Here is a 144179-nt window from a genome sequence, read left to right on the forward strand (position 1 = left end):
GACTTTGTCACAATCCTTGTTCTTTCAATTAGATTTATCCTGGAAATGACAGATTTCTCTGCTTCAAAAATGCTTTGCTGGCTTTCTTCTTGTATGAGGGAACATGTGCACATCAGGAGGCAAAAAGTGGCCAGAACAGCTTTGCTCATTAAGAGAAGAATTGGTCTGAGATAATAGCCGCTTTCGGACAGAGCCGGTCTAAGAACGGTCCTCCTCGAATTCCGTTCTGATAACTGTCCTTCCCCAGGGGAACTGTTTCAGTCTGCATTCCCACATGAGTCGGGACTGATGCGGCGCAACCGTCTGCGACAGCGACGTGTTACTTTAGCGCCACATTCAACAACAAAACAAAACAAAACCCGGTAAAAGTAAGGAGAGAAGAAAAAACACCACCAAGAAGCTAACATGGAGAGCGGGGAGGCCACCGTGTTCATGGTCTGCATGATGGTGATATTAATCATGGACGATCACATCAGGCGTCTAACATGGAGGCTGGAAGAGCTCACAGAGAGAGTCAGGAGACGAAGGATGGAGCGCAGGCCATACTTCTTCATTTCATGAAGGAAGGAGAGCAGAGCGCCGCAGACAAAGGAGACCACGTGGAGGTTTAACTTATTAAACACGCCAAGGTTGTGTCTGTGTCGTATGAGGAAACATTTCAGCCTGACAACATGACAAGGGGCGGAGCTACCAACCACCAAACACCTCCGTCAGATGTGTTCCTATGGAAACCAGAACAGACCCAGCTGAGGAGAAGGAGCTGAAATGGTTCCAGGAACTGAGGGCCGTGGTCCCGAGTTCCTGTATGTGCGAATGCGGGAGAAAACGGCCCCGTAAATTAAAAGGTTATAGGACTGCCAAAGGTTCTTACAGTCTGAATGTGGCTACTGTGATTGTTCTTTGGTGCGTGTGACAAAATAACAAACTTATTTTCAGTAAAAGTTGTTGTGACCATTGTGTCTTAAAATGTATCTCAACCTGGCTCCTCTAATACCAGGAAATAATGTGGCTGTTAAAGTTCAGGTCTGAGTCCAATATTACCCCGAGATTTCTAATTTGATTTTTAGGTTTAAGAGAGAGAGTCTCAAGGTGACAGATAACACTTTCTCTTTGTTTCTGTGGGCCACAGACAATGATTTCAGTTTTGTCTGAGTTTATCTGGAGAAAATTGTTTTGCATCCACACACTGATCTGTTCGATGCAGCGACACAGTGTATCTACAGGCCCGTGTTCTCCTGCCGTCAGTGACACGTAGATCTGAGTGTCATCTGCATAGTTGTGGTAGGACACATTATAGCTGCGTGTTAGCTGGCCTAGTGGAAGCATGTTGTTGAGTTGTAAATGCATGTTATGTTAGTTATCCCATATATACTCTGTCTTTTGTATTGATCAAGAGTTTTAAGCAAAGTTGTGCTTTGCTCATTTGTGTTAAGGTCGTAAATTCCACTGTTAGGAATGTGGCCTGAAACTGGATCCCCCTTTACTCTCTTTTGAGAGCTGTTGTACACACCCACTTCTGAATAAAATAGAGGAGGCGTGAGGAGATGGTCAGAGTGATCAGGAAGAAGCTATGAAAAGCTGTCCCCTCATCAGCTCTCCTCATGAGTATAAAAAATCCTAAACGTCTCTCTCTCTCTTCTTTATGAATTTGTAGGTATTTGAACCTGACATTTAATTGGTCCTTCGAGCCGGATTCAAAGAGATCTGAGGATTCCAGCGGGCGAGGTAGAATCCAGAAAGACCGTGCACGGCTAAAGAACTCTAGTGAGTTTTTTAAATCCTTTTCCAGGACTGGAGATCGGCCTGCACACTGGAATCTGAGGATTGACGGAAATCCGTGGAAGAAGGTGAGAGACAACGTTGTAGGTGAGTATGTTTAAACTTAAAAAGAGAAGCGTGAACGAGGGTTCAGCGCGTACAAAACCCTGTAATCCTAGGCTCTGACAGGTACCACCTGTTGAGGGAACACCCGTGAGGACAGCGGAGTCCTGCGAAAACAGGCGCGAAAAAAATCCGTACGGTGTGAATGTGAATGTGTGTAAGGAGAGCGAAAAATATCATTTAGATATTTTTCCCCTCATAAAATACAGCAGGCCTGTAAGCAGAGAGCCTCTTGTGGATGCAAAGGCAAGAATCTTCCACTCGAAGAGTTGAAGTGAAGGTTACCACAAGAGGAGATTTTTCTCTGCCCTGCTGAATAAATAACAAGTTATTAGAACACCCTAGGTGTTGAAAAGCTGAACTAAATTCTCAAAATGGGAAACGGGGGAAGTAAACAGTAAAAAAGAAAGTGTCTATAAAGAAGATAAAGAAGCAAAGAAGATAAATTGTGCAGAGAACAGCTATTATGCAAAGATTGAAAATTCATAGAAAAGCAGGATCCTGATAAAATTGAATTTCTTCCAAAAAGAGTAAAAATATGGATTTAATGGAAGCTTAAAATACACAAAAATGAGTTGTGCTGCAGGATGAAATTATAACAAAGAAAAAAGGTTGCCCAAATGATAAAAAAAAATAAAACTGGCAAGTCAGAGTGGGTTGGTGCATGTTACTGACTGACTGAATGAATTCAGAAATAATACTGAACTGACTAGAGACTCGACAGAGAAACTTCGAACTGACTTCTCCACTGAATGATATCTGACTGACGTTGACGGCAATGATAACTTTTTAAGACTGGACAGACTCCGACGGACAATTACTTTAAAGAAATTCTGCTTTGGGAAGGAGATTTTGGACTGTTTTAGTGATTCCTAGAGTATTTACATTGAGAATGGTTATGTAAACTTTTGTGGGAGCTCTAAAAAAATAAATTAAAATACAGTCCATGCCCATGGTTTTATGAGATTAATTAATTTAAATTAGCAGAGTGAACTATTGATTTAAAATTCAAATGAAATTATATATTATCAGGGATATAACGAGGAAGAGAAGGAAAGCATAGAGAATGTAAAATTTCTGGTTGATTCAAGCAAAAAGAAAAAGAAAGAGGTGAAATAGATTACTAGATGGCCCTGAATTTCAGTTGAATTACCAAGGTTTGTTTCTGAATGGAGACATAAAACCAGAAATTCAGCTGATAGATGATAGAGATTATGATGGACAGCTTGTTGTGAAAAGGACAAAGGAAATCAAGGCAGGAGATTTCTTTGTTCTTAAAGAAGCAGGATCGCGTCATTATTATTACACATTAGATCTGCTAGACAAAGATCCAGCTAATAAAATAACAGCCACAGCCCTATTAACTGAAGGGAAGAATGCAGTTTCCAGATTACAAGATTATATGTTAGTAGAGGCCTTGCATGTTACTTTTTGGTATAAAAACGATGAAGGTTATTGAAAAACAATTAAAAAGAGTAACCCCAGTAAAAATAACTCTGACTTCTCTGTATGAGGATGCAGAAAGTTTAGCTGCAGTAGCAGTGCAAGCTCCAGACAAAATAAATAAATTAAAAGAGAGTGGAGACCATTGCATGTCTCAATAAGCAAAGCAAAAAATCAGAAATGGGAGGATCTGGGTACAGGGAGAAATAGCTACAGACTAAAAAAATAAAATAAAAATAAAAAAACATCAGTTAACTCGTGGTACAGAGCTGAGACAAGACTCATTAGAAAAGCTTTGTTCTGGACTGTTCAGGTCCATGCAGGAGTCCATTTGGACTCACAATCCACATGGGATGTTAAGAACACAGACTTTAGTGACGCAGACAAAGCATTCCTGAGCAGAGTCCCTCATAAATTAAGGTCACAAGGACCTACTGATAACAGAAAACTCTGCCTGTTCAGATGAGTGCTAAAACAGATATTAGACAGAATCCATTAAAACAGGATGCTCAAGATGGCATAAAACCAGTAATTGAAGATTTAATAAAAGCAGGTGTTATAGTTTTGTGTAATGATTCACCGTGTAATACACCAATATTCCCAGTAAGAAAACAGGCCCCATCCATCGGATGGAGGATGGTGCAGGATTTGCAAGCTGTAAATCATGCTGAGAATACAAAGAGCTCCCTGTGTTTCCAGATCCTCAAGCTTTGCTGAATGCACTCGGAGGAGAAGTAATGAGTGCAAGTAATGGCAAAGTTTGTTCCTCCAAAAGACAGCCAAGTCCTGATAGATATAAGTAGATGACATTTTACTGGTTTCACCAGATGAGGAAACATGCAAAATATATACCCTAGCTCAGTTGAAAAACTTAGCTGAAGAAGGTCACAAGGCGAGTAAAATAAACTACAGCTGTGCAAAAGAGAGTAGAAAGTAGAAAAACAGCGGTTCTCCAGGCCCCCAAGCCAACCACTAAGAAACAAATGATGTCATTCTTAGGACTGACAAATTACTGCAGAGCCTGGATTCCAAATTATGCAGAAATAACAGCACCATTAAATAAACTAATGTATGAAGAAACACTAAAAATGTCTTCTGTCCTCAAATAGACACCAGAAGCATTTGTGAAATTAAAAAGGTGTTAGTCTCCAGTACAGCATTAGCATTACCAGACTACAGCAAACCTTTTATTCAAATGGTAGACTGCAAGGGTCATTTTATGACCTCAGTGTTAACACAGCAGCTTTGAGCAAAGTTGAAACCAATAGCTTATTTTTCATCTAAACTAGATACTGTGGCATGTGAATTATGTGTTCGAGCCGTAATAAGCTGCAATGACTAGATGCACCAGTGCAACGATAGTGCTGTTCCATCCACTTATTTTAAGAGAGCCACATGTAGTTTCAGCCTTATTATTGGAAACAAAACATGACTGTTAGGAGCTAGCAGAGAAAAATGCAAAATCAAGAGCAAATCTACAAGATCAGCCATTAGCTGATGGAGAAGTATTGTTTGTAGATGGGTCTTCCAGGAAAAATGAGTTTAGTAAAATGATAACAGGATATGCTGTGGTGAGTTCCACCACAATTAAAAAAGCACAGCAGCTACTATCTAATTATTCAGAGCAAGCAGCAAAATTAGTGGCCCTTACTGAAGCATGACAGCTAATGACAGATAAAACAGTAACTGTGTATACTGGTAGCCAATATGCATATGCTACAGTACATACTTTTTAAAAAAAATAGAGGAATGGTAAGATCTATAGGAAAACCCGTGACACATGCAGAACTATTAACAATGCTAAAAAACAAAAAATTAGCAGTATGCAAATGCACTGCGCATACATCTAGCACAGATTTTGTCTCAAAAGAAAATGCATTCGTTGATGAAACGGCTAAAGCAGCAGCAGCAGCAGCAGCAGCAGGGCACATAAATGTAACTCCAGGAGTATCACTCCAAGTAGAAGTTTTGAGAGATAAATAACAGCAAAGCCACAGTCAGAAATAGATAGCTGGATAAAAAAGGAAGCTACACTGCAAAAGGACGTCTATGTATGAAGAAAAAAAATAAATAAATAAATAAATAAACAAAAAACCTATACTGGAGAAAAAATCTATACAGATGGGCTGCAATATTGAGCCATGGCGTAACGCATGTCTCAAAAGGAGGGATGGTGGTATAGGTACACCAACATTATAGTACTTATGGATTTAATACTTATAAAAAAAAATTTTGTAGAGTGTGTTTGCAATGCGCTAAGCATTAGCCTCAGGGTAATCTGAGGCCAGGCTTAAGGTGCTTTCCAGAACCTAAATACTTCCAAGTAATTCATATGGATTTTATTGAATTAAATAGAAGTGAGAGAAAAAGGTTTTGTTTAGTTCAAAATGGATAGAATTCTTTTCAACGAAGAATCCAGATGCACTAACTAACAGGAATTCCTGAAAGAATATATAGAGGTAATGGAACTTATTTTGTGAACCAAATTATGAATAGGATTGAACAAATGTTCCACATTGACCTAAAACACCACTGGCGTATCATCCACAAAGTGCGGGATTAGTTGAAAGGATGAATGGAACAATTAAAAACAGACTAAAAGAAATGTATGGAGGAAACAAGAAGCACATGGACACCTTGTGAAACTCTGTTTGGCAGGCCATATAGAATTCCTAATTTTTAGAATACATGGAAATTAAATGATGAGAGTAATCTAGCTGATAATATGAGAGCAATGCTTGAATTAAGACAATAAAAAAACTGATTACTGATTACCAGGTTTTGCTCACCACTCCCACAGCAGTTAAAATAGCTGAAAGAAACACATGGATACACTGGTGTCATTGTAAAATGATCATTGAGAGTAAGGATAAGTAGATAGCAGGTCTCTGTTGAACTCATGACCCACAGGGAAAGTCCAGACTTCAAAGGGGACGGTATGAACTATGATATCGTCGTCTCAATGTCTGGTGAAGATTGACCACAGCCCTGTGACAGTCCTTAGGAGTTTAAACAGGAATCTCCTAAATTACTACAACCTTAGACCTGTGAAAGCATTTGGGAGTGGTTCTTGAGGAGACAACTGCCATAAGATTGAGAGAGCAAACGCCTGTATATACAAAGACTCCTTTTTGGAGAGAAGGGGAGATCCATTCCCTATCTTATCTGGACCAATAAATCGAAGTTGACAACTTACCCTCATTCCTCACAGAAGACTGAGATGAGTGCTATCTAGATTTCACTCACAACCAAATCCTAAAACTGTATTCAGTAAGCATGTGGTTAAAGTGGAGTGTATTAATTGTGGGCCTGATAGGAGCCCAGGCAACAGAAAATCTAGAATGTACAGTAAACAAGACTCAGATGTACTTGACAATTCCTTTGGTCTATTTACCTCTAAGTAGGATCTCGGTGATAACTTTTCAACTCAGCCACTTACAAGTTTCAGAGGTGAAGGTGGAGTGCTTACAAGACTACTGACTATGCTAAGCATTATAGATCTATCATAAAAATGCAACAGAAAACCGATGAAATTATCTTAATTGTTAACTTGACTAATATCACCCTTTTTTCCCCCAAGCTATACACAGAGGGCAGATTGTCCTGTGTGAGCTTGACTGCACCGGTGGGGGCCTCCAGCTCTTCAGGAGAGCATGGTGGGGGCTGGTGTGATTGCAATAGTATGGGGGAGGTCTCTGATGAGAGTGGTTCAGAAGTTTTTGGGATAAAGTAATGACTGGTTTTTAATGACTGAGATTGCAGCTAATAAAACACAAACAGATTGTGTGGTATGTTTGGGTCCTAGACCTATTCTCCAAGTTTGTCTCTGCTCTGATTTCACCTGAATGTTTACTAGAAGTAATGAATAAAACTAGGCCTAGCAACACCAGTTGCACTAATTGACACCGTTTTTCCATTAGCTTCTCCAGATAAAAAGAAAACTTTGTTTTCTAAAAAAGAGAACTCAAGGAAATTTTACCTGTATAAATATGAAAGCAGGAAAGAATTAATTAGGTAAAATGTCCACAAATTGGTGTCAAACTATAATAACTATTAATGTTACATTTAAACCTCTAAATGTCCCGTGGCGACATTTGGTGATGGTGTGGTGATAACAAGTTTTTTGACAGACTTCCAAATAATGTGAATGGTGTGTGTGGTAATGTTACTTTACTGTTACCTGTTTAGATTTATCCTATTTCAGCTGCAGACCTAGTTCTTAGGTTGAAAACTGTCTTACTTGAATTTTAGAGAGCTAAACAAGATATGCTTGTTTAAGAGCCGACTTATGTATAGCCGATCAGGTGGCAGCAGGGTTTTGAGTCATCTCTGTTGGTGGTGTACGATAAATAAAAATGAAGACAGAATAAATTACATCCATTACAACGTGCAGATGTTAGGTAATATGACACAACATGGGTTTCAAGCAATTGCTGAACAATTGGCTGCATCTTCCCTTATGGCTTTCAGAAGATCGTATGGCTCTGGACATATGCTGGCTGAACAGTGTGTGTGTGATATTTGACGAGCAATGTTGCACATTTATTCCCAATAATACGACAAAGGATGGCAGCATCACATTGGGGCCTGAACTGAAAGAGCACTCTGGAGTCGACACTTCAATGTGGGACTCATGGATAAATGCATTTGGGAAGTATAGAACATCAATTTTTATCTGTGTTGATATCTATTGCTGTTTTTGCAGATTCTGACCTTGTGTGGATGTTGTTGTATTCCCTGTCTTAATAACCACTGTTATTTCACCCTCTGAGCAGCAGCTGACTCAAATGTGCTTTCTCCTTGATTACCAGACTGATGATGATGAAGAAAGAGAAGTGAAATCATTCCTTCTCCTTGATTTGTATTCTGATCCACATGACTATGAGTTATCACTTTTCTCTCTGTGTGTAAGCAGGTATGCGCTCATATACATGCTCCTGTAGCTGAAAATCTCGCAAGAAGAGGTTGCGTTGTTGAAATGACAATTTGAGTGTATTATGTGATAAAAAGGAGGGAAATGTTGAGTTGTAAATGCATGTTATGTTAGTTATCCCATATATACTCTGTCTTTTGTATTGATCAAGAGTTTTAAGCAAAGTTGTGCTTTGCTCATTTGTGTTAAGGTCGTAAATTCCACTGTTAGGAATGTGGCCTGAAACTGGATCCCCCTTTACTCTCTTTTGAGAGCTGTTGTACACACCCACTTCTGAATAAAATAGAGGAGGCGTGAGGAGATGGTCAAAGTGATCAGGAAGAAGCTGTGAAAAGCTGTCTCCTCATCAGCTCTCCTCATGAGTATAAAAAATCCTAAACGTCTCTCTCTCTCTTCTTTATGAATTTGTAGGTATTTGAACCTGACACATGTACAGATTGAACAATACGGGTCCCAGGATTGACCCCTGGGGAACCCCACAGGTCATAGCCATGTGGTCTGAGACACAGTTACCAATTTCAACAAAATATTTCCTGTCCTCCAGATAGGACTTGAACCAGTTTAAAGCACGACCAGAGATTCCCACCCAGTCTTCTAACCTCTGTAATAAGATCGCATGGTCAACTGTGTCAAAGGCAGCACTCAGGTCCAGCAGAACTAAGACTGTGACTTTACTTGCATCTGTGTTCAGGCGGATGTCATTTGTCACCTTGATCAGAGCTGACTCAGTGCTGTGGTGGGGCCTAAAGCCTGATTGGAAAGTATCAAAAGCATTGTTAGACAGGAGAAAGTCACTAAACTGTTGGTATACAACTTTTTCTAGGACTTTGCCTAAGAATGGCAGGTTTGATATGGGCCGGTAGTTATACTGTGGCATCAAGATTGATCTTCTTTAGAAGGGGCTTAAAGTGATACTCCGGAGTAGATTCAACCTGGGGTCATTTGAACCGTGACATCCAGCCAAGTAGCCCACCCGCAGTTTTTTCGATATTGACTGAACATCAGCTGAGTTACTGAGTTATCCCGAATAGCTTCATACAAGGGTTAATGGATCCTGGTCCGTATCTCCAAAATTACCACACTAAAATCACATGCCATGACACCAAACTTCTACAGTAGTACAAATATGGTCTGTACTCACAAAGCGATGCATTTGGAAGTTTGAAAATAGTCCAGGAGTTTATTATTATCAACACAAGCCTGATAGCTTCTCTGCAGCTAAAGCTGCGTCGACGTCACTTCAGAGAGCTGGGAGCTTCAAAGTAAGATGAGGGTTGATCTACTACTGTAGACAACAAAGCAAGGCTGCTCAGTTTCTCCATTGATAAAATAACTTCACAACTCTACAACATAAAAATTCATAAAAAAACATGTAGAATATAGCATATACTTTGTTCTCTACAGTAGTAGATCAACCCTCATCTTACTTTGAAGCTCCCAGCTCTCTGAAGTGACGTCGACGCAGCTTTAGCTGCAGAGAAGCTATTAGGCTTGTGTTGATAATAATAAACTCCTGGACTATTTTCAAACTTCCAAATGCATCGTTTGGTGAGTACAGACCATATTTGTACTACTGTAGAAGTTTGGTGTCATGGCATGTGATTTTAGTGTGGTCATTTTGGAGATACGGACCAGGATCCATTAACCCTTGTACAAAGCTATTCGGGATAACTCAGTAACTCAGCTGATGTTCAGCCAATATCGAAAAAACTGCGGGTGGGCTACTTGGCTGGATATCACGGTTCAAATGACCCCAGGTTGAATCTACTCCGGAGTATCACTTTAATGACAGCGGTTTTTAAGGCCTTTGGAAATGAATATAAAACATGTATCTATAAAATAAAATATATTATATAATATATATATAATATATTATTATATAGTATAATATGCATGTGAGAGGAGAATATATGCATGTGAGAGGAGAATATATGTATTTGAGAGGAGAATATATGCATGTGAGAGATAAAATATATGTATGTGAGAGGAGAATATATGTATGTGAGAGGAGAATATATGTATGTGAGAGATAAAATATATGTATGTGAGAGGAGAATATATGTATGTGAGAGGAGAATATATGTATGTGAGAGATAAAATATATGTATGTGAGAGGAGAATATATGTATGTGAGAGATAAAATATATGTATGTGAGAGGAGAATATATGTATGTGAGAGGAGAATATATGCATGTGAGAGATAAAATATATGTATGTGAGAGGAGAATATATGTATGTGAGAGGAGAATATATGCATGTGAGAGATAAAATATATGTATGTGAGAGGAGAATATATGTATGTGAGAGGAGAATATATGTATGTGAGAGATAAAATATATGTATGTGAGAGGAGAATATATGTATGTGAGAGATAAAATATATGTATGTGAGAGGAGAATATATGTATGTGAGAGGAGAATATATGTATGTGAGAGGAGAATATATGCATGTGAGAGGAGAATATATGTATGTGAGAGGAGAATATATGCATGTGAGAGGAGAATATATGTATGTGAGAGGAGAATATATGTACGTGAGAGGAGAATATATGTATGTGAGAGGAGAATATATGCATGTGAGAGGAGAATATATGTATTTGAGAGGAGAATATATGCATGTGAGAGATAAAATATATGTATGTGAGAGGAGAATATATGTATGTGAGAGGAGAATATATGTATGTGAGAGATAAAATATATGTATGTGAGAGGAGAATATATGTATGTGAGAGGAGAATATATGCATGTGAGAGATAAAATATATGTATGTGAGAGGAGAATATATGTATGTGAGAGGAGAATATATGTATGTGAGAGATAAAATATATGTATGTGAGAGGAGAATATATGTATGTGAGAGGAGAATATATGTATGTGAGAGATAAAATATATGTATGTGAGAGGAGAATATATGTATGTGAGAGGAGAATATATGTATGTGAGAGGAGAATATATGCATGTGAGAGGAGAATATATGTATGTGAGAGATAAAATATATGTATGTGAGAGATAAAATATATGTATGTGAGAGGAGAATATATGTATGTGAGAGGAGAATATATGTATGTGAGAGGAGAATATATGCATGTGAGAGGAGAATATATGTATGTGAGAGGAGAATATATGTATGTGAGAGGAGAATATATGTATGTGAGAGGAGAATATATGTATGTGAGAGGAGAATATATGCATGTGAGAGGAGAATATATGTATGTGAGAGGAGAATATATGCATGTGAGAGGAGAATATATGTATGTGAGAGGAGAATATATGTATGTGAGAGGAGAATATATGCATGTGAGAGGAGAATATATGTATGTGAGAGGAGAATATATGTATGTGAGAGGAGAATATATGCATGTGAGAGGAGAATATATGTATGTGAGAGATAAAATATATGTATGTGAGAGATAAAATATATGTATGTGAGAGGAGAATATATGTATGTGAGAGATAAAATATATGTATGTGAGAGATAAAATATATGTATGTGAGAGGAGAATATATATACGTGAGAGGAGAATATATGTATGTGAGAGGAGAATATATGCATGTGAGAGGAGAATATATGCATGTGAGAGGAGAATATATGTATGTGAGACATAAAATATATGCATGTGAGAGGAGAATATATGTATGTGAGAGGAGAATATATGCATGTGAGAGGAGAATATATGTATGTGAGAGGAGAATATATGTATGTGAGAGGAGAATATATGCAGGTGAGAGGAGAATATATGTATGTGAGAGGAGAATATATGTATGTGAGAGATAAAATATATGTATGTGAGAGGAGAATATATGTATGTGAGAGGAGAATATATGTATGTGAGAGGAGAATATATGTATGTGAGAGGAGAATATATGTATGTGAGAGGAGAATATATGTATGTGAGAGGAGAATATATGTATGTGAGAGGAGAATATATGCATGTGAGAGGAGAATATATGCATGTGAGAGGAGAATATATGCATGTGAGAGGAGAATATATGCATGTGAGAGGAGAATATATGCATGTGAGAGGAGAATATATGTATGTGAGAGGAGAATATATGTATGTGAGAGGAGAATATATGTATGTGAGAGATAAAATATATGTATGTGAGAGGAGAATATATGTATGTGAGAGGAGAATATATGTATGTGAGAGATAAAATATATGTATGTGAGAGGAGAATATATGTATGTGAGAGGAGAATATATGTATGTGAGAGGAGAATATATGTATGTGAGAGATAAAATATATGTATGTGAGAGGAGAATATATGTATGTGAGAGGAGAATATATGCATGTGAGAGGAGAATATATGTATGTGAGAGGAGAATATATGTATGTGAGAGGAGAATATATGTATGTGAGAGATAAAATATATGTATGTGAGAGGAGAATATATGTATGTGAGAGGAGAATATATGTATGTGAGAGGAGAATATATGTATGTGAGAGGAGAATATATGTATGTGAGAGGAGAATATATGTATGTGAGAGGAGAATATATGTATGTGAGAGGAGAATATATGCATGTGAGAGGAGAATATATGTATGTGAGAGATAAAATATATGTATGTGAGAGGAGAATATATGTATGTGAGAGGAGAATATATGTATGTGAGAGATAAAATATATGTATGTGAGAGGAGAATATATGTATGTGAGAGGAGAATATATGTATGTGAGAGGAGAATATATGTATGTGAGAGATAAAATATATGTATGTGAGAGGAGAATATATGTATGTGAGAGGAGAATATATGCATGTGAGAGGAGAATATATGTATGTGAGAGGAGAATATATGTATGTGAGAGGAGAATATATGTATGTGAGAGATAAAATATATGTATGTGAGAGGAGAATATATGTATGTGAGAGGAGAATATATGTATGTGAGAGGAGAATATATGTATGTGAGAGGAGAATATATGTATGTGAGAGGAGAATATATGTATGTGAGAGGAGAATATATGTATGTGAGAGGAGAATATATGCATGTGAGAGGAGAATATATGCATGTGAGAGGAGAATATATGCATGTGAGAGGAGAATATATGTATGTGAGAGGAGAATATATGTATGTGAGAGGAGAATATATGTATGTGAGAGGAGAATATATGCATGTGAGAGGAGAATATATGCATGTGAGAGGAGAATATATGTATGTGAGAGGAGAATATATGTATGTGAGAGGAGAATATATGTATGTGAGAGGAGAATATATGTATGTGAGAGATAAAATATATGTATGTGAGAGGAGAATATATGTATGTGAGAGATAAAATATATGTATGTGAGAGATAAAATATATGTATGTGAGAGGAGAATATATGCATGTGAGAGGAGAATATATGTATGTGAGAGGAGAATATATGTATGTGAGAGATAAAATATATGTATGTGAGAGATAAAATATATGTATGTGAGAGATAAAATATATGTATGTGAGAGGAGATATATGTATGTGAGAGATAAAATATATGTATGTGAGAGGAGAATATATGTATGTGAGAGATAAAATATATGTATGTGAGAGATAAAATATATGTATGTGAGAGATAAAATATATGTATGTGAGAGGAGATATATGTATGTGAGAGATAAAATATATGTATGTGAGAGGAGAATATATGCATGTGAGAGGAGAATATATGTATGTGAGAGGAGAATATATGTATGTGAGAGGAGAATATATGTATGTGAGAGGAGAATATATGTATGTGAGAGGAGAATATATGCATGTGAGAGGAGAATATATGTATGTGAGAGGAGAATATATGTATGTGAGAGGAGAATATATGTATGTGAGAGGAGAATATATGTATGTGAGAGATAAAATATATGTATGTGAGAGGAGAATATATGTATGTGAGAGGAGAATATATGTATGTGAGAGGAGAATATATGTATGTGAGAGATAAAATATATGTATGTGAGAGATAAAATATACGTATGTGAGAGGAGAATATATGTATGTGAGAGATAAAATATATGTATGTGAGAGATAAAATATATGTATGTGAGAGGAGAATATATGTATGTGAGAGGAGAATATATGTATGTGAGAGGAGAATATATGTATGTGAGAGGAGAATATATGCATGTGAGGGGAGAATATATGCATGTGAGAGGAGAATATATGTATGTGAGAGGAGAATATATGCATGTGAGAGGAGAATATATGTATGTGAGAGGAGAATATATGTATGTGAGAGATAAAATATATGTATGTGAGAGATAAAATATATGTATGTGAGAGATAAAATATATGTATGTGAGAGATAAAATATATGTATGTGAGAGGAGAATATATGCATGTGAGAGGAGAATATATGTATGTGAGAGGAGAATATATGTATGTGAGAGGAGAATATATGTATGTGAGAGGAGAATATATGTATGTGAGAGGAGAATATATGTATGTGAGAGGAGAATATATGCATGTGAGAGGAGAATATATGTATGTGAGAGGAGAATATATGTATGTGAGAGGAGAATATATGTATGTGAGAGGAGAATATATGTATGTGAGAGGAGAATATATGCATGTGAGAGGAGAATATATGCATGTGAGAGGAGAATATATGTATGTGAGAGGAGAATATGTGCATGTGAGAGGAGAATATATGTATGTGAGAGGAGAATATATGTATGTGAGAGATAAAATATATGTATGTGAGAGATAAAATATACGTATGTGAGAGGAGAATATATGTATGTGAGAGATAAAATATATGTATGTGAGAGATAAAATATATGTATGTGAGAGGAGAATATATGTATGTGAGAGGAGAATATATGTATGTGAGAGGAGAATATATGTATGTGAGAGGAGAATATATGCATGTGAGAGGAGAATATATGTATGTGAGAGGAGAATATATGCATGTGAGAGGAGAATATATGTATGTGAGAGGAGAATATATGCATGTGAGAGGAGAATATATGTATGTGAGAGGAGAATATATGTATGTGAGAGATAAAATATATGTATGTGAGAGATAAAATATATGTATGTGAGAGATAAAATATATTTATGTGAGAGGAGAATATATGTATGTGAGAGGAGAATATATGTATGTGAGAGGAGAATATATGTATGTGAGACATAAAATATATGTATGTGAGAGGAGAATATATGTATGTGAGAGGAGAATATATGCATGTGAGAGGAGAATATATGCATGTGAGAGGAGAATATATGCATGTGAGAGGAGAATATATGTATGTGAGAGGAGAATATATGTATGTGAGAGGAGAATATATGTATGTGAGAGATAAAATATATGTATGTGAGAGGAGAATATATGTATGTGAGAGGAGAATATATGCATGTGAGAGGAGAATATATGTATGTGAGAGGAGAATATATGTATGTGAGAGGAGAATATATGTATGTGAGAGGAGAATATATGCATGTGAGAGGAGAATATATGCATGTGAGAGGAGAATATATGCATGTGAGAGGAGAATATATGTATGTGAGAGGAGAATATATGCATGTGAGAGGAGAATATATGTATGTGAGAGGAGAATATATGTATGTGAGAGATAAAATATATGTATGTGAGAGATAAAATATATGTATGTGAGAGATAAAATATATGTATGTGAGAGATAAAATATATGTATGTGAGAGGAGAATATATGCATGTGAGAGGAGAATATATGTATGTGAGAGGAGAATATATGTATGTGAGAGGAGAATATATGTATGTGAGAGGAGAATATATGTATGTGAGAGGAGAATATATGTATGTGAGAGGAGAATATATGCATGTGAGAGGAGAATATATGTATGTGAGAGGAGAATATATGTATGTGAGAGGAGAATATATGTATGTGAGAGGAGAATATATGTATGTGAGAGGAGAATATATGTATGTGAGAGATAAAATATATGTATGTGAGAGATAAAATATACGTATGTGAGAGGAGAATATATGTATGTGAGAGATAAAATATATGTATGTGAGAGATAAAATATATGTATGTGAGAGGAGAATATATGTATGTGAGAGGAGAATATATGTATGTGAGAGGAGAATATATGTATGTGAGAGGAGAATATATGCATGTGAGAGGAGAATATATGTATGTGAGAGGAGAATATATGCATGTGAGAGGAGAATATATGTATGTGAGAGGAGAATATATGCATGTGAGAGGAGAATATATGTACGTGAGAGGAGAATATATGCATGTGAGAGGAGAATATATGTATGTGAGAGGAGAATATATGTATGTGAGAGATAAAATATATGTATGTGAGAGATAAAATATATGTATGTGAGAGGAGAATATATGTATGTGAGAGGAGAATATATGTATGTGAGAGGAGAATATATGTATGTGAGAGGAGAATATATGTATGTGAGAGGAGAATATATGTATGTGAGACATAAAATATATGTATGTGAGAGGAGAATATATGTATGTGAGAGGAGAATATATGCATGTGAGAGGAGAATATATGCATGTGAGAGGAGAATATATGCATGTGAGAGGAGAATATATGTATGTGAGAGGAGAATATATGTATGTGAGAGGAGAATATATGTATGTGAGAGGAGAATATATGTATGTGAGAGGAGAATATATGTATGTGAGAGGAGAATATATGTATGTGAGACATAAAATATATGTATGTGAGAGGAGAATATATGTATGTGAGAGGAGAATATATGTATGTGAGAGGAGAATATATGTATGTGAGACATAAAATATATGTATGTGAGAGGAGAATATATGCATGTGAGAGGAGAATATATGCATGTGAGAGGAGAATATATCTATGTGAGAGGAGAATATATGTATGTGAGAGGAGAATATATGTATGTGAGAGGAGAATATATGTATGTGAGAGGAGAATATATGCATGTGAGAGGAGAATATATGTATGTGAGAGGAGAATATATGTATGTGAGAGGAGAATATATGTATGTGAGAGGAGAATATATGCATGTGAGAGGAGAATATATGTATGTGAGAGGAGAATATATGTATGTGAGAGGAGAATATATGTATGTGAGAGGAGAATATATGCATGTGAGAGGAGAATATATGCATGTGAGAGGAGAATATATGCATGTGAGAGGAGAATATATGTATGTGAGAGGAGAATATATGCATGTGAGAGGAGAATATATGCATGTGAGAGGAGAATATATGCATGTGAGAGGAGAATATATGTATGTGAGAGGAGAATATATGTATGTGAGAGGAGAATATATGTATGTGAGAGGAGAATATATGTATGTGAGAGGAGAATATATGCATTTGAGAGGAGAATATATGTATGTGAGAGGAGAATATATGTATGTGAGAGATAAAATATATGTATGTGAGAGGAGAATATATGTATGTGAGAGGAGAATATATGTATGTGAGACATAAAATATATGTATGTGAGAGGAGAATATATGCATGTGAGAGGAGAATGTATGCATGTGAGAGGAGAATATATCTATGTGAGAGGAGAATATATGTATGTGAGAGGAGAATATATGTATGTGAGAGGAGAATATATGTATGTGAGAGGAGAATATATGTATGTGAGAGGAGAATATATGCATGTGAGAGGAGAATATATGCATGTGAGAGGAGAATATATGCATGTGAGAGGAGAATATATGCATGTGAGAGGAGAATATATGCATGTGAGAGGAGAATATATGCATGTGAGAGGAGAATATATGTATGTGAGAGGAGAATATATGCATGTGAGAGGAGAATATATGCATGTGAGAGGAGAATATATGCATGTGAGAGGAGAATATATGTCTCATATCTATGGTCTAAAAGATACTTTAACACATATACATGAAAACAACTCACTACTTTTACATTATACAAGTTTGAATGGGCTCTTATTTATCTATCACTGTAAATGTCCACCTTCAGTGTTAACTGTCATCTGGAAGGAATAAACGTCATTACTAGATGGATTGTTTCATGTCACTTATTTTATTGTAAATATGTTAGCAGTAATTCAGCAAAACATAAAAACCTGCATTTGACTGTAAGTTTATGTGAACAGTAGCAACACACAAATCTTACAGAGAAAATTATTTGAATGGGAAGAAGAAGAGTTTAGTGAAGGAGCCAAAAGTAAGTATCACTAAGATAACAACATAATATGACATATAAATGACACAACCCCCTTGAAAGAACAATGGTCAAGAAAAAAAATGGAATAAAAATGGTTTAATTCATATATTTAGAGAAGTTTGTTCAATGTGGTAAATGAATGTGTTTGAAACTCCATCCATCTTTGGTCAGATATTAAATAAACAAGCAAGCTACAAGCAAAAATATCTACTAATTGTGATCTAAGATCCTCATTTCATTATAACTGACAAAGGTAACCAAAGGAAGAAGGTAAATGCATCAATTTTACACAGACAATGAACAACAATTTAAATCATTAGAAATATATCACCCTCCTACTTAATGCTGATTAGAGGAAGACAAATGTTAAACTATAGAGTTTGAGTGTGAATTAGTTCTTGGTCAGTGTTACTTGTATCTTTACAAAAAGAAATCATACCCCAGCACTTTATGGATATGGATATGTGACATTTACTTATTTTTATTGTTCTAACATGCTGAGCACTCGTGCCATAGCTCTTCAACTTGTGCCATAAGCTTTTCAACCTGATCTGAATGTGAGCTGCTGTTCTCAAACAGAACACACCTTCTACCACACTTGTCAACAATATTTTTCAGGTTTGGATCACAGGTACCCAAAAAAGATTCCAAGCTCATTCCTGCACGGTGCAGGTCGTCACCACGAGTGAACACGATGATGGTTTGTTCTTTAACTCTGCTCCCAAAAGCTTGTTCTAACTTTGTCAGGATGTCTCTTTCTCCATCTGTAAATCTGCTAACATGCATCACAAGTAGGTACACACAAGGACCTGATTCACAGAGCTGTTTGCACTTTTTCACATTTTCCTTTTTAACAGATGATTCAATGTCATCATCAAAGATATCTGGTGTATCAATCACTCGCACGTTTATCCCATTTATCTGTTTTTCTACCATCTGACACTCTGTTGTAACCTGCTTTGAACTGACTCTTGAAGTGAAGCGGTTATCCATCAGGATTGTGTTTCCACATGCACTCTTTCCGGTTCCGGCCATTCCCAGCAGAACAAGGTTCACAGCCGGCTCTCCTTCAGAAACAAAGCAAAAGATGATGAGGGAAATTTAAAGCAAGTTTTTTTGTTCCTTTTTTGGCTGTTTTAAAATGATGCATGCGTTGTATAAAAGAGAATGTGCACACGTACACATACACACGCACACGCACACATTAACATCTATTACACATTACACAACAGATTTGCAGTTTTGTTTCATGCATTTAAATATTCAGACACATCTTTAAGCCACAGATCTCACTTTTTTGACGCTTCTTGGGACGAGTGAAGTTTTCTTTTCTATTTCTGCAACCTGAATAAAAAGAGTTTTTGTAAGCTTCTATAAAACTTATGGTTTCTGTTTAATGAACTACCCTCCTCTACACACACACACACACACACACACACACACACACACACACACACACACACACACAGAAATAAGATGGTGAAATGCCTACTGAGGTGAGTTGTTTCTTACCTGTCACTTCCTTATCAGTCTCTTCTGCCGTTTGTGACTCAGGAAGGTCATCAGACCTAAAATGTAGAATCACAAAGTGACAAGAAAGATGTTGTTTGTGTTGTATGTCTTACTTAAAATGATAAATGGTAAATCTACAAATCTTTCACTCTTACTTTTTGTTATTTGCCTCCAAATGTCTGTACTCAGCCAGCTTCCTGAGTAGCTCCTCCATGGTGTAGGATTTAAATGGGTAACTGTTGTATGTTTGTCCTTTTGGAAGCACAACTATGAACTCCTCTGTAGGTTTTCCAGTTTTTTTGCTCATATTTTCAATTTGGTTCCACACTTCTTCTGGATCAAACCCCTCTTTTACCGGGACCAAGCACATGTCAGGGTTGGGATTCTCAGAAAACATTTCTCTTATCTCATCATCTCCTTCCTTTGATTCTGTTGTATATGTAAACTCATATTTATCATTTTCAAATCTCTGATGATTTTTCACATTTTCTTTTTTGGACATTCCAGAAATATCTTTCCCTGTTATAAAGGATATCAGGCTTTGTTTCAAATACTCTCCATTTCCCAGGATGATGACTGAAATCTTCTGCTCTGTTAAAACAATGAAACAAAACATTTTCTTTTCCACACGCAGTACATAAAGGGGAAAACATTTGCCTGCCAATTCAAAAGCTTCCGTTTTAAAAAAATTCAAGATCACAGAGTAAAGAAAACATTTCTAGTAGTATCAAAGAGAATGTCATTGACTGAACTTACGGTTCGACATGGCTCTTCAATCCAGGGCAGCAAAAAGCAGGAAACAGGCTGTGTGAAGGCTGAGAGGTAACTGCAGTGCTGTTCTCTGCATGTTTTATACATACCTGTTATGCAGGAAAATGATCATGGGCGTGTCATGAATACTTCTGTCCATATAAACGCGCGCGTTAGACAGATTTTTTTTTAACATCCATCTTTGTCTTCTGTTTTTTGACCACAATAGAGACAAAATGGCATCACCTCAGTCAGGTAAGATTTCAGGCAGATTTTTTTTCCCCCATCAGTCATTTGCATTTTGAAATAATGAACTAACAAGTCACACTGTAAGAGAATTTAAACTGAGTTTGTCGATTGTCTTGCAGGTCTTGATTTGAGAATTGTGATGATTGGAAAAACTGGTGTGGGCAAAAGTGCAGTTGGAAACACCATTCTTGGAGAAACGAAATTCAAATCTAGTCCCGCTGCAAGTTCAGTGACAGAAGTCTGTGAAAAAGGAGTCGCTCTCTGGGGTAACAGAGTAGTTAGTGTGGTTGACACGCCAGGGATCCTGGACACTTCCAAAACGGAAGATTTCATAAAAAGAGAAATAGTGAAATGTGTCAAAGTCTCCTGTCCTGGTCCACATGTCTTCCTGCTGGTGATCCAAATTGGCCGATTCACCAAAGAAGAGAAGAACTCTGTGGAAGCACTACAGGAGCTGTTTGGTCCAAAAGCCAACCAGTTCATGATTGTGCTGTTTACCCGTGGTGGTGATCTTGGAACCATGACCATACAGGAATATGTACGTGAAGGTGACCCGGGGCTTCAACGAGTTATCCAACGTTGTGGCGGAAGGTTCCTAGTCTTTGACAACATGAGCAAGGACAAAAAACAGGTAACACAACTTCTGGAGATGGTCGACAACGTGGTGGCAGCAAACGGGGGGACACATTACACAGATGCAATGTATAAAGAGGTAGAGTTAGCTCAGAGAATGGGGCGAGGTGACATGGATGAAGAATTCATGATGGCTCTGATCCAACGCATCTTACTTTTTCATTTGATTCTTGCAAGAGAATAAATGACCATGGTGGATTGTCTAGACTCATAATCAAGACCTAGAAAGATTTTGTTTGCTACCTTTGTAAGCAAACAGAGGAGGTTCGGCAAAGTTATAACACACTGTGTAGACAGAGGGGGAGTACAGCATTGCTTCAAATAATTTATTAGTCAAAATTGAGGAAACCTTGAGCTGTTTATTGTTATGGGGGAAATATGTGGTATCTATTATACTGAGAGTGTGATATGCTGATAATAAAACATAGTTTAGTTCTGGTAGATATAATGTTAATTTGATAAGAAGCCAATAATCATGGCGGTTTCTCGTATTTTATAATCGTGGTATTCAATATGTTAGGATTTAGCTTTGTGGTGTAGAAAATGACTTATTGATAGAATGTATTCCTTACAAAGTAATACATGATGATGGTGATAGAAATGAATGTACTATTAATGTTTCTTGTTATTAAATTGAACTGACAAAGTCACAAAAGCAATTAGATTTGATCTAACTGTCTTTCTTTTCCCATATGTTGTAATTTTATCATGCATTCAGCAATAAGAGTAACTGTAAAACTACACGTGTATAATATGTAGATGCAAGTGATGTCTAAGCTAGCAGCTTTTTTAATACGTTGGCTCTGAGCAATTTAAATAATGATCCTTTTTTTAAAAAGTTAGCGAATGCTGTGGCAGACGTCACAAACTTTCACCGGGAAGGAAGCGACCAGAAGTGTCTCCTCCATAGTGATTTATCCACCTCACATTACTGAGCTTCATCCAACCTTCTTAAAGGAGAAGATTTGTGCTTAGCATTGCATTTGAAAATCCTTCAATTTAAAAGACCTTTTAAAGATCAATAACATAAAATAAGATTTTTTAAAAATTGCATGATAAACTACAGAGAGTATTTTATGAACGCACTTGCATGCACATATACACAGCACAGTGGGATTAAACTGATTTGGTTGTTTTAGCTGAGAAACATGTTTATTTTGTTGTACTCATGATTCTGTGATTATTAAAGTCATGTCTGATTTACCTGCTTGTTCTTTACCTTTAAACTAAATAAATGTGAGTGAATATTCAGCTCTCCTACTTCATTTTCTTTATTTGCAATAAGACACAACATTGCACTTGTTCATCAGAAAAACCATTTGAACATGAATTAATTAACTGTTTTGTTTAGAGAACTTTGACATAAACACAGTTATGCTTTACTTTATGGGTATTTATTAATGATATATTTTGAATTAAATCTCAAGAGCATTATTTTAAAAAAGATCTCTCATAAATTTATCTGTTTCATGTATTATTGTCTTTCACAATATCAACACACTAAAAAAAAAGATCTGAAATTTAGATCCACTGCTGCCATCTACTGGCTAACAAAACATTGACATGAAAAAGGATTAGCCGGTGATTTTGTTATTTAGAAAAGCATCTCCATTATTAATCTGATTATTATTAAATAATAATAATAATAATCGTAATAACACAAGCAAACTATCATAAAACAAATACAAACAATCTTAACCTAAAAGTGCCAAAGGTATGACATCAACTTGAGGTACATTCGAATTAAGAAGATTTTTATGTCACAAATGGTTTTTTTTTTTGATGTCTACAATTTATTATCGGCAAACAAACAATAATGTTACAGAACTAGTACACACACTGCAATTGTGTACTTTATTCAACAGATCTATATTTGTTTTCATGCTGGGCTGCACGGTGGTGTGGTGGTTAGCACCGTCGCCTCACAGCAAGAGGGTTCCAGGTTCAACTCCCAGCTGGGGCCTTTCTGTGTGGAGTTTGCATGTTCTCCCTGTGTATGCGTGGGTTCTCTCCAGGTACAAAAACATGCATGTTAGGTTAGCTGGTGTCTCTAAATTGTCCTTGTGTGTTTGTCTCATTTGTCTCTGTGTGGCCCTGTCCAGGGAGAACCCCACCCCAAGACCGCTGGAATAGGCTCCAGCCTATTTGCAGGGCCTGGTGCTTTGCTCAAGGGCACCTTGGCCATGACAAGGAGTTGGACTGACACTCCTCCAGCTGTCAATTCCACCAATGTTTTTGAGTGGCAACAGTGGGAATCGAACCTGCCAACCCTCTGGTTATTGAATGACCGACTCTAACCACTGAGCCACAGCTGCCTCTGTTTGCATGTTAAAAATAAATACAAATTCCACAGTAATTATCAAAGTTTAACTGATATTGTGTCAGATAATATAACGCAAAGTTGCCGCTGCACATTTGAAAGTGATCAGTATAAACAACAAACTCTCTCATCTGTCCATCTTCCCACACACTTGATCAAATTCAGAGTTACTATGGTGCATGTTGCAGCTAACACTGGCCGATCTAAATGAATTCAAACTTCTATTCTAATAGTCCTAATATATCAGTCCTTATATTTGTAACAGCTCCCACAGTGAAGTTTAAACATTAGCTAAAGAGAGCAATCACCTACAGACTGAGAGTTCACAGGAAAAGACTCAGTGAGTTGGATTCTTAGTGGTTTTAATAGCATTTATTTAATTATGACACTTGACATCATGAAACATGTTGCCCACATAAGTAGAAATTCTGTGCTTTGTCTTATAAAACAATAAGCTCTCCACATCAAACAATGATTTACTGACCAAATTATCTTTATGATCCAGGGAACAATGCCCAGACAACGTTTCACCTCATGGAAAATCCTGGAAAAGTTACTTTATGTTAATGCTGGACAGTACAGGAAGTCAAGTCACTCTTACCTAAACTATCCTTGGTGTCGTATTAAAGGACACACAGTAGTGATGTCATTGAGAGAGAAAAAACAACAACAACCAGTTTTCAAGCATTGGTAACAATAACCACACCAACTCCTTTTTATAGGCTTTGTGGTGCAACTTTTTGCTTCTCTCCCTGGAAACTTTATCCTCTAATGCCCTTTTTACTAAAATTTAGATCTGACTGTCTGACATATAGACTGGAATGCCCTTGTGGTTGTTTTTATGTTGGACTCACCAAAAGAAGGTTGAAGGACAGACTGTATGAGCATTGATATGCAATCAGGGTAGGGAATATGAACTGCCCAATGGCCAGACATTACAAAGAAGCACAACATGGGCGGGACTCAAGTCTACGCGCTGTGGGCATTGAGGCTATCTGCCTTGACGCCAGGGGCGGGGACAAAGTCATGCGCCTCGAGCAAAGAGAGATGTTCTGGATCTACACCCTGAAAGCTACAAGCCACCCCGGTCTTAATGAGGACTTTGACCTGTTTCCTTTCTTATAAATGTTTTGGATTTTATCTTGATGTAATAATGTGTTTGCTGTATACAACATACTTTTGATTAATTGAGCCAATAGCAATGATTTGGTATTGATCTATGGGATATATCTAATCACTCGGTGTAGTGTTTTTTTATGGAAAGAGCAAATTGTAGTCTATGCCTAAATCCTTCCTCTTTCTTTTATAAGTAAATTGTCTATTCCAGGAACGGTGTATGTAGGCTTATGTAGTTAAAAGGGACATCTATCTAGTTTAGAGAGACATCTATGCTTCTTATACTTATATCTGCCATGTTGCCATACTGTGGTGCTTACCACTGCCCCTTGTGGCTTGGAGTAGGCCTACAGGTACTACACCTGAAGGCAATCATATAATTAGATACCTGTTTGCCTCTGTAACACACACCCTGATGAAGGCCTTAGAGCCGATACGCATTGGTGATTTTTAATGTACTAGCCCACTGAATAAAGATTGTTTTGGACTTTTTAAATCAACTGAAGTGCCTGGACCAAGGATTTTTTACTCTCTTTTTGTTTAACATTGCACCCTCCAAGAGCACCAGTTGATTTTGAGGGATACTAGCAGCGCTCTACCTACTCTTCTTCTGATAAATGCAGATCAATTTGGCTTTATGACTGTCCTATATTACCAGTCCTTAAAGTCATTCACCACATTTTTAGCAGGAACATGATTTATTTCAGGCTGCTGAGCAGTTCATCTCTGTTTTTTTTTTTAGAAGAGCAGCAACCTTTTAAGGCCAGAAACTGATTTTGCAGGAGAATTCCAGCGCTGGTTCGTCCCTGTGAAATGTAGATTCATCCGCTGGGATCTTTACAAGGACATATTCCCCAGAGAGTTTCTGAAATACCTACAGATGATCAGAGGCACTGTCGGGGTTCAGAAACCCCTCATGAAGATGTTGAGAGCCATTTATACTTTGTGAGTTTGCGTTCCAGTGTTAGCGTGACGAGTCTGAAATACAGCCGCTCCTCTGGGTTTCCTCCAAAATCCAAAGAATGCCCATTCTGAAATCAGTCATTTTATTAAGGCAAAGCTGTGATCCTTTTACGAAAAAAATAAAATAAAATCCTAATGAGACTTTTCTGTTTCTCAGAAACGTGCAGTTCCTCATAAGTGTGTTTTGTTAGTGCCTTGTTAGTTAAGGTGTTTCAGGTTGTTGTGCCTGATAGTGCTCAGTGTGATCGAGTGCCAGTGAGGAGGAATGAGCGTCCATCGGTGCTGCAGACGGCCGAACATGTGCTCTAGTGCAGGTTACTGTCCTGCTGCTGCATCTGAAACACGGCGAACATGTTTAGCATTAGAGGATGAGACACAGAGGCCATAAAGTTCAACAGGAAAATGAATTAAATAAGACCTTTTAACAACCCCGTTCCAAAAAGATCGGGATGCTGCGTAAAATGTCAATAAAAATAAATTAAACAAGCTTTTTTGGACATTTGAAGAGGTTTTTAAGCCAATTTCAAGATCACTTTTTTATCCCAAAAGTCCTAAATATCACATCTTATTTCAAGAAATCTTTACAAGCCGATTTTCACTAGTTCCATTGGCAGATTTTTTTTGCTTATTTCAAGCAAAAACGTCTTGTATTTGTTGTTTTTTTTACTTATTTTTGGAGGGGCATTTTTTCCAGTGCAGTTTAAACAAACTATAATTCAACAGTCATATGATAAAAGCCTTTCTGTTATTTGTTTTCTCTGTTTTCAACGGTTGGGCTTGTAAACAGTTTATCAGGAGCTAGCGGAAGTGAACCTCTGGCTCCATCTGGTGTCTGTTTTTATCAGCGCATGTGATGTTTAGTTTTGATGACCAACCTTTGACCAGGTTCAGCTCCGTCACCTCTTCTGGGTCGTTTCTGGGCTTCGAGGTTCTTCCTGCAGATGGAGAGAGATTGAGATTGTGATTGAACCTTTTCATTAAATGCCAGCCTTAAGTAGAAATCAGCCAGAAAACAAGGGGGACCAGAAACAAACAGTGTGACTTGTACATGTATGTTGCAACTGTGCAATTGAAAATCTTTTCTCTCAACATCTTTTACCTCTCAGCTTTAGGTAGGTCAGCATTCCTGCCAGAGCTAGAACCAGCAGTGCAGCCACCAGACCGATGACCCACCAATAAGAGGTTTCCTCTGATGCTCTTTGCTGATCTGCAAAAGGTAACAAACACACACACACACAGACTTCTAAGAAAAAATGCACTCTCCATCCAAAGGTATATTTCTGTTGTAGCATAAACATCCCCAGAAGCAGGGCTAAATCTCACCAGACTTTCAACTATTCTACTCGGCAGCTCAGTCCAGAACCATTTGGATTATTAAGAAAAAACCCATGGAAAGAGCTGAGCATTGAAGCTTTTATTATATACTCCTGTCATAATCTAAAGAAAAATGTTAAACTCTAAAATATTATATGAAATCAGTGTGAAGTCTCTCAGTATACAAATGTCCATTTGAATTGTTTGCTGCCTGCAGTACTGAGAGTTGGTGTTCCTAAAGACTGGTTCAGCAGAGGTTTATAATAACCGTAATCACTTCAAATCCTTCAAACAGACGAGATCCACTTCTGGGTTTCCCTTTGTACTTTCTTAAATACGTATCTGTAATTTAGAGATTATATAGCAGTCCAACAAGAGTTCAATCATGCAGAGAATTTTCTGATTGTTATTGTGATGCAAGAAAAGTGTAATCCCAAAGGTTTTCTGTCCTTTCAATCTGCTGAGAATCTCAAAGAAAATGAAGCTCCTCATACACTGGAAAAAATGCCCCTCCAAAAATAAGTTAAAAAACAGCAAATAAAAGACGTTTTTGCTTGAAATAAGCAAAATAAATCTGCCAATGGAACTAGTGAAAATCGGCTTGTGAAGATTTCTTGAAATAAGATGTGAAATTTAGGACTTTTGAGATAAAAGTGATCTTGAAATGAGCTTAAAAACCTCTTCAAATGTCAAAAAAAAGCTTGTTTCATATGATATGTGACTCAAAACAATTTGTTTTCAAGACTTTTTCATTTAACAAGATATTCCAGATGTATTGTCTTCCAACAAGTCCCCATATCTGGCTGAAATGGTGCTTGTTAGGCAGGTGTGTCTGGTATTAAGTGTAATGAGATACTTTGACTAGAAATGAGACAAATATACTCGGTAAGACTTTGATTTTTTTCCAGTGTGCAACAACTGAAGAGGGGCGGAGTCTGAATCTGGGCGCTGTGAAAGTTCTCAAATGTTCTACTGATAGCTGGGGTTAAAATTTGTTCAGATCAGTCTCAAACACAGGGTTTTCCTGACCTCTCAAAGTCTTTACGGGATCAGCAGCAGCCACCCAGATCATAGTTTCACATGTGCGGCTGACAAAAGGGGACTCTGGACACCACAGCAGTAAAAACAGAGCGAATCCTTTAACATGTTTGCGCTGTTGGGTTCATGACCTCACCTTCAGGACCGTGGATGGTCACTTCACTGCGTTCGGTGTGTGAGCTGTACGGCACGGAGAACTCGCAGGTGTAGCTGCCCGTGTGCTCCAAGTGTTTGGGGTCCATCAGTCGTAGGGCGCCGTCTCCAAACGGGACCCTGAAGTTGTCCAGCTCCATGTGGTTGTCCCATGGCGGCGTGGAGATGCTGCGCCCCGACCGGCTGTCGTAGGGGATGATGCGTGAAAACTCCTCGCCGTTGGAGAAGGTCCACTGGAGGGAGGGATTGTTCAGGTAAGTAGGAGCACTGCAGGGGATGGTCAGATCTTTCCCTTGAGTTCCTCTTATTTCTGCCAGGGAGCAAAGGTAGCAGCATATTCAGCACATATGAATGAGGAGTTCTTTTACTGGACTGTATTAGCAATAAAACTACACTATAGTTAGATTTTTATAACAAATTTGCATGGATCTACCTAATAAAGCTGCCTAATAAACAAAACCAGTGACGAAAAAGTCTGAATATTTTTTGCAGTGATGCAGGTTCATCAAACCCTTCAGAAAATTGGAAAAAGTGAATGCAAATTCTTTCTTATTTTCATTCATTTTCATTTCTGAGACAGAAACAAATAACCCTCCCGTTGTCTCGCGGGTCAAAAGTGAGCCACTACCATGTTTAGCTGTAGAAAAAATACCTTCAACTATCTTTTTCCACCTTGAAATTTTCTGACTTTTCCTAAAGAGACCCCGTCATTAGAAAAAGTCATACTTTATTTTTGTTGATGTTTCCATGTGGGCTGTACACCACTAGGGGACAAAGAATGGGCCTCATGCAAGAAGCGTTCGTACGCACAGATTTCTTCTTAAATCGTCCGTACCAGTGATTTAAGAGAATTTGTGCATTCACCAATCTTTTCGTATTTTACGTTTTCTTTCAGGTACGATGATGGGCCAGTTGATGAGTCTGTCAGGGATGGGGTTCTCATTAAACTCCCAACAGCTGAAAATGAATAAGGAAAGAAAGAGGAGAGAAAATGTTTATTTTACATGTATTTTACATTTATTCTACATATTTTACATGGCCAGCTGCCAAACATGACCAATTAATGAGGTTAGATAAATATGATTCATTCTGGTACAACAAACATTTTTACATTAGTATGACGTTAAGAATTAAGACAGAAAAAAAAAAATCTTTCAAACAAATGGACGATAATTAGGAAAGCCTGTTTTAGGAAAGATTCTCGTATTTGTTAGTGTTACTGGATATGATTTACCATTCTCAAAATGAAAAACTGCAAGATGATGCATGTCAAAACCTTCATTCCACGTGCACTAGCACGTGCGCGCGCACACACACACACACACACACACACACACACACACACACGTAGCTAGCTAACAACAGTGACGCTTAGCTAGCTAACGACAGTACAGTACAGGTTAGCTAGCAAACGACAGTACAGTACAGGTTAGCTAGCTAACGACAGTACAGTACAGTACAGGTTAGCTAGCTAACGACAGTACAGTACAGGTTAGCTAGCAAACGACAGTACAGTACAGGTTAGCTAGCTAACGACAGTACAGTACAGGTTAGCTAGCTAACGACAGTACAGTACAGGTTAGCTAGCAAACGACAGTACAGTACAGGTTAGCTAGCTAACGACAGTACAGTACAGGTTAGCTAGCTAACGACAGTACAGTACAGGTTAGCTAGCAAACGACAGTACAGTACAGGTTAGCTAGCTAACGACAGTACAGTACACGTTAGCTAGCTAACGACAGTACAGTACACGTTAGCTAGCTAACAACAGTACAGCACATGTTAGCTAGCTCAGTGGTTCCCAAACGGTGTGCCGTGGGATTTTGACAGCCATATATCATTATTGCAATATACAACTACACAAAAACAATATTTTTTTAATTTACTATATCAGTACTTTGTATGCACTCATTTCATAATACAGAGGGAAATTCTATACTAAAAACAATTATTTTAAAAATATAAAGGAGCGTGACACATCAAAGGCTGAAGAACAACATTAAGACAGAGAAACACTCTAGCGAGAAAATGGAGCGCTTTCTTGTGCGGAGCAAACGACCAGCCACCAGTCCAGAGACTGCCGAAAGCCCACCACCACCACCACAGGAAAACAAAAGAAGGAAACTGTCAGCAGGCAGTATAATGAAAGCTACCTGTCTCATGGTTTCACTTGGACCGCCGGGGATGCTAACCGCCCTCAGCCTGAGCGCGTCCTCTGTCGGGAGAAGTTAGCTAATGCTATGCACGGTGTGGGTGTGTGGTTGCTGCAATACAAGCACAATAATACATAATGATTGGAAATGAAGTACAACTTAAACATAAGAATACACCTGAGCTACATATATCTAACCAAATAACAACTGAAATACAGCTCAAGATTAGTTTGGAATGTAAAGTCAGCATGAATCAATTAAACTTGAATGAGAATAAATCAATGCTTAGATGCAACAAAAGAGGGGCATGCACTGTGACTGATCAATTAACATACAGTATGCAATGTATAAACCAAAGAGATGAGCAATACAGCTACATACACGTTTCAGGCTATAGCTAGTTAGCGGCTAGCCCCACGTTACTCATTTGTGGCTAAATGTTCCCCATATTATACAAACCGATGGCAAAACTACTGCTAAGTCATCAAAGTAGACTCACGGATAAACACAAACATCAACATAGTGTAACACATAAGTAAATCAACATAACTCACGGCTTAATGGACGCACACACCACAGAGATCGTTCAGCCGATGTTTTGCGCTGAACCGATCTGCGTCTTTGTGGTGCATTCAAGGACCTTGGCAGGGTGGGAATTCACATGCGCAGCAATTATTAACAGAAAGAAACACACAGAGACAACCTTTTGTACATCTTCCACGTTGAGAGAAACTTGGCCTTCTTCAAAAGAGCGCGGGATCTGAACCAGAGGCCGTTTGTTGGATTGTGTGAAAGTGTCTGAAAAGGCAATGGAGGCTAGTTACATGCTAGCGGAGCTCATTGCAAAGCAGAAGAAACCTCACACAATAGCGGAGACACTCACCCTCCCCGCTTGCAAAAAAATTGTAGGTGTCATGCTGGGTCCAGATGAGCTATCCAAAGTGCCGTCGTCTGATAACACAATGAAAAGAAGGATCGACGACATGTCAGGAGACATTGAGCAACATTTGACAGAGAAACCACAGGCGAGCGGCAGATTGTCCCTACAACTGCACGCATCTGCTGCCATAAGTGGGGCCGCAGCCCGACTTCTGGCAAACGTCAGATATGTTGATGGTGACTCTATCAAAGAGACTTTTTTTTTCTGGAAAGAAATGGAAAGCCATACAACGGGAGAAGAAATATTCAGGGTTACCGATAAGTATTTAGAAGAGAACAATCTGAGCTGGAATGTGTGCGTCAGTCTTTGCGCAGATGGTGCGGCAGGCATGACGGGGAGAGTGAAAGGATTTATTGCTCAGGTGAAAGCACAAAATCCACATATTGTGACAAACCACTGCATTTTGCACCGAGAGGCATTAGTTGCAAAAACCATGCCCCCGGAGTTGACCGAGGTGCTGAATCAGGCTGTGCAGAGGCGGGTGAATTACACTGAAATCTCGCCTCTTCTCCCAGCTGTGCGCCGAGATGGGAGCCGACCACCAAAGCCTGATCCTCCACACAGAGGTGCGCTGGCTGTCACGGGGGAAAGTCCTATCCCGTCTTTATGAACTTCGGGAAGAGCTTTTTGAATGTTCACGCTGTCCCACATAAGGACAAGCTCGCGGATGAGAGGCGGTGCGCCAGGCTGGCTCACCTTGCGGACATATTTGGACGTCTGAACGAGTTGAACGTCAAGCTTCAGGGCAGGAATGAAAATATTTTATCATCCACAGACAAGATTCTGTGAGGGGTTTATGGGCAAAATGATTCTTTGGGACAGGGCTCCATGGAGATGTTCCCGCTGGCATCAGCTGCGCCACAGGCAGCTATGGAGCGCGCTGTATGTGCCGAACACCTTAAGACCTTAAAAGACAGGTTTGAGCGCTATTTTCCACGTGTGGCTGACATCGAGGACTATGACTGGATCCGAGACCCATTCAACCAGGAATCCTCAACAGAAAAGCTCACTATGAAAGAGAGAGAGAGAGGAGTGCGCAGAGCTCCGTGTGGACCCCACACTGAAACTCAAATGTAGTGAGCTCCCTCTGGATCAGTTTTGGTTGGCTTCTGCATCGGAGCTTGTCCAACCACGCCATTGAGCAACTGCTTCTTTTCCCCACTACCTGCCTGTGTGAGTTGGCGTTCTCCTCTCTAGTTCACATGAAGAACAACAGGAGGTCGCGGCTCTCGGTTGAACAGGACTTGCGAGTGGCCCTGTCCTCAGTGCCACCGAGGATTAAAGAAACCTGCGCGCCCCGACAGGCACATGTATCTCACTAATTGGAAGTAGGCAAAAATATTTACAATAGCACGTTTCAATGCTGATTACTGAAATGTTACTTTTATCATTTATAGTTCATGGGCAGTGCAGCTTCATTGCATTGGCAGTTCTCTGTGCTGAATTTATGCGTTCTGAGTTTCCTTTGCATAATATTTGATTTTGTAACCTGTCTGGTTTATATGAGTGTGTTGTTGCTTTGATGAAGCCTAATTTGATCAAGTTTCAATTTTTAAAAAATAAATATTTCGTAAATAAACATTTCACGAGTAATATAATTGTCTTTGTCACATTTTTTTGGCATTAGAAAATAATTATGCACATTTACAGATATTTGCACACGCACGTGCACACGCACATGCACACACACGTGCACACATATGCACGTGCACAAACACAAATGCACTAGCACGTGCACAAAAACACGTGCACGTTCAAACACACATGCACACGTACGTGCACACAAACATGAACTAGCACGTGCACACACATGCACACGCACGTGCACACACACATGCACACGCACGCGCGCACACACGTGCACACGCACGTGCACACACACACACGTACACTAGCACGTGCACACACACGCGCACGTGCACACACACACACATGCACACACACACACACACACGTGCACACGCACAGACGTGCACTAGCATGTGCACACACACATGCACACGCTCGTGCACTACCACGTGCACACACATGCACATGCACACGCACACAAACACACGTGCACTAGCACGTGCACACACACATGCACACGCACACACATGAACACGCACGTGCACTAGCACGTCCACACACATGCACACGCAATTGCACGCACGTGCACACACACGTGCACACGCACGTGCACAAACACACATGCACACGCACTTGCACGCACGTGCACACACACGTGCACACGCACGTGCACACAAACAAATGCACTAGCACGTACACACACACGCACGTGCACAAACACACGTGCACTAGCACGTACACACACATGCACACGCACGTGCACACACACATGCATTAGCACGTGCACACGAACGTGCTTACACACATGCATTAGCACTTGCACGCACGTGCACACACGTGCACACGCACGTGCACACACACATGCACACGCACACACATGAACACGCACGTGCACAAGCACGTCCACACACATGCACACGCACGTGCACACACATGCACACGCACGTGCACTAGCACGTGCACACACACACATGCACACGCACACACACATGCACACGCACAAGCACAGACGTGCACTAGCATGTGCACACACATATGCACACGCTCGTGCACTACCACGTGCACACACACACAAACATGCACACGCACACACATGAACACGCACGTGCACTAGCACGTACACACACATGCACACGCACGTGCACACACACATGCATTAGCACGTGCACACGAACGTGCTTACACACATGCATTAGCACTTGCACGCACGTGCACACACGTGCACACGCACGTGCACACACACATGCACACGCACACACATGAACACGCACGTGCACTAGCACGTCCACACACATGCACACGCACGTGCACACACATGCACACGCACGTGCACTATTACGTGCACACACACACATGCACACGCACACACATGAACACGCACGTGCACTAGCACGGCCAAACACATGCACACGCACGTGCACACGCACGTGCACACGCACGTGCACACACACATGCATTAGCACGTGCACACGCACGTGCACAAACACACATGCACTAGCACGTGCACACACACAAATGCACTAGCACGTACACACGAACGTGCACACACACATGCACACGCACACACACATGCACACGCACGCGCGCACACACGTGCACACACACACGTACACTAGCACGTGCACACACACGTGCACGTGCACACACACACATGCACACACATGCACACGTGCACACACACAAGCACAGACGTGCACTAGCATGTGCACACACACATGCACACGCTCGTGCACTACCACGTGCACACACATGCACATGCACACACACACATGCACACGCACACAAACACACGTGCACTAGCACGTGCACACACACATGCACACGCACACAAATGAACAGGCACGTGCACTAGCACGTCCACACACATGCACACGCACGTGCACACACATGCACACGCATGTGCACACACATGCACACGCACGTGCGCACACAAACATGCACACGCACGTGCACACACACATGCACTAGCACGTGCACACGAACGTGCTTAGACACATGCACACACACTTGCACGCACGTGCACACGCACGTGCACACACACACATGAACACGCACGTGCACACACACAAATGCACAAGCACGTGCACACACACGTACACTAGCACGTGCACACACATGCGCACGTGCACACACACACATGCACTAGCACGTGCACACACACAAATGCACTAGCACACACATACGCACGTGCACAAACACACGTGCACTGGCACGTGCACACACACACATGCACACGCACGTGCACACACACGTGCACACACACGTACACTAGCATGTGCACACACACAAATGCACACACACACGTGCACACGCACAAGCACAGACGTGCACTAGCATGTGCACACACACATGCACACGCTCGTGCACTACCACGTGCACACACATGCACATGCACACACACACACATGCACACGCACACAAACACACGTGCACTAGCACGTGCACACACACATGCACGTGCACACACACAAATGCACACACACACACACATGCACACGCACAATACAGACGTGCACACGCTCGTGCACTACCACGTGCACACACATGCACATGCGCACACACACACACGCACACAAACACACATGCACTAGCACGTGCACACACACATGCACACGCACACACATGAACACGCACGTGCACTAGCACGTCCACACACATGCACACGCACGTGCACACGAACGTGCTTACACACATGCACACGCACTTGCACGCACGTGCACACACACGTGCACACGCACGTGCACAAACACACATGCACTAGCACGTGCACACACACAAATGCACTAGCACGTACACACACATGCACAAACACACGTGCACTAGCACGTGCACACACAGACGCACGCACACAAACACACGTGCACTAGCACGTGCACACACATGCACACGCACACACATGAACACGCACGTGCACTAGCACGTCCACACAAATGCACACGCACGTGCACACACATGCACACGCACGTGCACTAGCACGTGCACACACACATGCACACGTGCACACACGTGCACACGCACGTGCACACACACACGTGCACACACACACGTACACTAGCACGTGCACACACACGCGCACGTGCACACACACACATGCACACACACACGTGCACACGCACATGCACAGACGTGCACTAGCATGTGCAAAAACATGCACACGCACGTGCACTACCACGTGCACACACACATGCACACGCACACACACACGTGCACTAGCACGTGCACACACACAAATGCACTAGCACACACATACGCACTTGCACAAACACACGCGCACTGGCACGTGCACACACACACATGCACACGCACGTGCACACACATGTGCACACACGTGCACACACACGTGCACACACACAAATACACAAGCACGTGCACACACACGTACACTAGCACGTGCACACACACGCGCACGTGCACACACACACATGCACACACACACGTGCACACGCACATGCACAGACGTGCACTAGCATGTGCACACACATGCACACGCACGTGCACTACCACGTGCACACACATGCACACGCACGTGCACTACCACGTGCACACACATGCACACACACACGTGCACTAGCACGTGCACACACACAAATGCACGAGCACACACATACGCACGTGCACAAACATGCACACGCACGTGCACACACACGTGCACTAGCACGTGCACACACACGTGCACAAGCACGTGCAAAAACACACATGCACTACCACGTGCACACACATGCACTAGCACGTTCACACATACACGAGGAGTCTATGCCTAAGGAAGGAGGAGTCTCTGTATCAAGGGGAGGAGTCTCTGTATTAGGGGGAGGAGTCTCTGTCTTAGGGGAGGAGTCTCTTTGTCAGGGGGAAGAGTCTTTGGGGAGGAGTCTCTTTCTTGGGGGAGGAGTTTTAGGGGGAGGAGTCTCTTCCTAGGGAGGGAGGAGTCTCTGTCTTGGGGGAGGAGTCTCTGTATTAGGGGGAGGAGTCTCTTTGTCAGGGGGAGGAGTCTCTGTATCAGGGGGGAGGAGTCTCTGTCTTAGGGGTGGAGTATCTTTCTTGGGGGAGGAGTCTTAGGGGGAGGAGTCTCTTCCTAGGGAGTATGTATCAAGGGGTGGAGTCTCTGTCTTAGGGGGAGGAGTCTCTGTTTTAGGGGGAGGAGTCTCTGTCATGGGGTGGAGTCTCTCTATCAGGGGGAGGAGTCTCTGTATCAAGGGGAGGAGTCTCTGTTTTAGGGGGAGGAGTCTCTGTCTAGGGGAGGAGTCTCTGTTTTAGGGGGAGGAGTCTCTGTATCAAGGGGAGGAGTCTCTGTTTTAGGGGGAGGAGTCTCTGTCTAGGGGAGGAGTCTCTGTTTTAGGGGGAGGAGTCTCTGTATCAAGGGGAGGAGTCTCTGTATCAGGGGGAGGAGTCTCTGTGTTAGGGGGAGGAGTCTCTGTCTTAGGGGAGGAGTCTATGTATAAGGGGGAGGAGTCTCTGTCTTAGGGGGAGGAGTCTATGTATCAAGGGGTGGAGTCTCTGTCTTAGGGGGAGGGGTCTCTGTATCAGGGGGAGGAGTCTATGTATAAGGGGGAGGAGTCTCTGTCTTAGGGGGAGGAGTCTATGTATCAAGGGGTGGAGTCTCTGTCTTAGGGGGAGGGGTCTCTGTATCAGGGGGAGGAGTCTATGTATAAGGGGGAGGAGTCTCTGTATCAAGGGGTGGAGTCTCTGTCTTAGGGGGAGGAGTCTATGTATCAGGGGGAGGAGTCTCTGTTTTAGGAGGAGGAGTCTATGTATCAAGGGGTGGAGTCTCTGTCTTAGGGGAGGAGTCTCTGTTTTAGGGGGAGGAGTCTCTGTATCAAGGGGAGGAGTCTCTGTATCAGGGGGAGGAGTCTCTGTTTTAGGGGAGGAGTCTCTGTATCAGGGGGAGGAGTCTCTGTCTTAGGGGAGGAGTCTCTGTCTTAGGGGAGGAGTCTCTGTATCAGGGGGAGGAGTCTCTGTTTTAGGGGGAGGAGTCTCTGTCTTAGGGGAGGAGTCTATGTATCAAGGGGTGGAGTCTCTGTCTTAGGGGGAGGAGTCTCTGTATCAGGGGGAGGAGTCTATGTATCAGGGGGAGGAGTCTCTGTATCAGGGGGAGGAGTCTCTGTTTTAGGGGGAGGAGTCTATGCATAAGGGGGAGGAGTCTATGTATCAGGAGGAGGAGTCTATGTATCAAGGGGTGGAGTCTCTGTCTTAGGGGGAGGAGTCTCTGTTTTAGGGGGAGGGGTCTCTGTACCAGGGGGAGGAGTCTCTGTTTTAGGGGGAGGAGTCTCTGTATCAAGGGGAGGAGTCTCTGTATCAGGGGGAGGAGTCTCTGTTTTAGGGGGAGGAGTCTATGTATCGGGGGAGGAGTCTATGTATCGGGGGAGGAGTCTCTGTTTTAGGGGGAGGAGTCTCTGTATCAAGGGGAGGAGTCTCTGTTTTAGGGGGAGGAGTCTCTGTCTAGGGGAGGAGTCTCTGTTTTAGGGGGAGGAGTCTCTGTATCAGGGGGAGGAGTCTATGTATCAGGGGAGGAGTCTATGTATAAGGGGGAGGAGTCTCTGTTTTAGGGGGAGGAGTCTATGTATAAGGGGGAGGAGTCTATGTATCAGGAGGAGGAGTCTCTGTATCAGGGGGAGGAGTCTATGTATCAGGAGGAGGAGTCTATGTATCAAGGGGTGGAGTCTCTGTCTTAGGGGGAGGAGTCTCTGTCTTAGGGGAGGAGTCTATGTATAAGGGGGAGGAGTCTCTGTCTTAGGGGGAGGAGTCTATGTATCAAGGGGTGGAGTCTCTGTCTTAGGGGAGGAGTCTCTGTATCAGGGGGAGGAGTCTCTGTCTTAGGGGAGGAGTCTATGTATCAAGGGGTGGAGTCTCTGTCTTAGGGGGAGGAGTCTCTGTATCAGGGGGAGGAGTCTATGTATCGGGGGAGGAGTCTCTGTTTTAGGGGGAGGAGTCTCTGTATCAAGGGGAGGAGTCTCTGTATCAGGGGGAGGAGTCTCTGTTTTAGGGGAGGAGTCTCTGTATCAGGGGGAGGAGTCTCTGTCTTAGGGGAGGAGTCTCTGTATCAGGGGGAGGAGTCTCTGTTTTAGGGGGTGGAGTCTATGTATCAAGGGGTGGAGTCTCTGTCTTAGGGGGAGGAGTCTCTGTTTTAGGGGGAGGAGTCTCTGTCATGGGGTGGAGTCTCTCTATCAGGGGGAGGAGTCTCTGTCTTAGGGGAGGAGTTTATGTATCAAGGGGTGGAGTCTCTGTCTTAGGGGGAGGAGTCTCTGTATCAGGGGGAGGAGTCTATGTATAAGGGGGAGGAGTCTCTGTATCAGGGGGAGGAGTCTATGTATCAGGGGGAGGAGTCTGTCACATGTGTGTGCACGTGCACATTTACACATGCACATGCACAAACACACACACACACACACACACGCATACGCACGTGCACACACACAAACGCACACTTAGACACGTCTCTTCTGTAGTTCAAACTCCTTTGTCCTTCATATGTATCCTTTCGAAGTAGGTTCCACGCATAAAGCCCTTTAAATGACCCTTTTGGAGAAAGAAACACAGGAATAGCCTTCTTTTGCGGAGTTAAGACGAAATACGGATTTTTGCTATAAAAGGAATTCCTTCAGTCAAAACAAGTTCAAACTCCTTTGTCCTTCATATGTATCCATTCGAAGTAGGTTCCACGCATAAAGCCCTTTAAATGACCTTTTTGGAGAAAGAAACACAGGAATAGCCTTCTTTTGCGGAGTTAAGACGAAATACGGATTTTTGCTATAAAAGGAATTCCTTCAGTCAAAACAAGTTCAAACTCCTTTGTCCTTCATATGTATCCATTCGAAGTAGGTTCCACGCATAAAGCCCTTTAAATGACCTTTTTGGAGAAAGAAACACAGGAATAGCCTTCTTTTGCGGAGTTAAGACGAAATACGGATTTTTGCTATAAAAGGAATTCCTTCAGTCAAAACAAGTTCAAACTCCTTTGTCCTTCATATGTATCCATTCGAAGTAGGTTCCACGCACAAACCCCTTTAAATGACCTTTTATTGAGAAAGAAACACAGGAAATCAAATGTAATGTAAAAAAATGACACATGAATGGAAATAATGTATGTCAATTTCAAATTTCAAATAATGTCATGTAAATCGAAATATAATGTAAATACATAAAAAGCTTGTTGCATATCTGCAACTGTGGGTGCTACAAGTTTAAACACTCACCTGGCAGGCCCCTAACCCTAACTCTAACTCTAACTCTAACCCTAACTCTAACTCTAACTCTAACTCTAACCCTAACTCTAACTCTAACTCTAACTCTAACTCTAACTCTAACTCTAACCCTAACTCTAACCCTAACCCTAACTCTAACTCTAACTCTAACCCTAACTCTAACTCTAACCCTAACTCTAACTCTAACTCTAACCCTAACTCTAACTCTAACTCTAACCCTAACTCTAACTCTAACTCTAACTCTAACCCTAACTCTAACTCTAACTCTAACTCTAACCCTAACTCTAACTCTAACTCTAACCCTAACTCTAACCCTAACTCTAACTCTAACTCTAACCCTAACTCTAACTCTAACTCTAACTCTAACTCTAACCCTAACCCTATCCCCAGCCTTAACCCTAACCCTAACCCTAACCGGTCCCATATATATTTACATGATCAATTAATTAATAGCTTAAACCTCATTTTATAACGTTTTGTTTCATTATTGACATTGTTAAGCCCTTATGATGAGTAAAAATGCTGCATGACAATGCTTTATAAATAAAAGTTTTATTACAACCAGTTCAATGATCACAAAATAGCACCACTTCCACAAAAACAACTTCAGATCAGTTCAACAGTTAGAAATACCAACAGCCACCACAACACGAAACAGTATCAAAGCAGCTTCATCACCAAAAAAAGGGGGGGGGCCACCATACAGTGATCCAATACGGCGCTATTAATGAAAGTATGAAACTCTGAAGGATAAAAAACATGTCAACCACTCGAGAGGAAGAACTGACTGTGTTAAACCACTCAAAGAGCGTTGAGAAACACCAGCTGTTTGAGCTTGGAGGGAGAGGGAGAGGGAGAGAAAGGAGAGGGGGGGGGGGGGGGGGGAGAGGAGAAAAAAAAGAGCGGGGGAGAGAGAAAGAGAAAGAGATTCAGAGCGGAATGTAGCGATTTGCCGAGACGAAGTGGAGGCACATTACGCTACATCCCGCGAAGGGACACGCCCCCGCGCGTGCGGCAGGGTCTTCGCCAGCCGCTCGCTCTATTTATGTCCCTCTGAGCTCGCGCCCCTCTGACTCACGGTTGCGCCAGCAGAGCGGGAAAAGGCTTCAAACTGCCTTTTCATTCACACACACACAACAGCTCTGCCCCGGCTGGCTGGGAAGTCCTCGCTGGGGCTCCTGCTGCTGCTGCCGCTGCTTCACCTCCTTCGGCTTTTCCTCTGCCACACACAGGCATGATGGGAAATGTAGTCTCTTCTTCTCTTCTTTATCATTGAATTAAGTAAGGTAAGATTTTCCCCCCATCTGTACAAGTCATTTGCATTTTAAAATAATGAACTAACATTCAGTCAGGTATTTATACAACAACCAAGTCACACTGTAAGAGAATTTAAACTGAGTTTGTCCATTGTCTTGCAGGTCTTGATTTGAGAATTGTGATGATTGGAAAAACTGCTGTGGGCAAAAGTGCAGTTGGAAACACCATTCTTGGAGAAACGAAATTCAAATCTAGTCCCGCTGCAAGTTCAGTGACAGAAGCCTGTGAAAAAGGAGTCGCTCTCTGGGGTAACAGAGTAGTTAGTGTGGTTGACACGCCAGGGATCCCGGACACTTCCAAAACGGAAGATTTCATAAAAAGAGAAATAGTGAAATGTGTCAAAGTCTCCTGTCCTGGTCCACATGTCTTCCTGCTGGTGATCCAAATTGGCCGATTCACCAAAGAAGAGAAGAACTCTGTGGAAGCACTACAGGAGCTGTTTGGTCCAAAAGCCAACCAGTTCATGATTGTGCTGTTTACCCGTGGTGGTGATCTTGGAGCCATGACCATACAGGAATATGTACGTGAAGGTGACCCGGGGCTTCAACGAGTTATCCAACGTTGTGGCGGAAGGTTCCTAGTCTTTGACAACATGAGCAAGGACAGAAAACAGGTAACGCAACTTCTGGAGATGGTCGACAACGTGGTGGCAGCAAACGGGGGGACACATTACACAGATGCAATGTATAAAGAGGTAGAGTTAGCTCAGAAAATGGGGCGAGGTGACATGGATGAAGAATTCATGAAGGCTCTGATCCAACGCATCTTACTTTTTCATTTGATTCTTGCAAGAGAATAAATGACCATGGTGGATTGTCTAGACTCATAATCAAGACCTAGAAAGATTTTGTTTGCTACCTTTGTAAGCAAACAGAGGAGGTTCGGCAAAGTTAGAACACACTGTGTAGACAGAGGGGGAGTACAGCATTGCTTCAAATCATTTATTAGTCAAAATTGAGGAAACCTTGAGCTGTTGATTGTTATGGGGGAAATATGTGGTTTCTATTATACTGAGAGTGTGATATGCTGATAATAAAACATAGTTTAGTTCTGGTAGATATAATGTTAATTTGATAAGAAGCCAATAATCATGGCGGTTTCTCGTATTTTATAATCGTGGTATTCAATATGTTAGGATTTAGCTTTGTGGTGTAGAAAATGACTTATTGATAGAATGTATTCCTTACAAAGTAATACATGATGATGGTGATAGAAAAGTATTTACTTTTAATGTTTCTTGTTATTAAATTGAACTGACAAAGTCACAAAAGCAATTAGATTTGATCTAACTGTCTTTCTTTTCCCATATGTTGTAATTTTATCATCCATTCAGCAATAAGAGTAACTGTAAAACTACACGTGTATAATATGTAGATGCAAGTGATGTCTAAGCTAGCAGCCTTTTTAATACGTTGGCTCTGAGCAATTTAAATAATGATCCTTTTTTTAAAAAGTTAGCGAATGCTGTGGCAGACGTCACAAACTTTCACCGGGAAGGAAGCGACCAGAAGTGTCTCCTCCATAGTGATTTATCCACCTCACATTACTGAGCTTCATCCAACCTTCTTAAAGGAGAAGATTTGTGCTTAGCATTGCATTTAAAAATCCTTCAATTTAAAAGACCTTTTAAAGATCAATAAGATAAAATAAGATTTTTTAAAAATTGCATGATAAACTACAGAGAGTATTTTATGAACGCACTTGCATGCACATATACACAGCACAGTGGGATTAAACTGATTTGGTTGTTTTAGCTGAGAAACATGTTTATTTTGTTGTACTCATGATTCTGTGATTATTAAAGTCATGTCTGATTTACCTGCTTGTTCTTTACCTTTAAACTAAATAAATGTGAGTGAATATTCAGCTCTCCTACTTCATTTTCTTTATTTGCAATAAGACACAACATTGCACTTGTTCATCAGAGAAACCAGTTGAACATCATGAATCAATTAACTGTTTTGTTTAGAGAACTTTGACATAAACACAGTTATGCTTTACTTTATGGGTATTTATTTATAATATATTTTGAATTAAATCTTAAGAGCATTATTTAAAAAAGATCTCTCATAAATTTAATTGTTTTATGTATTATTGTCTTTCACAATATCATCTACACACTCAAAAAAAAGATCTGGTTGCCAGTCCAGGGTCACACTCACACTCACTCCCAGGAAGCCAGAGAACCCACGCTTACACGGGGAGAACATGCAAACTCCACACAGAAAGGTCCAAGCTGGGAATCAAACCTTTCTGTGGCTTTTGTTAGTTCTGTTTGGAAACCCTTATTATTGAAATATCAAAGCCACTGCTGCCATCTACTGGCTAACAAAACATTGACATGAAAAAGGATTAGCAGGTGATTTTGTTATTTAGAAAAGAATCTCCATTATTAATCTGATTATTATTAAATAATAATAATAATAATAATAATAATCGTAATAACACAAGCAAACTATCATAAAACAAATACAAACAATCTTAACCTAAAATTGCCAAAGGTATGACTTCATCTTGAGGTACAATTGAACTAATAAGATTTTTGTGTCGCAAACGGTTTATTGTTTTGATGTTTACAATTTAATATCGGCAAACAACTATTTCATAAACATTCTTTATAAACAATAATGTAATATTTTGTAATATATGTAATATAATGCAAAGTTGCCGCTGCACATTTGAAAGTGATCAGTATAAACAACAAACTCTCTCATCTGTCCATCTTCCCACACACTTGATCAAATTCAGGGTTACTATGGTGCATGTTGCAGCTAACACTGGCCGATCTAAATGAATTCAAACTTCATTTCTAATAGTCCTAATATATCAGTCCTTATATTTGTAACAGCTCCCACAGTGAAGTTTAAACATTAGCTAAAGAGAGCAATCACCTACAGACTGAAAGTTCACAGAAAAAGACTCAGTGAGTTGGATTCTTAGTCGTTTTTAATAGCATTTATTTAATTATGACACTTGACATCATGAAACATGTTGCCCAGATGAGTAGAAATTCTGTGCTTTGTCTTATAAAACAATAAGCTCTCCACATCAAACAATGATTTACTGACCAAATTATCTTTATGATCCAGGAATAAATGCCCAGGCAACGTTTGACCTCATGGAAAATCCTGGAAAAGTTACTTTATGTTAATGGTGGACAGTACAGGAAGTCACTCTTACCTAAACTATCCTTGGTGTCGTATTCAAGGACACACAGTAGTGATGTCCATGCAAAGCTTCTTGACATTGAGAGAAAAAAACAACAACAACCAGTTTTCAAGCATTGGTAACAATAACCACACCAACTCCTTGTTATAGGCTTTGTGGTGCAACTTGTTGCGTCTCTCCCTGGAAACTACAGACAATTTTAAGAGCGAGCCAAAGAGGTTTTTACATGTTGAAAAGATTCACCATTGTGAGGAGAAAAATCAGGGAAAACAGACAGACTAGTACTGACTAATCCACCTCGAAGGATGTGTTACTCACCACTTCCTGTTGGGTCAAATATACATCATTAAACATAAATGCAGATCAATTTGGCTTTATGACTGTCCTATATTACCAGTCCTTAAAGTCATCCACCACATTTTGAGCAGGAACATGATTTATTTCAGGCAGTTCATCTCTGTTTTTTTTTTTTTAGAAGAGCAGCAACCTTTTAAGGCCAGAAACTGATTTTGCAGGAGAATTCCAGCGCTGGTTCGTCCCTGTGAAATGTAGATTCATCCGCTGGGATCTTTACAAGGAAATATTCCCCAGAGAGTTTCTGAAATACCTACAGATGATCAGAGGCACTGTCGGGGTTCAGAAACCCCTCATGAAGATGTTGAGAGCCATTTATACTTTGTGAGTTTGCGTTCCAGTGTTAGCGTGACGAGTCTGAAATACAGCCGCTCCTCTGGGTTTCCTCCAAAATCCAAAGAATGCCCATTCTGAAATCAGTCATTTTAAGGCAAAGCTGTGATCCTTTTACGAAAAAAAAAAAAAATAAAATCCTAATGAGACTTTTCTGTTTCTCAGAAACGTGCAGTTCCTCATAAGTGTGTTTTGTTAGTGCCTTGTTAGTTAAGGTGTTTCAGGTTGTTGTGCCTGATAGTGCTCAGTGTGATCGAGTGCCAGTGAGGAGGAACGAGCGTCCATCGGTGCTGCAGACGGCCGAACATGTGCTCTCGTGCAGGTTACTGTCCTGCTGCTGCATCTGAAACACGGCGAACATGTTTAGCATTAGAGGATGAGACACAGAGGCCATAAAGTTCAACAGGAAAATGAATGAAATAAGACCTTTTAACAACCCCATTCCAAAAAGATTGGGATGCTGCGTAAAATGTCAATAAAAATAAATAAAACAAGCTTTTTTTGACATTTGAAGAGGTTTTTAAGCTAATTTCAAGATCACTTTTTATCCCAAAAGTCCTAAATATCACATCTTATTTCAAGAAATCTTTACAAGCCGATTTTCACTAGTTCCACTGGCAGATTTTTTTTGCTTATTTCAAGCAAAAACGTCTTGTATTTGTTGTTTTTTTTACTTATTTTTGGAGGGGCATTTTTTCCAGCGCAGTTTAAACAAACTATAATTCAACAGTCATATGATAAAAGCCTTTCTGTTATTTGTTTTCTCTGTTTTCAACGGTTGGGCTTGTAAACAGTTTATCAGGAGCTAGCGGAAGTGAACCTCTGGCTCCATCTGGTGTCTGTTTTTATCAGCGCATGTGATGTTTAGTTTTGATGACCAACCTTTGACCAGGTTCAGCTCCGTCACCTCTTCTGGGTCGTTTCTGGGCTTCGAGGTTCTTCCTGCAGATGGAGAGAGATTGAGATTGTGATTGAACCTTTTCATTAAATGCCAGCCTTAAGTAGAAATCAGCCAGAAAACAAGGGGGACCAGAAACAAACAGTGTGACTTGTACATGTATGTTGCAACTGTGCAATTGAAAATCTTTTCTCTCAACATCTTTTACCTCTCAGCTTTAGGTAGGTCAGCATTCCTGCCAGAGCTAGAACCAGCAGTGCAGCCACCAGACCGATGACCCACCAATAAGAGGTTTCCTCTGATGCTCTTTGCTGATCTGCAAAAGGTAACAAACACACACACACACAGACTTCTAAGAAAAAATGCACTCTCCATCCAAAGGTATATTTCTGTTGTAGCATAAACATCCCCAGAAGCAGGGCTAAATCTCACCAGACTTTCAACTATTCTACTCGGCAGCTCAGTCCAGAACCATTTGGATTATTAAGAAAAAACCCATGGAAAGAGCTGAGCATTGAAGCTTTTATTATATACTCCTGTCATAATCTAAAGAAAAATGTTAAACTCTAAAATATTATATGAAATCAGTGTGAAGTCTCTCAGTATACAAATGTCCATTTGAATTGTTTGCTGCCTGCAGTACTGAGAGTTGGTGTTCCTAAAGACTGGTTCAGCAGAGGTTTATAATAACCGTAATCACTTCAAATCCTTCAAACAGACGAGATCCACTTCTGGGTTTCCCTTTGTACTTTCTTAAATACGTATCTGTCATTTAGAGATTATATAGCAGTCCAACAAGAGTTCAATCATGCAGAGAATTTTCTGATTGTTATTGTGATGCAAGAAAAGTGTAATCCCAAAGGTTTTCTGTCCTTTCAATCTGCTGAGAATCTCAAAGAAAATGAAGCTCCTCATACACTGGAAAAAATGCCCCTCCAAAAATAAGTTAAAAAACAGCAAATAAAAGACGTTTTTGCTTGAAATAAGCAAAATAAATCTGCCAATGGAACTAGTGAAAATCGGCTTGTGAAGATTTCTTGAAATAAGATGTGAAATTTAGGACTTTTGAGATAAAAGTGATCTTGAAATGAGCTTAAAAACCTCTTCAAATGTCAAAAAAAAGCTTGTTTCATATGATATGTGACTCAAAACAATTTGTTTTCAAGACTTTTTCATTTAACAAGATATTCCAGATGTATTGTCTTCCAACAAGTCCCCATATCTGGCTGAAATGGTGCTTGTTAGGCAGGTGTGTCTGGTATTAAGTGTAATGAGATACTTTGACTAGAAATGAGACAAATATACTCGGTAAGACTTTGATTTTTTTCCAGTGTGCAACAACTGAAGAGGGGCGGAGTCTGAATCTGGGCGCTGTGAAAGTTCTCAAATGTTCTACTGATAGCTGGGGTTAAAATTTGTTCAGATCAGTCTCAAACACAGGGTTTTCCTGACCTCTCAAAGTCTTTACGGGATCAGCAGCAGCCACCCAGATCATAGTTTCACATGTGCGGCTGACAAAAGGGGACTCTGGACACCACAGCAGTAAAAACAGAGCGAATCCTTTAACATGTTTGCGTTGTTGGGTTCATGACCTCACCTTCAGGACCGTGGATGGTCACTTCACTGCGTTCGGTGTGTGAGCTGTACGGCACGGAGAACTCGCAGGTGTAGCTGCCCGTGTGCTCCAAGTGTTTGGGGTCCATCAGTCGTAGGGCGCCGTCTCCAAACGGGACCCTGAAGTTGTCCAGCTCCATGTGGTTGTCCCATGGCGGCGTGGAGATGCTGCGCCCCGACCGGCTGTCGTAGGGGATGATGCGGGAAAACTCCTCGCCGTTGGAGAAGGTCCACTGGAGGGAGGGATTGTTCAGGTAAGTAGGAGCACTGCAGGGGATGGTCAGATCTTTCCCTTGAGTTCCTCTTATTTCTGCCAGGGAGCAAAGGTAGCAGCATATTCAGCACATATGAATGAGGAGTTCTTTTACTGGACTGTATTAGCAATAAAACTACACTATAGTTAGATTTTTATAACAAATTTGCATGGATCTACCTAATAAAGCTGCCTAATAAACAAAACCAGTGACGAAAAAGTCTGAATATTTTTTGCAGTGATGCAGGTTCATCAAACCCTTCAGAAAATTGGAAAAAGTGAATGCAAATTCTTTCTTATTTTCATTCATTTTCATTTCTGAGACAGAAACAAATAACCCTCCCGTTGTCTCGCGGGTCAAAAGTGAGCCACTACCATGTTTAGCTGTAGAAAAAATACCTTCAACTATCTTTTTCCACCTTGAAATTTTCTGACTTTTCCTAAAGAGACCCCGTCATTAGAAAAAGTCATACTTTATTTTTGTTGATGTTTCCATGTGGGCTGTACACCACTAGGGGACAAAGAATGGGCCTCATGCAAGAAGCGTTCGTACGCACAGATTTCTTCTTAAATCGTCCGTACCAGTGATTTAAGAGAATTTGTGCATTCACCAATCTTTTCGTATTTTACGTTTTCTTTCAGGTACGATGATGGGCCAGTTGATGAGTCTGTCAGGGATGGGGTTCTCATTAAACTCCCAACAGCTGAAAATGAATAAGGAAAGAAAGAGGAGAGAAAATGTTTATTTTACATGTATTTTACATTTATTCTACATATTTTACATGGCCAGCTGCCAAACATGACCAATTAATGAGGTTAGATAAATATGATTCATTCTGGTACAACAAACATTTTTACATTAGTATGACGTTAAGAATTAAGACAGAAAAAAAAAAATCTTTCAAACAAATGGACGATAATTAGGAAAGCCTGTTTTAGGAAAGATTCTCGTATTTGTTAGTGTTACTGGATATGATTTACCATTCTCAAAATGAAAAACTGCAAGATGATGCATGTCAAAACCTTCATTCCACGTGCACTAGCACGTGCGCGCGCACACACACACACACACACACACACACACACACACACACGTAGCTAGCTAACAACAGTGACGCTTAGCTAGCTAACGACAGTACAGTACAGGTTAGCTAGCAAACGACAGTACAGAACAGGTTAGCTAGCTAACGACAGTACAGTACAGTACAGGTTAGCTAGCTAACGACAGTACAGTACAGGTTAGCTAGCAAACGACAGTACAGTACAGGTTAGCTAGCTAACGACAGTACAGTACAGGTTAGCTAGCTAACGACAGTACAGTACAGGTTAGCTAGCAAACGACAGTACAGTACAGGTTAGCTAGCTAACGACAGTACAGTACAGGTTAGCTAGCTAACGACAGTACAGTACAGGTTAGCTAGCAAACGACAGTACAGTACAGGTTAGCTAGCTAACGACAGTACAGTACACGTTAGCTAGCTAACGACAGTACAGTACACGTTAGCTAGCTAACAACAGTACAGCACATGTTAGCTAGCTCAGTGGTTCCCAAACGGTGTGCCGTGGGATTTTGACAGCCATATATCATTATTGCAATATACAACTACACAAAAACAATATTTTTTTAATTTACTATATCAGTACTTTGTATGCACTCATTTCATAATACAGAGGGAAATTCTATACTAAAAACAATTATTTTAAAAATATAAAGGAGCGTGACACATCAAAGGCTGAAGAACAACATTAAGACAGAGAAACACTCTAGCGAGAAAATGGAGCGCTTTCTTGTGCGGAGCAAACGACCAGCCACCAGTCCAGAGACTGCCGAAAGCCCACCACCACCACCACAGGAAAACAAAAGAAGGAAACTGTCAGCAGGCAGTATAATGAAAGCTACCTGTCTCATGGTTTCACTTGGACCGCCGGGGATGCTAACCGCCCTCAGCCTGAGCGCGTCCTCTGTCGGGAGAAGTTAGCTAATGCTATGCACGGTGTGGGTGTGTGGTTGCTGCAATACAAGCACAATAATACATAATGATTGGAAATGAAGTACAACTTAAACATAAGAATACACCTGAGCTACATATATCTAACCAAATAACAACTGAAATACAGCTCAAGATTAGTTTGGAATGTAAAGTCAGCATGAATCAATTAAACTTGAATGAGAATAAATCAATGCTTAGATGCAACAAAAGAGGGGCATGCACTGTGACTGATCAATTAACATACAGTATGCAATGTATAAACCAAAGAGATGAGCAATACAGCTACATACACGTTTCAGGCTATAGCTAGTTAGCGGCTAGCCCCACGTTACTCATTTGTGGCTAAATGTTCCCCATATTATACAAACCGATGGCAAAACTACTGCTAAGTCATCAAAGTAGACTCACGGATAAACACAAACATCAACATAGTGTAACACATAAGTAAATCAACATAACTCACGGCTTAATGGACGCACACACCACAGAGATCGTTCAGCCGATGTTTTGCGCTGAACCGATCTGCGTCTTTGTGGTGCATTCAAGGACCTTGGCAGGGTGGGAATTCACATGCGCAGCAATTATTAACAGAAAGAAACACACAGAGACAACCTTTTGTACATCTTCCACGTTGAGAGAAACTTGGCCTTCTTCAAAAGAGCGCGGGATCTGAACCAGAGGCCGTTTGTTGGATTGTGTGAAAGTGTCTGAAAAGGCAATGGAGGCTAGTTACATGCTAGCGGAGCTCATTGCAAAGCAGAAGAAACCTCACACAATAGCGGAGACACTCACCCTCCCCGCTTGCAAAAAAATTGTAGGTGTCATGCTGGGTCCAGATGAGCTATCCAAAGTGCCGTCGTCTGATAACACAATGAAAAGAAGGATCGACGACATGTCAGGAGACATTGAGCAACATTTGACAGAGAAACCACAGGCGAGCGGCAGATTGTCCCTACAACTGCACGCATCTGCTGCCATAAGTGGGGCCGCAGCCCGACTTCTGGCAAACGTCAGATATGTTGATGGTGACTCTATCAAAGAGACTTTTTTTTTCTGGAAAGAAATGGAAAGCCATACAACGGGAGAAGAAATATTCAGGGTTACCGATAAGTATTTAGAAGAGAACAATCTGAGCTGGAATGTGTGCGTCAGTCTTTGCGCAGATGGTGCGGCAGGCATGACGGGGAGAGTGAAAGGATTTATTGCTCAGGTGAAAGCACAAAATCCACATATTGTGACAAACCACTGCATTTTGCACCGAGAGGCATTAGTTGCAAAAACCATGCCCCCGGAGTTGACCGAGGTGCTGAATCAGGCTGTGCAGAGGCGGGTGAATTACACTGAAATCTCGCCTCTTCTCCCAGCTGTGCGCCGAGATGGGAGCCGACCACCAAAGCCTGATCCTCCACACAGAGGTGCGCTGGCTGTCACGGGGGAAAGTCCTATCCCGTCTTTATGAACTTCGGGAAGAGCTTTTTGAATGTTCACGCTGTCCCACATAAGGACAAGCTCGCGGATGAGAGGCGGTGCGCCAGGCTGGCTCACCTTGCGGACATATTTGGACGTCTGAACGAGTTGAACGTCAAGCTTCAGGGCAGGAATGAAAATATTTTATCATCCACAGACAAGATTCTGTGAGGGGTTTATGGGCAAAATGATTCTTTGGGACAGGGCTCCATGGAGATGTTCCCGCTGGCATCAGCTGCGCCACAGGCAGCTATGGAGCGCGCTGTATGTGCCGAACACCTTAAGACCTTAAAAGACAGGTTTGAGCGCTATTTTCCACGTGTGGCTGACATCGAGGACTATGACTGGATCCGAGACCCATTCAACCAGGAATCCTCAACAGAAAAGCTCACTATGAAAGAGAGAGAGAGAGGAGTGCGCAGAGCTCCGTGTGGACCCCACACTGAAACTCAAATGTAGTGAGCTCCCTCTGGATCAGTTTTGGTTGGCTTCTGCATCGGAGCTTGTCCAACCACGCCATTGAGCAACTGCTTCTTTTCCCCACTACCTGCCTGTGTGAGTTGGCGTTCTCCTCTCTAGTTCACATGAAGAACAACAGGAGGTCGCGGCTCTCGGTTGAACAGGACTTGCGAGTGGCCCTGTCCTCAGTGCCACCGAGGATTAAAGAAACCTGCGCGCCCCGACAGGCACATGTATCTCACTAATTGGAAGTAGGCAAAAATATTTACAATAGCACGTTTCAATGCTGATTACTGAAATGTTACTTTTATCATTTATAGTTCATGGGCAGTGCAGCTTCATTGCATTGGCAGTTCTCTGTGCTGAATTTATGCGTTCTGAGTTTCCTTTGCATAATATTTGATTTTGTAACCTGTCTGGTTTATATGAGTGTGTTGTTGCTTTGATGAAGCCTAATTTGATCAAGTTTCAATTTTTAAAAAATAAATATTTCGTAAATAAACATTTCACGAGTAATATAATTGTCTTTGTCACATTTTTTTGGCATTAGAAAATAATTATGCACATTTACAGATATTTGCACACGCACGTGCACACGCACATGCACACACACGTGCACACATATGCACGTGCACAAACACAAATGCACTAGCACGTGCACAAAAACACGTGCACGTTCAAACACACATGCACACGTACGTGCACACAAACATGAACTAGCACGTGCACACACATGCACACGCACGTGCACACACACATGCACACGCACGCGCGCACACACGTGCACACGCACGTGCACACACACACACGTACACTAGCACGTGCACACACACGCGCACGTGCACACACACACACATGCACACACACACACACACACGTGCACACGCACAGACGTGCACTAGCATGTGCACACACACATGCACACGCTCGTGCACTACCACGTGCACACACATGCACATGCACACGCACACAAACACACGTGCACTAGCACGTGCACACACACATGCACACGCACACACATGAACACGCACGTGCACTAGCACGTCCACACACATGCACACGCAATTGCACGCACGTGCACACACACGTGCACACGCACGTGCACAAACACACATGCACACGCACTTGCACGCACGTGCACACACACGTGCACACGCACGTGCACACAAACAAATGCACTAGCACGTACACACACACGCACGTGCACAAACACACGTGCACTAGCACGTACACACACATGCACACGCACGTGCACACACACATGCATTAGCACGTGCACACGAACGTGCTTACACACATGCATTAGCACTTGCACGCACGTGCACACACGTGCACACGCACGTGCACACACACATGCACACGCACACACATGAACACGCACGTGCACAAGCACGTCCACACACATGCACACGCACGTGCACACACATGCACACGCACGTGCACTAGCACGTGCACACACACACATGCACACGCACACACACATGCACACGCACAAGCACAGACGTGCACTAGCATGTGCACACACATATGCACACGCTCGTGCACTACCACGTGCACACACACACAAACATGCACACGCACACACATGAACACGCACGTGCACTAGCACGTACACACACATGCACACGCACGTGCACACACACATGCATTAGCACGTGCACACGAACGTGCTTACACACATGCATTAGCACTTGCACGCACGTGCACACACGTGCACACGCACGTGCACACACACATGCACACGCACACACATGAACACGCACGTGCACTAGCACGTCCACACACATGCACACGCACGTGCACACACATGCACACGCACGTGCACTATTACGTGCACACACACACATGCACACGCACACACATGAACACGCACGTGCACTAGCACGGCCAAACACATGCACACGCACGTGCACACGCACGTGCACACGCACGTGCACACACACATGCATTAGCACGTGCACACGCACGTGCACAAACACACATGCACTAGCACGTGCACACACACAAATGCACTAGCACGTACACACGAACGTGCACACACACATGCACACGCACACACACATGCACACGCACGCGCGCACACACGTGCACACACACACGTACACTAGCACGTGCACACACACGTGCACGTGCACACACACACATGCACACACATGCACACGTGCACACACACAAGCACAGACGTGCACTAGCATGTGCACACACACATGCACACGCTCGTGCACTACCACGTGCACACACATGCACATGCACACACACACATGCACACGCACACAAACACACGTGCACTAGCACGTGCACACACACATGCACACGCACACAAATGAACAGGCACGTGCACTAGCACGTCCACACACATGCACACGCACGTGCACACACATGCACACGCATGTGCACACACATGCACACGCACGTGCGCACACAAACATGCACACGCACGTGCACACACACATGCACTAGCACGTGCACACGAACGTGCTTAGACACATGCACACACACTTGCACGCACGTGCACACGCACGTGCACACACACACATGAACACGCACGTGCACACACACAAATGCACAAGCACGTGCACACACACGTACACTAGCACGTGCACACACATGCGCACGTGCACACACACACATGCACTAGCACGTGCACACACACAAATGCACTAGCACACACATACGCACGTGCACAAACACACGTGCACTGGCACGTGCACACACACACATGCACACGCACGTGCACACACACGTGCACACACACGTACACTAGCATGTGCACACACACAAATGCACACACACACGTGCACACGCACAAGCACAGACGTGCACTAGCATGTGCACACACACATGCACACGCTCGTGCACTACCACGTGCACACACATGCACATGCACACACACACACATGCACACGCACACAAACACACGTGCACTAGCACGTGCACACACACATGCACGTGCACACACACAAATGCACACACACACACACATGCACACGCACAATACAGACGTGCACACGCTCGTGCACTACCACGTGCACACACATGCACATGCGCACACACACACACGCACACAAACACACATGCACTAGCACGTGCACACACACATGCACACGCACACACATGAACACGCACGTGCACTAGCACGTCCACACACATGCACACGCACGTGCACACGAACGTGCTTACACACATGCACACGCACTTGCACGCACGTGCACACACACGTGCACACGCACGTGCACAAACACACATGCACTAGCACGTGCACACACACAAATGCACTAGCACGTACACACACATGCACAAACACACGTGCACTAGCACGTGCACACACAGACGCACGCACACAAACACACGTGCACTAGCACGTGCACACACATGCACACGCACACACATGAACACGCACGTGCACTAGCACGTCCACACAAATGCACACGCACGTGCACACACATGCACACGCACGTGCACTAGCACGTGCACACACACATGCACACGTGCACACACGTGCACACGCACGTGCACACACACACGTGCACACACACACGTACACTAGCACGTGCACACACACGCGCACGTGCACACACACACATGCACACACACACGTGCACACGCACATGCACAGACGTGCACTAGCATGTGCAAAAACATGCACACGCACGTGCACTACCACGTGCACACACACATGCACACGCACACACACACGTGCACTAGCACGTGCACACACACAAATGCACTAGCACACACATACGCACTTGCACAAACACACGCGCACTGGCACGTGCACACACACACATGCACACGCACGTGCACACACATGTGCACACACGTGCACACACACGTGCACACACACAAATACACAAGCACGTGCACACACACGTACACTAGCACGTGCACACACACGCGCACGTGCACACACACACATGCACACACACACGTGCACACGCACATGCACAGACGTGCACTAGCATGTGCACACACATGCACACGCACGTGCACTACCACGTGCACACACATGCACACGCACGTGCACTACCACGTGCACACACATGCACACACACACGTGCACTAGCACGTGCACACACACAAATGCACGAGCACACACATACGCACGTGCACAAACATGCACACGCACGTGCACACACACGTGCACTAGCACGTGCACACACACGTGCACAAGCACGTGCAAAAACACACATGCACTACCACGTGCACACACATGCACTAGCACGTTCACACATACACGAGGAGTCTATGCCTAAGGAAGGAGGAGTCTCTGTATCAAGGGGAGGAGTCTCTGTATTAGGGGGAGGAGTCTCTGTCTTAGGGGAGGAGTCTCTTTGTCAGGGGGAAGAGTCTTTGGGGAGGAGTCTCTTTCTTGGGGGAGGAGTTTTAGGGGGAGGAGTCTCTTCCTAGGGAGGGAGGAGTCTCTGTCTTGGGGGAGGAGTCTCTGTATTAGGGGGAGGAGTCTCTTTGTCAGGGGGAGGAGTCTCTGTATCAGGGGGGAGGAGTCTCTGTCTTAGGGGTGGAGTATCTTTCTTGGGGGAGGAGTCTTAGGGGGAGGAGTCTCTTCCTAGGGAGTATGTATCAAGGGGTGGAGTCTCTGTCTTAGGGGGAGGAGTCTCTGTTTTAGGGGGAGGAGTCTCTGTCATGGGGTGGAGTCTCTCTATCAGGGGGAGGAGTCTCTGTATCAAGGGGAGGAGTCTCTGTTTTAGGGGGAGGAGTCTCTGTCTAGGGGAGGAGTCTCTGTTTTAGGGGGAGGAGTCTCTGTATCAAGGGGAGGAGTCTCTGTTTTAGGGGGAGGAGTCTCTGTCTAGGGGAGGAGTCTCTGTTTTAGGGGGAGGAGTCTCTGTATCAAGGGGAGGAGTCTCTGTATCAGGGGGAGGAGTCTCTGTGTTAGGGGGAGGAGTCTCTGTCTTAGGGGAGGAGTCTATGTATAAGGGGGAGGAGTCTCTGTCTTAGGGGGAGGAGTCTATGTATCAAGGGGTGGAGTCTCTGTCTTAGGGGGAGGGGTCTCTGTATCAGGGGGAGGAGTCTATGTATAAGGGGGAGGAGTCTCTGTCTTAGGGGGAGGAGTCTATGTATCAAGGGGTGGAGTCTCTGTCTTAGGGGGAGGGGTCTCTGTATCAGGGGGAGGAGTCTATGTATAAGGGGGAGGAGTCTCTGTATCAAGGGGTGGAGTCTCTGTCTTAGGGGGAGGAGTCTATGTATCAGGGGGAGGAGTCTCTGTTTTAGGAGGAGGAGTCTATGTATCAAGGGGTGGAGTCTCTGTCTTAGGGGAGGAGTCTCTGTTTTAGGGGGAGGAGTCTCTGTATCAAGGGGAGGAGTCTCTGTATCAGGGGGAGGAGTCTCTGTTTTAGGGGAGGAGTCTCTGTATCAGGGGGAGGAGTCTCTGTCTTAGGGGAGGAGTCTCTGTCTTAGGGGAGGAGTCTCTGTATCAGGGGGAGGAGTCTCTGTTTTAGGGGGAGGAGTCTCTGTCTTAGGGGAGGAGTCTATGTATCAAGGGGTGGAGTCTCTGTCTTAGGGGGAGGAGTCTCTGTATCAGGGGGAGGAGTCTATGTATCAGGGGGAGGAGTCTCTGTATCAGGGGGAGGAGTCTCTGTTTTAGGGGGAGGAGTCTATGCATAAGGGGGAGGAGTCTATGTATCAGGAGGAGGAGTCTATGTATCAAGGGGTGGAGTCTCTGTCTTAGGGGGAGGAGTCTCTGTTTTAGGGGGAGGGGTCTCTGTACCAGGGGGAGGAGTCTCTGTTTTAGGGGGAGGAGTCTCTGTATCAAGGGGAGGAGTCTCTGTATCAGGGGGAGGAGTCTCTGTTTTAGGGGGAGGAGTCTATGTATCGGGGGAGGAGTCTATGTATCGGGGGAGGAGTCTCTGTTTTAGGGGGAGGAGTCTCTGTATCAAGGGGAGGAGTCTCTGTTTTAGGGGGAGGAGTCTCTGTCTAGGGGAGGAGTCTCTGTTTTAGGGGGAGGAGTCTCTGTATCAGGGGGAGGAGTCTATGTATCAGGGGAGGAGTCTATGTATAAGGGGGAGGAGTCTCTGTTTTAGGGGGAGGAGTCTATGTATAAGGGGGAGGAGTCTATGTATCAGGAGGAGGAGTCTCTGTATCAGGGGGAGGAGTCTATGTATCAGGAGGAGGAGTCTATGTATCAAGGGGTGGAGTCTCTGTCTTAGGGGGAGGAGTCTCTGTCTTAGGGGAGGAGTCTATGTATAAGGGGGAGGAGTCTCTGTCTTAGGGGGAGGAGTCTATGTATCAAGGGGTGGAGTCTCTGTCTTAGGGGAGGAGTCTCTGTATCAGGGGGAGGAGTCTCTGTCTTAGGGGAGGAGTCTATGTATCAAGGGGTGGAGTCTCTGTCTTAGGGGGAGGAGTCTCTGTATCAGGGGGAGGAGTCTATGTATCGGGGGAGGAGTCTCTGTTTTAGGGGGAGGAGTCTCTGTATCAAGGGGAGGAGTCTCTGTATCAGGGGGAGGAGTCTCTGTTTTAGGGGAGGAGTCTCTGTATCAGGGGGAGGAGTCTCTGTCTTAGGGGAGGAGTCTCTGTATCAGGGGGAGGAGTCTCTGTTTTAGGGGGTGGAGTCTATGTATCAAGGGGTGGAGTCTCTGTCTTAGGGGGAGGAGTCTCTGTTTTAGGGGGAGGAGTCTCTGTCATGGGGTGGAGTCTCTCTATCAGGGGGAGGAGTCTCTGTCTTAGGGGAGGAGTTTATGTATCAAGGGGTGGAGTCTCTGTCTTAGGGGGAGGAGTCTCTGTATCAGGGGGAGGAGTCTATGTATAAGGGGGAGGAGTCTCTGTATCAGGGGGAGGAGTCTATGTATCAGGGGGAGGAGTCTGTCACATGTGTGTGCACGTGCACATTTACACATGCACATGCACAAACACACACACACACACACACACGCATACGCACGTGCACACACACAAACGCACACTTAGACACGTCTCTTCTGTAGTTCAAACTCCTTTGTCCTTCATATGTATCCTTTCGAAGTAGGTTCCACGCATAAAGCCCTTTAAATGACCCTTTTGGAGAAAGAAACACAGGAATAGCCTTCTTTTGCGGAGTTAAGACGAAATACGGATTTTTGCTATAAAAGGAATTCCTTCAGTCAAAACAAGTTCAAACTCCTTTGTCCTTCATATGTATCCATTCGAAGTAGGTTCCACGCATAAAGCCCTTTAAATGACCTTTTTGGAGAAAGAAACACAGGAATAGCCTTCTTTTGCGGAGTTAAGACGAAATACGGATTTTTGCTATAAAAGGAATTCCTTCAGTCAAAACAAGTTCAAACTCCTTTGTCCTTCATATGTATCCATTCGAAGTAGGTTCCACGCATAAAGCCCTTTAAATGACCTTTTTGGAGAAAGAAACACAGGAATAGCCTTCTTTTGCGGAGTTAAGACGAAATACGGATTTTTGCTATAAAAGGAATTCCTTCAGTCAAAACAAGTTCAAACTCCTTTGTCCTTCATATGTATCCATTCGAAGTAGGTTCCACGCACAAACCCCTTTAAATGACCTTTTATTGAGAAAGAAACACAGGAAATCAAATGTAATGTAAAAAAATGACACATGAATGGAAATAATGTATGTCAATTTCAAATTTCAAATAATGTCATGTAAATCGAAATATAATGTAAATACATAAAAAGCTTGTTGCATATCTGCAACTGTGGGTGCTACAAGTTTAAACACTCACCTGGCAGGCCCCTAACCCTAACTCTAACTCTAACTCTAACCCTAACTCTAACTCTAACTCTAACTCTAACCCTAACTCTAACTCTAACTCTAACTCTAACTCTAACTCTAACTCTAACCCTAACTCTAACCCTAACCCTAACTCTAACTCTAACTCTAACCCTAACTCTAACTCTAACCCTAACTCTAACTCTAACTCTAACCCTAACTCTAACTCTAACTCTAACCCTAACTCTAACTCTAACTCTAACTCTAACCCTAACTCTAACTCTAACTCTAACTCTAACCCTAACTCTAACTCTAACTCTAACCCTAACTCTAACCCTAACTCTAACTCTAACTCTAACCCTAACTCTAACTCTAACTCTAACTCTAACTCTAACCCTAACCCTATCCCCAGCCTTAACCCTAACCCTAACCCTAACCGGTCCCATATATATTTACATGATCAATTAATTAATAGCTTAAACCTCATTTTATAACGTTTTGTTTCATTATTGACATTGTTAAGCCCTTATGATGAGTAAAAATGCTGCATGACAATGCTTTATAAATAAAAGTTTTATTACAACCAGTTCAATGATCACAAAATAGCACCACTTCCACAAAAACAACTTCAGATCAGTTCAACAGTTAGAAATACCAACAGCCACCACAACACGAAACAGTATCAAAGCAGCTTCATCACCAAAAAAAGGGGGGGGGCCACCATACAGTGATCCAATACGGCGCTATTAATGAAAGTATGAAACTCTGAAGGATAAAAAACATGTCAACCACTCGAGAGGAAGAACTGACTGTGTTAAACCACTCAAAGAGCGTTGAGAAACACCAGCTGTTTGAGCTTGGAGGGAGAGGGAGAGGGAGAGAAAGGAGAGGGGGGGGGGGGGGGGGGAGAGGAGAAAAAAAAGAGCGGGGGAGAGAGAAAGAGAAAGAGATTCAGAGCGGAATGTAGCGATTTGCCGAGACGAAGTGGAGGCACATTACGCTACATCCCGCGAAGGGACACGCCCCCGCGCGTGCGGCAGGGTCTTCGCCAGCCGCTCGCTCTATTTATGTCCCTCTGAGCTCGCGCCCCTCTGACTCACGGTTGCGCCAGCAGAGCGGGAAAAGGCTTCAAACTGCCTTTTCATTCACACACACACAACAGCTCTGCCCCGGCTGGCTGGGAAGTCCTCGCTGGGGCTCCTGCTGCTGCTGCCGCTGCTTCACCTCCTTCGGCTTTTCCTCTGCCACACACAGGCATGATGGGAAATGTAGTCTCTTCTTCTCTTCTTTATCATTGAATTAAGTAAGGTAAGATTTTCCCCCCATCTGTACAAGTCATTTGCATTTTAAAATAATGAACTAACATTCAGTCAGGTATTTATACAACAACCAAGTCACACTGTAAGAGAATTTAAACTGAGTTTGTCCATTGTCTTGCAGGTCTTGATTTGAGAATTGTGATGATTGGAAAAACTGCTGTGGGCAAAAGTGCAGTTGGAAACACCATTCTTGGAGAAACGAAATTCAAATCTAGTCCCGCTGCAAGTTCAGTGACAGAAGCCTGTGAAAAAGGAGTCGCTCTCTGGGGTAACAGAGTAGTTAGTGTGGTTGACACGCCAGGGATCCCGGACACTTCCAAAACGGAAGATTTCATAAAAAGAGAAATAGTGAAATGTGTCAAAGTCTCCTGTCCTGGTCCACATGTCTTCCTGCTGGTGATCCAAATTGGCCGATTCACCAAAGAAGAGAAGAACTCTGTGGAAGCACTACAGGAGCTGTTTGGTCCAAAAGCCAACCAGTTCATGATTGTGCTGTTTACCCGTGGTGGTGATCTTGGAGCCATGACCATACAGGAATATGTACGTGAAGGTGACCCGGGGCTTCAACGAGTTATCCAACGTTGTGGCGGAAGGTTCCTAGTCTTTGACAACATGAGCAAGGACAGAAAACAGGTAACGCAACTTCTGGAGATGGTCGACAACGTGGTGGCAGCAAACGGGGGGACACATTACACAGATGCAATGTATAAAGAGGTAGAGTTAGCTCAGAAAATGGGGCGAGGTGACATGGATGAAGAATTCATGAAGGCTCTGATCCAACGCATCTTACTTTTTCATTTGATTCTTGCAAGAGAATAAATGACCATGGTGGATTGTCTAGACTCATAATCAAGACCTAGAAAGATTTTGTTTGCTACCTTTGTAAGCAAACAGAGGAGGTTCGGCAAAGTTAGAACACACTGTGTAGACAGAGGGGGAGTACAGCATTGCTTCAAATCATTTATTAGTCAAAATTGAGGAAACCTTGAGCTGTTGATTGTTATGGGGGAAATATGTGGTTTCTATTATACTGAGAGTGTGATATGCTGATAATAAAACATAGTTTAGTTCTGGTAGATATAATGTTAATTTGATAAGAAGCCAATAATCATGGCGGTTTCTCGTATTTTATAATCGTGGTATTCAATATGTTAGGATTTAGCTTTGTGGTGTAGAAAATGACTTATTGATAGAATGTATTCCTTACAAAGTAATACATGATGATGGTGATAGAAAAGTATTTACTTTTAATGTTTCTTGTTATTAAATTGAACTGACAAAGTCACAAAAGCAATTAGATTTGATCTAACTGTCTTTCTTTTCCCATATGTTGTAATTTTATCATCCATTCAGCAATAAGAGTAACTGTAAAACTACACGTGTATAATATGTAGATGCAAGTGATGTCTAAGCTAGCAGCCTTTTTAATACGTTGGCTCTGAGCAATTTAAATAATGATCCTTTTTTTAAAAAGTTAGCGAATGCTGTGGCAGACGTCACAAACTTTCACCGGGAAGGAAGCGACCAGAAGTGTCTCCTCCATAGTGATTTATCCACCTCACATTACTGAGCTTCATCCAACCTTCTTAAAGGAGAAGATTTGTGCTTAGCATTGCATTTAAAAATCCTTCAATTTAAAAGACCTTTTAAAGATCAATAAGATAAAATAAGATTTTTTAAAAATTGCATGATAAACTACAGAGAGTATTTTATGAACGCACTTGCATGCACATATACACAGCACAGTGGGATTAAACTGATTTGGTTGTTTTAGCTGAGAAACATGTTTATTTTGTTGTACTCATGATTCTGTGATTATTAAAGTCATGTCTGATTTACCTGCTTGTTCTTTACCTTTAAACTAAATAAATGTGAGTGAATATTCAGCTCTCCTACTTCATTTTCTTTATTTGCAATAAGACACAACATTGCACTTGTTCATCAGAGAAACCAGTTGAACATCATGAATCAATTAACTGTTTTGTTTAGAGAACTTTGACATAAACACAGTTATGCTTTACTTTATGGGTATTTATTTATAATATATTTTGAATTAAATCTTAAGAGCATTATTTAAAAAAGATCTCTCATAAATTTAATTGTTTTATGTATTATTGTCTTTCACAATATCATCTACACACTCAAAAAAAAGATCTGGTTGCCAGTCCAGGGTCACACTCACACTCACTCCCAGGAAGCCAGAGAACCCACGCTTACACGGGGAGAACATGCAAACTCCACACAGAAAGGTCCAAGCTGGGAATCAAACCTTTCTGTGGCTTTTGTTAGTTCTGTTTGGAAACCCTTATTATTGAAATATCAAAGCCACTGCTGCCATCTACTGGCTAACAAAACATTGACATGAAAAAGGATTAGCAGGTGATTTTGTTATTTAGAAAAGAATCTCCATTATTAATCTGATTATTATTAAATAATAATAATAATAATAATAATAATCGTAATAACACAAGCAAACTATCATAAAACAAATACAAACAATCTTAACCTAAAATTGCCAAAGGTATGACTTCATCTTGAGGTACAATTGAACTAATAAGATTTTTGTGTCGCAAACGGTTTATTGTTTTGATGTTTACAATTTAATATCGGCAAACAACTATTTCATAAACATTCTTTATAAACAATAATGTAATATTTTGTAATATATGTAATATAATGCAAAGTTGCCGCTGCACATTTGAAAGTGATCAGTATAAACAACAAACTCTCTCATCTGTCCATCTTCCCACACACTTGATCAAATTCAGGGTTACTATGGTGCATGTTGCAGCTAACACTGGCCGATCTAAATGAATTCAAACTTCATTTCTAATAGTCCTAATATATCAGTCCTTATATTTGTAACAGCTCCCACAGTGAAGTTTAAACATTAGCTAAAGAGAGCAATCACCTACAGACTGAAAGTTCACAGAAAAAGACTCAGTGAGTTGGATTCTTAGTCGTTTTTAATAGCATTTATTTAATTATGACACTTGACATCATGAAACATGTTGCCCAGATGAGTAGAAATTCTGTGCTTTGTCTTATAAAACAATAAGCTCTCCACATCAAACAATGATTTACTGACCAAATTATCTTTATGATCCAGGAATAAATGCCCAGGCAACGTTTGACCTCATGGAAAATCCTGGAAAAGTTACTTTATGTTAATGGTGGACAGTACAGGAAGTCACTCTTACCTAAACTATCCTTGGTGTCGTATTCAAGGACACACAGTAGTGATGTCCATGCAAAGCTTCTTGACATTGAGAGAAAAAAACAACAACAACCAGTTTTCAAGCATTGGTAACAATAACCACACCAACTCCTTGTTATAGGCTTTGTGGTGCAACTTGTTGCGTCTCTCCCTGGAAACTACAGACAATTTTAAGAGCGAGCCAAAGAGGTTTTTACATGTTGAAAAGATTCACCATTGTGAGGAGAAAAATCAGGGAAAACAGACAGACTAGTACTGACTAATCCACCTCGAAGGATGTGTTACTCACCACTTCCTGTTGGGTCAAATATACATCATTAAACATAAATGCAGATCAATTTGGCTTTATGACTGTCCTATATTACCAGTCCTTAAAGTCATCCACCACATTTTGAGCAGGAACATGATTTATTTCAGGCAGTTCATCTCTGTTTTTTTTTTTTTAGAAGAGCAGCAACCTTTTAAGGCCAGAAACTGATTTTGCAGGAGAATTCCAGCGCTGGTTCGTCCCTGTGAAATGTAGATTCATCCGCTGGGATCTTTACAAGGAAATATTCCCCAGAGAGTTTCTGAAATACCTACAGATGATCAGAGGCACTGTCGGGGTTCAGAAACCCCTCATGAAGATGTTGAGAGCCATTTATACTTTGTGAGTTTGCGTTCCAGTGTTAGCGTGACGAGTCTGAAATACAGCCGCTCCTCTGGGTTTCCTCCAAAATCCAAAGAATGCCCATTCTGAAATCAGTCATTTTAAGGCAAAGCTGTGATCCTTTTACGAAAAAAAAAAAAAATAAAATCCTAATGAGACTTTTCTGTTTCTCAGAAACGTGCAGTTCCTCATAAGTGTGTTTTGTTAGTGCCTTGTTAGTTAAGGTGTTTCAGGTTGTTGTGCCTGATAGTGCTCAGTGTGATCGAGTGCCAGTGAGGAGGAATGAGCGTCCATCGGTGCTGCAGACGGCCGAACATGTGCTCTAGTGCAGGTTACTGTCCTGCTGCTGCATCTGAAACACGGCGAACATGTTTAGCATTAGAGGATGAGACACAGAGGCCATAAAGTTCAACAGGAAAATGAATTAAATAAGACCTTTTAACAACCCCGTTCCAAAAAGATCGGGATGCTGCGTAAAATGTCAATAAAAATAAATTAAACAAGCTTTTTTGGACATTTGAAGAGGTTTTTAAGCCAATTTCAAGATCACTTTTTTATCCCAAAAGTCCTAAATATCACATCTTATTTCAAGAAATCTTTACAAGCCGATTTTCACTAGTTCCATTGGCAGATTTTTTTTGCTTATTTCAAGCAAAAACGTCTTGTATTTGTTGTTTTTTTTACTTATTTTTGGAGGGGCATTTTTTCCAGTGCAGTTTAAACAAACTATAATTCAACAGTCATATGATAAAAGCCTTTCTGTTATTTGTTTTCTCTGTTTTCAACGGTTGGGCTTGTAAACAGTTTATCAGGAGCTAGCGGAAGTGAACCTCTGGCTCCATCTGGTGTCTGTTTTTATCAGCGCATGTGATGTTTAGTTTTGATGACCAACCTTTGACCAGGTTCAGCTCCGTCACCTCTTCTGGGTCGTTTCTGGGCTTCGAGGTTCTTCCTGCAGATGGAGAGAGATTGAGATTGTGATTGAACCTTTTCATTAAATGCCAGCCTTAAGTAGAAATCAGCCAGAAAACAAGGGGGACCAGAAACAAACAGTGTGACTTGTACATGTATGTTGCAACTGTGCAATTGAAAATCTTTTCTCTCAACATCTTTTACCTCTCAGCTTTAGGTAGGTCAGCATTCCTGCCAGAGCTAGAACCAGCAGTGCAGCCACCAGACCGATGACCCACCAATAAGAGGTTTCCTCTGATGCTCTTTGCTGATCTGCAAAAGGTAACAAACACACACACACACAGACTTCTAAGAAAAAATGCACTCTCCATCCAAAGGTATATTTCTGTTGTAGCATAAACATCCCCAGAAGCAGGGCTAAATCTCACCAGACTTTCAACTATTCTACTCGGCAGCTCAGTCCAGAACCATTTGGATTATTAAGAAAAAACCCATGGAAAGAGCTGAGCATTGAAGCTTTTATTATATACTCCTGTCATAATCTAAAGAAAAATGTTAAACTCTAAAATATTATATGAAATCAGTGTGAAGTCTCTCAGTATACAAATGTCCATTTGAATTGTTTGCTGCCTGCAGTACTGAGAGTTGGTGTTCCTAAAGACTGGTTCAGCAGAGGTTTATAATAACCGTAATCACTTCAAATCCTTCAAACAGACGAGATCCACTTCTGGGTTTCCCTTTGTACTTTCTTAAATACGTATCTGTAATTTAGAGATTATATAGCAGTCCAACAAGAGTTCAATCATGCAGAGAATTTTCTGATTGTTATTGTGATGCAAGAAAAGTGTAATCCCAAAGGTTTTCTGTCCTTTCAATCTGCTGAGAATCTCAAAGAAAATGAAGCTCCTCATACACTGGAAAAAATGCCCCTCCAAAAATAAGTTAAAAAACAGCAAATAAAAGACGTTTTTGCTTGAAATAAGCAAAATAAATCTGCCAATGGAACTAGTGAAAATCGGCTTGTGAAGATTTCTTGAAATAAGATGTGAAATTTAGGACTTTTGAGATAAAAGTGATCTTGAAATGAGCTTAAAAACCTCTTCAAATGTCAAAAAAAAGCTTGTTTCATATGATATGTGACTCAAAACAATTTGTTTTCAAGACTTTTTCATTTAACAAGATATTCCAGATGTATTGTCTTCCAACAAGTCCCCATATCTGGCTGAAATGGTGCTTGTTAGGCAGGTGTGTCTGGTATTAAGTGTAATGAGATACTTTGACTAGAAATGAGACAAATATACTCGGTAAGACTTTGATTTTTTTCCAGTGTGCAACAACTGAAGAGGGGCGGAGTCTGAATCTGGGCGCTGTGAAAGTTCTCAAATGTTCTACTGATAGCTGGGGTTAAAATTTGTTCAGATCAGTCTCAAACACAGGGTTTTCCTGACCTCTCAAAGTCTTTACGGGATCAGCAGCAGCCACCCAGATCATAGTTTCACATGTGCGGCTGACAAAAGGGGACTCTGGACACCACAGCAGTAAAAACAGAGCGAATCCTTTAACATGTTTGCGCTGTTGGGTTCATGACCTCACCTTCAGGACCGTGGATGGTCACTTCACTGCGTTCGGTGTGTGAGCTGTACGGCACGGAGAACTCGCAGGTGTAGCTGCCCGTGTGCTCCAAGTGTTTGGGGTCCATCAGTCGTAGGGCGCCGTCTCCAAACGGGACCCTGAAGTTGTCCAGCTCCATGTGGTTGTCCCATGGCGGCGTGGAGATGCTGCGCCCCGACCGGCTGTCGTAGGGGATGATGCGTGAAAACTCCTCGCCGTTGGAGAAGGTCCACTGGAGGGAGGGATTGTTCAGGTAAGTAGGAGCACTGCAGGGGATGGTCAGATCTTTCCCTTGAGTTCCTCTTATTTCTGCCAGGGAGCAAAGGTAGCAGCATATTCAGCACATATGAATGAGGAGTTCTTTTACTGGACTGTATTAGCAATAAAACTACACTATAGTTAGATTTTTATAACAAATTTGCATGGATCTACCTAATAAAGCTGCCTAATAAACAAAACCAGTGACGAAAAAGTCTGAATATTTTTTGCAGTGATGCAGGTTCATCAAACCCTTCAGAAAATTGGAAAAAGTGAATGCAAATTCTTTCTTATTTTCATTCATTTTCATTTCTGAGACAGAAACAAATAACCCTCCCGTTGTCTCGCGGGTCAAAAGTGAGCCACTACCATGTTTAGCTGTAGAAAAAATACCTTCAACTATCTTTTTCCACCTTGAAATTTTCTGACTTTTCCTAAAGAGACCCCGTCATTAGAAAAAGTCATACTTTATTTTTGTTGATGTTTCCATGTGGGCTGTACACCACTAGGGGACAAAGAATGGGCCTCATGCAAGAAGCGTTCGTACGCACAGATTTCTTCTTAAATCGTCCGTACCAGTGATTTAAGAGAATTTGTGCATTCACCAATCTTTTCGTATTTTACGTTTTCTTTCAGGTACGATGATGGGCCAGTTGATGAGTCTGTCAGGGATGGGGTTCTCATTAAACTCCCAACAGCTGAAAATGAATAAGGAAAGAAAGAGGAGAGAAAATGTTTATTTTACATGTATTTTACATTTATTCTACATATTTTACATGGCCAGCTGCCAAACATGACCAATTAATGAGGTTAGATAAATATGATTCATTCTGGTACAACAAACATTTTTACATTAGTATGACGTTAAGAATTAAGACAGAAAAAAAAAAATCTTTCAAACAAATGGACGATAATTAGGAAAGCCTGTTTTAGGAAAGATTCTCGTATTTGTTAGTGTTACTGGATATGATTTACCATTCTCAAAATGAAAAACTGCAAGATGATGCATGTCAAAACCTTCATTCCACGTGCACTAGCACGTGCGCGCGCACACACACACACACACACACACACACACACACACACACGTAGCTAGCTAACAACAGTGACGCTTAGCTAGCTAACGACAGTACAGTACAGGTTAGCTAGCAAACGACAGTACAGTACAGGTTAGCTAGCTAACGACAGTACAGTACAGTACAGGTTAGCTAGCTAACGACAGTACAGTACAGGTTAGCTAGCAAACGACAGTACAGTACAGGTTAGCTAGCTAACGACAGTACAGTACAGGTTAGCTAGCTAACGACAGTACAGTACAGGTTAGCTAGCAAACGACAGTACAGTACAGGTTAGCTAGCTAACGACAGTACAGTACAGGTTAGCTAGCTAACGACAGTACAGTACAGGTTAGCTAGCAAACGACAGTACAGTACAGGTTAGCTAGCTAACGACAGTACAGTACACGTTAGCTAGCTAACGACAGTACAGTACACGTTAGCTAGCTAACAACAGTACAGCACATGTTAGCTAGCTCAGTGGTTCCCAAACGGTGTGCCGTGGGATTTTGACAGCCATATATCATTATTGCAATATACAACTACACAAAAACAATATTTTTTTAATTTACTATATCAGTACTTTGTATGCACTCATTTCATAATACAGAGGGAAATTCTATACTAAAAACAATTATTTTAAAAATATAAAGGAGCGTGACACATCAAAGGCTGAAGAACAACATTAAGACAGAGAAACACTCTAGCGAGAAAATGGAGCGCTTTCTTGTGCGGAGCAAACGACCAGCCACCAGTCCAGAGACTGCCGAAAGCCCACCACCACCACCACAGGAAAACAAAAGAAGGAAACTGTCAGCAGGCAGTATAATGAAAGCTACCTGTCTCATGGTTTCACTTGGACCGCCGGGGATGCTAACCGCCCTCAGCCTGAGCGCGTCCTCTGTCGGGAGAAGTTAGCTAATGCTATGCACGGTGTGGGTGTGTGGTTGCTGCAATACAAGCACAATAATACATAATGATTGGAAATGAAGTACAACTTAAACATAAGAATACACCTGAGCTACATATATCTAACCAAATAACAACTGAAATACAGCTCAAGATTAGTTTGGAATGTAAAGTCAGCATGAATCAATTAAACTTGAATGAGAATAAATCAATGCTTAGATGCAACAAAAGAGGGGCATGCACTGTGACTGATCAATTAACATACAGTATGCAATGTATAAACCAAAGAGATGAGCAATACAGCTACATACACGTTTCAGGCTATAGCTAGTTAGCGGCTAGCCCCACGTTACTCATTTGTGGCTAAATGTTCCCCATATTATACAAACCGATGGCAAAACTACTGCTAAGTCATCAAAGTAGACTCACGGATAAACACAAACATCAACATAGTGTAACACATAAGTAAATCAACATAACTCACGGCTTAATGGACGCACACACCACAGAGATCGTTCAGCCGATGTTTTGCGCTGAACCGATCTGCGTCTTTGTGGTGCATTCAAGGACCTTGGCAGGGTGGGAATTCACATGCGCAGCAATTATTAACAGAAAGAAACACACAGAGACAACCTTTTGTACATCTTCCACGTTGAGAGAAACTTGGCCTTCTTCAAAAGAGCGCGGGATCTGAACCAGAGGCCGTTTGTTGGATTGTGTGAAAGTGTCTGAAAAGGCAATGGAGGCTAGTTACATGCTAGCGGAGCTCATTGCAAAGCAGAAGAAACCTCACACAATAGCGGAGACACTCACCCTCCCCGCTTGCAAAAAAATTGTAGGTGTCATGCTGGGTCCAGATGAGCTATCCAAAGTGCCGTCGTCTGATAACACAATGAAAAGAAGGATCGACGACATGTCAGGAGACATTGAGCAACATTTGACAGAGAAACCACAGGCGAGCGGCAGATTGTCCCTACAACTGCACGCATCTGCTGCCATAAGTGGGGCCGCAGCCCGACTTCTGGCAAACGTCAGATATGTTGATGGTGACTCTATCAAAGAGACTTTTTTTTTCTGGAAAGAAATGGAAAGCCATACAACGGGAGAAGAAATATTCAGGGTTACCGATAAGTATTTAGAAGAGAACAATCTGAGCTGGAATGTGTGCGTCAGTCTTTGCGCAGATGGTGCGGCAGGCATGACGGGGAGAGTGAAAGGATTTATTGCTCAGGTGAAAGCACAAAATCCACATATTGTGACAAACCACTGCATTTTGCACCGAGAGGCATTAGTTGCAAAAACCATGCCCCCGGAGTTGACCGAGGTGCTGAATCAGGCTGTGCAGAGGCGGGTGAATTACACTGAAATCTCGCCTCTTCTCCCAGCTGTGCGCCGAGATGGGAGCCGACCACCAAAGCCTGATCCTCCACACAGAGGTGCGCTGGCTGTCACGGGGGAAAGTCCTATCCCGTCTTTATGAACTTCGGGAAGAGCTTTTTGAATGTTCACGCTGTCCCACATAAGGACAAGCTCGCGGATGAGAGGCGGTGCGCCAGGCTGGCTCACCTTGCGGACATATTTGGACGTCTGAACGAGTTGAACGTCAAGCTTCAGGGCAGGAATGAAAATATTTTATCATCCACAGACAAGATTCTGTGAGGGGTTTATGGGCAAAATGATTCTTTGGGACAGGGCTCCATGGAGATGTTCCCGCTGGCATCAGCTGCGCCACAGGCAGCTATGGAGCGCGCTGTATGTGCCGAACACCTTAAGACCTTAAAAGACAGGTTTGAGCGCTATTTTCCACGTGTGGCTGACATCGAGGACTATGACTGGATCCGAGACCCATTCAACCAGGAATCCTCAACAGAAAAGCTCACTATGAAAGAGAGAGAGAGAGGAGTGCGCAGAGCTCCGTGTGGACCCCACACTGAAACTCAAATGTAGTGAGCTCCCTCTGGATCAGTTTTGGTTGGCTTCTGCATCGGAGCTTGTCCAACCACGCCATTGAGCAACTGCTTCTTTTCCCCACTACCTGCCTGTGTGAGTTGGCGTTCTCCTCTCTAGTTCACATGAAGAACAACAGGAGGTCGCGGCTCTCGGTTGAACAGGACTTGCGAGTGGCCCTGTCCTCAGTGCCACCGAGGATTAAAGAAACCTGCGCGCCCCGACAGGCACATGTATCTCACTAATTGGAAGTAGGCAAAAATATTTACAATAGCACGTTTCAATGCTGATTACTGAAATGTTACTTTTATCATTTATAGTTCATGGGCAGTGCAGCTTCATTGCATTGGCAGTTCTCTGTGCTGAATTTATGCGTTCTGAGTTTCCTTTGCATAATATTTGATTTTGTAACCTGTCTGGTTTATATGAGTGTGTTGTTGCTTTGATGAAGCCTAATTTGATCAAGTTTCAATTTTTAAAAAATAAATATTTCGTAAATAAACATTTCACGAGTAATATAATTGTCTTTGTCACATTTTTTTGGCATTAGAAAATAATTATGCACATTTACAGATATTTGCACACGCACGTGCACACGCACATGCACACACACGTGCACACATATGCACGTGCACAAACACAAATGCACTAGCACGTGCACAAAAACACGTGCACGTTCAAACACACATGCACACGTACGTGCACACAAACATGAACTAGCACGTGCACACACATGCACACGCACGTGCACACACACATGCACACGCACGCGCGCACACACGTGCACACGCACGTGCACACACACACACGTACACTAGCACGTGCACACACACGCGCACGTGCACACACACACACATGCACACACACACACACACACGTGCACACGCACAGACGTGCACTAGCATGTGCACACACACATGCACACGCTCGTGCACTACCACGTGCACACACATGCACATGCACACGCACACAAACACACGTGCACTAGCACGTGCACACACACATGCACACGCACACACATGAACACGCACGTGCACTAGCACGTCCACACACATGCACACGCAATTGCACGCACGTGCACACACACGTGCACACGCACGTGCACAAACACACATGCACACGCACTTGCACGCACGTGCACACACACGTGCACACGCACGTGCACACAAACAAATGCACTAGCACGTACACACACACGCACGTGCACAAACACACGTGCACTAGCACGTACACACACATGCACACGCACGTGCACACACACATGCATTAGCACGTGCACACGAACGTGCTTACACACATGCATTAGCACTTGCACGCACGTGCACACACGTGCACACGCACGTGCACACACACATGCACACGCACACACATGAACACGCACGTGCACAAGCACGTCCACACACATGCACACGCACGTGCACACACATGCACACGCACGTGCACTAGCACGTGCACACACACACATGCACACGCACACACACATGCACACGCACAAGCACAGACGTGCACTAGCATGTGCACACACATATGCACACGCTCGTGCACTACCACGTGCACACACACACAAACATGCACACGCACACACATGAACACGCACGTGCACTAGCACGTACACACACATGCACACGCACGTGCACACACACATGCATTAGCACGTGCACACGAACGTGCTTACACACATGCATTAGCACTTGCACGCACGTGCACACACGTGCACACGCACGTGCACACACACATGCACACGCACACACATGAACACGCACGTGCACTAGCACGTCCACACACATGCACACGCACGTGCACACACATGCACACGCACGTGCACTATTACGTGCACACACACACATGCACACGCACACACATGAACACGCACGTGCACTAGCACGGCCAAACACATGCACACGCACGTGCACACGCACGTGCACACGCACGTGCACACACACATGCATTAGCACGTGCACACGCACGTGCACAAACACACATGCACTAGCACGTGCACACACACAAATGCACTAGCACGTACACACGAACGTGCACACACACATGCACACGCACACACACATGCACACGCACGCGCGCACACACGTGCACACACACACGTACACTAGCACGTGCACACACACGTGCACGTGCACACACACACATGCACACACATGCACACGTGCACACACACAAGCACAGACGTGCACTAGCATGTGCACACACACATGCACACGCTCGTGCACTACCACGTGCACACACATGCACATGCACACACACACATGCACACGCACACAAACACACGTGCACTAGCACGTGCACACACACATGCACACGCACACAAATGAACAGGCACGTGCACTAGCACGTCCACACACATGCACACGCACGTGCACACACATGCACACGCATGTGCACACACATGCACACGCACGTGCGCACACAAACATGCACACGCACGTGCACACACACATGCACTAGCACGTGCACACGAACGTGCTTAGACACATGCACACACACTTGCACGCACGTGCACACGCACGTGCACACACACACATGAACACGCACGTGCACACACACAAATGCACAAGCACGTGCACACACACGTACACTAGCACGTGCACACACATGCGCACGTGCACACACACACATGCACTAGCACGTGCACACACACAAATGCACTAGCACACACATACGCACGTGCACAAACACACGTGCACTGGCACGTGCACACACACACATGCACACGCACGTGCACACACACGTGCACACACACGTACACTAGCATGTGCACACACACAAATGCACACACACACGTGCACACGCACAAGCACAGACGTGCACTAGCATGTGCACACACACATGCACACGCTCGTGCACTACCACGTGCACACACATGCACATGCACACACACACACATGCACACGCACACAAACACACGTGCACTAGCACGTGCACACACACATGCACGTGCACACACACAAATGCACACACACACACACATGCACACGCACAATACAGACGTGCACACGCTCGTGCACTACCACGTGCACACACATGCACATGCGCACACACACACACGCACACAAACACACATGCACTAGCACGTGCACACACACATGCACACGCACACACATGAACACGCACGTGCACTAGCACGTCCACACACATGCACACGCACGTGCACACGAACGTGCTTACACACATGCACACGCACTTGCACGCACGTGCACACACACGTGCACACGCACGTGCACAAACACACATGCACTAGCACGTGCACACACACAAATGCACTAGCACGTACACACACATGCACAAACACACGTGCACTAGCACGTGCACACACAGACGCACGCACACAAACACACGTGCACTAGCACGTGCACACACATGCACACGCACACACATGAACACGCACGTGCACTAGCACGTCCACACAAATGCACACGCACGTGCACACACATGCACACGCACGTGCACTAGCACGTGCACACACACATGCACACGTGCACACACGTGCACACGCACGTGCACACACACACGTGCACACACACACGTACACTAGCACGTGCACACACACGCGCACGTGCACACACACACATGCACACACACACGTGCACACGCACATGCACAGACGTGCACTAGCATGTGCAAAAACATGCACACGCACGTGCACTACCACGTGCACACACACATGCACACGCACACACACACGTGCACTAGCACGTGCACACACACAAATGCACTAGCACACACATACGCACTTGCACAAACACACGCGCACTGGCACGTGCACACACACACATGCACACGCACGTGCACACACATGTGCACACACGTGCACACACACGTGCACACACACAAATACACAAGCACGTGCACACACACGTACACTAGCACGTGCACACACACGCGCACGTGCACACACACACATGCACACACACACGTGCACACGCACATGCACAGACGTGCACTAGCATGTGCACACACATGCACACGCACGTGCACTACCACGTGCACACACATGCACACGCACGTGCACTACCACGTGCACACACATGCACACACACACGTGCACTAGCACGTGCACACACACAAATGCACGAGCACACACATACGCACGTGCACAAACATGCACACGCACGTGCACACACACGTGCACTAGCACGTGCACACACACGTGCACAAGCACGTGCAAAAACACACATGCACTACCACGTGCACACACATGCACTAGCACGTTCACACATACACGAGGAGTCTATGCCTAAGGAAGGAGGAGTCTCTGTATCAAGGGGAGGAGTCTCTGTATTAGGGGGAGGAGTCTCTGTCTTAGGGGAGGAGTCTCTTTGTCAGGGGGAAGAGTCTTTGGGGAGGAGTCTCTTTCTTGGGGGAGGAGTTTTAGGGGGAGGAGTCTCTTCCTAGGGAGGGAGGAGTCTCTGTCTTGGGGGAGGAGTCTCTGTATTAGGGGGAGGAGTCTCTTTGTCAGGGGGAGGAGTCTCTGTATCAGGGGGGAGGAGTCTCTGTCTTAGGGGTGGAGTATCTTTCTTGGGGGAGGAGTCTTAGGGGGAGGAGTCTCTTCCTAGGGAGTATGTATCAAGGGGTGGAGTCTCTGTCTTAGGGGGAGGAGTCTCTGTTTTAGGGGGAGGAGTCTCTGTCATGGGGTGGAGTCTCTCTATCAGGGGGAGGAGTCTCTGTATCAAGGGGAGGAGTCTCTGTTTTAGGGGGAGGAGTCTCTGTCTAGGGGAGGAGTCTCTGTTTTAGGGGGAGGAGTCTCTGTATCAAGGGGAGGAGTCTCTGTTTTAGGGGGAGGAGTCTCTGTCTAGGGGAGGAGTCTCTGTTTTAGGGGGAGGAGTCTCTGTATCAAGGGGAGGAGTCTCTGTATCAGGGGGAGGAGTCTCTGTGTTAGGGGGAGGAGTCTCTGTCTTAGGGGAGGAGTCTATGTATAAGGGGGAGGAGTCTCTGTCTTAGGGGGAGGAGTCTATGTATCAAGGGGTGGAGTCTCTGTCTTAGGGGGAGGGGTCTCTGTATCAGGGGGAGGAGTCTATGTATAAGGGGGAGGAGTCTCTGTCTTAGGGGGAGGAGTCTATGTATCAAGGGGTGGAGTCTCTGTCTTAGGGGGAGGGGTCTCTGTATCAGGGGGAGGAGTCTATGTATAAGGGGGAGGAGTCTCTGTATCAAGGGGTGGAGTCTCTGTCTTAGGGGGAGGAGTCTATGTATCAGGGGGAGGAGTCTCTGTTTTAGGAGGAGGAGTCTATGTATCAAGGGGTGGAGTCTCTGTCTTAGGGGAGGAGTCTCTGTTTTAGGGGGAGGAGTCTCTGTATCAGGGGGAGGAGTCTCTGTTTTAGGGGAGGAGTCTCTGTATCAGGGGGAGGAGTCTCTGTCTTAGGGGAGGAGTCTCTGTCTTAGGGGAGGAGTCTCTGTATCAGGGGGAGGAGTCTCTGTTTTAGGGGGAGGAGTCTCTGTCTTAGGGGAGGAGTCTATGTATCAAGGGGTGGAGTCTCTGTCTTAGGGGGAGGAGTCTCTGTATCAGGGGGAGGAGTCTATGTATCAGGGGGAGGAGTCTCTGTATCAGGGGGAGGAGTCTCTGTTTTAGGGGGAGGAGTCTATGCATAAGGGGGAGGAGTCTATGTATCAGGAGGAGGAGTCTATGTATCAAGGGGTGGAGTCTCTGTCTTAGGGGGAGGAGTCTCTGTTTTAGGGGGAGGGGTCTCTGTACCAGGGGGAGGAGTCTCTGTTTTAGGGGGAGGAGTCTCTGTATCAAGGGGAGGAGTCTCTGTATCAGGGGGAGGAGTCTCTGTTTTAGGGGGAGGAGTCTATGTATCGGGGGAGGAGTCTATGTATCGGGGGAGGAGTCTCTGTTTTAGGGGGAGGAGTCTCTGTATCAAGGGGAGGAGTCTCTGTTTTAGGGGGAGGAGTCTCTGTCTAGGGGAGGAGTCTCTGTTTTAGGGGGAGGAGTCTCTGTATCAGGGGGAGGAGTCTATGTATCAGGGGAGGAGTCTATGTATAAGGGGGAGGAGTCTCTGTTTTAGGGGGAGGAGTCTATGTATAAGGGGGAGGAGTCTATGTATCAGGAGGAGGAGTCTCTGTATCAGGGGGAGGAGTCTATGTATCAGGAGGAGGAGTCTATGTATCAAGGGGTGGAGTCTCTGTCTTAGGGGGAGGAGTCTCTGTCTTAGGGGAGGAGTCTATGTATAAGGGGGAGGAGTCTCTGTCTTAGGGGGAGGAGTCTATGTATCAAGGGGTGGAGTCTCTGTCTTAGGGGAGGAGTCTCTGTATCAGGGGGAGGAGTCTCTGTCTTAGGGGAGGAGTCTATGTATCAAGGGGTGGAGTCTCTGTCTTAGGGGGAGGAGTCTCTGTATCAGGGGGAGGAGTCTATGTATCGGGGGAGGAGTCTCTGTTTTAGGGGGAGGAGTCTCTGTATCAAGGGGAGGAGTCTCTGTATCAGGGGGAGGAGTCTCTGTTTTAGGGGAGGAGTCTCTGTATCAGGGGGAGGAGTCTCTGTCTTAGGGGAGGAGTCTCTGTATCAGGGGGAGGAGTCTCTGTTTTAGGGGGTGGAGTCTATGTATCAAGGGGTGGAGTCTCTGTCTTAGGGGGAGGAGTCTCTGTTTTAGGGGGAGGAGTCTCTGTCATGGGGTGGAGTCTCTCTATCAGGGGGAGGAGTCTCTGTCTTAGGGGAGGAGTTTATGTATCAAGGGGTGGAGTCTCTGTCTTAGGGGGAGGAGTCTCTGTATCAGGGGGAGGAGTCTATGTATAAGGGGGAGGAGTCTCTGTATCAGGGGGAGGAGTCTATGTATCAGGGGGAGGAGTCTGTCACATGTGTGTGCACGTGCACATTTACACATGCACATGCACAAACACACACACACACACACACACGCATACGCACGTGCACACACACAAACGCACACTTAGACACGTCTCTTCTGTAGTTCAAACTCCTTTGTCCTTCATATGTATCCTTTCGAAGTAGGTTCCACGCATAAAGCCCTTTAAATGACCCTTTTGGAGAAAGAAACACAGGAATAGCCTTCTTTTGCGGAGTTAAGACGAAATACGGATTTTTGCTATAAAAGGAATTCCTTCAGTCAAAACAAGTTCAAACTCCTTTGTCCTTCATATGTATCCATTCGAAGTAGGTTCCACGCATAAAGCCCTTTAAATGACCTTTTTGGAGAAAGAAACACAGGAATAGCCTTCTTTTGCGGAGTTAAGACGAAATACGGATTTTTGCTATAAAAGGAATTCCTTCAGTCAAAACAAGTTCAAACTCCTTTGTCCTTCATATGTATCCATTCGAAGTAGGTTCCACGCATAAAGCCCTTTAAATGACCTTTTTGGAGAAAGAAACACAGGAATAGCCTTCTTTTGCGGAGTTAAGACGAAATACGGATTTTTGCTATAAAAGGAATTCCTTCAGTCAAAACAAGTTCAAACTCCTTTGTCCTTCATATGTATCCATTCGAAGTAGGTTCCACGCACAAACCCCTTTAAATGACCTTTTATTGAGAAAGAAACACAGGAAATCAAATGTAATGTAAAAAAATGACACATGAATGGAAATAATGTATGTCAATTTCAAATTTCAAATAATGTCATGTAAATCGAAATATAATGTAAATACATAAAAAGCTTGTTGCATATCTGCAACTGTGGGTGCTACAAGTTTAAACACTCACCTGGCAGGCCCCTAACCCTAACTCTAACTCTAACTCTAACCCTAACTCTAACTCTAACTCTAACTCTAACCCTAACTCTAACTCTAACTCTAACTCTAACTCTAACTCTAACTCTAACCCTAACTCTAACCCTAACCCTAACTCTAACTCTAACTCTAACCCTAACTCTAACTCTAACCCTAACTCTAACTCTAACCCTAACTCTAACTCTAACTCTAACTCTAACCCTAACTCTAACTCTAACTCTAACTCTAACTCTAACTCTAACTCTAACCCTAACTCTAACCCTAACCCTAACTCTAACTCTAACTCTAACCCTAACTCTAACTCTAACCCTAACTCTAACTCTAACTCTAACCCTAACTCTAACTCTAACTCTAACCCTAACTCTAACTCTAACTCTAACTCTAACCCTAACTCTAACTCTAACTCTAACTCTAACCCTAACTCTAACTCTAACTCTAACCCTAACTCTAACCCTAACTCTAACTCTAACTCTAACCCTAACTCTAACTCTAACTCTAACTCTAACTCTAACCCTAACCCTATCCCCAGCCTTAACCCTAACCCTAACCCTAACCGGTCCCATATATATTTACATGATCAATTAATTAATAGCTTAAACCTCATTTTATAACGTTTTGTTTCATTATTGACATTGTTAAGCCCTTATGATGAGTAAAAATGCTGCATGACAATGCTTTATAAATAAAAGTTTTATTACAACCAGTTCAATGATCACAAAATAGCACCACTTCCACAAAAACAACTTCAGATCAGTTCAACAGTTAGAAATACCAACAGCCACCACAACACGAAACAGTATCAAAGCAGCTTCATCACCAAAAAAAGGGGGGGGGCCACCATACAGTGATCCAATACGGCGCTATTAATGAAAGTATGAAACTCTGAAGGATAAAAAACATGTCAACCACTCGAGAGGAAGAACTGACTGTGTTAAACCACTCAAAGAGCGTTGAGAAACACCAGCTGTTTGAGCTTGGAGGGAGAGGGAGAGGGAGAGAAAGGAGAGGGGGGGGGGGGGGGGGGAGAGGAGAAAAAAAAGAGCGGGGGAGAGAGAAAGAGAAAGAGATTCAGAGCGGAATGTAGCGATTTGCCGAGACGAAGTGGAGGCACATTACGCTACATCCCGCGAAGGGACACGCCCCCGCGCGTGCGGCAGGGTCTTCGCCAGCCGCTCGCTCTATTTATGTCCCTCTGAGCTCGCGCCCCTCTGACTCACGGTTGCGCCAGCAGAGCGGGAAAAGGCTTCAAACTGCCTTTTCATTCACACACACACAACAGCTCTGCCCCGGCTGGCTGGGAAGTCCTCGCTGGGGCTCCTGCTGCTGCTGCCGCTGCTTCACCTCCTTCGGCTTTTCCTCTGCCACACACAGGCATGATGGGAAATGTAGTCTCTTCTTCTCTTCTTTATCATTGAATTAAGTAAGGTAAGATTTTCCCCCCATCTGTACAAGTCATTTGCATTTTAAAATAATGAACTAACATTCAGTCAGGTATTTATACAACAACCAAGTCACACTGTAAGAGAATTTAAACTGAGTTTGTCCATTGTCTTGCAGGTCTTGATTTGAGAATTGTGATGATTGGAAAAACTGCTGTGGGCAAAAGTGCAGTTGGAAACACCATTCTTGGAGAAACGAAATTCAAATCTAGTCCCGCTGCAAGTTCAGTGACAGAAGCCTGTGAAAAAGGAGTCGCTCTCTGGGGTAACAGAGTAGTTAGTGTGGTTGACACGCCAGGGATCCCGGACACTTCCAAAACGGAAGATTTCATAAAAAGAGAAATAGTGAAATGTGTCAAAGTCTCCTGTCCTGGTCCACATGTCTTCCTGCTGGTGATCCAAATTGGCCGATTCACCAAAGAAGAGAAGAACTCTGTGGAAGCACTACAGGAGCTGTTTGGTCCAAAAGCCAACCAGTTCATGATTGTGCTGTTTACCCGTGGTGGTGATCTTGGAGCCATGACCATACAGGAATATGTACGTGAAGGTGACCCGGGGCTTCAACGAGTTATCCAACGTTGTGGCGGAAGGTTCCTAGTCTTTGACAACATGAGCAAGGACAGAAAACAGGTAACGCAACTTCTGGAGATGGTCGACAACGTGGTGGCAGCAAACGGGGGGACACATTACACAGATGCAATGTATAAAGAGGTAGAGTTAGCTCAGAAAATGGGGCGAGGTGACATGGATGAAGAATTCATGAAGGCTCTGATCCAACGCATCTTACTTTTTCATTTGATTCTTGCAAGAGAATAAATGACCATGGTGGATTGTCTAGACTCATAATCAAGACCTAGAAAGATTTTGTTTGCTACCTTTGTAAGCAAACAGAGGAGGTTCGGCAAAGTTAGAACACACTGTGTAGACAGAGGGGGAGTACAGCATTGCTTCAAATCATTTATTAGTCAAAATTGAGGAAACCTTGAGCTGTTGATTGTTATGGGGGAAATATGTGGTTTCTATTATACTGAGAGTGTGATATGCTGATAATAAAACATAGTTTAGTTCTGGTAGATATAATGTTAATTTGATAAGAAGCCAATAATCATGGCGGTTTCTCGTATTTTATAATCGTGGTATTCAATATGTTAGGATTTAGCTTTGTGGTGTAGAAAATGACTTATTGATAGAATGTATTCCTTACAAAGTAATACATGATGATGGTGATAGAAAAGTATTTACTTTTAATGTTTCTTGTTATTAAATTGAACTGACAAAGTCACAAAAGCAATTAGATTTGATCTAACTGTCTTTCTTTTCCCATATGTTGTAATTTTATCATCCATTCAGCAATAAGAGTAACTGTAAAACTACACGTGTATAATATGTAGATGCAAGTGATGTCTAAGCTAGCAGCCTTTTTAATACGTTGGCTCTGAGCAATTTAAATAATGATCCTTTTTTTAAAAAGTTAGCGAATGCTGTGGCAGACGTCACAAACTTTCACCGGGAAGGAAGCGACCAGAAGTGTCTCCTCCATAGTGATTTATCCACCTCACATTACTGAGCTTCATCCAACCTTCTTAAAGGAGAAGATTTGTGCTTAGCATTGCATTTAAAAATCCTTCAATTTAAAAGACCTTTTAAAGATCAATAAGATAAAATAAGATTTTTTAAAAATTGCATGATAAACTACAGAGAGTATTTTATGAACGCACTTGCATGCACATATACACAGCACAGTGGGATTAAACTGATTTGGTTGTTTTAGCTGAGAAACATGTTTATTTTGTTGTACTCATGATTCTGTGATTATTAAAGTCATGTCTGATTTACCTGCTTGTTCTTTACCTTTAAACTAAATAAATGTGAGTGAATATTCAGCTCTCCTACTTCATTTTCTTTATTTGCAATAAGACACAACATTGCACTTGTTCATCAGAGAAACCAGTTGAACATCATGAATCAATTAACTGTTTTGTTTAGAGAACTTTGACATAAACACAGTTATGCTTTACTTTATGGGTATTTATTTATAATATATTTTGAATTAAATCTTAAGAGCATTATTTAAAAAAGATCTCTCATAAATTTAATTGTTTTATGTATTATTGTCTTTCACAATATCATCTACACACTCAAAAAAAAGATCTGGTTGCCAGTCCAGGGTCACACTCACACTCACTCCCAGGAAGCCAGAGAACCCACGCTTACACGGGGAGAACATGCAAACTCCACACAGAAAGGTCCAAGCTGGGAATCAAACCTTTCTGTGGCTTTTGTTAGTTCTGTTTGGAAACCCTTATTATTGAAATATCAAAGCCACTGCTGCCATCTACTGGCTAACAAAACATTGACATGAAAAAGGATTAGCAGGTGATTTTGTTATTTAGAAAAGAATCTCCATTATTAATCTGATTATTATTAAATAATAATAATAATAATAATAATAATCGTAATAACACAAGCAAACTATCATAAAACAAATACAAACAATCTTAACCTAAAATTGCCAAAGGTATGACTTCATCTTGAGGTACAATTGAACTAATAAGATTTTTGTGTCGCAAACGGTTTATTGTTTTGATGTTTACAATTTAATATCGGCAAACAACTATTTCATAAACATTCTTTATAAACAATAATGTAATATTTTGTAATATATGTAATATAATGCAAAGTTGCCGCTGCACATTTGAAAGTGATCAGTATAAACAACAAACTCTCTCATCTGTCCATCTTCCCACACACTTGATCAAATTCAGGGTTACTATGGTGCATGTTGCAGCTAACACTGGCCGATCTAAATGAATTCAAACTTCATTTCTAATAGTCCTAATATATCAGTCCTTATATTTGTAACAGCTCCCACAGTGAAGTTTAAACATTAGCTAAAGAGAGCAATCACCTACAGACTGAAAGTTCACAGAAAAAGACTCAGTGAGTTGGATTCTTAGTCGTTTTTAATAGCATTTATTTAATTATGACACTTGACATCATGAAACATGTTGCCCAGATGAGTAGAAATTCTGTGCTTTGTCTTATAAAACAATAAGCTCTCCACATCAAACAATGATTTACTGACCAAATTATCTTTATGATCCAGGAATAAATGCCCAGGCAACGTTTGACCTCATGGAAAATCCTGGAAAAGTTACTTTATGTTAATGGTGGACAGTACAGGAAGTCACTCTTACCTAAACTATCCTTGGTGTCGTATTCAAGGACACACAGTAGTGATGTCCATGCAAAGCTTCTTGACATTGAGAGAAAAAAACAACAACAACCAGTTTTCAAGCATTGGTAACAATAACCACACCAACTCCTTGTTATAGGCTTTGTGGTGCAACTTGTTGCGTCTCTCCCTGGAAACTACAGACAATTTTAAGAGCGAGCCAAAGAGGTTTTTACATGTTGAAAAGATTCACCATTGTGAGGAGAAAAATCAGGGAAAACAGACAGACTAGTACTGACTAATCCACCTCGAAGGATGTGTTACTCACCACTTCCTGTTGGGTCAAATATACATCATTAAACATAAATGCAGATCAATTTGGCTTTATGACTGTCCTATATTACCAGTCCTTAAAGTCATCCACCACATTTTGAGCAGGAACATGATTTATTTCAGGCAGTTCATCTCTGTTTTTTTTTTTTTAGAAGAGCAGCAACCTTTTAAGGCCAGAAACTGATTTTGCAGGAGAATTCCAGCGCTGGTTCGTCCCTGTGAAATGTAGATTCATCCGCTGGGATCTTTACAAGGAAATATTCCCCAGAGAGTTTCTGAAATACCTACAGATGATCAGAGGCACTGTCGGGGTTCAGAAACCCCTCATGAAGATGTTGAGAGCCATTTATACTTTGTGAGTTTGCGTTCCAGTGTTAGCGTGACGAGTCTGAAATACAGCCGCTCCTCTGGGTTTCCTCCAAAATCCAAAGAATGCCCATTCTGAAATCAGTCATTTTAAGGCAAAGCTGTGATCCTTTTACGAAAAAAAAAAAAATAAAATCCTAATGAGACTTTTCTGTTTCTCAGAAACGTGCAGTTCCTCATAAGTGTGTTTTGTTAGTGCCTTGTTAGTTAAGGTGTTTCAGGTTGTTGTGCCTGATAGTGCTCAGTGTGATCGAGTGCCAGTGAGGAGGAATGAGCGTCCATCGGTGCTGCAGACGGCCGAACATGTGCTCTAGTGCAGGTTACTGTCCTGCTGCTGCATCTGAAACACGGCGAACATGTTTAGCATTAGAGGATGAGACACAGAGGCCATAAAGTTCAACAGGAAAATGAATTAAATAAGACCTTTTAACAACCCCGTTCCAAAAAGATCGGGATGCTGCGTAAAATGTCAATAAAAATAAATTAAACAAGCTTTTTTGGACATTTGAAGAGGTTTTTAAGCCAATTTCAAGATCACTTTTTTATCCCAAAAGTCCTAAATATCACATCTTATTTCAAGAAATCTTTACAAGCCGATTTTCACTAGTTCCATTGGCAGATTTTTTTTGCTTATTTCAAGCAAAAACGTCTTGTATTTGTTGTTTTTTTTACTTATTTTTGGAGGGGCATTTTTTCCAGTGCAGTTTAAACAAACTATAATTCAACAGTCATATGATAAAAGCCTTTCTGTTATTTGTTTTCTCTGTTTTCAACGGTTGGGCTTGTAAACAGTTTATCAGGAGCTAGCGGAAGTGAACCTCTGGCTCCATCTGGTGTCTGTTTTTATCAGCGCATGTGATGTTTAGTTTTGATGACCAACCTTTGACCAGGTTCAGCTCCGTCACCTCTTCTGGGTCGTTTCTGGGCTTCGAGGTTCTTCCTGCAGATGGAGAGAGATTGAGATTGTGATTGAACCTTTTCATTAAATGCCAGCCTTAAGTAGAAATCAGCCAGAAAACAAGGGGGACCAGAAACAAACAGTGTGACTTGTACATGTATGTTGCAACTGTGCAATTGAAAATCTTTTCTCTCAACATCTTTTACCTCTCAGCTTTAGGTAGGTCAGCATTCCTGCCAGAGCTAGAACCAGCAGTGCAGCCACCAGACCGATGACCCACCAATAAGAGGTTTCCTCTGATGCTCTTTGCTGATCTGCAAAAGGTAACAAACACACACACACACAGACTTCTAAGAAAAAATGCACTCTCCATCCAAAGGTATATTTCTGTTGTAGCATAAACATCCCCAGAAGCAGGGCTAAATCTCACCAGACTTTCAACTATTCTACTCGGCAGCTCAGTCCAGAACCATTTGGATTATTAAGAAAAAACCCATGGAAAGAGCTGAGCATTGAAGCTTTTATTATATACTCCTGTCATAATCTAAAGAAAAATGTTAAACTCTAAAATATTATATGAAATCAGTGTGAAGTCTCTCAGTATACAAATGTCCATTTGAATTGTTTGCTGCCTGCAGTACTGAGAGTTGGTGTTCCTAAAGACTGGTTCAGCAGAGGTTTATAATAACCGTAATCACTTCAAATCCTTCAAACAGACGAGATCCACTTCTGGGTTTCCCTTTGTACTTTCTTAAATACGTATCTGTAATTTAGAGATTATATAGCAGTCCAACAAGAGTTCAATCATGCAGAGAATTTTCTGATTGTTATTGTGATGCAAGAAAAGTGTAATCCCAAAGGTTTTCTGTCCTTTCAATCTGCTGAGAATCTCAAAGAAAATGAAGCTCCTCATACACTGGAAAAAATGCCCCTCCAAAAATAAGTTAAAAAACAGCAAATAAAAGACGTTTTTGCTTGAAATAAGCAAAATAAATCTGCCAATGGAACTAGTGAAAATCGGCTTGTGAAGATTTCTTGAAATAAGATGTGAAATTTAGGACTTTTGAGATAAAAGTGATCTTGAAATGAGCTTAAAAACCTCTTCAAATGTCAAAAAAAAGCTTGTTTCATATGATATGTGACTCAAAACAATTTGTTTTCAAGACTTTTTCATTTAACAAGATATTCCAGATGTATTGTCTTCCAACAAGTCCCCATATCTGGCTGAAATGGTGCTTGTTAGGCAGGTGTGTCTGGTATTAAGTGTAATGAGATATTTTGACTAGAAATGAGACAAATATACTCGGTAAGACTTTGATTTTTTTCCAGTGTGCAACAACTGAAGAGGGGCGGAGTCTGAATCTGGGCGCTGTGAAAGTTCTCAAATGTTCTACTGATAGCTGGGGTTAAAATTTGTTCAGATCAGTCTCAAACACAGGGTTTTCCTGACCTCTCAAAGTCTTTACGGGATCAGCAGCAGCCACCCAGATCATAGTTTCACATGTGCGGCTGACAAAAGGGGACTCTGGACACCACAGCAGTAAAAACAGAGCGAATCCTTTAACATGTTTGCGCTGTTGGGTTCATGACCTCACCTTCAGGACCGTGGATGGTCACTTCACTGCGTTCGGTGTGTGAGCTGTACGGCACGGAGAACTCGCAGGTGTAGCTGCCCGTGTGCTCCAAGTGTTTGGGGTCCATCAGTCGTAGGGCGCCGTCTCCAAACGGGACCCTGAAGTTGTCCAGCTCCATGTGGTTGTCCCATGGCGGCGTGGAGATGCTGCGCCCCGACCGGCTGTCGTAGGGGATGATGCGTGAAAACTCCTCGCCGTTGGAGAAGGTCCACTGGAGGGAGGGATTGTTCAGGTAAGTAGGAGCACTGCAGGGGATGGTCAGATCTTTCCCTTGAGTTCCTCTTATTTCTGCCAGGGAGCAAAGGTAGCAGCATATTCAGCACATATGAATGAGGAGTTCTTTTACTGGACTGTATTAGCAATAAAACTACACTATAGTTAGATTTTTATAACAAATTTGCATGGATCTACCTAATAAAGCTGCCTAATAAACAAAACCAGTGACGAAAAAGTCTGAATATTTTTTGCAGTGATGCAGGTTCATCAAACCCTTCAGAAAATTGGAAAAAGTGAATGCAAATTCTTTCTTATTTTCATTCATTTTCATTTCTGAGACAGAAACAAATAACCCTCCCGTTGTCTCGCGGGTCAAAAGTGAGCCACTACCATGTTTAGCTGTAGAAAAAATACCTTCAACTATCTTTTTCCACCTTGAAATTTTCTGACTTTTCCTAAAGAGACCCCGTCATTAGAAAAAGTCATACTTTATTTTTGTTGATGTTTCCATGTGGGCTGTACACCACTAGGGGACAAAGAATGGGCCTCATGCAAGAAGCGTTCGTACGCACAGATTTCTTCTTAAATCGTCCGTACCAGTGATTTAAGAGAATTTGTGCATTCACCAATCTTTTCGTATTTTACGTTTTCTTTCAGGTACGATGATGGGCCAGTTGATGAGTCTGTCAGGGATGGGGTTCTCATTAAACTCCCAACAGCTGAAAATGAATAAGGAAAGAAAGAGGAGAGAAAATGTTTATTTTACATGTATTTTACATTTATTCTACATATTTTACATGGCCAGCTGCCAAACATGACCAATTAATGAGGTTAGATAAATATGATTCATTCTGGTACAACAAACATTTTTACATTAGTATGACGTTAAGAATTAAGACAGAAAAAAAAAAATCTTTCAAACAAATGGACGATAATTAGGAAAGCCTGTTTTAGGAAAGATTCTCGTATTTGTTAGTGTTACTGGATATGATTTACCATTCTCAAAATGAAAAACTGCAAGATGATGCATGTCAAAACCTTCATTCCACGTGCACTAGCACGTGCGCGCGCACACACACACACACACACACACACACACACACACACACGTAGCTAGCTAACAACAGTGACGCTTAGCTAGCTAACGACAGTACAGTACAGGTTAGCTAGCAAACGACAGTACAGTACAGGTTAGCTAGCTAACGACAGTACAGTACAGTACAGGTTAGCTAGCTAACGACAGTACAGTACAGGTTAGCTAGCAAACGACAGTACAGTACAGGTTAGCTAGCTAACGACAGTACAGTACAGGTTAGCTAGCTAACGACAGTACAGTACAGGTTAGCTAGCAAACGACAGTACAGTACAGGTTAGCTAGCTAACGACAGTACAGTACAGGTTAGCTAGCTAACGACAGTACAGTACAGGTTAGCTAGCAAACGACAGTACAGTACAGGTTAGCTAGCTAACGACAGTACAGTACACGTTAGCTAGCTAACGACAGTACAGTACACGTTAGCTAGCTAACAACAGTACAGCACATGTTAGCTAGCTCAGTGGTTCCCAAACGGTGTGCCGTGGGATTTTGACAGCCATATATCATTATTGCAATATACAACTACACAAAAACAATATTTTTTTAATTTACTATATCAGTACTTTGTATGCACTCATTTCATAATACAGAGGGAAATTCTATACTAAAAACAATTATTTTAAAAATATAAAGGAGCGTGACACATCAAAGGCTGAAGAACAACATTAAGACAGAGAAACACTCTAGCGAGAAAATGGAGCGCTTTCTTGTGCGGAGCAAACGACCAGCCACCAGTCCAGAGACTGCCGAAAGCCCACCACCACCACCACAGGAAAACAAAAGAAGGAAACTGTCAGCAGGCAGTATAATGAAAGCTACCTGTCTCATGGTTTCACTTGGACCGCCGGGGATGCTAACCGCCCTCAGCCTGAGCGCGTCCTCTGTCGGGAGAAGTTAGCTAATGCTATGCACGGTGTGGGTGTGTGGTTGCTGCAATACAAGCACAATAATACATAATGATTGGAAATGAAGTACAACTTAAACATAAGAATACACCTGAGCTACATATATCTAACCAAATAACAACTGAAATACAGCTCAAGATTAGTTTGGAATGTAAAGTCAGCATGAATCAATTAAACTTGAATGAGAATAAATCAATGCTTAGATGCAACAAAAGAGGGGCATGCACTGTGACTGATCAATTAACATACAGTATGCAATGTATAAACCACTACATACACGTTTCAGGCTATAGCTAGTTAGCGGCTAGCCCCACGTTACTCATTTGTGGCTAAATGTTCCCCATATTATACAAACCGATGGCAAAACTACTGCTAAGTCATCAAAGTAGACTCACGGATAAACACAAACATCAACATAGTGTAACACATAAGTAAATCAACATAACTCACGGCTTAATGGACGCACACACCACAGAGATCGTTCAGCCGATGTTTTGCGCTGAACCGATCTGCGTCTTTGTGGTGCATTCAAGGACCTTGGCAGGGTGGGAATTCACATGCGCAGCAATTATTAACAGAAAGAAACACACAGAGACAACCTTTTGTACATCTTCCACGTTGAGAGAAACTTGGCCTTCTTCAAAAGAGCGCGGGATCTGAACCAGAGGCCGTTTGTTGGATTGTGTGAAAGTGTCTGAAAAGGCAATGGAGGCTAGTTACATGCTAGCGGAGCTCATTGCAAAGCAGAAGAAACCTCACACAATAGCGGAGACACTCACCCTCCCCGCTTGCAAAAAAATTGTAGGTGTCATGCTGGGTCCAGATGAGCTATCCAAAGTGCCGTCGTCTGATAACACAATGAAAAGAAGGATCGACGACATGTCAGGAGACATTGAGCAACATTTGACAGAGAAACCACAGGCGAGCGGCAGATTGTCCCTACAACTGCACGCATCTGCTGCCATAAGTGGGGCCGCAGCCCGACTTCTGGCAAACGTCAGATATGTTGATGGTGACTCTATCAAAGAGACTTTTTTTTTCTGGAAAGAAATGGAAAGCCATACAACGGGAGAAGAAATATTCAGGGTTACCGATAAGTATTTAGAAGAGAACAATCTGAGCTGGAATGTGTGCGTCAGTCTTTGCGCAGATGGTGCGGCAGGCATGACGGGGAGAGTGAAAGGATTTATTGCTCAGGTGAAAGCACAAAATCCACATATTGTGACAAACCACTGCATTTTGCACCGAGAGGCATTAGTTGCAAAAACCATGCCCCCGGAGTTGACCGAGGTGCTGAATCAGGCTGTGCAGAGGCGGGTGAATTACACTGAAATCTCGCCTCTTCTCCCAGCTGTGCGCCGAGATGGGAGCCGACCACCAAAGCCTGATCCTCCACACAGAGGTGCGCTGGCTGTCACGGGGGAAAGTCCTATCCCGTCTTTATGAACTTCGGGAAGAGCTTTTTGAATGTTCACGCTGTCCCACATAAGGACAAGCTCGCGGATGAGAGGCGGTGCGCCAGGCTGGCTCACCTTGCGGACATATTTGGACGTCTGAACGAGTTGAACGTCAAGCTTCAGGGCAGGAATGAAAATATTTTATCATCCACAGACAAGATTCTGTGAGGGGTTTATGGGCAAAATGATTCTTTGGGACAGGGCTCCATGGAGATGTTCCCGCTGGCATCAGCTGCGCCACAGGCAGCTATGGAGCGCGCTGTATGTGCCGAACACCTTAAGACCTTAAAAGACAGGTTTGAGCGCTATTTTCCACGTGTGGCTGACATCGAGGACTATGACTGGATCCGAGACCCATTCAACCAGGAATCCTCAACAGAAAAGCTCACTATGAAAGAGAGAGAGAGAGGAGTGCGCAGAGCTCCGTGTGGACCCCACACTGAAACTCAAATGTAGTGAGCTCCCTCTGGATCAGTTTTGGTTGGCTTCTGCATCGGAGCTTGTCCAACCACGCCATTGAGCAACTGCTTCTTTTCCCCACTACCTGCCTGTGTGAGTTGGCGTTCTCCTCTCTAGTTCACATGAAGAACAACAGGAGGTCGCGGCTCTCGGTTGAACAGGACTTGCGAGTGGCCCTGTCCTCAGTGCCACCGAGGATTAAAGAAACCTGCGCGCCCCGACAGGCACATGTATCTCACTAATTGGAAGTAGGCAAAAATATTTACAATAGCACGTTTCAATGCTGATTACTGAAATGTTACTTTTATCATTTATAGTTCATGGGCAGTGCAGCTTCATTGCATTGGCAGTTCTCTGTGCTGAATTTATGCGTTCTGAGTTTCCTTTGCATAATATTTGATTTTGTAACCTGTCTGGTTTATATGAGTGTGTTGTTGCTTTGATGAAGCCTAATTTGATCAAGTTTCAATTTTTAAAAAATAAATATTTCGTAAATAAACATTTCACGAGTAATATAATTGTCTTTGTCACATTTTTTTGGCATTAGAAAATAATTATGCACATTTACAGATATTTGCACACGCACGTGCACACGCACATGCACACACACGTGCACACATATGCACGTGCACAAACACAAATGCACTAGCACGTGCACAAAAACACGTGCACGTTCAAACACACATGCACACGTACGTGCACACAAACATGAACTAGCACGTGCACACACATGCACACGCACGTGCACACACACATGCACACGCACGCGCGCACACACGTGCACACGCACGTGCACACACACACACGTACACTAGCACGTGCACACACACGCGCACGTGCACACACACACACATGCACACACACACACACACACGTGCACACGCACAGACGTGCACTAGCATGTGCACACACACATGCACACGCTCGTGCACTACCACGTGCACACACATGCACATGCACACGCACACAAACACACGTGCACTAGCACGTGCACACACACATGCACACGCACACACATGAACACGCACGTGCACTAGCACGTCCACACACATGCACACGCAATTGCACGCACGTGCACACACACGTGCACACGCACGTGCACAAACACACATGCACACGCACTTGCACGCACGTGCACACACACGTGCACACGCACGTGCACACAAACAAATGCACTAGCACGTACACACACACGCACGTGCACAAACACACGTGCACTAGCACGTACACACACATGCACACGCACGTGCACACACACATGCATTAGCACGTGCACACGAACGTGCTTACACACATGCATTAGCACTTGCACGCACGTGCACACACGTGCACACGCACGTGCACACACACATGCACACGCACACACATGAACACGCACGTGCACAAGCACGTCCACACACATGCACACGCACGTGCACACACATGCACACGCACGTGCACTAGCACGTGCACACACACACATGCACACGCACACACACATGCACACGCACAAGCACAGACGTGCACTAGCATGTGCACACACATATGCACACGCTCGTGCACTACCACGTGCACACACACACAAACATGCACACGCACACACATGAACACGCACGTGCACTAGCACGTACACACACATGCACACGCACGTGCACACACACATGCATTAGCACGTGCACACGAACGTGCTTACACACATGCATTAGCACTTGCACGCACGTGCACACACGTGCACACGCACGTGCACACACACATGCACACGCACACACATGAACACGCACGTGCACTAGCACGTCCACACACATGCACACGCACGTGCACACACATGCACACGCACGTGCACTATTACGTGCACACACACACATGCACACGCACACACATGAACACGCACGTGCACTAGCACGGCCAAACACATGCACACGCACGTGCACACGCACGTGCACACGCACGTGCACACACACATGCATTAGCACGTGCACACGCACGTGCACAAACACACATGCACTAGCACGTGCACACACACAAATGCACTAGCACGTACACACGAACGTGCACACACACATGCACACGCACACACACATGCACACGCACGCGCGCACACACGTGCACACACACACGTACACTAGCACGTGCACACACACGTGCACGTGCACACACACACATGCACACACATGCACACGTGCACACACACAAGCACAGACGTGCACTAGCATGTGCACACACACATGCACACGCTCGTGCACTACCACGTGCACACACATGCACATGCACACACACACATGCACACGCACACAAACACACGTGCACTAGCACGTGCACACACACATGCACACGCACACAAATGAACAGGCACGTGCACTAGCACGTCCACACACATGCACACGCACGTGCACACACATGCACACGCATGTGCACACACATGCACACGCACGTGCGCACACAAACATGCACACGCACGTGCACACACACATGCACTAGCACGTGCACACGAACGTGCTTAGACACATGCACACACACTTGCACGCACGTGCACACGCACGTGCACACACACACATGAACACGCACGTGCACACACACAAATGCACAAGCACGTGCACACACACGTACACTAGCACGTGCACACACATGCGCACGTGCACACACACACATGCACTAGCACGTGCACACACACAAATGCACTAGCACACACATACGCACGTGCACAAACACACGTGCACTGGCACGTGCACACACACACATGCACACGCACGTGCACACACACGTGCACACACACGTACACTAGCATGTGCACACACACAAATGCACACACACACGTGCACACGCACAAGCACAGACGTGCACTAGCATGTGCACACACACATGCACACGCTCGTGCACTACCACGTGCACACACATGCACATGCACACACACACACATGCACACGCACACAAACACACGTGCACTAGCACGTGCACACACACATGCACGTGCACACACACAAATGCACACACACACACACATGCACACGCACAATACAGACGTGCACACGCTCGTGCACTACCACGTGCACACACATGCACATGCGCACACACACACACGCACACAAACACACATGCACTAGCACGTGCACACACACATGCACACGCACACACATGAACACGCACGTGCACTAGCACGTCCACACACATGCACACGCACGTGCACACGAACGTGCTTACACACATGCACACGCACTTGCACGCACGTGCACACACACGTGCACACGCACGTGCACAAACACACATGCACTAGCACGTGCACACACACAAATGCACTAGCACGTACACACACATGCACAAACACACGTGCACTAGCACGTGCACACACAGACGCACGCACACAAACACACGTGCACTAGCACGTGCACACACATGCACACGCACACACATGAACACGCACGTGCACTAGCACGTCCACACAAATGCACACGCACGTGCACACACATGCACACGCACGTGCACTAGCACGTGCACACACACATGCACACGTGCACACACGTGCACACGCACGTGCACACACACACGTGCACACACACACGTACACTAGCACGTGCACACACACGCGCACGTGCACACACACACATGCACACACACACGTGCACACGCACATGCACAGACGTGCACTAGCATGTGCAAAAACATGCACACGCACGTGCACTACCACGTGCACACACACATGCACACGCACACACACACGTGCACTAGCACGTGCACACACACAAATGCACTAGCACACACATACGCACTTGCACAAACACACGCGCACTGGCACGTGCACACACACACATGCACACGCACGTGCACACACATGTGCACACACGTGCACACACACGTGCACACACACAAATACACAAGCACGTGCACACACACGTACACTAGCACGTGCACACACACGCGCACGTGCACACACACACATGCACACACACACGTGCACACGCACATGCACAGACGTGCACTAGCATGTGCACACACATGCACACGCACGTGCACTACCACGTGCACACACATGCACACGCACGTGCACTACCACGTGCACACACATGCACACACACACGTGCACTAGCACGTGCACACACACAAATGCACGAGCACACACATACGCACGTGCACAAACATGCACACGCACGTGCACACACACGTGCACTAGCACGTGCACACACACGTGCACAAGCACGTGCAAAAACACACATGCACTACCACGTGCACACACATGCACTAGCACGTTCACACATACACGAGGAGTCTATGCCTAAGGAAGGAGGAGTCTCTGTATCAAGGGGAGGAGTCTCTGTATTAGGGGGAGGAGTCTCTGTCTTAGGGGAGGAGTCTCTTTGTCAGGGGGAAGAGTCTTTGGGGAGGAGTCTCTTTCTTGGGGGAGGAGTTTTAGGGGGAGGAGTCTCTTCCTAGGGAGGGAGGAGTCTCTGTCTTGGGGGAGGAGTCTCTGTATTAGGGGGAGGAGTCTCTTTGTCAGGGGGAGGAGTCTCTGTATCAGGGGGGAGGAGTCTCTGTCTTAGGGGTGGAGTATCTTTCTTGGGGGAGGAGTCTTAGGGGGAGGAGTCTCTTCCTAGGGAGTATGTATCAAGGGGTGGAGTCTCTGTCTTAGGGGGAGGAGTCTCTGTTTTAGGGGGAGGAGTCTCTGTCATGGGGTGGAGTCTCTCTATCAGGGGGAGGAGTCTCTGTATCAAGGGGAGGAGTCTCTGTTTTAGGGGGAGGAGTCTCTGTCTAGGGGAGGAGTCTCTGTTTTAGGGGGAGGAGTCTCTGTATCAAGGGGAGGAGTCTCTGTTTTAGGGGGAGGAGTCTCTGTCTAGGGGAGGAGTCTCTGTTTTAGGGGGAGGAGTCTCTGTATCAAGGGGAGGAGTCTCTGTATCAGGGGGAGGAGTCTCTGTGTTAGGGGGAGGAGTCTCTGTCTTAGGGGAGGAGTCTATGTATAAGGGGGAGGAGTCTCTGTCTTAGGGGGAGGAGTCTATGTATCAAGGGGTGGAGTCTCTGTCTTAGGGGGAGGGGTCTCTGTATCAGGGGGAGGAGTCTATGTATAAGGGGGAGGAGTCTCTGTCTTAGGGGGAGGAGTCTATGTATCAAGGGGTGGAGTCTCTGTCTTAGGGGGAGGGGTCTCTGTATCAGGGGGAGGAGTCTATGTATAAGGGGGAGGAGTCTCTGTATCAAGGGGTGGAGTCTCTGTCTTAGGGGGAGGAGTCTATGTATCAGGGGGAGGAGTCTCTGTTTTAGGAGGAGGAGTCTATGTATCAAGGGGTGGAGTCTCTGTCTTAGGGGAGGAGTCTCTGTTTTAGGGGGAGGAGTCTCTGTATCAAGGGGAGGAGTCTCTGTATCAGGGGGAGGAGTCTCTGTTTTAGGGGAGGAGTCTCTGTATCAGGGGGAGGAGTCTCTGTCTTAGGGGAGGAGTCTCTGTCTTAGGGGAGGAGTCTCTGTATCAGGGGGAGGAGTCTCTGTTTTAGGGGGAGGAGTCTCTGTCTTAGGGGAGGAGTCTATGTATCAAGGGGTGGAGTCTCTGTCTTAGGGGGAGGAGTCTCTGTATCAGGGGGAGGAGTCTATGTATCAGGGGGAGGAGTCTCTGTATCAGGGGGAGGAGTCTCTGTTTTAGGGGGAGGAGTCTATGCATAAGGGGGAGGAGTCTATGTATCAGGAGGAGGAGTCTATGTATCAAGGGGTGGAGTCTCTGTCTTAGGGGGAGGAGTCTCTGTTTTAGGGGGAGGGGTCTCTGTACCAGGGGGAGGAGTCTCTGTTTTAGGGGGAGGAGTCTCTGTATCAAGGGGAGGAGTCTCTGTATCAGGGGGAGGAGTCTCTGTTTTAGGGGGAGGAGTCTATGTATCGGGGGAGGAGTCTATGTATCGGGGGAGGAGTCTCTGTTTTAGGGGGAGGAGTCTCTGTATCAAGGGGAGGAGTCTCTGTTTTAGGGGGAGGAGTCTCTGTCTAGGGGAGGAGTCTCTGTTTTAGGGGGAGGAGTCTCTGTATCAGGGGGAGGAGTCTATGTATCAGGGGAGGAGTCTATGTATAAGGGGGAGGAGTCTCTGTTTTAGGGGGAGGAGTCTATGTATAAGGGGGAGGAGTCTATGTATCAGGAGGAGGAGTCTCTGTATCAGGGGGAGGAGTCTATGTATCAGGAGGAGGAGTCTATGTATCAAGGGGTGGAGTCTCTGTCTTAGGGGGAGGAGTCTCTGTCTTAGGGGAGGAGTCTATGTATAAGGGGGAGGAGTCTCTGTCTTAGGGGGAGGAGTCTATGTATCAAGGGGTGGAGTCTCTGTCTTAGGGGAGGAGTCTCTGTATCAGGGGGAGGAGTCTCTGTCTTAGGGGAGGAGTCTATGTATCAAGGGGTGGAGTCTCTGTCTTAGGGGGAGGAGTCTCTGTATCAGGGGGAGGAGTCTATGTATCGGGGGAGGAGTCTCTGTTTTAGGGGGAGGAGTCTCTGTATCAAGGGGAGGAGTCTCTGTATCAGGGGGAGGAGTCTCTGTTTTAGGGGAGGAGTCTCTGTATCAGGGGGAGGAGTCTCTGTCTTAGGGGAGGAGTCTCTGTATCAGGGGGAGGAGTCTCTGTTTTAGGGGGTGGAGTCTATGTATCAAGGGGTGGAGTCTCTGTCTTAGGGGGAGGAGTCTCTGTTTTAGGGGGAGGAGTCTCTGTCATGGGGTGGAGTCTCTCTATCAGGGGGAGGAGTCTCTGTCTTAGGGGAGGAGTTTATGTATCAAGGGGTGGAGTCTCTGTCTTAGGGGGAGGAGTCTCTGTATCAGGGGGAGGAGTCTATGTATAAGGGGGAGGAGTCTCTGTATCAGGGGGAGGAGTCTATGTATCAGGGGGAGGAGTCTGTCACATGTGTGTGCACGTGCACATTTACACATGCACATGCACAAACACACACACACACACACACACGCATACGCACGTGCACACACACAAACGCACACTTAGACACGTCTCTTCTGTAGTTCAAACTCCTTTGTCCTTCATATGTATCCTTTCGAAGTAGGTTCCACGCATAAAGCCCTTTAAATGACCCTTTTGGAGAAAGAAACACAGGAATAGCCTTCTTTTGCGGAGTTAAGACGAAATACGGATTTTTGCTATAAAAGGAATTCCTTCAGTCAAAACAAGTTCAAACTCCTTTGTCCTTCATATGTATCCATTCGAAGTAGGTTCCACGCATAAAGCCCTTTAAATGACCTTTTTGGAGAAAGAAACACAGGAATAGCCTTCTTTTGCGGAGTTAAGACGAAATACGGATTTTTGCTATAAAAGGAATTCCTTCAGTCAAAACAAGTTCAAACTCCTTTGTCCTTCATATGTATCCATTCGAAGTAGGTTCCACGCATAAAGCCCTTTAAATGACCTTTTTGGAGAAAGAAACACAGGAATAGCCTTCTTTTGCGGAGTTAAGACGAAATACGGATTTTTGCTATAAAAGGAATTCCTTCAGTCAAAACAAGTTCAAACTCCTTTGTCCTTCATATGTATCCATTCGAAGTAGGTTCCACGCACAAACCCCTTTAAATGACCTTTTATTGAGAAAGAAACACAGGAAATCAAATGTAATGTAAAAAAATGACACATGAATGGAAATAATGTATGTCAATTTCAAATTTCAAATAATGTCATGTAAATCGAAATATAATGTAAATACATAAAAAGCTTGTTGCATATCTGCAACTGTGGGTGCTACAAGTTTAAACACTCACCTGGCAGGCCCCTAACCCTAACTCTAACTCTAACTCTAACCCTAACTCTAACTCTAACTCTAACTCTAACCCTAACTCTAACTCTAACTCTAACTCTAACTCTAACTCTAACTCTAACCCTAACTCTAACCCTAACCCTAACTCTAACTCTAACTCTAACCCTAACTCTAACTCTAACCCTAACTCTAACTCTAACTCTAACCCTAACTCTAACTCTAACTCTAACCCTAACTCTAACTCTAACTCTAACTCTAACCCTAACTCTAACTCTAACTCTAACTCTAACCCTAACTCTAACTCTAACTCTAACCCTAACTCTAACCCTAACTCTAACTCTAACTCTAACCCTAACTCTAACTCTAACTCTAACTCTAACTCTAACCCTAACCCTATCCCCAGCCTTAACCCTAACCCTAACCCTAACCGGTCCCATATATATTTACATGATCAATTAATTAATAGCTTAAACCTCATTTTATAACGTTTTGTTTCATTATTGACATTGTTAAGCCCTTATGATGAGTAAAAATGCTGCATGACAATGCTTTATAAATAAAAGTTTTATTACAACCAGTTCAATGATCACAAAATAGCACCACTTCCACAAAAACAACTTCAGATCAGTTCAACAGTTAGAAATACCAACAGCCACCACAACACGAAACAGTATCAAAGCAGCTTCATCACCAAAAAAAGGGGGGGGGCCACCATACAGTGATCCAATACGGCGCTATTAATGAAAGTATGAAACTCTGAAGGATAAAAAACATGTCAACCACTCGAGAGGAAGAACTGACTGTGTTAAACCACTCAAAGAGCGTTGAGAAACACCAGCTGTTTGAGCTTGGAGGGAGAGGGAGAGGGAGGGAGAGGAGAGGGGGAGGAAGAGAGGAGAGGAGAAAAAAAAGAGCGGGGGAGAGAGAAAGAGAAAGAGATTCGGAGCGGAATGTAGCGATTTGCCGAGACGAAGTGGAGGCACATTACGCTACATCCCGCGAAGGGACACGCCCCCGCGCGTGCGGCAGGGTCTTCGCCAGCCGCTCGCTCTATTTATGTCCCTCTGAGCTCGCGCCCCTCTGACTCACGGTTGCGCCAGCAGAGCGGGAAAAGGCTTCAAACTGCCTTTTCATTCACACACACACAACAGCTCTGCCCCGGCTGGCTGGGAAGTCCTCGCTGGGGCTCCTGCTGCTGCTGCCGCTGCTTCACCTCCTTCGGCTTTTCCTCTGCCACACACAGGCATGATGGGAAATGTAGTCTCTTCTTCTCTTCTTTATCATTGAATTAAGTAAGGTAAGATTTTCCCCCCATCTGTACAAGTCATTTGCATTTTAAAATAATGAACTAACATTCAGTCAGGTATTTATACAACAACCAAGTCACACTGTAAGAGAATTTAAACTGAGTTTGTCCATTGTCTTGCAGGTCTTGATTTGAGAATTGTGATGATTGGAAAAACTGCTGTGGGCAAAAGTGCAGTTGGAAACACCATTCTTGGAGAAACGAAATTCAAATCTAGTCCCGCTGCAAGTTCAGTGACAGAAGCCTGTGAAAAAGGAGTCGCTCTCTGGGGTAACAGAGTAGTTAGTGTGGTTGACACGCCAGGGATCCCGGACACTTCCAAAACGGAAGATTTCATAAAAAGAGAAATAGTGAAATGTGTCAAAGTCTCCTGTCCTGGTCCACATGTCTTCCTGCTGGTGATCCAAATTGGCCGATTCACCAAAGAAGAGAAGAACTCTGTGGAAGCACTACAGGAGCTGTTTGGTCCAAAAGCCAACCAGTTCATGATTGTGCTGTTTACCCGTGGTGGTGATCTTGGAGCCATGACCATACAGGAATATGTACGTGAAGGTGACCCGGGGCTTCAACGAGTTATCCAACGTTGTGGCGGAAGGTTCCTAGTCTTTGACAACATGAGCAAGGACAGAAAACAGGTAACGCAACTTCTGGAGATGGTCGACAACGTGGTGGCAGCAAACGGGGGGACACATTACACAGATGCAATGTATAAAGAGGTAGAGTTAGCTCAGAAAATGGGGCGAGGTGACATGGATGAAGAATTCATGAAGGCTCTGATCCAACGCATCTTACTTTTTCATTTGATTCTTGCAAGAGAATAAATGACCATGGTGGATTGTCTAGACTCATAATCAAGACCTAGAAAGATTTTGTTTGCTACCTTTGTAAGCAAACAGAGGAGGTTCGGCAAAGTTAGAACACACTGTGTAGACAGAGGGGGAGTACAGCATTGCTTCAAATCATTTATTAGTCAAAATTGAGGAAACCTTGAGCTGTTGATTGTTATGGGGGAAATATGTGGTTTCTATTATACTGAGAGTGTGATATGCTGATAATAAAACATAGTTTAGTTCTGGTAGATATAATGTTAATTTGATAAGAAGCCAATAATCATGGCGGTTTCTCGTATTTTATAATCGTGGTATTCAATATGTTAGGATTTAGCTTTGTGGTGTAGAAAATGACTTATTGATAGAATGTATTCCTTACAAAGTAATACATGATGATGGTGATAGAAAAGTATTTACTTTTAATGTTTCTTGTTATTAAATTGAACTGACAAAGTCACAAAAGCAATTAGATTTGATCTAACTGTCTTTCTTTTCCCATATGTTGTAATTTTATCATCCATTCAGCAATAAGAGTAACTGTAAAACTACACGTGTATAATATGTAGATGCAAGTGATGTCTAAGCTAGCAGCCTTTTTAATACGTTGGCTCTGAGCAATTTAAATAATGATCCTTTTTTTAAAAAGTTAGCGAATGCTGTGGCAGACGTCACAAACTTTCACCGGGAAGGAAGCGACCAGAAGTGTCTCCTCCATAGTGATTTATCCACCTCACATTACTGAGCTTCATCCAACCTTCTTAAAGGAGAAGATTTGTGCTTAGCATTGCATTTAAAAATCCTTCAATTTAAAAGACCTTTTAAAGATCAATAAGATAAAATAAGATTTTTTAAAAATTGCATGATAAACTACAGAGAGTATTTTATGAACGCACTTGCATGCACATATACACAGCACAGTGGGATTAAACTGATTTGGTTGTTTTAGCTGAGAAACATGTTTATTTTGTTGTACTCATGATTCTGTGATTATTAAAGTCATGTCTGATTTACCTGCTTGTTCTTTACCTTTAAACTAAATAAATGTGAGTGAATATTCAGCTCTCCTACTTCATTTTCTTTATTTGCAATAAGACACAACATTGCACTTGTTCATCAGAGAAACCAGTTGAACATCATGAATCAATTAACTGTTTTGTTTAGAGAACTTTGACATAAACACAGTTATGCTTTACTTTATGGGTATTTATTTATAATATATTTTGAATTAAATCTTAAGAGCATTATTTAAAAAAGATCTCTCATAAATTTAATTGTTTTATGTATTATTGTCTTTCACAATATCATCTACACACTCAAAAAAAAGATCTGGTTGCCAGTCCAGGGTCACACTCACACTCACTCCCAGGAAGCCAGAGAACCCACGCTTACACGGGGAGAACATGCAAACTCCACACAGAAAGGTCCAAGCTGGGAATCAAACCTTTCTGTGGCTTTTGTTAGTTCTGTTTGGAAACCCTTATTATTGAAATATCAAAGCCACTGCTGCCATCTACTGGCTAACAAAACATTGACATGAAAAAGGATTAGCAGGTGATTTTGTTATTTAGAAAAGAATCTCCATTATTAATCTGATTATTATTAAATAATAATAATAATAATAATAATAATCGTAATAACACAAGCAAACTATCATAAAACAAATACAAACAATCTTAACCTAAAATTGCCAAAGGTATGACTTCATCTTGAGGTACAATTGAACTAATAAGATTTTTGTGTCGCAAACGGTTTATTGTTTTGATGTTTACAATTTAATATCGGCAAACAACTATTTCATAAACATTCTTTATAAACAATAATGTAATATTTTGTAATATATGTAATATAATGCAAAGTTGCCGCTGCACATTTGAAAGTGATCAGTATAAACAACAAACTCTCTCATCTGTCCATCTTCCCACACACTTGATCAAATTCAGGGTTACTATGGTGCATGTTGCAGCTAACACTGGCCGATCTAAATGAATTCAAACTTCATTTCTAATAGTCCTAATATATCAGTCCTTATATTTGTAACAGCTCCCACAGTGAAGTTTAAACATTAGCTAAAGAGAGCAATCACCTACAGACTGAAAGTTCACAGAAAAAGACTCAGTGAGTTGGATTCTTAGTCGTTTTTAATAGCATTTATTTAATTATGACACTTGACATCATGAAACATGTTGCCCAGATGAGTAGAAATTCTGTGCTTTGTCTTATAAAACAATAAGCTCTCCACATCAAACAATGATTTACTGACCAAATTATCTTTATGATCCAGGAATAAATGCCCAGGCAACGTTTGACCTCATGGAAAATCCTGGAAAAGTTACTTTATGTTAATGGTGGACAGTACAGGAAGTCACTCTTACCTAAACTATCCTTGGTGTCGTATTCAAGGACACACAGTAGTGATGTCCATGCAAAGCTTCTTGACATTGAGAGAAAAAAACAACAACAACCAGTTTTCAAGCATTGGTAACAATAACCACACCAACTCCTTGTTATAGGCTTTGTGGTGCAACTTGTTGCGTCTCTCCCTGGAAACTACAGACAATTTTAAGAGCGAGCCAAAGAGGTTTTTACATGTTGAAAAGATTCACCATTGTGAGGAGAAAAATCAGGGAAAACAGACAGACTAGTACTGACTAATCCACCTCGAAGGATGTGTTACTCACCACTTCCTGTTGGGTCAAATATACATCATTAAACATAAATGCAGATCAATTTGGCTTTATGACTGTCCTATATTACCAGTCCTTAAAGTCATCCACCACATTTTGAGCAGGAACATGATTTATTTCAGGCAGTTCATCTCTGTTTTTTTTTTTTTAGAAGAGCAGCAACCTTTTAAGGCCAGAAACTGATTTTGCAGGAGAATTCCAGCGCTGGTTCGTCCCTGTGAAATGTAGATTCATCCGCTGGGATCTTTACAAGGAAATATTCCCCAGAGAGTTTCTGAAATACCTACAGATGATCAGAGGCACTGTCGGGGTTCAGAAACCCCTCATGAAGATGTTGAGAGCCATTTATACTTTGTGAGTTTGCGTTCCAGTGTTAGCGTGACGAGTCTGAAATACAGCCGCTCCTCTGGGTTTCCTCCAAAATCCAAAGAATGCCCATTCTGAAATCAGTCATTTTAAGGCAAAGCTGTGATCCTTTTACGAAAAAAAAAAAAAATAAAATCCTAATGAGACTTTTCTGTTTCTCAGAAACGTGCAGTTCCTCATAAGTGTGTTTTGTTAGTGCCTTGTTAGTTAAGGTGTTTCAGGTTGTTGTGCCTGATAGTGCTCAGTGTGATCGAGTGCCAGTGAGGAGGAATGAGCGTCCATCGGTGCTGCAGACGGCCGAACATGTGCTCTAGTGCAGGTTACTGTCCTGCTGCTGCATCTGAAACACGGCGAACATGTTTAGCATTAGAGGATGAGACACAGAGGCCATAAAGTTCAACAGGAAAATGAATTAAATAAGACCTTTTAACAACCCCGTTCCAAAAAGATCGGGATGCTGCGTAAAATGTCAATAAAAATAAATTAAACAAGCTTTTTTGGACATTTGAAGAGGTTTTTAAGCCAATTTCAAGATCACTTTTTTATCCCAAAAGTCCTAAATATCACATCTTATTTCAAGAAATCTTTACAAGCCGATTTTCACTAGTTCCATTGGCAGATTTTTTTTGCTTATTTCAAGCAAAAACGTCTTGTATTTGTTGTTTTTTTTACTTATTTTTGGAGGGGCATTTTTTCCAGTGCAGTTTAAACAAACTATAATTCAACAGTCATATGATAAAAGCCTTTCTGTTATTTGTTTTCTCTGTTTTCAACGGTTGGGCTTGTAAACAGTTTATCAGGAGCTAGCGGAAGTGAACCTCTGGCTCCATCTGGTGTCTGTTTTTATCAGCGCATGTGATGTTTAGTTTTGATGACCAACCTTTGACCAGGTTCAGCTCCGTCACCTCTTCTGGGTCGTTTCTGGGCTTCGAGGTTCTTCCTGCAGATGGAGAGAGATTGAGATTGTGATTGAACCTTTTCATTAAATGCCAGCCTTAAGTAGAAATCAGCCAGAAAACAAGGGGGACCAGAAACAAACAGTGTGACTTGTACATGTATGTTGCAACTGTGCAATTGAAAATCTTTTCTCTCAACATCTTTTACCTCTCAGCTTTAGGTAGGTCAGCATTCCTGCCAGAGCTAGAACCAGCAGTGCAGCCACCAGACCGATGACCCACCAATAAGAGGTTTCCTCTGATGCTCTTTGCTGATCTGCAAAAGGTAACAAACACACACACACACAGACTTCTAAGAAAAAATGCACTCTCCATCCAAAGGTATATTTCTGTTGTAGCATAAACATCCCCAGAAGCAGGGCTAAATCTCACCAGACTTTCAACTATTCTACTCGGCAGCTCAGTCCAGAACCATTTGGATTATTAAGAAAAAACCCATGGAAAGAGCTGAGCATTGAAGCTTTTATTATATACTCCTGTCATAATCTAAAGAAAAATGTTAAACTCTAAAATATTATATGAAATCAGTGTGAAGTCTCTCAGTATACAAATGTCCATTTGAATTGTTTGCTGCCTGCAGTACTGAGAGTTGGTGTTCCTAAAGACTGGTTCAGCAGAGGTTTATAATAACCGTAATCACTTCAAATCCTTCAAACAGACGAGATCCACTTCTGGGTTTCCCTTTGTACTTTCTTAAATACGTATCTGTAATTTAGAGATTATATAGCAGTCCAACAAGAGTTCAATCATGCAGAGAATTTTCTGATTGTTATTGTGATGCAAGAAAAGTGTAATCCCAAAGGTTTTCTGTCCTTTCAATCTGCTGAGAATCTCAAAGAAAATGAAGCTCCTCATACACTGGAAAAAATGCCCCTCCAAAAATAAGTTAAAAAACAGCAAATAAAAGACGTTTTTGCTTGAAATAAGCAAAATAAATCTGCCAATGGAACTAGTGAAAATCGGCTTGTGAAGATTTCTTGAAATAAGATGTGATATTTAGGACTTTTGAGTTAAAAGTGATCTTGAAATGAGCTTAAAAACCTCTTCAAATGTCAAAAAAAAGCTTGTTTCATATGATATGTGACTCAAAACAATTTGTTTTCAAGACTTTTTCATTTAACAAGATATTCCAGATGTATTGTCTTCCAACAAGTCCCCATATCTGGCTGAAATGGTGCTTGTTAGGCAGGTGTGTCTGGTATTAAGTGTAATGAGATACTTTGACTAGAAATGAGACAAATATACTCGGTAAGACTTTGATTTTTTTCCAGTGTGCAACAACTGAAGAGGGGCGGAGTCTGAATCTGGGCGCTGTGAAAGTTCTCAAATGTTCTACTGATAGCTGGGGTTAAAATTTGTTCAGATCAGTCTCAAACACAGGGTTTTCCTGACCTCTCAAAGTCTTTACGGGATCAGCAGCAGCCACCCAGATCATAGTTTCACATGTGCGGCTGACAAAAGGGGACTCTGGACACCACAGCAGTAAAAACAGAGCGAATCCTTTAACATGTTTGCGCTGTTGGGTTCATGACCTCACCTTCAGGACCGTGGATGGTCACTTCACTGCGTTCGGTGTGTGAGCTGTACGGCACGGAGAACTCGCAGGTGTAGCTGCCCGTGTGCTCCAAGTGTTTGGGGTCCATCAGTCGTAGGGCGCCGTCTCCAAACGGGACCCTGAAGTTGTCCAGCTCCATGTGGTTGTCCCATGGCGGCGTGGAGATGCTGCGCCCCGACCGGCTGTCGTAGGGGATGATGCGTGAAAACTCCTCGCCGTTGGAGAAGGTCCACTGGAGGGAGGGATTGTTCAGGTAAGTAGGAGCACTGCAGGGGATGGTCAGATCTTTCCCTTGAGTTCCTCTTATTTCTGCCAGGGAGCAAAGGTAGCAGCATATTCAGCACATATGAATGAGGAGTTCTTTTACTGGACTGTATTAGCAATAAAACTACACTATAGTTAGATTTTTATAACAAATTTGCATGGATCTACCTAATAAAGCTGCCTAATAAACAAAACCAGTGACGAAAAAGTCTGAATATTTTTTGCAGTGATGCAGGTTCATCAAACCCTTCAGAAAATTGGAAAAAGTGAATGCAAATTCTTTCTTATTTTCATTCATTTTCATTTCTGAGACAGAAACAAATAACCCTCCCGTTGTCTCGCGGGTCAAAAGTGAGCCACTACCATGTTTAGCTGTAGAAAAAATACCTTCAACTATCTTTTTCCACCTTGAAATTTTCTGACTTTTCCTAAAGAGACCCCGTCATTAGAAAAAGTCATACTTTATTTTTGTTGATGTTTCCATGTGGGCTGTACACCACTAGGGGACAAAGAATGGGCCTCATGCAAGAAGCGTTCGTACGCACAGATTTCTTCTTAAATCGTCCGTACCAGTGATTTAAGAGAATTTGTGCATTCACCAATCTTTTCGTATTTTACGTTTTCTTTCAGGTACGATGATGGGCCAGTTGATGAGTCTGTCAGGGATGGGGTTCTCATTAAACTCCCAACAGCTGAAAATGAATAAGGAAAGAAAGAGGAGAGAAAATGTTTATTTTACATGTATTTTACATTTATTCTACATATTTTACATGGCCAGCTGCCAAACATGACCAATTAATGAGGTTAGATAAATATGATTCATTCTGGTACAACAAACATTTTTACATTAGTATGACGTTAAGAATTAAGACAGAAAAAAAAAAATCTTTCAAACAAATGGACGATAATTAGGAAAGCCTGTTTTAGGAAAGATTCTCGTATTTGTTAGTGTTACTGGATATGATTTACCATTCTCAAAATGAAAAACTGCAAGATGATGCATGTCAAAACCTTCATTCCACGTGCACTAGCACGTGCGCGCGCACACACACACACACACACACACACACACACACACACACGTAGCTAGCTAACAACAGTGACGCTTAGCTAGCTAACGACAGTACAGTACAGGTTAGCTAGCAAACGACAGTACAGTACAGGTTAGCTAGCTAACGACAGTACAGTACAGTACAGGTTAGCTAGCTAACGACAGTACAGTACAGGTTAGCTAGCAAACGACAGTACAGTACAGGTTAGCTAGCTAACGACAGTACAGTACAGGTTAGCTAGCTAACGACAGTACAGTACAGGTTAGCTAGCAAACGACAGTACAGTACAGGTTAGCTAGCTAACGACAGTACAGTACAGGTTAGCTAGCTAACGACAGTACAGTACAGGTTAGCTAGCAAACGACAGTACAGTACAGGTTAGCTAGCTAACGACAGTACAGTACACGTTAGCTAGCTAACGACAGTACAGTACACGTTAGCTAGCTAACAACAGTACAGCACATGTTAGCTAGCTCAGTGGTTCCCAAACGGTGTGCCGTGGGATTTTGACAGCCATATATCATTATTGCAATATACAACTACACAAAAACAATATTTTTTTAATTTACTATATCAGTACTTTGTATGCACTCATTTCATAATACAGAGGGAAATTCTATACTAAAAACAATTATTTTAAAAATATAAAGGAGCGTGACACATCAAAGGCTGAAGAACAACATTAAGACAGAGAAACACTCTAGCGAGAAAATGGAGCGCTTTCTTGTGCGGAGCAAACGACCAGCCACCAGTCCAGAGACTGCCGAAAGCCCACCACCACCACCACAGGAAAACAAAAGAAGGAAACTGTCAGCAGGCAGTATAATGAAAGCTACCTGTCTCATGGTTTCACTTGGACCGCCGGGGATGCTAACCGCCCTCAGCCTGAGCGCGTCCTCTGTCGGGAGAAGTTAGCTAATGCTATGCACGGTGTGGGTGTGTGGTTGCTGCAATACAAGCACAATAATACATAATGATTGGAAATGAAGTACAACTTAAACATAAGAATACACCTGAGCTACATATATCTAACCAAATAACAACTGAAATACAGCTCAAGATTAGTTTGGAATGTAAAGTCAGCATGAATCAATTAAACTTGAATGAGAATAAATCAATGCTTAGATGCAACAAAAGAGGGGCATGCACTGTGACTGATCAATTAACATACAGTATGCAATGTATAAACCAAAGAGATGAGCAATACAGCTACATACACGTTTCAGGCTATAGCTAGTTAGCGGCTAGCCCCACGTTACTCATTTGTGGCTAAATGTTCCCCATATTATACAAACCGATGGCAAAACTACTGCTAAGTCATCAAAGTAGACTCACGGATAAACACAAACATCAACATAGTGTAACACATAAGTAAATCAACATAACTCACGGCTTAATGGACGCACACACCACAGAGATCGTTCAGCCGATGTTTTGCGCTGAACCGATCTGCGTCTTTGTGGTGCATTCAAGGACCTTGGCAGGGTGGGAATTCACATGCGCAGCAATTATTAACAGAAAGAAACACACAGAGACAACCTTTTGTACATCTTCCACGTTGAGAGAAACTTGGCCTTCTTCAAAAGAGCGCGGGATCTGAACCAGAGGCCGTTTGTTGGATTGTGTGAAAGTGTCTGAAAAGGCAATGGAGGCTAGTTACATGCTAGCGGAGCTCATTGCAAAGCAGAAGAAACCTCACACAATAGCGGAGACACTCACCCTCCCCGCTTGCAAAAAAATTGTAGGTGTCATGCTGGGTCCAGATGAGCTATCCAAAGTGCCGTCGTCTGATAACACAATGAAAAGAAGGATCGACGACATGTCAGGAGACATTGAGCAACATTTGACAGAGAAACCACAGGCGAGCGGCAGATTGTCCCTACAACTGCACGCATCTGCTGCCATAAGTGGGGCCGCAGCCCGACTTCTGGCAAACGTCAGATATGTTGATGGTGACTCTATCAAAGAGACTTTTTTTTTCTGGAAAGAAATGGAAAGCCATACAACGGGAGAAGAAATATTCAGGGTTACCGATAAGTATTTAGAAGAGAACAATCTGAGCTGGAATGTGTGCGTCAGTCTTTGCGCAGATGGTGCGGCAGGCATGACGGGGAGAGTGAAAGGATTTATTGCTCAGGTGAAAGCACAAAATCCACATATTGTGACAAACCACTGCATTTTGCACCGAGAGGCATTAGTTGCAAAAACCATGCCCCCGGAGTTGACCGAGGTGCTGAATCAGGCTGTGCAGAGGCGGGTGAATTACACTGAAATCTCGCCTCTTCTCCCAGCTGTGCGCCGAGATGGGAGCCGACCACCAAAGCCTGATCCTCCACACAGAGGTGCGCTGGCTGTCACGGGGGAAAGTCCTATCCCGTCTTTATGAACTTCGGGAAGAGCTTTTTGAATGTTCACGCTGTCCCACATAAGGACAAGCTCGCGGATGAGAGGCGGTGCGCCAGGCTGGCTCACCTTGCGGACATATTTGGACGTCTGAACGAGTTGAACGTCAAGCTTCAGGGCAGGAATGAAAATATTTTATCATCCACAGACAAGATTCTGTGAGGGGTTTATGGGCAAAATGATTCTTTGGGACAGGGCTCCATGGAGATGTTCCCGCTGGCATCAGCTGCGCCACAGGCAGCTATGGAGCGCGCTGTATGTGCCGAACACCTTAAGACCTTAAAAGACAGGTTTGAGCGCTATTTTCCACGTGTGGCTGACATCGAGGACTATGACTGGATCCGAGACCCATTCAACCAGGAATCCTCAACAGAAAAGCTCACTATGAAAGAGAGAGAGAGAGGAGTGCGCAGAGCTCCGTGTGGACCCCACACTGAAACTCAAATGTAGTGAGCTCCCTCTGGATCAGTTTTGGTTGGCTTCTGCATCGGAGCTTGTCCAACCACGCCATTGAGCAACTGCTTCTTTTCCCCACTACCTGCCTGTGTGAGTTGGCGTTCTCCTCTCTAGTTCACATGAAGAACAACAGGAGGTCGCGGCTCTCGGTTGAACAGGACTTGCGAGTGGCCCTGTCCTCAGTGCCACCGAGGATTAAAGAAACCTGCGCGCCCCGACAGGCACATGTATCTCACTAATTGGAAGTAGGCAAAAATATTTACAATAGCACGTTTCAATGCTGATTACTGAAATGTTACTTTTATCATTTATAGTTCATGGGCAGTGCAGCTTCATTGCATTGGCAGTTCTCTGTGCTGAATTTATGCGTTCTGAGTTTCCTTTGCATAATATTTGATTTTGTAACCTGTCTGGTTTATATGAGTGTGTTGTTGCTTTGATGAAGCCTAATTTGATCAAGTTTCAATTTTTAAAAAATAAATATTTCGTAAATAAACATTTCACGAGTAATATAATTGTCTTTGTCACATTTTTTTGGCATTAGAAAATAATTATGCACATTTACAGATATTTGCACACGCACGTGCACACGCACATGCACACACACGTGCACACATATGCACGTGCACAAACACAAATGCACTAGCACGTGCACAAAAACACGTGCACGTTCAAACACACATGCACACGTACGTGCACACAAACATGAACTAGCACGTGCACACACATGCACACGCACGTGCACACACACATGCACACGCACGCGCGCACACACGTGCACACGCACGTGCACACACACACACGTACACTAGCACGTGCACACACACGCGCACGTGCACACACACACACATGCACACACACACACACACACGTGCACACGCACAGACGTGCACTAGCATGTGCACACACACATGCACACGCTCGTGCACTACCACGTGCACACACATGCACATGCACACGCACACAAACACACGTGCACTAGCACGTGCACACACACATGCACACGCACACACATGAACACGCACGTGCACTAGCACGTCCACACACATGCACACGCAATTGCACGCACGTGCACACACACGTGCACACGCACGTGCACAAACACACATGCACACGCACTTGCACGCACGTGCACACACACGTGCACACGCACGTGCACACAAACAAATGCACTAGCACGTACACACACACGCACGTGCACAAACACACGTGCACTAGCACGTACACACACATGCACACGCACGTGCACACACACATGCATTAGCACGTGCACACGAACGTGCTTACACACATGCATTAGCACTTGCACGCACGTGCACACACGTGCACACGCACGTGCACACACACATGCACACGCACACACATGAACACGCACGTGCACAAGCACGTCCACACACATGCACACGCACGTGCACACACATGCACACGCACGTGCACTAGCACGTGCACACACACACATGCACACGCACACACACATGCACACGCACAAGCACAGACGTGCACTAGCATGTGCACACACATATGCACACGCTCGTGCACTACCACGTGCACACACACACAAACATGCACACGCACACACATGAACACGCACGTGCACTAGCACGTACACACACATGCACACGCACGTGCACACACACATGCATTAGCACGTGCACACGAACGTGCTTACACACATGCATTAGCACTTGCACGCACGTGCACACACGTGCACACGCACGTGCACACACACATGCACACGCACACACATGAACACGCACGTGCACTAGCACGTCCACACACATGCACACGCACGTGCACACACATGCACACGCACGTGCACTATTACGTGCACACACACACATGCACACGCACACACATGAACACGCACGTGCACTAGCACGGCCAAACACATGCACACGCACGTGCACACGCACGTGCACACGCACGTGCACACACACATGCATTAGCACGTGCACACGCACGTGCACAAACACACATGCACTAGCACGTGCACACACACAAATGCACTAGCACGTACACACGAACGTGCACACACACATGCACACGCACACACACATGCACACGCACGCGCGCACACACGTGCACACACACACGTACACTAGCACGTGCACACACACGTGCACGTGCACACACACACATGCACACACATGCACACGTGCACACACACAAGCACAGACGTGCACTAGCATGTGCACACACACATGCACACGCTCGTGCACTACCACGTGCACACACATGCACATGCACACACACACATGCACACGCACACAAACACACGTGCACTAGCACGTGCACACACACATGCACACGCACACAAATGAACAGGCACGTGCACTAGCACGTCCACACACATGCACACGCACGTGCACACACATGCACACGCATGTGCACACACATGCACACGCACGTGCGCACACAAACATGCACACGCACGTGCACACACACATGCACTAGCACGTGCACACGAACGTGCTTAGACACATGCACACACACTTGCACGCACGTGCACACGCACGTGCACACACACACATGAACACGCACGTGCACACACACAAATGCACAAGCACGTGCACACACACGTACACTAGCACGTGCACACACATGCGCACGTGCACACACACACATGCACTAGCACGTGCACACACACAAATGCACTAGCACACACATACGCACGTGCACAAACACACGTGCACTGGCACGTGCACACACACACATGCACACGCACGTGCACACACACGTGCACACACACGTACACTAGCATGTGCACACACACAAATGCACACACACACGTGCACACGCACAAGCACAGACGTGCACTAGCATGTGCACACACACATGCACACGCTCGTGCACTACCACGTGCACACACATGCACATGCACACACACACACATGCACACGCACACAAACACACGTGCACTAGCACGTGCACACACACATGCACGTGCACACACACAAATGCACACACACACACACATGCACACGCACAATACAGACGTGCACACGCTCGTGCACTACCACGTGCACACACATGCACATGCGCACACACACACACGCACACAAACACACATGCACTAGCACGTGCACACACACATGCACACGCACACACATGAACACGCACGTGCACTAGCACGTCCACACACATGCACACGCACGTGCACACGAACGTGCTTACACACATGCACACGCACTTGCACGCACGTGCACACACACGTGCACACGCACGTGCACAAACACACATGCACTAGCACGTGCACACACACAAATGCACTAGCACGTACACACACATGCACAAACACACGTGCACTAGCACGTGCACACACAGACGCACGCACACAAACACACGTGCACTAGCACGTGCACACACATGCACACGCACACACATGAACACGCACGTGCACTAGCACGTCCACACAAATGCACACGCACGTGCACACACATGCACACGCACGTGCACTAGCACGTGCACACACACATGCACACGTGCACACACGTGCACACGCACGTGCACACACACACGTGCACACACACACGTACACTAGCACGTGCACACACACGCGCACGTGCACACACACACATGCACACACACACGTGCACACGCACATGCACAGACGTGCACTAGCATGTGCAAAAACATGCACACGCACGTGCACTACCACGTGCACACACACATGCACACGCACACACACACGTGCACTAGCACGTGCACACACACAAATGCACTAGCACACACATACGCACTTGCACAAACACACGCGCACTGGCACGTGCACACACACACATGCACACGCACGTGCACACACATGTGCACACACGTGCACACACACGTGCACACACACAAATACACAAGCACGTGCACACACACGTACACTAGCACGTGCACACACACGCGCACGTGCACACACACACATGCACACACACACGTGCACACGCACATGCACAGACGTGCACTAGCATGTGCACACACATGCACACGCACGTGCACTACCACGTGCACACACATGCACACGCACGTGCACTACCACGTGCACACACATGCACACACACACGTGCACTAGCACGTGCACACACACAAATGCACGAGCACACACATACGCACGTGCACAAACATGCACACGCACGTGCACACACACGTGCACTAGCACGTGCACACACACGTGCACAAGCACGTGCAAAAACACACATGCACTACCACGTGCACACACATGCACTAGCACGTTCACACATACACGAGGAGTCTATGCCTAAGGAAGGAGGAGTCTCTGTATCAAGGGGAGGAGTCTCTGTATTAGGGGGAGGAGTCTCTGTCTTAGGGGAGGAGTCTCTTTGTCAGGGGGAAGAGTCTTTGGGGAGGAGTCTCTTTCTTGGGGGAGGAGTTTTAGGGGGAGGAGTCTCTTCCTAGGGAGGGAGGAGTCTCTGTCTTGGGGGAGGAGTCTCTGTATTAGGGGGAGGAGTCTCTTTGTCAGGGGGAGGAGTCTCTGTATCAGGGGGGAGGAGTCTCTGTCTTAGGGGTGGAGTATCTTTCTTGGGGGAGGAGTCTTAGGGGGAGGAGTCTCTTCCTAGGGAGTATGTATCAAGGGGTGGAGTCTCTGTCTTAGGGGGAGGAGTCTCTGTTTTAGGGGGAGGAGTCTCTGTCATGGGGTGGAGTCTCTCTATCAGGGGGAGGAGTCTCTGTATCAAGGGGAGGAGTCTCTGTTTTAGGGGGAGGAGTCTCTGTCTAGGGGAGGAGTCTCTGTTTTAGGGGGAGGAGTCTCTGTATCAAGGGGAGGAGTCTCTGTTTTAGGGGGAGGAGTCTCTGTCTAGGGGAGGAGTCTCTGTTTTAGGGGGAGGAGTCTCTGTATCAAGGGGAGGAGTCTCTGTATCAGGGGGAGGAGTCTCTGTGTTAGGGGGAGGAGTCTCTGTCTTAGGGGAGGAGTCTATGTATAAGGGGGAGGAGTCTCTGTCTTAGGGGGAGGAGTCTATGTATCAAGGGGTGGAGTCTCTGTCTTAGGGGGAGGGGTCTCTGTATCAGGGGGAGGAGTCTATGTATAAGGGGGAGGAGTCTCTGTCTTAGGGGGAGGAGTCTATGTATCAAGGGGTGGAGTCTCTGTCTTAGGGGGAGGGGTCTCTGTATCAGGGGGAGGAGTCTATGTATAAGGGGGAGGAGTCTCTGTATCAAGGGGTGGAGTCTCTGTCTTAGGGGGAGGAGTCTATGTATCAGGGGGAGGAGTCTCTGTTTTAGGAGGAGGAGTCTATGTATCAAGGGGTGGAGTCTCTGTCTTAGGGGAGGAGTCTCTGTTTTAGGGGGAGGAGTCTCTGTATCAAGGGGAGGAGTCTCTGTATCAGGGGGAGGAGTCTCTGTTTTAGGGGAGGAGTCTCTGTATCAGGGGGAGGAGTCTCTGTCTTAGGGGAGGAGTCTCTGTCTTAGGGGAGGAGTCTCTGTATCAGGGGGAGGAGTCTCTGTTTTAGGGGGAGGAGTCTCTGTCTTAGGGGAGGAGTCTATGTATCAAGGGGTGGAGTCTCTGTCTTAGGGGGAGGAGTCTCTGTATCAGGGGGAGGAGTCTATGTATCAGGGGGAGGAGTCTCTGTATCAGGGGGAGGAGTCTCTGTTTTAGGGGGAGGAGTCTATGCATAAGGGGGAGGAGTCTATGTATCAGGAGGAGGAGTCTATGTATCAAGGGGTGGAGTCTCTGTCTTAGGGGGAGGAGTCTCTGTTTTAGGGGGAGGGGTCTCTGTACCAGGGGGAGGAGTCTCTGTTTTAGGGGGAGGAGTCTCTGTATCAAGGGGAGGAGTCTCTGTATCAGGGGGAGGAGTCTCTGTTTTAGGGGGAGGAGTCTATGTATCGGGGGAGGAGTCTATGTATCGGGGGAGGAGTCTCTGTTTTAGGGGGAGGAGTCTCTGTATCAAGGGGAGGAGTCTCTGTTTTAGGGGGAGGAGTCTCTGTCTAGGGGAGGAGTCTCTGTTTTAGGGGGAGGAGTCTCTGTATCAGGGGGAGGAGTCTATGTATCAGGGGAGGAGTCTATGTATAAGGGGGAGGAGTCTCTGTTTTAGGGGGAGGAGTCTATGTATAAGGGGGAGGAGTCTATGTATCAGGAGGAGGAGTCTCTGTATCAGGGGGAGGAGTCTATGTATCAGGAGGAGGAGTCTATGTATCAAGGGGTGGAGTCTCTGTCTTAGGGGGAGGAGTCTCTGTCTTAGGGGAGGAGTCTATGTATAAGGGGGAGGAGTCTCTGTCTTAGGGGGAGGAGTCTATGTATCAAGGGGTGGAGTCTCTGTCTTAGGGGAGGAGTCTCTGTATCAGGGGGAGGAGTCTCTGTCTTAGGGGAGGAGTCTATGTATCAAGGGGTGGAGTCTCTGTCTTAGGGGGAGGAGTCTCTGTATCAGGGGGAGGAGTCTATGTATCGGGGGAGGAGTCTCTGTTTTAGGGGGAGGAGTCTCTGTATCAAGGGGAGGAGTCTCTGTATCAGGGGGAGGAGTCTCTGTTTTAGGGGAGGAGTCTCTGTATCAGGGGGAGGAGTCTCTGTCTTAGGGGAGGAGTCTCTGTATCAGGGGGAGGAGTCTCTGTTTTAGGGGGTGGAGTCTATGTATCAAGGGGTGGAGTCTCTGTCTTAGGGGGAGGAGTCTCTGTTTTAGGGGGAGGAGTCTCTGTCATGGGGTGGAGTCTCTCTATCAGGGGGAGGAGTCTCTGTCTTAGGGGAGGAGTTTATGTATCAAGGGGTGGAGTCTCTGTCTTAGGGGGAGGAGTCTCTGTATCAGGGGGAGGAGTCTATGTATAAGGGGGAGGAGTCTCTGTATCAGGGGGAGGAGTCTATGTATCAGGGGGAGGAGTCTGTCACATGTGTGTGCACGTGCACATTTACACATGCACATGCACAAACACACACACACACACACACACGCATACGCACGTGCACACACACAAACGCACACTTAGACACGTCTCTTCTGTAGTTCAAACTCCTTTGTCCTTCATATGTATCCTTTCGAAGTAGGTTCCACGCATAAAGCCCTTTAAATGACCCTTTTGGAGAAAGAAACACAGGAATAGCCTTCTTTTGCGGAGTTAAGACGAAATACGGATTTTTGCTATAAAAGGAATTCCTTCAGTCAAAACAAGTTCAAACTCCTTTGTCCTTCATATGTATCCATTCGAAGTAGGTTCCACGCATAAAGCCCTTTAAATGACCTTTTTGGAGAAAGAAACACAGGAATAGCCTTCTTTTGCGGAGTTAAGACGAAATACGGATTTTTGCTATAAAAGGAATTCCTTCAGTCAAAACAAGTTCAAACTCCTTTGTCCTTCATATGTATCCATTCGAAGTAGGTTCCACGCATAAAGCCCTTTAAATGACCTTTTTGGAGAAAGAAACACAGGAATAGCCTTCTTTTGCGGAGTTAAGACGAAATACGGATTTTTGCTATAAAAGGAATTCCTTCAGTCAAAACAAGTTCAAACTCCTTTGTCCTTCATATGTATCCATTCGAAGTAGGTTCCACGCACAAACCCCTTTAAATGACCTTTTATTGAGAAAGAAACACAGGAAATCAAATGTAATGTAAAAAAATGACACATGAATGGAAATAATGTATGTCAATTTCAAATTTCAAATAATGTCATGTAAATCGAAATATAATGTAAATACATAAAAAGCTTGTTGCATATCTGCAACTGTGGGTGCTACAAGTTTAAACACTCACCTGGCAGGCCCCTAACCCTAACTCTAACTCTAACTCTAACCCTAACTCTAACTCTAACTCTAACTCTAACCCTAACTCTAACTCTAACTCTAACTCTAACTCTAACTCTAACTCTAACCCTAACTCTAACCCTAACCCTAACTCTAACTCTAACTCTAACCCTAACTCTAACTCTAACCCTAACTCTAACTCTAACTCTAACCCTAACTCTAACTCTAACTCTAACCCTAACTCTAACTCTAACTCTAACTCTAACCCTAACTCTAACTCTAACTCTAACTCTAACCCTAACTCTAACTCTAACTCTAACCCTAACTCTAACCCTAACTCTAACTCTAACTCTAACCCTAACTCTAACTCTAACTCTAACTCTAACTCTAACCCTAACCCTATCCCCAGCCTTAACCCTAACCCTAACCCTAACCGGTCCCATATATATTTACATGATCAATTAATTAATAGCTTAAACCTCATTTTATAACGTTTTGTTTCATTATTGACATTGTTAAGCCCTTATGATGAGTAAAAATGCTGCATGACAATGCTTTATAAATAAAAGTTTTATTACAACCAGTTCAATGATCACAAAATAGCACCACTTCCACAAAAACAACTTCAGATCAGTTCAACAGTTAGAAATACCAACAGCCACCACAACACGAAACAGTATCAAAGCAGCTTCATCACCAAAAAAAGGGGGGGGGCCACCATACAGTGATCCAATACGGCGCTATTAATGAAAGTATGAAACTCTGAAGGATAAAAAACATGTCAACCACTCGAGAGGAAGAACTGACTGTGTTAAACCACTCAAAGAGCGTTGAGAAACACCAGCTGTTTGAGCTTGGAGGGAGAGGGAGAGGGAGAGAAAGGAGAGGGGGGGGGGGGGGGGGGAGAGGAGAAAAAAAAGAGCGGGGGAGAGAGAAAGAGAAAGAGATTCAGAGCGGAATGTAGCGATTTGCCGAGACGAAGTGGAGGCACATTACGCTACATCCCGCGAAGGGACACGCCCCCGCGCGTGCGGCAGGGTCTTCGCCAGCCGCTCGCTCTATTTATGTCCCTCTGAGCTCGCGCCCCTCTGACTCACGGTTGCGCCAGCAGAGCGGGAAAAGGCTTCAAACTGCCTTTTCATTCACACACACACAACAGCTCTGCCCCGGCTGGCTGGGAAGTCCTCGCTGGGGCTCCTGCTGCTGCTGCCGCTGCTTCACCTCCTTCGGCTTTTCCTCTGCCACACACAGGCATGATGGGAAATGTAGTCTCTTCTTCTCTTCTTTATCATTGAATTAAGTAAGGTAAGATTTTCCCCCCATCTGTACAAGTCATTTGCATTTTAAAATAATGAACTAACATTCAGTCAGGTATTTATACAACAACCAAGTCACACTGTAAGAGAATTTAAACTGAGTTTGTCCATTGTCTTGCAGGTCTTGATTTGAGAATTGTGATGATTGGAAAAACTGCTGTGGGCAAAAGTGCAGTTGGAAACACCATTCTTGGAGAAACGAAATTCAAATCTAGTCCCGCTGCAAGTTCAGTGACAGAAGCCTGTGAAAAAGGAGTCGCTCTCTGGGGTAACAGAGTAGTTAGTGTGGTTGACACGCCAGGGATCCCGGACACTTCCAAAACGGAAGATTTCATAAAAAGAGAAATAGTGAAATGTGTCAAAGTCTCCTGTCCTGGTCCACATGTCTTCCTGCTGGTGATCCAAATTGGCCGATTCACCAAAGAAGAGAAGAACTCTGTGGAAGCACTACAGGAGCTGTTTGGTCCAAAAGCCAACCAGTTCATGATTGTGCTGTTTACCCGTGGTGGTGATCTTGGAGCCATGACCATACAGGAATATGTACGTGAAGGTGACCCGGGGCTTCAACGAGTTATCCAACGTTGTGGCGGAAGGTTCCTAGTCTTTGACAACATGAGCAAGGACAGAAAACAGGTAACGCAACTTCTGGAGATGGTCGACAACGTGGTGGCAGCAAACGGGGGGACACATTACACAGATGCAATGTATAAAGAGGTAGAGTTAGCTCAGAAAATGGGGCGAGGTGACATGGATGAAGAATTCATGAAGGCTCTGATCCAACGCATCTTACTTTTTCATTTGATTCTTGCAAGAGAATAAATGACCATGGTGGATTGTCTAGACTCATAATCAAGACCTAGAAAGATTTTGTTTGCTACCTTTGTAAGCAAACAGAGGAGGTTCGGCAAAGTTAGAACACACTGTGTAGACAGAGGGGGAGTACAGCATTGCTTCAAATCATTTATTAGTCAAAATTGAGGAAACCTTGAGCTGTTGATTGTTATGGGGGAAATATGTGGTTTCTATTATACTGAGAGTGTGATATGCTGATAATAAAACATAGTTTAGTTCTGGTAGATATAATGTTAATTTGATAAGAAGCCAATAATCATGGCGGTTTCTCGTATTTTATAATCGTGGTATTCAATATGTTAGGATTTAGCTTTGTGGTGTAGAAAATGACTTATTGATAGAATGTATTCCTTACAAAGTAATACATGATGATGGTGATAGAAAAGTATTTACTTTTAATGTTTCTTGTTATTAAATTGAACTGACAAAGTCACAAAAGCAATTAGATTTGATCTAACTGTCTTTCTTTTCCCATATGTTGTAATTTTATCATCCATTCAGCAATAAGAGTAACTGTAAAACTACACGTGTATAATATGTAGATGCAAGTGATGTCTAAGCTAGCAGCCTTTTTAATACGTTGGCTCTGAGCAATTTAAATAATGATCCTTTTTTTAAAAAGTTAGCGAATGCTGTGGCAGACGTCACAAACTTTCACCGGGAAGGAAGCGACCAGAAGTGTCTCCTCCATAGTGATTTATCCACCTCACATTACTGAGCTTCATCCAACCTTCTTAAAGGAGAAGATTTGTGCTTAGCATTGCATTTAAAAATCCTTCAATTTAAAAGACCTTTTAAAGATCAATAAGATAAAATAAGATTTTTTAAAAATTGCATGATAAACTACAGAGAGTATTTTATGAACGCACTTGCATGCACATATACACAGCACAGTGGGATTAAACTGATTTGGTTGTTTTAGCTGAGAAACATGTTTATTTTGTTGTACTCATGATTCTGTGATTATTAAAGTCATGTCTGATTTACCTGCTTGTTCTTTACCTTTAAACTAAATAAATGTGAGTGAATATTCAGCTCTCCTACTTCATTTTCTTTATTTGCAATAAGACACAACATTGCACTTGTTCATCAGAGAAACCAGTTGAACATCATGAATCAATTAACTGTTTTGTTTAGAGAACTTTGACATAAACACAGTTATGCTTTACTTTATGGGTATTTATTTATAATATATTTTGAATTAAATCTTAAGAGCATTATTTAAAAAAGATCTCTCATAAATTTAATTGTTTTATGTATTATTGTCTTTCACAATATCATCTACACACTCAAAAAAAAGATCTGGTTGCCAGTCCAGGGTCACACTCACACTCACTCCCAGGAAGCCAGAGAACCCACGCTTACACGGGGAGAACATGCAAACTCCACACAGAAAGGTCCAAGCTGGGAATCAAACCTTTCTGTGGCTTTTGTTAGTTCTGTTTGGAAACCCTTATTATTGAAATATCAAAGCCACTGCTGCCATCTACTGGCTAACAAAACATTGACATGAAAAAGGATTAGCAGGTGATTTTGTTATTTAGAAAAGAATCTCCATTATTAATCTGATTATTATTAAATAATAATAATAATAATAATAATAATCGTAATAACACAAGCAAACTATCATAAAACAAATACAAACAATCTTAACCTAAAATTGCCAAAGGTATGACTTCATCTTGAGGTACAATTGAACTAATAAGATTTTTGTGTCGCAAACGGTTTATTGTTTTGATGTTTACAATTTAATATCGGCAAACAACTATTTCATAAACATTCTTTATAAACAATAATGTAATATTTTGTAATATATGTAATATAATGCAAAGTTGCCGCTGCACATTTGAAAGTGATCAGTATAAACAACAAACTCTCTCATCTGTCCATCTTCCCACACACTTGATCAAATTCAGGGTTACTATGGTGCATGTTGCAGCTAACACTGGCCGATCTAAATGAATTCAAACTTCATTTCTAATAGTCCTAATATATCAGTCCTTATATTTGTAACAGCTCCCACAGTGAAGTTTAAACATTAGCTAAAGAGAGCAATCACCTACAGACTGAAAGTTCACAGAAAAAGACTCAGTGAGTTGGATTCTTAGTCGTTTTTAATAGCATTTATTTAATTATGACACTTGACATCATGAAACATGTTGCCCAGATGAGTAGAAATTCTGTGCTTTGTCTTATAAAACAATAAGCTCTCCACATCAAACAATGATTTACTGACCAAATTATCTTTATGATCCAGGAATAAATGCCCAGGCAACGTTTGACCTCATGGAAAATCCTGGAAAAGTTACTTTATGTTAATGGTGGACAGTACAGGAAGTCACTCTTACCTAAACTATCCTTGGTGTCGTATTCAAGGACACACAGTAGTGATGTCCATGCAAAGCTTCTTGACATTGAGAGAAAAAAACAACAACAACCAGTTTTCAAGCATTGGTAACAATAACCACACCAACTCCTTGTTATAGGCTTTGTGGTGCAACTTGTTGCGTCTCTCCCTGGAAACTACAGACAATTTTAAGAGCGAGCCAAAGAGGTTTTTACATGTTGAAAAGATTCACCATTGGGAGGAGAAAAATCAGGGAAAACAGACAGACTAGTACTGACTAATCCACCTCGAAGGATGTGTTACTCACCACTTCCTGTTGGGTCAAATATACATCATTAAACATAAATGCAGATCAATTTGGCTTTATGACTGTCCTATATTACCAGTCCTTAAAGTCATCCACCACATTTTGAGCAGGAACATGATTTATTTCAGGCAGTTCATCTCTGTTTTTTTTTTTTTAGAAGAGCAGCAACCTTTTAAGGCCAGAAACTGATTTTGCAGGAGAATTCCAGCGCTGGTTCGTCCCTGTGAAATGTAGATTCATCCGCTGGGATCTTTACAAGGAAATATTCCCCAGAGAGTTTCTGAAATACCTACAGATGATCAGAGGCACTGTCGGGGTTCAGAAACCCCTCATGAAGATGTTGAGAGCCATTTATACTTTGTGAGTTTGCGTTCCAGTGTTAGCGTGACGAGTCTGAAATACAGCCGCTCCTCTGGGTTTCCTCCAAAATCCAAAGAATGCCCATTCTGAAATCAGTCATTTTAAGGCAAAGCTGTGATCCTTTTACGAAAAAAAAAAAAAATAAAATCCTAATGAGACTTTTCTGTTTCTCAGAAACGTGCAGTTCCTCATAAGTGTGTTTTGTTAGTGCCTTGTTAGTTAAGGTGTTTCAGGTTGTTGTGCCTGATAGTGCTCAGTGTGATCGAGTGCCAGTGAGGAGGAACGAGCGTCCATCGGTGCTGCAGACGGCCGAACATGTGCTCTCGTGCAGGTTACTGTCCTGCTGCTGCATCTGAAACACGGCGAACATGTTTAGCATTAGAGGATGAGACACAGAGGCCATAAAGTTCAACAGGAAAATGAATGAAATAAGACCTTTTAACAACCCCATTCCAAAAAGATTGGGATGCTGCGTAAAATGTCAATAAAAATAAATAAAACAAGCTTTTTTTGACATTTGAAGAGGTTTTTAAGCTAATTTCAAGATCACTTTTTATCCCAAAAGTCCTAAATATCACATCTTATTTCAAGAAATCTTGACAAGCCGATTTTCACTAGTTCCACTGGCAGATTTTTTTTGCTTATTTCAAGCAAAAACGTCTTGTATTTGTTGGTTTTTTTACTTATTTTTGGAGGGGCATTTTTTCCAGCGCAGTTTAAACAAACTATAATTCAACAGTCATATGATAAAAGCCTTTCTGTTATTTGTTTTCTCTGTTTTCAATGGTTGGGCTTGTAAACAGTTTATCAGGAGCTAGCGGAAGTGAACCTCTGGCTCCATCTAGTGTCTGTTTTTATCAGCGCATGTGATGTTTAGTTTTGATGACCAACCTTTGACCAGGTTCAGCTCCGTCACCTCTTCTGGGTCGTTTCTGGGCTTCGAGGTTCTTCCTGCAGATGGAGAGAGATTGAGATTGTGATTGAACCTTTTCATTAAATGCCAGCCTTAAGTAGAAATCAGCCAGAAAACAAGGGGGACCAGAAACAAACAGTGTGACTTGTACATGTATGTTGCAACTGTGCAATTGAAAATCTTTTCTCTCAACATCTTTTACCTCTCAGCTTTAGGTAGGTCAGCATTCCTGCCAGAGGTAGAACCAGCAGTGCAGCCACCAGACCGATGACCCACCAATAAGAGCTTTCCTCTGATGCTCTTTGCTGATCTGCAAAAGGTAACAAACACACACACACAGACTTCTAAGAAAAAATGCACTCTCCATCCAAAGGTATATTTCTGTTGGGAGCATAAACATCCCCAGAAGCAGGGCTAAATCTCACCAGACTTTCAACTATTCTACTCGGCAGCTCAGTCCAGAACCATTTGGATTATTAAGAAAAAACCCATGGAAAGAGCTGAGCATTGAAGCTTTTATTATATACTCCTGTCATAATCTAAAGAAAAATGTTAAACTCTAAAATATTATATGAAATCAGTGTGAAGTCTCTCAGTATACAGATGTCCATTTGAATTGTTTGCTGCCTGCAGTACTGAGAGTTGGTGTTCCTAAAGACTGCTTCAGCAGAGGTTTATAATAACCGTAATCACTTCAAATCCTTCAAACAGACCAGATCCACTTCTGGGTTTCCCTTTGTACTTTCTTAAATACGTATCTGTAATTTAGAGATTCTATAGCAGTCCAACAAGAGTTCAATCATGCAGAGAATTTTCTGATTGTTATTGTGATGCAAGAAAAGCGTAATCCCAAAGGTTTTCTGTCCTTTGAATCTGCTGAGAATCTCAAAGAAAATGAAGCTCCTCATACACTGGAAAAAATGCCCCTCCAAAAAGAAGTTAAAAAACAGCAAATAAAAGACGTTTTTGCTTGAAATAAGCAAAATAAATCTGCCAATGGAACTAGTGAAAATCGGCTTGTGAAGATTTCTTGAAATAAGATGTGATATTTAAGACTTTTGAGATAAAAGTGATCTTGAAATGAGCTTAAAAACCTCTTCAAATGTAAAAAAAAAAAGCTTGTTTCATATGAAATGTGACTCAAAACTATTTGTTTTCAAGACTTTTTCATTTAACAAGATATTCCAGATGTATTGTCTTCAAACAAGTCCCTATATCTGGCTGAAATAGCACTTGTTAGGCAGTTGTGTCTTATATTAAGTGTAATGAGATATTTTGACTAGAAATGAGACAAATATTAAGACTTTGATTTTTTTCCAGTGTGCAACAACTGAAGAGGGACGGAGTCTGAATCTGGGCGCTGTGAAAGTTCTCAGATGTTCTACTGATAGCTGGGGTTAAAATTTGTTCAGATCAGTCTCAAACACAGGGTTTTCCTGACCTCTCAAAGTCTTTACGGGATCAGCAGCAGCCACTCAGATCATAGTTTCACATGTGCGGCTGACAAAAGGGGACTCTGGACACCACAGCAGTAAAAACAGAGCGAATCCTTCAACATGTTTGCGTTGTTGGGTTCATGACCTCACCTTCAGGACCGTGGATGGTCACTTCACTGCGTTCGGTGTGTGAGCTGTACGGCACGGAGAACTCGCAGGTGTAGCTGCCCGTGTGCTCCAAGTGTTTGGGGTCCATCAGTCGTAGGGCGCCGTCTCCAAACGGGACCCTGAAGTTGTCCAGCTCCATGTGGTTGTCCCATGGCGGCGTGGAGATGCTGCGCCCCGACCGGCTGTCGTAGGGGATGATGCGGGAAAACTCCTCGCCGTTGGAGAAGGTCCACTGGAGGGAGGGATTGTTCAGGTAAGTAGGAGCACTGCAGGGGATGGTCAGATCTTTCCCTTGAGTTCCTCTTATTTCTGCCAGGGAGCAAAGGTAGCAGCATATTCAGCACATATGAATGAGGAGTTCTTTTACTGGACTGCATTAGCAATAAAACTACACTATTACATTTTTATAACAAATTTGCATGGATCTACCTAATAAAGCTGCCTAAGAAACAAAACCAGGGACGAAAAGTCTGAATATTTTTTGCAGTGATGCAGGTTCATCAAACCCTTCAGAAAATTGGAAAAAGTGAATGCAAATTCTTTCTTATTTTCATTCATTTTCATTTCTGAGACAGAAACAAATAACCCTCCCGTTGTCTCGCGGGTCAAAAGTGAGCCACTACCATGTTTAGCTGTAGAAAAAATACCTTCAACTATCTTTTTCCACCTTGAAATTTTCTGACTTTTCCTAAAGAGACCCCGTCATTAGAAAAAGTCATACTTTATTTTTGTTGATGTTTCCATGTGGGCTGTACACCACTAGGGGACAAAGAATGGGCCTCATGCAAGAAGCGTTCGTACGCACAGATTTCTTCTTAAATCGTCCGTACGAGTGATTTAAGAGAATTTGTGCATTCACCAATCTTTTCGTATTTGACGTTTTCTTTCAGGTACGATGATGGGCCAGTTGATGAGTCTGTCAGGGATGGGGTTCTCATTAAACTCCCAACAGCTGAAAATGAATAAGGAAAGAAAGAGGAGAGAAAATGTTTATTTTACATGTATTTTACATTTATTCTACATATTTTACATGGCCAGCTGCCAAACATGACCAATTAATGAGGTTAGATAAATATGATTCATTCTGGTACAACAAACATTTTTACATTAGTATGACGTTAAGAATTAAGACAGAAAAAAAAAAATCTTTCAAACAAATGGACGATAATTAGGAAAGCCTGTTTTAGGAAAGATTCTCGTATTTGTTAGTGTTACTGGATATGATTTACCATTCTCAAAATGAAAAACTGCAAGATGATGCATGTCAAAACCTTCATTCCACGTGCACTAGCACGTGCGCGCGCACACACACACACACACACACACACACACACACACACACACGTAGCTAGCTAACAACAGTGACGCTTAGCTAGCTAACGACAGTACAGTACAGGTTAGCTAGCAAACGACAGTACAGTACAGGTTAGCTAGCAAACGACAGTACAGTACATGTTAGCTAGCAAACGACAGTACAGTACAGGTTAGCTAGCAAAAGACAGTACAGTACATGTTAGCTAGCTAACGACAGTACAGTACACGTTAGCTAGCTAACGACAGTACACTACAGGTTAGCTAGCTCAGTGGTTCCCAAACGGTGTGCCGTGGGATTTTGACAGCCATATATCATTATTGCAATATACAACTACACAAAAACAATATTTTTTTAATTTACTATATCAGTACTTTGTATGCACTCATTTCATAATACAGAGGGAAATTCTATACTAAAAACAATTATTTTAAAAATAGAAAGGAGCGTGACACATCAAAGGCTGAAGAACAACATTAAGACAGAGAAACACTAGCGAGAAAATGGAGCGCTTTCTTGTGCGGAGCAAACGACCAGCCACCAGTCCAGAGACTACCGAAAGCCCACCACCACCACCACCACCACAGGAAAACAAAAGAAGGAAACTGTCAGCAGGCAGTATAATGAAAGCTACCTGTCTCATGGTTTCACTTGGACCGCCGGGGATGCTAACCGCCCTCAGCCTGAGCGCGTCCTCTGTCGGGAGAAGTTAGCTAATGCTATGCAAGGTGTGGGTGTGTGGTTGCTGCAATACAAGCACAATAATACAGAATGATTGGAAATGAAGTACAACTTAAACATAAGAATACACCTGAGCTACATATATCTAACCAAATAACAACTGAAATACAGCTCAAGATTAGTTTGGAATGTAAAGTCAGCATGAATCAATTAAACTTGAATGAGAATAAATCTATGCTTAGATGCAACAAAAGAGGGGCATGCACTGTGACTGATCAATTAACATACAGTATGCAATGTATAAACCAAAGAGATGAGCAATACAGCTACATACACGTTTCAGGCTATAGCTAGTTAGCGGCTAGCCCCACGTTACTCATTTGTGGCTAAATGTTCCCCATATTATACAAACCGATGGCAAAACTACTGCTAAGTCATCAAATTAGACTCACGGATAAACACAAACATCAACATAGTGTAACACATAAGTAAATCAACATAACTCACGGCTTAATGGACGCACACACCACAGAGATCGTTCAGCCGGTGTTTTTGCGCTGAACCGACCTGCGTCTTTGTGGTGCATTCAAGGACCTTGGCAGGGTGGGAATTCACATGCGCAGCAATTATTAACAGAAAGAAACACACAGAGACAACCTTTTGTACATCTTCCACGTTGAGAGAAACTTGGCCTACTTCAAAAGAGCGCGGGATCTGAACCAGAGGCAGCAAGGCCGTTTGTTGGATTGTGTGAAAGTGTCTGAAAAGGCAATGGAGGCTAGTTACATGCTAGCGGAGCTCATTGCAAAGCAGAAGAAACCTCACACAATAGCGGAGACACTCATCCTCCCCGCTTGCAAAAAAATTGTAGGTGTCATGCTGGGTCCAGATGAGCTATCCAAAGTGCCGTCGTCTGATAACACAATGAAAAGAAGGATCGACGACATGTCAGGAGACATTGAGCAACATTTGACAGAGAAACCACAGGCGAGCGGCAGATTGTCCCTACAACTGCACGCATCTACTGACATAAGTGGGGCCGCAGCCCGACTTCTGGCAAACGTCAGATATGTTGATGGTGACTCTATTAAAGAGACTTTTTTTTTCTGGAAAGAAATGGAAAGCCATACAACGGGAGAAGAAATATTCAGGGTTACCAATAAGTATTTAGAAGAGAACAATCTGAGCTGGAATATGTGCGTCAGTCTTTGCGCAGATGGTGCGGCAGGCATGACGGGGAGAGTGAAAGGATTTATTGCTCAGGTGAAAGCACAAAATCCACATATTGTGACAAACCACTGCATTTTGCACCGAGAGGCATTAGTTGCAAAAACCATGCCCCCGGAGTTGACCGAGGTGCTGAATCAGGCTGTGCAGAGGCGGGTGAATTACACTGAAATCTCGCCTCTTCTCCCAGCTGTGCGCCGAGATGGGAGCCGGCCACCAAAACCTGATCCTCCACACAGAGGTGCGCTGGCTGTCACGAGGGAAAGTCCTATCCCGTCTTTATGAACTTCGGGAAGAGCTTTTTGAATGTTCACCTGAACACGCTGTCCCACATAAGGACAAGCTCGCGGATGAGAGGCGGAGCGCCAGGCTGGCTCACCTTGCGGACATATTTGGACATCTGAACGAGTTGAACGCCAAGCTTCAGGGCAGGAATGAAAATATTTTATCATCCACAGACAAGATTCTGTGGGGGGTTTATGGGCAAAATGATTCTTTGGGACAGGGCTCCATGGAGATGTTCCCGCTGGCATCAGCTGCGCCACAGGCAGCTATGGAGCGCGCTGTATGTGCCGAACACCTTAAGACCTTAAAAGACAGGTTTGAGCGCTATTTTCCACGTGTGGCTGACATCGAGGACTATGACTGGATCCGAGACCCATTCAACCAGGAATCCTCAACAGAAAAGCTCACTATGAAAGAGAGAGAGAGAGGAGTGCGCAGAGCTCCGTGTGGACCGCACACTGAAACTCAAATGTAGTGAGCTCCCTCTGGATCAGTTTTGGTTGGCTTCTGCATCGGAGCTTGTCCAACCACGCCATTGAGCAACTGCTTCTTTTCCCCGCTACCTGCCTGTGTGAGTTGGCGTTCTCCTCTCCAGTTCACATGAAGAACAACAGGAGGTCGCGGCTCTCGGTTGAACAATACTTGCGAGTGGCCCTGTCCTCAGTGCCACCGAGGATTAAAGAAACCTGCGCGCCCCGACAGGCACATGTATCTCACTAATTGGAAGTAGGCAAAAATATTTACAATAGCACGTTTCAATGCTGATTACTGAAATGTTACTTTTATCATTTATAGTTCATGGGCAGTGCAGCTTCATTGCATTGGCAGTTCTCTGTGCTGAATTTATGCGTTCTGAGTTTCCTTTGCATAATATTTGATTTTGTAACCTGTCTGGTTATGAGTGTGTTGTTGCTTTGATGAAGCCTAATTTGATCAAGTTTCAATTTTTAAAAAATAAATATTTCGTAAATAAACATTTCACGAGTAATATAATTGTCTTTGTCACATTTTTTTGGCATTAGAAAATAATTATGCACATTTACAGATATTTGCACACACACGTGCACACATATGCACGTGCACAAACACAAATGCACTAGCACGTGCACAAAAACACGTGCACGTTCAAACACACATGCACACGTACGTGCACACAAACATGAACTAGCACGTGCACACACATGCACACGCACGTGCACACACACATGCACACGCACGCGCGCACACACGTGCACACACGTGCACACGCACGTGCACACACACGTACGTACACTAGCACGTGCACACACACGCGCACGTGCACACACACACATGCACACACACACACACGTGCACACGCACATGCACAGACGTGCACTAGCATGTGCACACACACATGCACACGCTCGTGCACTACCACGTGCACACACATGCACATGCACACGCACACAAACACACGTGCACTAGCACGTGCACACACACATGCACACGCACACACATGAACTCGCACGTGCACTAGCACGTCCACACACATGCACACGCACGTGCACACACATGCACACGCACGTGCACACACACATGCACTAGCACGTGCACACGAACGTGCTTACACACATGCACACGCAATTGCACGCACGTGCACACACACGTGCACACGCACGTGCACAAACACACATGCACACGCACTTGCAAGCACGTGCACACACACGTGCACACGCACGTGCACACAAACAAATGCACTAGCACGTACACACACACGCACGTAGACAAACACACGTGCACTAGCATGTGCACACACACATGCACACGCACGTGCACACGCACGTGCACACACATGCACACGCACGTGCACACGCACGTGCACAAACACACATGCACACGCACTTGCAAGCACGTGCACACACACGTGCACACGCACGTGCACACAAACAAATGCACTAGCACGTACACACACAAGCACGTAGACAAACACACGTGCACTAGCGTACACACACAAGCACGTAGACAAACACACGTGCACTAGCACGTGCACACACGAACGCACGCACACAAACACACGTGCACTAGCACGTGCACACACATGCGCACGCACACATATGAACACGCACGTGCAGTAGCACGTCCACACACATGCACACGCACGTGCACACACATGCACACGCACGCGCACACACATGCACACGCATGTGCACACACACATGCACACGCGCGCGCGCACACGTGCACACACACGTACACTAGCACGTGCACACGCACGTGCACACACACACATGCACACGCACAAGCACAGACGTGCACTAGCATGTGCACACACACATGCACACGCACGTGCACACGCACGTGCACACACATGCACTAGCACGTGCACACGAACGTGCTTACACACATGCACACACACTTGCACGCACGTGCACACACACGTGCACACGCACGTGCACAAACACACATGCACTAGCACGTGCACACACACAAATGCACTAGCACGTACACACGAACGTGCTTACACACATGCACACGCACTTGCACACAAACGTGCTCAGACACATGCACACGCACGTACACACACATGCACACACACACACACATGCACACGCACATGCACAGACGTGCACTAGCATGTGCACACACACACATGCACACGCTCGTGCACTACCACGTGCACACACATGCACATGCACACGCACACAAACACACGTGCACTAGCACGTGCACACACACATGCACACGCACACACATGAACTCGCACGTGCACTAGCACGTCCACACACATGCACACGCACGTGCACACACATGCACACGCACGTGCACACACACATGCACTAGCACGTGCACACGAACGTGCTTACACACATGCACACGCAATTGCACGCACGTGCACACACACGTGCACACGCACGTGCACAAACACACATGCACACGCACTTGCAAGCACGTGCACACACACGTGCACACGCACGTGCACACAAACAAATGCACTAGCACGTACACACACACGCACGTAGACAAACACACGTGCACTAGCATGTGCACACACACATGCACACGCACGTGCACACGCACGTGCACACACATGCACACGCACGTGCACACGCACGTGCACAAACACACATGCACACGCACTTGCAAGCACGTGCACACACACGTGCACACGCACGTGCACACAAACAAATGCACTAGCACGTACACACACAAGCACGTAGACAAACACACGTGCACTAGCGTACACACACAAGCACGTAGACAAACACACGTGCACTAGCACGTGCACACACGAACGCACGCACACAAACACACGTGCACTAGCACGTGCACACACATGCGCACGCACACATATGAACACGCACGTGCAGTAGCACGTCCACACACATGCACACGCACGTGCACACACATGCACACGCACGCGCACACACATGCACACGCATGTGCACACACACATGCACACGCGCGCGCGCACACGTGCACACACACGTACACTAGCACGTGCACACGCACGTGCACACACACACATGCACACGCACAAGCACAGACGTGCACTAGCATGTGCACACACACATGCACACGCACGTGCACACGCACGTGCACACACATGCACTAGCACGTGCACACGAACGTGCTTACACACATGCACACACACTTGCACGCACGTGCACACACACGTGCACACGCACGTGCACAAACACACATGCACTAGCACGTGCACACACACAAATGCACTAGCACGTACACACGAACGTGCTTACACACATGCACACGCACTTGCACACAAACGTGCTCAGACACATGCACACGCACGTACACACACATGCACACACACACACACATGCACACGCACATGCACAGACGTGCACTAGCATGTGCACACACACACATGCACACGCTCGTGCACTACCACGTGCACACACATGCACATGCACACGCACACAAACACACGTGCACTAGCACGTGCACACACACATGCACACGCACACACATGAACACGCACGTGCACTAGCACGTCCACACACATGCACACGCACGTGCACACACATGCACACGCACGTGCACACACACATGCACTAGCACGTGCACACGAACGTGCTTACACACATGCACACGCAATTGTACGCACGTGCACACACACGTGCACACGCACGTGCACAAACACACATGCACACGCACTTGCACGCACGTGCACACACACGTGCACACGCACGTGCACACAAACAAATGCACTAGCACGTACACACACACGCACGTGCACAAACACACGTGCACTAGCACGTGCACACACACAAATGCACTAGCACGTACACACGAACGTGCTTACACACATGCAGACGCACTTGCACACACACAAACGTGCTCAGACACATGCACACGCACGTGCACGCACACATGCACACGCACAAACACACATGCACACACACATACGCACGCGCGCAAACACGTAAACACACACACGTTAACTAGCACGTGCACACACACGCGCACGTGCACACACATGTGCACACGCACAAGCACAGACGTGCACTAGCATGTGCACACACACATGCACACGCTCGTGCACTACCACGTGCACACACATGCACATGCACACGCACGTGCACACACACACGTACACTAGCACGTGCACACACACGCGCACGTGCACACACACACATGCACACACACATGCACACGCACAAGCACAGACGTGCACTAGCATGTGCACAAACACATGCACACGGTCGTGCACTACCACGTGCACATGCACACACACACATGCACACGCACACAAACACACGTGCACTAGCACGTGCACACACACATGCACACGCACACACATGAACACGCACGTGCACTAGCACGTCCACACACATGCACACGCACGTGCACACACATGCACACGCACGTGCACACACATGCACACGCACGTGCACTAGCACGTGCACACACACATGCACACGTGCACACACGTGCACACACACACGTACACTAGCACGTGCACACACATGCACACGCACGTGCACACACACACGTACACTAGCACGTGCACACACACGCGCACGTGCACACACACACATGCACACACACACACATGCACACGCACAAGCACAGACGTGCACTAGCATGTGCACAAACACATGCACATGCTCGTGCACTACCACGTGCACATGCACACACACACATGCACACGCACACAAACACACGTGCACACGCACGTGCACACAAACAAATGCACTAGCACGTACACACACACGCACGTGCACAAACACACGTGCACTAGCACGTGCACACACACAAATGCACTAGCACGTACACACGAACGTGCTTACACACATGCAGACGCACTTGCACACACACAAACGTGCTCAGACACATGCACACGCACGTGCACGCACACATGCACACGCACAAACACACATGCACACACACATACGCACGCGCGCAAACACGTAAACACACACACGTTAACTAGCACGTGCACACACACGCGCACGTGCACACACATGTGCACACGCACAAGCACAGACGTGCACTAGCATGTGCACACACACATGCACACGCTCGTGCACTACCACGTGCACACACATGCACATGCACACGCACGTGCACACACACACGTACACTAGCACGTGCACACACACGCGCACGTGCACACACACACATGCACACACACATGCACACGCACAAGCACAGACGTGCACTAGCATGTGCACAAACACATGCACACGGTCGTGCACTACCACGTGCACATGCACACACACACATGCACACGCACACAAACACACGTGCACTAGCACGTGCACACACACATGCACACGCACACACATGAACACGCACGTGCACTAGCACGTCCACACACATGCACACGCACGTGCACACACATGCACACGCACGTGCACACACATGCACACGCACGTGCACTAGCACGTGCACACACACATGCACACGTGCACACACGTGCACACACACACGTACACTAGCACGTGCACACACATGCACACGCACGTGCACACACACACGTACACTAGCACGTGCACACACACGCGCACGTGCACACACACACATGCACACACACACACATGCACACGCACAAGCACAGACGTGCACTAGCATGTGCACAAACACATGCACATGCTCGTGCACTACCACGTGCACATGCACACACACACATGCACACGCACACAAACACACGTGCACTAGCACGTGCACACACACATGCACACGCACACAAATGAACAGGCACGTGCACTAGAACGTCCACACACATGCACACGCACGTGCACACACATGCACACGCATGTGCACACACATGCACACGCACGTGCGCACACAAACATGCACACGCACGTGCACACACACATGCACTAGCACGTGCACACGAACGTGCTTAGACACATGCACACACACTTGCACGCACGTGCACACGCACGTGCACACACACACACATGAACACGCACGTGCACGCACAAAAATACACAAGCACGTGCACACGCACGTGCACTAGCACGTGCACACACATGCACTAGCACGTTCACACATACACGAGGAGTCTATGCCTAAGGAAGGAGGAGTCTCTGTATCAAGGGGAGGAGTCTCTGTATTAGGGGGAGGAGTCTCTGTCTTAGGGGAGGAGTCTCTTTGTCAGGGGGAAGAGTCTTTGGGGAGGAGTCTCTTTCTTGGGGGAGGAGTCTTAGGGGGAGGAGTCTCTTCCTAGGGAGGGAGGAGTCTCTGTCTTGGGGGAGGAGTCTCTGTATTAGGGGGAGGAGTCTCTTTGTCAGGGGGAGGAGTCTCTGTATCAGGGGGGAGGAGTCTCTGTCTTAGGGGTGGAGTCTCTTTCTTGGGGGAGGAGTCTTAGGGGGAGGAGTCTCTTCCTAGGGAGTATGTATCAAGGGGTGGAGTCTCTGTCTTAGGGGGAGGAGTCTCTGTTTTAGGGGGAGGAGTCTAGTATCAAGGGGTGGAGTCTCTGTATCAGGGGTGGAGTCTCTGTTTTAGGGGGAGGAGTCTTTGTCTTAGGGGGTGGAGTCTATGTATCAAGGGGTGGAGTCTCTGTCTTAGGGGAGGAGTCTATGTATAAGGGGGAGGAGTCTCTGTATCAGGGGTGGAGTCTCTGTTTTAGGGGGAGGAGTCTTTGTCTTAGGGGAGGAGTCTCTGTTTTAGGGGGAGGAGTCTATGTATAAGGGGGAGGAGTCTCTGTTTTAGGGGGAGGAGTCTCTGTCTTAGGGGGAGGAGTCTCTGTTTTAGGGGGAGGGGTCTCTGTATCAGGGGGAGGAGTCTCTGTTTTAGGAGGAGGAGTCTATGTATCAAGGGGTGGAGTCTCTGTCTTAGGGGAGGAGTCTCTGTTTTAGGGGGAGGAGTCTCTGTCATGGGGTGGAGTCTCTGTCTTAGGGGGAGGAGTCTATGTATAAGGGGGAGGAGTCTCTGTCATGGGGTGGAGTCTCTGTTTTAGGGGGAGGAGTCTCTGTCTTAGGGGGAGGAGTCTCTGTTTTAGGGGGAGGGGTCTCTGTATCAGGGGGAGGAGTCTCTGTCTTAGGGGAGGAGTCTCTGTCATGGGGTGGAGTCTCTGTTTTAGGGGGAGGAGTCTCTGTTTTAGGGGGAGGAGTCTTTGTCTTAGGGGAGGAGTCTCTGTTTTAGGGGGAGGAGTCTATGTATCAGGGGGAGGAGTCTCTGTCATGGGGTGGAGTCTCTGTTTTAGGGGGAGGAGTCTTTGTCTTAGGGGAGGAGTCTCTGTTTTAGGGGGAGGAGTCTATGTATAAGGGGGAGGAGTCTCAGTATCAAGGGGTGGAGTCTCTGTATCAGGGGTGGAGTCTCTGTTTTAGGGGGAGGAGTCTTTGTCTTAGGGGGTGGAGTCTATGTATCAAGGGGTGGAGTCTCTGTCTTAGGGGAGGAGTCTATGTATAAGGGGGAGGAGTCTCTGTATCAGGGGTGGAGTCTCTGTTTTAGGGGGAGGAGTCTTTGTCTTAGGGGAGGAGTCTCTGTTTTAGGGGGAGGAGTCTATGTATAAGGGGGAGGAGTCTCTGTTTTAGGGGGAGGAGTCTCTGTCTTAGGGGGAGGAGTCTCTGTTTTAGGGGGAGGGGTCTCTGTATCAGGGGGAGGAGTCTCTGTTTTAGGAGGAGGAGTCTATGTATCAAGGGGTGGAGTCTCTGTCTTAGGGGAGGAGTCTCTGTTTTAGGGGGAGGAGTCTCTGTCATGGGGTGGAGTCTCTGTCTTAGGGGGAGGAGTCTATGTATCAGGGGGAGGAGTCTCTGTTTTAGGAGGAGGAGTCTATGTATCAAGGGGAGGAGTCTCTGTTTTAGGGGGAGGGGTCTCTGTATCAGGGGGAGGAGTCTCTGTTTTAGGAGGAGGAGTCTATGTATCAAGGGGTGGAGTCTCTGTCTTAGGGGGAGGGGTCTCTGTATCAGGGGGAGGAGTCTATGTATAAGGGGGAGGAGTCTCTGTCATAGGGGAGGAGTCTATGTATAAGGGGGGAGGAGTCTCTGTCTTAGGGGGTGGAGTCTATGTATCAAGGTGTGGAGTCTCTGTCTTAGGGGAGGAGTCTCTGTCTTAGGGGGAGGAGTCTATGTATAAGGGGGAGGAGTCTCTGTATCAGGGGGAGGAGTCTATGTATAAGGGGGAGGAGTCTCTGTATCAAGGGGTGGAGTCTCTGTCTTAGGGGGAGGAGTCTCTGTTTTAGGGGGAGGGGTCTCTGTATCAGGGGGAGGAGTCTCTGTTTTAGGAGGAGGAGTCTATGTATCAAGGGGTGGAGTCTCTGTCTTAGGGGGAGGAGTCTCTGTTTTAGGGGGAGGGGTCTCTGTCTTAGGGGAGGAGTCTATGTATAAGGGGGAGGAGTCTCTGTCTTAGGGGGAGGAGTCTATGTATCAGGGGGAGGAGTCTATGTATAAGGGGGAGGAGTCTCTGTATCAAGGGGTGGAGTCTCTGTCTTAGGGGGAGGAGTCTCTGTCTTAGGGGTGGAGTTTCTATCTTAGGGGGGTGGAGTCTCTGTCTTAGTGGGAGGAGTATCTGTCTTAGGGGGTGGAGTCTCTGTCTTAGGGGGAGGAGACTATGTCTCAGGGGGAGGAGTCTGTCACGTGTGTGCACGTGCACATGTACACATGCACATGCACGTACGTTTACGCACAAACACACACCAGCACACATGCACACGCAAACATGCACAAACACACACACACACATGCATACGCACGTGCACACACACAAACGCACACTTAGACACGTCTCTTCTGTAGTTCAAACTCCTTTGTCCTTCATATGTATCCTTTCGAAGTAGGTTCCACGCATAAAGCCCTTTAAATGACCTTTTTGGAGAAAGAAACACAGGAATAGCCTTCTTTTGCGGAGTTAAGACGAAATACGGATTTTTGCTATAAAAGGAATTCCTTCAGTCAAAACAAGTTCAAACTCCTTTGTCCTTCATATGTATCCATTCGAAGTAGGTTCCACGCATAAAGCCCTTTAAATGACCTTTTATTGAGAAAGAAACACAGGAATAGCCTTCTTTTGCGGAGTGAAGACGAAATACGGATTTTTGCTATAAAAGGAATTCCTTCAGTCAAAACAAGTTCAAACTCCTTTGTCCTTCATATGTATCCATTCGAAGTAGGTTCCACGCACAAACCCCTTTAAATGACCTTTTATTGAGAAAGAAACACAGGAAATCAAATGTAATGTAAAAAAATGACACATGAATGGAAATAATGTATGTCCATTTAAAATTTCAAATAATGTCATGTAAATCGAAATATAATGTAAATACATAAAAAGCTTGTTGCATATCTGCAACTGTGGGTGCTACAAGTTTAAACACTCACCTGGCAGGCCCCTAACTCTAACTCTAACTCTAACCCTAACTCTAACTCTAACTCTAACTCTAACTCTAACTCTAACTCTAACTCTAACCCTAACTCTAACTCTAACTCTAACCCTAACTCTAACTCTAACTCTAACTCTAACCCTAACTCTAACTCTAACTCTAACTCTAACCCTAACTCTAACTCTAACCCTAACTCTAACTCTAACTCTAACTCTAACTCTAACTCTAACTCTAACTCTAACTCTAACTCTAACCCTAACTCTAACTCTAACCCTAACTCTAACTCTAACTCTAACTCTAACTCTAACTCTAACCCTAACCCTAACTCTAACCCTAACCCTAACGGGTCCCATATATATTTACATTATCAATTAATTAATAGCTTAAACCTCATTTTATAACGTTTTGTTTCATTATTGACATTGTTAAGCCCTTATGATGAGTAAAAATGCTGCATGACAATGCTTTATAAATAAAAGTTTTATTACAACCAGTTCAATGATCACAAAATAGCACCACTTCCACAAAAACAACTTCAGATCAGTTCAACAGTTAGAAATACCAACAGCCACCACAACACGAAACAGTATCAAAGCAGCTTCATCACCAAAAAAAAGAGGGGGGCCACCATACAGTGATCCAATACGGCGCTATTAAATGAAAGTATGAAACTCTGAAGGATAAAAAACATGTCAACCACTCGAGAGGAAGAACTGACTGTATTAAGCCACTCAAAGAGCGTTGAGAAACACCAGCTGTTTGAGCTTGGAGGGAGAGGGAGAGAAAGGAGAGGGGGGGGGGGAGAGAGAGGAGAGGAGGAAGAAGAGGAGAGGAGAGGAGAAAAAAAAGAGGGGGAGAGAGAGAAAGAGAAAGAGATTCAGAGCGGAATGTAGCGATTTGCCGAGACGAAGTCTCGGCACATTACGCTACATCCCGCGAAAGGACACGCCCCCGCGCGTGCGGCAGGGTCTTCGCCAGCCGCTCGCTCTATTTATGTCCCTCTGAGCTCGCGCCCCTCTGACTCACGGTTGCGCCAGCAGAGCGGGAAAAGGCTTCAAACTGCCTTGTTCATTCACACACAACAGCTCTGCCCCGGCTGGCTGGGAAGTCCTCGCTGGGGCTGCTGCTGCTGCTGCTGCTGCTGCTGCTGCTGCTGCTGCTGCTGCTGCCGCTGCCGCCGCTGCTTCACCTCCTTCGGCTTTTCCTCTGCCACACACAGGCATGATGGGAAATGTAGTCTCTTCTTCTCTTCTTTACAATTGAATTGAGTAAGGTAAGATTTCCCCCCATCTGTACAAGTCATTTGCATTTTAAAATAATGAACTAACATTCAGTCAGGTATTTATACAACAACCAAGTCACACTGTAAGAGAATTTAAACTGAGTTTGTCCATTGTCTTGCAGGTCTTGATTTGAGAATTGTGATGATTGGAAAAACTGCTGTGGGCAAAAGTGCAGTTGGAAACACCATTCTTGGAGAAACGAAATTCAAATCTAGTCCCGCTGCAAGTTCAGTGACAGAAGCCTGTGAAAAAGGAGTCGCTCTCTGGGGTAACAGAGTAGTTAGTGTGGTTGACACGCCAGGGATCCTGGACACTTCCAAAACGGAAGATTTCATAAAAAGAGAAATAGTGAAATGTGTCAAAGTCTCCTGTCCTGGTCCACATGTCTTCCTGCTGGTGATCCAAATTGGCCGATTCACCAAAGAAGAGAAGAACTCTGTGGAAGCACTACAGGAGCTGTTTGCTCCAAAAGCCAACCAGTTCATGATTGTGCTGTTTACCCGTGGTGGTGATCTTGGAGCCATGACCATACAGGAATATGTACGTGAAGGTGACCCGGGGCTTCAACGAGTTATCCAACGTTGTGGCGGAAGGTTCCTAGTCTTTGACAACATGAGCAAGGACAGAAAACAGGTAACGCAACTTCTGGAGATGGTCGACAACGTGGTGGCAGCAAACGGGGGGACACATTACACAGATGCACTGTATAAAGAGGTAGAGTTAGCTCAGAAAATGGGGCGAGGTGACATGGATGAAGAATTCATGAAGGCTCTGATCCAACGCATCTTACTTTTTCATTTGATTCTTGCAAGAGAATAAATGACCACGGTGGATTGTCTAGACTCATAATCAAGACCTAGAAAGATTTTGTTTGCTACCTTTGTAAGCAAACAGAGGAGGTTCGGCAAAGTTAGAACACACTGTGTAGACAGAGGGGGAGTACAGCATTGCTTCAAATCATTTATTAGTCAAAATTGAGGAAACCTTGAGCTGTTGATTGTTATGGGGGAAATATGTGGTATCTATTATACTGAGAGTGTGATATGCTGATAATAAAACATAGTTTAGTTCTGGTAGATATAATGTTAATTTGATAAGAAGCCAATAATCATGGCGGTTTCTGGTATTTTATAATCGTGGTATTCAATATGTTAGGATTTAGCTTTGTGGTGTAGAAAATGACTTATTGATAGAATGTATTCCTTACAAAGTAATACATGATGATGGTGATAGAAAAGTATTTACTTTTAATGTTTCTTGTTATTAAATTGAACTGACAAAGTCACAAAAGCAATTAGATTTGATCTAACTGTCTTTCTTTTCCCATATGTTGTAATTTTATCATCCATTCAGCAATAAGAGTAACTGTAAAACTACACGTGTATAATATGTAGATGCAAGTGATGTCTAAGCTAGCAGCCTTTTTAATACGTTGGCTCTGAGCAATTTAAATAATGATCCTTTTTTTAAAAAGTTAGCGAATGCTGTGGCAGACGTCACAAACTTTCACCGGGAAGGAAGCGACCAGAAGTGTCTCCTCCATAGTGATTTATCCACCTCACATTACTGAGCTTCATCCAACCTTCTTAAAGGAGAAGATTTGTGCTTAGCATTGCATTTGAAAATCCTTCAATTTAAAAGACCTTTTAAAGATCAATAAGATAAAATAAGATTTTTTAAAAATTGCATGATAAACTACAGAGAGTATTTTATGAACGCACTTGCATGCACATATACACAGCACAGTGGGATTACACTGATTTGGTTGTTTTAGCTGAGAAACATGTTTATTTTGTTGTACTCATGATTCTGTGATTATTAAAGTCATGTCTGATTTACCTGCTTATTCTTTACCTTTAAATGAAATAAATGTGAGTGAATATTCAGCTCTCCTATACTGCATTATCTTTATTTGCAATAAGACACAACATTGCACTTGTTCATCAGAGAAACCAGTTGAACATGAATTAATTAACTGTTTTGTTTAGAAAACTTTGACATAAACACAGTTATGCTTTACTTTATGGGTATTTATTTATAATATATTTTGAATTAAATCTTAAGAGCATTATTTAAAAAAGATCTCTCATAAATTTAATTGTTTTATGTATTATTGTCTTTCACAATATCATCTACACACTCAAAAAAAAGATCTGGTTGCCAGTCCAGGGTCACACTCACACTCACTGCCAGGAAGCCAGAGAACCCACGCTTACACGGGGAGAACATGCAAACTCCACACAGAAAGGTCCGAGCTGGGAATCAAACCTTTCTGTGGCTTTTGTTTGTTCTGTTTGGAAACCCTTATTATTGAAATATCAAAGCCACTGCTGCCATCTACTGGCTAACAAAACATTGACATGAAAAAGGCAGAAAAAATCTCAGCAGGTGATTTTGTTATTTAGAAAAGCATCTCCATTATTAATCTGATCATTATTAAATAATAATAATAATCGTAATAACACAAGCAAACTATCATAAAACAAATACAAACAATCTTAACCTAAAATTGCCAAAGGTATGACTTCATCTTGAGGTACAATTGAACTAATAAGATTTTTGTGTCGCAAACGGTTTATTGTTTTGATGTTTACAATTTAATATCGGCAAACAACTATTTCATAAACATTCTTTATAAACAATAATGTAATATTTTGTAATATATGACACATATTATATGTAATATAATGCAAAGTTGCCGCTGCACATTTGAAAGTGATCAGTATAAACAACAAACTCTCTCATCTGTCCATCTTCCCACACACTTGATCAAATTCAGGGTTACTATGGTGCATGTTGCAGCTAACACTGGCCGATCTAAATGAATTCAAACTTCATTTCTAATAGTCCTAATATATCAGTCCTTATATTTGTAACAGCTCCCACAGTGAAGTTTAAACATTAGCTAAAGAGAGCAATCACCTACAGACTGAAAGTTCACAGAAAAAGACTCAGTGAGTTGGATTCTTAGTCGTTTTTAATAGCATTTATTTAATTATGACACTTGACATCATGAAACATGTTGCCCAGATGAGTAGAAATTCTGTGCTTTGTCTTATAAAACAATAAGCTCTCCACATCAAACAATGATTTACTGACCAAATTATCTTTATGATCCAGGAATAAATGCCCAGGCAACGTTTGACCTCATGGAAAATCCTGGAAAAGTTACTTTATGTTAATGGTGGACAGTACAGGAAGTCACTCTTACCTAAACTATCCTTGGTGTCGTATTCAAGGACACACAGTAGTGATGTCCATGCAAAGCTTCTTGACATTGAGAGAAAAAAACAACAACAACCAGTTTTCAAGCATTGGTAACAATAACCACACCAACTCCTTGTTATAGGCTTTGTGGTGCAACTTGTTGCGTCTCTCCCTGGAAACTACAGAC

General features: G+C 43.6%; 8 protein-coding genes across 9 annotated transcripts; 7 read left to right on the plus strand and 1 right to left on the minus strand.

Moving 5' to 3' along the window:
• Positions 1–18197: 18197 nt before the first annotated feature.
• Positions 18198–20726, minus strand: LOC142369730 (GTPase IMAP family member 7-like). 2 transcript variants are annotated; one of them, XM_075452074.1, is made up of 5 exons: positions 20629–20726; positions 20028–20463; positions 19873–19928; positions 19654–19704; positions 18198–19427 (listed from the first exon to the last, which is right to left on the minus strand). In XM_075452074.1, the coding sequence occupies exons 1-5, from the start codon at positions 20636–20638 to the stop codon at positions 18850–18852; spliced, it is 1131 nt and encodes a 376-aa protein (XP_075308189.1). In that variant the 5' UTR covers positions 20639–20726; the 3' UTR covers positions 18198–18849. The 2 variants fall into 2 exon arrangements, with proteins under 2 accessions (XP_075308189.1, XP_075308190.1); XM_075452075.1 differs by lacking the exon at positions 19654–19704.
• A 61-nt stretch (positions 20727–20787) lies between these two features.
• LOC142369731 (GTPase IMAP family member 9-like) lies at positions 20788–22626 on the plus strand. The gene is made up of 2 exons (XM_075452076.1): positions 20788–20877; positions 20991–22626. The coding sequence occupies exons 1-2, from the start codon at positions 20859–20861 to the stop codon at positions 21686–21688; spliced, it is 717 nt and encodes a 238-aa protein (XP_075308191.1). The 5' UTR covers positions 20788–20858; the 3' UTR covers positions 21689–22626.
• Positions 22627–32329: 9703 nt separating this feature from the next.
• LOC142370452 (GTPase IMAP family member 9-like) lies at positions 32330–42387 on the plus strand. Its single transcript, XM_075453032.1, has 2 exons — positions 32330–32549; positions 41688–42387. The coding sequence occupies exons 1-2, from the start codon at positions 32330–32332 to the stop codon at positions 42383–42385; spliced, it is 918 nt and encodes a 305-aa protein (XP_075309147.1). The 3' UTR covers positions 42386–42387.
• A 9487-nt stretch (positions 42388–51874) lies between these two features.
• LOC142370453 (GTPase IMAP family member 9-like) lies at positions 51875–61932 on the plus strand. Its single transcript, XM_075453033.1, has 2 exons — positions 51875–52094; positions 61233–61932. The coding sequence occupies exons 1-2, from the start codon at positions 51875–51877 to the stop codon at positions 61928–61930; spliced, it is 918 nt and encodes a 305-aa protein (XP_075309148.1). The 3' UTR covers positions 61931–61932.
• Positions 61933–71420: 9488 nt separating this feature from the next.
• On the plus strand, positions 71421–81613 carry LOC142370454 (GTPase IMAP family member 9-like). Its single transcript, XM_075453034.1, has 2 exons — positions 71421–71640; positions 80914–81613. Exons 1-2 carry the CDS (start codon positions 71421–71423, stop codon positions 81609–81611), a joined length of 918 nt encoding a protein of 305 aa, XP_075309149.1. The 3' UTR covers positions 81612–81613.
• Positions 81614–91082: 9469 nt separating this feature from the next.
• LOC142370455 (GTPase IMAP family member 9-like) lies at positions 91083–101138 on the plus strand. The gene is made up of 2 exons (XM_075453035.1): positions 91083–91302; positions 100439–101138. Exons 1-2 carry the CDS (start codon positions 91083–91085, stop codon positions 101134–101136), a joined length of 918 nt encoding a protein of 305 aa, XP_075309150.1. The 3' UTR covers positions 101137–101138.
• Positions 101139–110626: 9488 nt separating this feature from the next.
• Positions 110627–120684, plus strand: LOC142370456 (GTPase IMAP family member 9-like). The gene is made up of 2 exons (XM_075453036.1): positions 110627–110846; positions 119985–120684. Exons 1-2 carry the CDS (start codon positions 110627–110629, stop codon positions 120680–120682), a joined length of 918 nt encoding a protein of 305 aa, XP_075309151.1. The 3' UTR covers positions 120683–120684.
• An 8984-nt stretch (positions 120685–129668) lies between these two features.
• Positions 129669–141604, plus strand: LOC142370457 (GTPase IMAP family member 9-like). The gene is made up of 2 exons (XM_075453037.1): positions 129669–130197; positions 140907–141604. Exons 1-2 carry the CDS (start codon positions 129669–129671, stop codon positions 141602–141604), a joined length of 1227 nt encoding a protein of 408 aa, XP_075309152.1.
• Positions 141605–144179: the final 2575 nt, after the last annotated feature.

This window comes from Odontesthes bonariensis, chromosome 20 (assembly GCF_027942865.1).
Source record: "Odontesthes bonariensis isolate fOdoBon6 chromosome 20, fOdoBon6.hap1, whole genome shotgun sequence".
NCBI lineage: Eukaryota > Metazoa > Chordata > Actinopteri > Atheriniformes > Atherinopsidae > Odontesthes > Odontesthes bonariensis.

Bases quoted from the DNA above. Each gene is read 5' to 3' on its own strand.
- LOC142370453 (XM_075453033.1), top strand. From the start codon at position 51,875: ATGGAGATGTTCCCGCTGGCATCAGCTGCGCCACAGGCAGCTATGGAG. The intron at 52,095-61,232 runs GTGGACCCCACA...ATTGTCTTGCAG, and splicing joins AGGAGTGCGCAGAGCTCCGT to GTCTTGATTTGAGAATTGTG.
- LOC142370454 (XM_075453034.1), top strand. From the start codon at position 71,421: ATGGAGATGTTCCCGCTGGCATCAGCTGCGCCACAGGCAGCTATGGAG. The intron at 71,641-80,913 runs GTGGACCCCACA...ATTGTCTTGCAG, and splicing joins AGGAGTGCGCAGAGCTCCGT to GTCTTGATTTGAGAATTGTG.
- LOC142370456 (XM_075453036.1), top strand. From the start codon at position 110,627: ATGGAGATGTTCCCGCTGGCATCAGCTGCGCCACAGGCAGCTATGGAG. The intron at 110,847-119,984 runs GTGGACCCCACA...ATTGTCTTGCAG, and splicing joins AGGAGTGCGCAGAGCTCCGT to GTCTTGATTTGAGAATTGTG.
- LOC142370452 (XM_075453032.1), top strand. From the start codon at position 32,330: ATGGAGATGTTCCCGCTGGCATCAGCTGCGCCACAGGCAGCTATGGAG. The intron at 32,550-41,687 runs GTGGACCCCACA...ATTGTCTTGCAG, and splicing joins AGGAGTGCGCAGAGCTCCGT to GTCTTGATTTGAGAATTGTG.
- LOC142369730 (XM_075452074.1), bottom strand. The intron at 19,705-19,872 runs GTAAGAAACAAC...CTTTTTATTCAG, and splicing joins GACTGATAAGGAAGTGACAG to GTTGCAGAAATAGAAAAGAA. The intron at 19,428-19,653 runs GTGAGATCTGTG...TTGTTTCTGAAG, and splicing joins TCCCAAGAAGCGTCAAAAAA to GAGAGCCGGCTGTGAACCTT.
- LOC142370455 (XM_075453035.1), top strand. From the start codon at position 91,083: ATGGAGATGTTCCCGCTGGCATCAGCTGCGCCACAGGCAGCTATGGAG. The intron at 91,303-100,438 runs GTGGACCCCACA...ATTGTCTTGCAG, and splicing joins AGGAGTGCGCAGAGCTCCGT to GTCTTGATTTGAGAATTGTG.
- LOC142370457 (XM_075453037.1), top strand. From the start codon at position 129,669: ATGGGAGCCGGCCACCAAAACCTGATCCTCCACACAGAGGTGCGCTGG. The intron at 130,198-140,906 runs GTGGACCGCACA...ATTGTCTTGCAG, and splicing joins AGGAGTGCGCAGAGCTCCGT to GTCTTGATTTGAGAATTGTG.